The sequence below is a fragment of the Camelina sativa genome, chromosome 10 (assembly GCF_030686135.1).
Source record: "Camelina sativa cultivar CO46 ecotype springtype chromosome 10, ASM3068613v1".
In the NCBI taxonomy this organism is placed as follows: Eukaryota; Viridiplantae; Streptophyta; class Magnoliopsida; order Brassicales; family Brassicaceae; genus Camelina; species Camelina sativa.
Genome location: NC_141889.1, coordinates 13182802 through 13322644, shown reverse-complemented (window position 1 = coordinate 13322644; position 139843 = coordinate 13182802). Strand labels below are relative to the sequence as shown.

Genomic DNA, 139843 nt, shown 5'->3' with positions numbered 1-139843 from the left:
CGCGAGACCCAAGTCCTGTATGACATCATGTAGTTGATGAGGTAGAGCGAGACGGAAGTATTGGACGTGTCACCTTGCAGCTCGGTGCCATCCATCGCCGTGAATGAGAGTCCCTTGAGCGCGAGATCAATCATTTCAATCTCGCCATTCGTGATGTATCCCTTAATCTCCTTGGCATAGAATGCATTGACCACCGCCTTCTGGAAGTAACGCAACATTGGGCTTCTCAGGTTCAGCGCCTTTGTTTTTGACGAAGTGAATGTAGGCGTGCTTCCAATCGTCGCCCAGAGTGCTGATATTTCGTCCCTATAAAACTGTGGTGTAGTCCCCGTTCCGCTAGGAAATCCAAAAATCTCTTCGATGGTTCTAAAAGTAAGCGTGTAGAACTGGCCATGAACGCGGAATGTAAGATAGCCCAGGCCTCCATCGGTCATCATGCCTGGCTCATCCGCATACAAGTGCATCTCCAAAGTAGAAAGGAGCTGAATTGTCTCCTCTTTGTATCCACTCTTGGGGGTGTTCATGATTCTCTCCAAATGGCACCGCCGAAATAAATACTGAACATCCTCCCCAATCCCTAGTAGCTCCATCGTCTCAGGATGCGGATATCTTGTTCCACTAAATTCGCACTGCTGGAATAGCTCGTAGTACTCTTTGGGAGTCAACTTCGTCTCAGTAGATTTCCGTCTGACAGATTTCCTAGGAGCTTGGTCTGAGCGCAACTCAGGTTCCTCCTATTTGTAATCACTGCCCTTTTCTCTTGAGTTAGAAGCTTGCGCCGATCTCTTCCCGCGACTCTTGCTCTTTGTGAGCGAATTGGCCGGTCTGCTTGATCCTGCTGTTTGGCCTGAATCCCCAACAACTCCGCCGACCATGTTTTTCATTGCTAAGAAACGCTTCGTCATAGATTTAGGCGATGAGCGCTCTCCTGCCTTACAACCATAGGCTTCTCGCATTTCCTCTATTATCTCAGCACTCTTTCTGCTCCGCTGAGACATCATAAACTGAAAGCTAAGCGTCAATATGTTAGTGCACAAGTGACAAAAGCAATTATGAAGTTTTAAACTTGAAAGTGCAAAGGGAGGATAAACCAGACCAGCGTGTGCAGTGGAACTGGCTCGATTGAGGCAACGAGGGAGACGGCTCGATTGATGAATTCAGTAGCGGATGCGTTGAGTGGTCACGAGATCGACTCGATTGAGCTGTGCGAACGTTTCGGGCGTGTCGATGTGCGGTGACTTGAGCAAGGGTGTGTCGTGCAGGACGAGTTGTGTGTTGCAGCGAAGGGAAGGCGACTCGATTGAGGACTCGGTTGACGGCGAGAGGGACAGCAACGACAACGGCTCGATTGGTGTGCAGTGAGACAGCTCGATTGAGGAGAGGTAAACGAAACAAAGTGAGAACAAAAAAAACAAAGAGTGATGAGGGAGTGTGATGTGAGAGTGTGAGGAAAGAGATATGGAAGAGTCTAAATAATTAAAGGAAGAGTGAAGTTAGGATAATAATGGTCGTGAGAGGAGTGTTTGTTTGGTAGAGGTGAAGAGTGAAGGGAGGTGAGAGTTTAATTTAAAGGGCAGGAAAAAAGGAGGAGTAGTGGAGTGATGGGAAGAAAGGAGACATAAAGTGATGTGTTTGTTGGGAGGGAACAAGAAAGAAATGGGGAAGCTTTCACGTGGGAAGGAAAAGTAAGGGAGTGAGTGAAGATTGAGTGAAGAGGAAAGGTTCATGTGGGTGTCTTCAGTCGGACCATTTTTTTTTTTTTTTTTTTTCCTCACTCTTCTTTTCACTCTGCTTTTGTCTTCTATGTATCCTTTGTCTCTTTTCTGTAGAACTCCTCATACTTGACTTGATTCTGAACTCACTTTTTTAACTGCTATATATTTTTTCTGTTGCCTGTACTCCCTTCTGTAGATTCCTGAACACAAGAAAACCAAAAACAAAAATTAAAAACCAAAGGGTCCTAAAAAAAATATTTACAGTGATACCTTTGGGACTTCCTCCCAAGTGAGCTTGTTTTAAGTCTCTAGCTTGACTTTTCAGCTTTTTATACTTTTTTCGGTTCATAGAGGAGCACAGAAAACCCCTCTGGTCGGACTTGATCAGCTAAATATTTCTTGACTCTCTGACCATTTACAGTGAATTCGCTACCATCCTTGTTCAGAAGAGTGATGGCTCCGAATGGCAGAACGTCCTTGACTTCAAACGGTCCAGACCACCTAGACTTAAGCTTTCCAGGAAATAACTTAAGTTTGGAGTTGAAAAGCAAAACCTGATCTCCAGCCTTGAGCTCTTTGACAACAATTTTCTTATCATGAAAATTTTTGGTTCTCTCTTTGTAAATCTTTGAGCTCTCATAGGCATCAAGTCTGGTTTCTTCCAACTCATGTAGATCAAGAGTCCTCTTAGCCTGAGCTGTATCAATGTCCAAGTTCAGCAACTTGATAGCCCAAAGTGCCTTATACTCAACCTCTACAGGGAGATGACATGCTTTACCATAGATCAACTGAAAAGGTGTTCGTCCTATTGGCGTCTTGAACGATGTTCTGTATGTCCAGAGAGTCTCGTCCAACTTGACAGACCAATCTTTTTTCGAAACTCCAACAATCCTTGACAAGATACCCTTGATCTGCTTGTTCGAAACTTCAACCTGTCCGCTGGTCTGAGGGTGATACGCAGTACACACCTTGTGCTTGACCCCATACTTTCTCAGCATGCTCTCAAAAACTTTGTTGACGAAGTGAGTTCCACCATCACTGATCACTGCTCTGGGTATCCCATACCTTGGAAAAATTATACTTTTGAACAGCTTCAGAACAACCTTGTGATCATTGTTAGGACTGGCAATGGCTTCGACCCACTTAGAAACATAATCAACTGCCACCAGAATATAGACATTCCCATTAGATGGGGGGTTGAATGGTCCCATGAAGTCTATCCCCCAAACGTCAAATATCTCCACTTCTAGGATTGGATTTTGGGGCATCTTGTTTCTCCTTGTGATGTTGCCCATCCTTTGACAAGCGTCACACTTGGTGATGAAGTTGTGAACGTCTTTGAACAAGGTTGGTCACCTGAGACCTGCCTGAAGAACTTTCTGAGCTGTCTTGAATGTGGCGAAGTGACCTCCATAGGTGGAACCGTGGCAGTGTTCAAGTACTCCCTGCACTTCCCCTTATGCTATGCATCTCCTAAACAGACCGTCAGAACCTCTTTTGTACAGATAGGGCTCATCCCAGAAGTAGTGGTTGACCTCCCTAAAAAATTTCTTCTTCCTGTAGGGATCCATGTCATCAGGAACTTCTCCACAAACCTTGTAATTCACGACATCTGCATACCATGGTGCAGTCTCAGAAGTGATCGCCATACAATTGATTTTTAGGTTCTCAACCCCGGTGTCATGCATCTGCTCACAAACCTGGGCGACCAGAAGTTGTTCCTCAGGGATTGAATCATCTATTGGAACAACATCTTCAATCCTCATTCTAGACAAATGATCTGCAACTCCGTTTTCTATGCCTTTCTTGTCAACTATCTCCATGTCAAACTCCTGAAGAAGCAGGATCCATCTCAACAGTCTTGGTTTGGTATCCTTCTTCGAGTAGATGTGTCTCAAAGCAGCATGGTCGGTATACACTATGACTTTCGAACCCACAAGGTAACTCCTGAATTTTTCAAATGCAAACACAACGGCTAGGAGTTCCTTCTCTGTGGTTGCATATCTTCCTTAAGTCTCGTCCAAGGTGCGACTGGCGTAGTAGATGACATGAAGCTTCTTGTCTATTCGCTGTCCCAGAACTGCTCCAACTGCGAAATCTGAAGCATCACACATGATCTCAAAAGAATGATCCCAATTCGGAGCTTGTACTATAGGTGCCGAAACCAAGGCCTCCTTGATCTTGCTGAAAGCTTCCAAGCATGCTGCATCAAATTTGAACTCAACCTCCTTGCACAGCAACCTTGTCAAAGGTCTTGCAATTTTTGAGAAGTCCTTAATGAATCTCCTGTAAAACCCAGCATGTCCCAGAAAGCTTCTGATGTCCTTCACTGTCTTAGGCGGTTGAAGCTGAACCATGACCTCAATCTTAGCTTTGTCAACCTCAATTCCTTTCTCAGAAATCCTGTGTCCCAGAACAATCCCTTCTTCAACCATGAAGTGGCACTTCTCCCAGTTCAGCACCAAGTTCGTCTCCTCACATCGCGTCAATACCCTGCACAGATTTAACAAACAGGAGGAGAAAGTGGAACCGTAGACAGAGAAATCGTCCATAAACACTTCCACTGACTCCTCAATCAAATTCGAGAAAATTGATGTCATGCACCTTTGAAAGGTGGCAGGAGCATTGCATAAATCAAATGGCATGCGTCTGTAGGCAAAAGTGCCATAGGGACAAGTAAACATTGTCTTTTCCTGATCATTTGGGTGGATAGGGATTTGGAAGAATCCATTATACCCATCAAGGAAACAGTAGTACGGATGACTGGCTAATCTTTCTAACATTTGATCAATGAAAGGCAAAGGGAAATGATCTTTCGTAGAAACAACATTCAACTTCCTATAATCAATGCACATCCTATGTCCTGTGATGGTCCTAGTTGGGATTAGCTCATTTTTTTCATTTTTGATGACAGTAATTCCTCCCTTTTTAGGTACACAGTGCACTGGAGATACCCAAGTACTATCAGAGATAGGATAGATAACTCCAGCATCAAGCAGTTTTAAAATTTCTTTCTTAACTACTTACTTCAGGTTAGGATTCAATCTCCTTTGGGGTTCAATACTAGCATAAGACTCATTTTCAAGATTGATCCTATGTGTGCAAAGACTAGGTGAGATTCCTTTGATATCTTCTAAAGAATAACCTATAGCCTTTCTAAACTTCTTAAGCTCAGTTACTAGCATCCCCAATTCATCATCACTCAACTTAGAATTCACTATGACAGGATAAGTAGAATTGGTTCCCAGAAAAACGTACCTGAGCCCGGAAGGGAGAGTTTTGAGTTCTACCTTTGGAGCTTTCAGTTCCGACCAGTCGTCAGCATGGGAGTCTGGAATGATCACGGTCGAGTGGGAGGTGTGCAACTCGATTGAGCGGGACATCGGTCTCTTGAGTCGGGTCTTGACGTCGGTAGAGTGGGAGGTATCAAGTTCTGAACTCTCTGTCTCAACTGCACGTACCTCCTCTGCGTCAGATAGCTGATCAAATTCCTCTAATCCATCCGTTTCTCTGTGGGACTCTAGCAAATTCTTGTAACAAGTGGTCTCCTCATGCAGGAACCCTTCTTCTCCATCCTTAGTTAGAGCAGTTTTGAGATGATCCTCCTCAGCTAGTTCCTCCAACAACTCATCAGCCAACTTATCCATCTCTTCAATATAGAAGACTTGTCCTCCTATTGTTGGCTTCTTCAAAGTATCCTTGATGTCAAACTTCATGATGAAGTCATCGCCGAGATTAAGATCAATCCTGCCATTTTTGACATCAATGATGGCTCCAGCAGTCGCCAGGAACGGTCTTCCTAAGATCAGAGGATCTTTTGGTTCTTCATCCATCTCCAGAACCACAAAGTCGGTTGGCACTTCCACGTTTCTGATCCTGACAGGTAAGTCCTCTAAGATACCATGTGGAAGTCTCACTGATCGATCTGCAAGGATGAGGGAGATGTCGCATCCCTTAAACCTTGTGAAACCCAATCTCTTAGCCACAGAGAATGGCATCAGATTAACTGAAGCGCCAAGATCACATAAACACCTCTCAAAAGACATGGGTCCAATGGAGCAGGGTAGAGTGAATGATCCAGGATCTTTGAGCTTCTTGGGTACAACCTTCTTCTGGATGATTGCACTGCACTCAAGACTTAGTACCACCATGCCTTGAACTTCTTTTGATCTCTCCATCACTAAGTCTTTGAAGAATTTCTGGTAGTGAGGGACAAGTGCGAATGCATCCAGCAATGGCATCCTCAGCTCAATCTCCTTGACTTGTTTTTCGAACAAGGCTTTGTATTTCTCAGTAAGCTGCTTCTTGAACCTCACTGGAAATGGTAGGGGAGGCTTGTACGGTGGAGGGATGAACCTTGCAGGTCTGTCTTCAGAAATAACAGGCTCCTTAACAGCTTCAGGTTTGGACTGCTTCACTGGTTCAACCGGGTCTTTGACTGCTTCGACTGGGTTCTCCATCTGAGCGTCATCCTGACCAAAATCCTCCCCATCTAATTCCTCACTGTCCTCAATGACGTCTGGAACTCCTTGCCTGGGAGGTAATGTTTTCCCACTTCTCAGCGTAATGGCATTGGCGAACTCCTTGGGGTTCTGAACAGCTTTACCTAGGAATTGGCCAGGTTTGGTGCAGAAGTAGAAGCGGATTGGCCTTCCATGTACCTTATCTTCGAGTTTAGAGCTTCGAATTTGACGTTCAGATCGTTGTAGGAACATTCCATCCGGTGACTAAGGTCAGCAAACTTCTTAGCAGTATCCATTGAACCGCTAGCTTGGCCTTGAAGAAGTTGTTGCATCATCTGCTTCATTTCTTGATCTAGGGCTGGGGTAGTCTGAACTGGGTGAGGGCGGAATCCTGGCGGTGGTCCTGAGGGAGCTTGGTAACCCTGCTGGAACTGTTGTTTTGGAACGAATCCCGGATTATAAGGCACAAAAGGTTTTTGTTGACCTTGCTGTTGTTGGTGAGGAGGGTACACATGATCTTGTGGATTAGCAACATTGTTACTTCGGTAAGACAAATTGGGGTTCGTCTTGTAGGGGTTGTAACCTTTGTTGTATCCACCCTGATTCTGGACATAGCTGATCTCTTCACTCTGCTCACCCTCCCCATCTGGAACTTGGAAAGGGTCGTCCTCAGAGACGAAGTGGATGCTCCTCTGCTGGCTCAGCAAGATACGGTCAAACTTCTCATTGACATTCTTGAGGTCCTTTTTGTACTTCTCCTCAGATCCAGTATCGCCGCGAACTGTGCGGTCATAATCCTCATTGTAGGTTCCATCAGACTGAGTGAGATTCTCCACCAGTTGCCAACCTTCATCTACGTCCTTGTTCAGGAAGTTACCGTTAGAAGCAGTGTCAAGCATCATGCGTATTTTGGGAAGGACACCACGGTAGAGAGTACTCAGTAATGACTCGTTGCTGAAACCATGGTGTGGACACTGGCTGTGGTAACCCTTGAAACGCTCCTAGGCTTCACAGAATGATTCTGAGCTCTTCTGAGTGAAGCTGGAAATCTCATTCCTGAGACGTGCTGTTCTGGAGTTAGAGAAAAACTTGGCCAAGAATGCTTTCTTGCAACCATCCCAGGTGGTGATTGATCCCTTAGGAAGGTTTTTCTCCCATTGATGAGCTTTGTCTCCCAGGGAGAATGGGAAGAGGCGCAACTTGTAACCGTCCTCACTCACGCCGTTGATCTTGGTAAGACTGCACAGACGGTCAAACTCGTCCAAGTGGTCTAGTGGATCCTCCATAGGCAACCCGTGGAACTTGTTGCCTTGGATCATGGAGATCAGACAACTTTTGATTTCGAAGTTGTTGTTCTGCATAGCGGGAGGGACGATTCCAGCACGCTGAGTATGAGTGTTCGGTGCATCCCCAGCACCAATGTTCCGGGGTCCCGGATGTGGTTCATTCTGTTGTTCCATAGTAACTGGTGCGGGATGATCAGTGAGTTGACGAGCTTGTCGGGGTCGTTGCAACCGATTGATTTCATCGATCACAGGAAGGAGATTCTGATGCCCTCTTGATCTAGTGTGCATGCAAGGTTGCAATCAACAGGTACCTGAGATGCAAAACAAACAAGCAGAAAACCAAAGCAAGTCAGTACTCAGAATGATAAGTGTAACGGAACTTAATCTTGCAAAACTTGAAATCTTAAATGTAGCAAAACGAATCCCAAATGGCAACGGCGCCAAATTGATACTAGGATTTTTGCGTGTCTATCCTAGCAGGTTCAATTAACCTTATGCAGTTGTAGTACTTAAGGTGTCAATCCAAGTGGGATGTTGCTAACAATCAAGATGCAATCAAGAAATCACAAGTCAAGCCAATATAAAAAGAGTGTTTGTCTAACAGTCCTAGAATGATGAAAATGCAAAAACAGAAATGAACTACAGAATTAGAAACGAAAATGTATGACAAGAAGTAAACAAGAGTAAAAACGAAAACGAGTCTAAGCATGAACAAAACCGCAAGATAAGAAACAGTCTCAGGAATGCAATATCAATCAAAAAGATAAAAGTCCTAAGGATGGGAGTAATTGATTTCGGTGGAGTATCCTAGTCTACAGAGTGTTTAACATGCCACAAGCAAACTATCCCTAAACAATGAATATCACAACTTAGCTAATCCAATCTCTTGACAGAAGCAACTCAGACTCAACCACTTCCAAACCTAGCTCTCGCTAGAGAAACATGATCAAGCGTGGCATGACAAACAAGTTCATTCACGTCAACAAACGTCCTAGACAACTAATTTCTTAGGCTAGGAACGTAAGTCTCTGGCGCTAGTTGGTCAGACATTTCATCGAACACCTTTTGGGTGCGGAAATGTCTAAGACCTAGTTCCAATTGATCAGAGAGAAACTAGCATTTCTAACACTAGTCCAGAAGGGAATCATAAAAATCAAAGCTTAAACACTCTACATCCTAAGATCCTCCACCTAGTCTATCCCATCCCCAAGAACTCTAGCACTAGTCAGATCCGGAAATCATCACTAAAGACACAAGTCCAGAAAATATTGAACAAAGCATAATAAGATAGACAAGAATGAGATGAACAACTTTGTAGAAGAAATCAAATGCAAAAACTAAACAGATTAAAAGATATCTGGACACAAAGTCTCAAACGTTTTAGGTGGCTAGGTAGAACCTTAAGAACAAAACGAGAATAAAAGATAAGATGTCCTCAACAAGACTTAACAAAATGTATATATATTAAAAACATGTGAATCCCTAAAACTTAAAACGACAAGATAGAGCGTCGGTTCGGGAGTCTCCTGAAGCGTGTGAAACCAAACATGTGCGGTCGAGTCGCGTGTCGTCTCTCCCTGGGGTGCAATCGAGTGGAGCGGGTCGAGTCGCGTGTCGTCTCGCCCTGGGTTGCAATCGAGTGGAACGGATCGAGTCGCGTGTCGTCTCTCCCTGGGGTGCAATCGAGTGGAGGTGATACGATTCGAGTGTCATCTCTCCCTGGGGTGCAATCGAGTGGAGGTTATACGACTCGAGCTGGGTGTATATGTATCCATTTAAACGGTGATAACTCTTGAACCACACCTCCGATTGACTTGAAATAAACGGCATTGGAAAGATGACTCAACTCTCTACAACTTTGATAACGACGTCAAAAACTGAATCCCTCTACCGGTGGCTCGAGTGATGGATCGAGTGGCGACTCGAGTGGTGCCTCGAGAGTGACTCGATTGGTGCAGCTGAGAGTGGCTCGATTGGTGCAGCTGAGAGTGGCTCTATTGTCTGCGTCTCCGACGTCTCCTAAACACCTGAAATACTTCGAAATGTACAATGTATGCAAGGATGATGCATAAACTTCCTAAATATGCAAAGTGTATAATAGAGGTTCTAAAATGATGCAAAACGACTAGTTGTCCTAGCTAAATGCATGACAAATACAGGCTAAGGAGATGCAAAATATAGACATATCAGTCAAATTTATTTATTTTAAAAACTGTAAACCCGGACATCGGGCAGGTCCTAATCTAATAGTATAGAAATTTTTGGAACTATATCACTTGATGTCGCCGAGATCCTTAGGATATTTTTGGGATTGGGATATTAAACTCTTGGTTTGATTGGGATGATAATATTAAATTCTGGTTGTGTTGCTCTCCAAAGTACTGGACCAATGTTATTTTACTTATGTTACTTCCACTCCCTGTTTTAGAAATCGCTAGGCGCTAGTTGGGCGGTCGGGTTGGGCCTAGCGCATAACGAGAAAATCGGAGATTAAACGAGGATTAATCGGACACTAGTTTTTGGGTTATTTTATTAAATTAATAGTAAATTATAAATAAATAGTACTAAATATATGTATAATTATTTTTATGTGAAAAGAAAAATATCAAATAAAATATAAAGCTATAGTATTGTCTTTAAAATTACGGTAAAAACATAAAAACGTAATTTTAAGAAAAAAAATTATGATTTTAATTAAAAGTTTGTACATTAGTTATTGTGTAAAACATCATAAACTCTTAATTTAAATGTCTAAATAACAAAATATATATATTTGATTTATATTTGGCTCCAAAAATAATCGGTATATACAAAATTATGCGGGAATTAATCGGATTAGACGGTATAATTGGATAATCGATGTTAAGCGGGAATTAATTATTAATCGAGACGGAGAGAATGAGGCTAGCGATTTTACGAGGTATAGTTGGTAGTAGGCGGGAATTTTTAAAACAAGGCTTCCACTACATACCTTGATTGATTTAATATAGCATAGGAAGAAAAAATATATATATTACTAGGAATATATAGGCAAACATGATATCTTATCTAGTTCACGGCTATTTTTTCTTTCTTTCTTCTTTTCATTGACATTCATTTGAGACCGTTTCCTAATCATTACTAAGGGCCTTTGCCCATTATGATAGCACCCCAAAAAAAATCAATTAACAATAGCACTAGCAAAAATATTGGCTGAGGTTTAAGAAAATACGAAGAATTAACATTTTGAACACCTTCCCTCCTATTCGAGCTATATATATACTAGTATTATACCCGGTGCTATGCACCTAAAAAATAATGTTATGCTAAATTTTATCAAAATTTATGAAAATTTAGTTTGTATATAATCAAGTGGGGAAAACTGTAGTTGGTTCTCTGAAATGATATAGTGAGAAAATTGTAGTTGTATATATTTGTTTTTTAACAAAAAAAAAAGTAATATATAGTCTTCCAAATATTAAGAATTAGCTTCCAACTTCAATGTTTTATATAATATACTATACATAATCTATAAAAGACAAACTTACGTTTAACTTACGTTTAATATTCAAAGACGATCAATACAAACTTAAAACCATTAGATTAAAATTCAAGGTCATAGCCACAATTTTTTACCGGGGTGAAGTTGATTCAATACAAAGATGATATCACTTGCGTCTTGATGTTCTAATTCGTCTTCAGCCTTTGCCACGGGTGCTGCTCTTGCGCAAGTCTTCATCTCTGTTTGCGTCTCCTCTTCTATTCATCAAGTTTGCCTTTTTTAGCGGTGTGGTCTATAAAACAAAAGTATATTAAACATACATATAAGAAAGAAAACAAAAATTTGAAAAAAAAGAAATAATATAATCATATAAAAGGAATGAATAAAATAAAAGATACGTAACATACCAGAGGCTATATGCCTTATATGATGAAGTCATCGGAGATTGTCGGCGTTAATAACAAAATTTTGGAATTTATTATATGTTGTTCTCTTACGAAGCATGCCTTACTCCTAAATGAGTTTAGCCTCAACTTTTAACAATAAAACTAACATCTACAACAGAAAGATGATCAATGAGATACGTATATATAGCTTTGATGACGTGGCTGTCAATAGTTTGAATAAAAGAGATCGTGGGATTATGGAGGCGAAATATCCTCTAATTTATTTTTGATTTTCTTTTTAGAGTGATATGATCATGAAACCATCCAGGAAGACTCTTGAGTCTTGTTCAACACGAATGAAGTCGAAGATCAGTTCTTCCAGGCAAACGACTATTTGGAATACATTCTTACCTCATTTAGAGCATATCTCGAAATAGAATCAGTCCAATCAGAGTTCGTATGAAGAAGTTATTCATTTTACAAATCAGGTGAAATCATGGCTACGCGATTTGGACCTACAAGCATTCAACGGAGGATTCCAACCAAGTCAGAAAGATTCAAGCTATGAACCTAACTGTTCTGGAATCTTGATCCGTTCTGGAACCATGGATAATTGGAATCACATTGAGATCAGTTCATATGTTAAAGATATGGATATTTCAAATCAGTGGATCTATCCCAGTACCACTTTCACGTCTGAGCCAAATATCGTCTTACACAGAGCAACTCAGAAACAATTTCGACACGAAACCACTTGGAGGATGTTAATAGATCTCTTATGTTTCCAAGGAGCTCAGAAACGGAAGATTTGGCCCAAGGAATACAAGGATACACTTCATTTGCCAAATGAGGTCAATCTAATTCTTCACATGAAGAGTTTTAGGTCCAATTGGTTTAGGTGCTTCCAGAATTATGTTTGGCAGCCAGGAGTTGTTTCTACTAAGCCCAAGGGGAAGAAATCATACAATCCATGTTGTTTCTCATCAGCAAGTTGGATCAAAGAGTCAAAGTCAAAGAAGATCAAGAAAACACTTAATGGGTCAACTCAAGAGCTTATGGCCAAATGGAATATAGGAAATTGTATTAGGGATGATATCTATCAAGTCCAGCCCACTTTGAGCCTAATACAAGCCCAAGAAGGCCCAAAATAATCGCTTTGTTTTGTGGTCAAAGAAGAGTGACGAAAATAAGAGATACATGCACCAAAAGTCACTTTGGAGGAAGGGAAACATGCACCAAGAGTTGGGTCTTCATTCAACTTAGTATCTTTAATGTTTTTAGTTTCAAGAATAATCAATATTTGGCTTTGTGACCAAGTTTTCTACCTCTTTATAAATACATGTAATCTCATTTGAGAAATCATTCAATTAAGAAATCTTTTATCTTTTATTTGAGAGTGGTAAACTCCTTTGTTCCTTTTGGAACTTGTTATTTCTCCTCGGTGGGTTACATCAAAGAGTTATCCTTGGTGGTTTACATCAAAGAGTTTCGGTATATCAAGTGATTCCACAGCACTTGACGTTGCCATTCACTAGCTGAGGATTGAAGAGACGTTATAAGAGAGTCTAGGGCACAAGGATTTTTGGGATTCGTCTCACGCCTTGTCATCTGTCTCCGCGAAGCTTCTATCTAAAGTTCCACCACCTTGCTTTGTTTGGTTTGTTTTAAGAGAGTTTGGGGCATAAGGATTTTCGAGTTTATCTCACGCCTTATCATCCAGCTTCGCGAGCCATCGAAGTTCTAGGATTATCAGTCTACCTACCTTAGAGTGTCGATTGCTTGGGAGAATCACATCAAGTGGTATCAGAGCTTTCAAGAATCACATCATAGAGTGATAATGTGATCGTGGGAAGTTTAACAATTATGCTTTAATCCTGTAAACTTTCACTTTAATTTTTTATCGACCAATAGATTTATTGTTTCACATAATTATTATTTATTTTTGGATAAAATTGCCACATGTCAAAACATGATTGATCAAGTGACTTATGCTGTTATTGCATGAGCTTTTTATGACCACTTTGACAAACGAACAAAACGGAGTCGTACACGTACTGACGTACGTACCGGCTTCTTACAGCCGTCGACTACTTTAGCGTTGTTCTGTATACTCGCAGTCAGTCACAATGGGTCATCAAACACTTTACACTCTCGTCGGTCCTTTTCTTTTCTTTTTGTTCCATTACTATTGGGCTATATGGGCTTCTTGAATTGCACCAAGATCATGGTCATGTTATCACAGCCTTCCACTACAAGAAAACATGGATTTACCGACTGCAAAAACAATCACTATACAGTCGCTAACTACTTAGTCACGACTGATTGGCGACTAACATACGTAGTCGCTAAACAGTGCGTCGCTAAAAAATTCAGTCGCTAAAAAGTCGCTATGGAGCTACTAATTGGCGACTGATAATTGGGGTCGCTCTTCCCTCGCCAAACAGTCGCTAAAGTTGCGACTGAATTGCAACGCTTTAGCGACTGATATGGTTACTCATTTGCGACTGTTTGGGTACTGTTTTGTTTACGTTTTGGTGACTGTTTTGCGACTGTTTAATTATCATGTTTTTAAAAAAATTCTGGTAAAAATGCATTATTTGATTTTGTAATACCAAAACTGATTAAGAAAACATGTACTAAAACATATCAAACATGAAATTAAACAAATACATAAGTACCATGTTTTTACAAAAGTTGCAAATCCAAAAAACATCCAAATATCCAAGAGTGTTGCAAATATTACATGAGGGAACCTAACTTTGAAAATCAGTAGGGTTTAGGTCATTGGTTTAGGACTCAAGGAAGGCGACATAGTTTGGGTTAGTTTGGAGGAAGCTCACCAAGCGTGAGGTCTCTGCTTGTTGCTCAGATGCAACCCGCAAAGCCTCAGCTGCAACCCGTGAAGCCTCTGCGTCACGCTCACCTTGTAGAGCTGCTTGTTCCTCTATCTTGCGATTAGCGTCTTCAAGCTGTTGTTGTAGGGTTGTGAAAGTAGAATAGCTTCCAGGGTACTTCCGCTTCCCGTTGATGTAACTTCCTAGGCTTCCAACTCCAAAGTATGTTCCTCTATCATTTATGTAAGTAGACTCCATACACAAAACAGAGAGAAAAAGTTATTATAATTACTTAACAATGAAAAACTTAATAGCTTATTAGAAAAAAGCAAATTACCTGAAGAAAGAGCTCATCATCCTCCTCATGAGATAGCTCTGATCGACGTGAAGTACCATCTGAAGACTTATCATTATCCTGAGCAGCCAACTTAGCTTCCCTTCTTTTCTTATATGCCTCATGAACTGCTTGCGCTTTCTTATCCACAAAAGTACCATCTTTTTTGGTATGAGTCCTGAGAAAAACTTCATGAATAGTTGGCGGTCTTCCCAATTCTACTTCCTGGAATGTTAGACAATGAAAAGGTAAGAAATCATTTGATGTCAAGTAATTAAACAATGAAAAGGTTATGATGTAACTCACCATCTCTTGTTCGATTTGTAAGTAAGACTTTGGCCCTGATACATGCTTGTGAGGGCCAAGACCATTACGGTCAGACATTCGAGCTGTTGAAGTGGTTGCACTCTTTTCCATGGCTTCTTCTGTGTTCCAATAGTCACACATTTCTTTCCAAAGAGTTCTCTCAATCCACCTCGGTTTCACTTCCTCTTGCTGAGCTGCTGCCTTGGAAACCATGTCTTTCATACGGTTTTGACAAATGCTATAGAACTTTGCTTGAACCACACCGGTTAGAGAGGGATCCCAGGTGTGTGTTTTCTACAAAAGAAGACTAGTGTTAGTGATAAAAAAAACAAAAAAAAAATCTATAAATACAGAAATCAAATTGAAAGGAGTAGAAGTTTACCGCGAATTCCAAGAAGTAACCTTCTCTTCCTGCATTCGGAACACAACCCCAACTGTAATATGGACCATCAAACTTGTTTGTAAACACTTTTGTAATCTTTCGGGTAAGTGATGACTTGTCTTTACCAAACCTTCAAACACAAACAAATCAGTAGTCAAATTCCAATCAAACACAAACAAATCGATCAATCCAAGTAAAATTCTAATCACAAACACACACAAACAATCCAAAATTCGAAAAATTCTGATCACAAACAAACACAATCAATCCAAAATTCTAATAATTCTAATCACAAACAATCACAAACAATCCAAAATACAAAATTCTAATCCAAATTCTAATCACAAACAAACAAACACAATCAAATTCTAATCCAAACAAACAAACATAATCAAATTCTAATCCAAAATACAAAATTCTAATCCAAATTCTTACCAAGTGGTTTCACGCTCTAATGAGGGAGAGAGGACAGTGGTATACTTCTCACGGCCTGGTTGGACAAGCATGTCATGTAAAGAAGCGAGTACATCAGTTGGGAGATTTGATTCCCTTGCACCGTCATCCTCTGAATCAGCTTCTTCCTCATGTGAGTTTTGCGCTTGAGAACTGTGAAGCGATGCAGAAGCTGCTCGAGGTTGACCAGGTTGAGAAGAGAGTGGTCGATGAGACTGTCGAGGTAGAGGAGACTCTCGTGGTAGATTCGAGACTTGAGGAGATTGTCGATGATGATTCGTGACTGACGATTGAGGAGACTCTCGAAGTTGACTCGAGAATTCTGGTGGATTCATCGCGGAGGCGAGAGGTTGAGGAAAAGGACGGCTGGTTGGATCTTCGCCGGAAGGGGATGTTCCGGGAAAGCTCCTCGAGTGCTGGAACAGATTTGTCGGAGGTGGATAGTCTCGGTAAGAAGGTGTAGGTCTCGCTGGAGGCTGGAGGTTTGGGACAGGAGTTCTCTGAGAATCAGTCTCTGGAACTCGATGGTTCGCCGGCGTGAAGGTATACTGGGGAGGAAGATTGGCGGGTTTGTGATTCGCCGTTTGTGAGGTTCCAGAGGTTCGATTAGAGGGGTTTCTTCTTCCTCCGCCTCTTTTCTTTACTCCAGCCATCAAGGGTTTACGGTTTCGTTGAGTGAGAGGAATTTAGATCTAGGGTTTTAAGGTTTTGCCGTTTCGTCTCGAAGAAGAAGAAATGAGAAAAGAAATGTTAGATTAGGGTTTGTTCGGAGAAGAAAACGAAAAATAATGGGTTTTCGTGTTTTGTTACGGCCCAAATTTTATTAAGGCCCAAATTTATTAAAGCAGTCGCTAAATAGTAGCTCTTTAGTCGCAATCTTTTAGCGACTGTCAAACTGGTCTCCAAATTAGTCGCAAATTGGCGACTACACTACGACAGTATGCATCAGTCTCTAATTAGCGTTTACTAGGCGACTGATTTATTTTAGTAGCCATTCAGTAGTTAAACAATCGCAATTCAGTCACTAAATTTAGCGACTGTGTTTTTAGTCGTAAATTGCAGTAACCAATTCCATGTTTTCTTGTAGTGTTCACCACCTGCGGTATTTGGCGCCAGACATCTATCGAGAACCTTTTCACATACTGCCGAGAGTTTGGTCTCCTGAATGTAACTGTCAAGAAACCTTAGTTTGAGTAGAATAGGTTTTCTTATCTATCGTAATACACAGGTTGTGCCTTTACTGCCTTATATACATGCTAATAGCTCTACCCTTGACCTAATTACAGATGATATGGATATGGACTAAGACATATACGAAGCCCATATAGCCCAATAGAGGAAGAAAGAGATGATCCCTTGAGAGAGAGACAACGAGATAGGAAATAATCTCAAGTTGCTTGTTTCTCTGGCTTTCTGTTGAATTGGTCGTTTAGTAAATCAATCGAGGCCAGGTCTGTATATATATAAAAACACAATTTGACAAAAAAGGAAAAACGAAGAAAAAAAAAGAAGAATACACATATATCAATACTCTTTCCTTTTATATAGCTAAAAAAAAGGAAAGACCCATTCAATAAAGGAAATATTTACATAATAGATCATAGGACTGACTGAGAATATTCACATGTCCCTTAATTTTGACATATAGCATTTGAAAAGTAAACAGATTAAACTCAAAAATGCGCTTTCGTCATTCTAATATTACAAAACAAAACTGATTTACATGTATTAATTCGGGGTAACTATGTTCGGATCGTGATTAAGTATTTGGATATGGAATTAAGGCACTTGGACATTTTGTGTCTTCGTTAACTGATGTCCTCGCAACAATTAATATATGCATACTAGTATCTGATCCCCGCTACATCACAAATAAAAATATTTAACGATATGTACAAATTAATTCAAATTGGTCAAATAGAAGTAGTAAAAATGTTTTAAAAAAAAATGAACATAATAAGTTTAATGTGAAAATGACAACGTCTAACTTAAATAATAAAGGTCTTTTTCTCTATCGATAGCCACCCTTACATAATGGTGATTACATTAAACTTTACATAGAAAACAATCAAAAAAAAATATAAATATGATATTGAACATATTTATGAACATAATAAGTTTTTTTAACTATAGTAAGTTTACAGCTTGCTAAAATAGTAGTATAAATCCTTTATATAATAAAATGGAAGTACACAACATTGTTGTTTTGTAGACTATATATAATTTTAATAAGTTTGTTACAAATAGGTTATAGATTAATTGATAAATTAATTGGTTACAAGTTAAATAGTGGGTGCAACTTTAATTTATTTCCTAAAATCTTAAAAAGAATATTCTAAATAATCATTTGATATCATCTAACTTACCATATTAATTTCTTTGATATATAACTTAACATATTAGTTTGTTAATTATCATTATACTTCACCTCTCATTTTTTATATATGAGTCTATTTTGTGAAACAAATAAATTATCATATTATTTATTATAATTATAAAATAGTTTTATTTCTGAATATACAATAAGTTGAATTTTTAAAAACAAATATAAATTGTTCAATATATAAAATATTCAATCTTTAGTAACATTATTCTTTAAAAATAATATCTATTGATTAAAATTTTTACTGAGTAACGGGTCAAAATTTGAATATTTAAAGTCGATTTCATATTTTTTGTTGAATTTTATAGTTTTATATAATATTATAAACTTTATAGCACAAATACTTATTTAGAATCATTAACAGTATAAAACTTACAATAATAAATATTTTTTTCAAGTAATCATATCTAGGATATGATTTTACTGCATAATATTTTATCAAAAAAAACTTTTTAAAAGAATCACATAAATTATATTTTATATAAAAATTACAATATAAATAAAATGAATTTCAACCAGCACGGGTCTTAATCTAGTAAGTATTGTTAAAAAGAGAGATATGGTCATTATCAAATTAACCTCATCACTAAAGTAGAAGAGAAGCTCCAAAAGCTTTTCTCCTTCTCACACTCTCTCTTTCCCAATCTCTAATTTCGTACGCCCGGAGCAATGGAAATTGACGGTGGAGATCGTAATTCCGGTGAGCGGCCGATCATCAAGGTCACAAACGACGAAGGTATCGACGCGCCTGACTTGCGTTCCCTCGTTAGCAAACAACAGGGAGCAAAATTAGTTACGAACACTTTTTTTGCCGCTGATCCCAACAACTCTCTTTAGCTTTAGCTATTCTTGACAAGATGATGAAACTTGGTTATGAGCCTAGCATTGTCATACTTACCTCGCTGTTCAAGAAGATGGAGAAAGGAAGTATAGAGGCTAATGTTGTAATCTACAGTACAATCATTGATGGTTTTTGCAAATACAACATACTCAACCTATTCAACGAATACAAAGGAATTTGAGCAAATGTTGCTACCGGTAGCTTTCTCATAAACTGTATTTCTAATTACGGAAAATGCATGGAGTGATGCCTCTTGACTACTGCATGTCATGACTGTGAGGAAAGTTACTCTTGGCATGATCAATGGGTTTGTGAAAGAGGGGAAACTTTTTGAGGCTGCACAATTGTATGAGGACATGATTCAAAGGTTTTTAGATCCTGGTATACTGTCACATCACTGATCAATTTGGTTTTGTAAGCAAGACCGCCTAGACAAGGCTACGCAAATGTTTTTTTTATTTTTTTTATTCACTGATAACTGATTAATTTCTGCTAGTCTCTTTGAGATTATCCAAGCGCAAAAGATCAATGACTACATGTATAATTCTTCGGCTTTGTCAATCAAATAAACGTAATTAATTAGCTCAAAATTATATATTTTAGCTTATACATATCTAGTTAATTATTCTCTTCATTTCTAATCAGTTTGTAATTTGTGCGTTTTAGAATTTAGTTAACGTAAACAAAGTTCAAACTAGCACTGGCGGCAGGGAGAACCTGAGATTGCAATAACATCATCATGTGTGCAAGTGGGATCATTAATATAGTAGTCATCTTACATAGTTACATATATAATCCTTGGTTTATACTTCAAGTTATGACCTTATTTATATTTTATACATCATCCCATTCGAATAATAAGTTTGCTCGCTCCCTTGAAAGAGAAGGAAGAGTATATATAAAATATGCCACGTGATAATTATTTTTTCATCTTTACGTTTCTCATTTTAATGGGTCTCATTCCACGACTTTTTCCTATATGTATATTTATTAATCATATCGACGCACCTACAAAACATATAGGTGCATGCATATAAATGTATTAATTGTTGTCGTCTTCTTCAATAACAACTCCATCAATTTCTTTTAATGGTCTTATCAAAAGTTTGACCATAAATTTTCCATCAATGAACAAACCAATACTTGCCCTAGTCTTTCTCCTACAATGTGCTATAACTCTTGGGCTCCATTTCCACCCACTTGATCCCTTAACTCCTCAAGAAATCAACAAAACAAGCTTCATCGTTAAGAAATCTCATCTAGGCAATCTCAAAGATCTCACATTTCACTACCTCGACTTGGATGAACCAAACAAGAAGCACATCCTCCAATGGCTATCGCCAAATCCCTTCAAGAAACCACCACCCCCACGTCGTCGATCACTCGTGGTGGTTCGAGCCGGTGGTCAAACCCACGAGCTCATCATCGACCTAACCACTAGCAAGATCGTATCCTCCCGCATCTACACAGGCCATGGCTTCCCTCCATTCACATTCATAGAGCTTTTCAGAGCCAGCAAGCTTCCTCTAACATACCCATCTTTCGAGAAATCGATTCTTGATCGAGACCTAAACATCTCCGAGGTTTCTTGCATCCCTTTCACCGTTGGCTGGTACGGAGAAATCACCACGAGACGCGAGGTCAAAGCCTCTTGCTTTTACAGAGACGGTTCAGTCAACGTCTTCACGAGACCCATCGAAGGAATCACCATAACTATAGACGTTGACTCAATGCGAGTCGTGAAGTACTCAGACAGATTCAGAAAGCCTCTCCCTGATAAAGAAGGTAACGACTTTAGAACCAAACACAAACCTTTCCCGTTCTCTTGCAACGTCTCCGACACAGGCTTCAAGATACTCGGCAATAGAGTCAAGTGGGCTAACTGGAAATTCCACGTCGGATTCACGGCGAGAGCTGGAGTAACCATATCGACGGCTTCGGTTCTTGACCCGAGAACCAAAAGGTTTCGACGAGTGATGTATAGAGGACACGTCTCAGAGACTTTTGTTCCCTACATGGATCCAACCAATGAATGGTACTTCCGTACGTTCATGGACATCGGAGAGTTCGGTTTCGGGAAATCCGCCGTGAATCTGCAGCCGCTCATTGACTGCCCGCAAAACGCTGCGTATTTAGATGGACACGTTGCGGGACCAGACGGGACAGCTCAGAGGATGACCAATGTGATGTGTGTCTTCGAGAAAAACAGTTATGGTGCTTCTTTTAGACACACCGAGATTAATGTTCCAGGACAAGTGGTAAACTTCAAAAACATTTATTTTATATTTTTTTAAGGAACCTTGATTAGTAATTTGATTAAGTGTTTTGCAGATAAATAGTGGGGAAGCTGATATTCGTTTAGTGGTTAGAATGGTGGCCACAGTTGGAAACTATGATTACTTTTTGGATTGGGAATTTCAAAAGAATGGAGCCATCAGAGTTGGGGTACGTACTGTTTACTTCATTTTTATATATTTCACTTTTTTGGGTTGACGTAAGTGTTTTTAGAACCAACTAACGTGTGCTTAATCTATATATTAGTATGGTATTTGATTTTTCTAAGTAATTGACTATTCTTGGTTGAATACATATATAGGTGGGTTTGACTGGAGTTTTAGAGGTAAAAGCAACGTCGTACACGTCAAACGAGCAGATAACAGACTGCATCTACGGGTCGTTGGTGGCCAAGAACACCATCGCCGTTAACCACGATCATTACCTAACGTACTATTTGGACCTCGACATCGACGGTAACGGTAACTCCTTGGTGAAAGCCAAACTCAAAACGGTAAGAGTAACTGACGTTAACAAAACGTCTTCTCCGAGGAAGAGTTACTGGACGGTCGTGAAAGAGACGGCGAAAACTGAAGCTGACGGTAGAGTCAAGCTCGGGTCAGAGCCGGTGGAGGTGTTGATTGTTAACCCTAATAAGAAGACAAACATAGGAAACACGGTTGGTTACCGGCTGATACCGGAGCATTTACCAGTCACTTCTCTTTTAACGGACGATGATTACCCGGAGATAAGAGCCGGTTACACTAAGTATCCGGTTTGGGTGACTGCCTATAACCGGTCAGAAAGATGGGCGGGTGGGTTTTACAGCGATAGGAGTCGTGGAGATGACGGCTTAGCTGTATGGAGTAGCAGGTAATTAATAGAAAGATTTATTTAATTTTGTGAATAATAGTACAATTTAAAGGAATAAATGTATGGTTTTGTCTTAACGGGAACAGGAACAGAGAGATAGAGAACAAAGACATAGTGATGTGGTACAACGTTGGGTTTCATCACATTCCATACCAAGAGGATTTTCCGGTTATGCCAACTCTTCACGGTGGATTTACTCTTCGACCTTCTAATTTTTTCGATAATGATCCTTTGATCGGGTAAATTCGTACATGCATCACAGAAAATTGGTTCTTATGTATTTACTTTTATTGTTGCATATATAAATTTGTTTTCGAATATGATTTTTATTCGATATATATAGTATTATAGTGAGAATGGTTTAACTACACATTACTAATACCTTATGGAAACCTAATTCATGTGCCAATTATTTCACCTGTTTTTCCTTTAAATATATTTTTTGATAGTAATTTTAAATACTTCAATTTTTTTTCTATATTTTACATGATCATTTATTTGAAATAAACAATTTAGATTTGATATGAATTCGATTGGAAAAAGTAAAACGGATTTTATATGTGAGAGGTTTCTAAAGATACTAAAATTCGACACTACATTCTGAATAAATTTTAATTTTTTTAATATACTAGATTTTAACCTGCGGTGCATCGCGGAACTATTTTTTTGTAATTTAAAAATTTAAAATACAAATTGTATAATTTTATTTTGATTGTTAATTTTAGGATTTAACCCGCATGACAATTTTTTTTTACATAATTGTAATTTAATCAACTTAATTAGATATGTTTAAAATTGCTTTATGTATACACAAAATATTAATTCATTTAGTTTTTAATCAATCAAAATAATTTCATTTGGAATTTAATCAATCAAAATTATTTTCAGTTGGAATTTAATCAATCAAATTTAGTTGATGTGAAACTAAACATATGTTACTATGTATAATACTAATAATCACAAGTTTGATGGTACAATTATATATTTTTGCATATAGTATTGTCGGAAGATGAGATCAAATCAAAAGAGGAGGATTGTACATATTTTTATTTTCCTGCAAGAAATTAAAGAAAAATTATTAAAGATCTTAGATATTTGTTAAAATCAAATCAAAAAGAAAAGCACACATAGAAAACTTAAAAAAAAACATATAAAAAAACATATATGATGAAGATAGTTTAAAAAAACTTTAAAATACATAGTAACCTTATAAAAATTGTAAATCAAAAAAAAAATTATAAAATTTAAAAATAAGAAATTTCATTATTATACGTACCCTTCACAAAAAAGAAAGAAAATAATATATATGTAAGTTTATAAAAGAAAATCGTTAGAGATTTAAAATTCTGGGAGAAATAACCTTTGATTTGATGAAATATAATTTTTATCTTATATTAAAAAACCAAATTTATTTTTTCTAAAACCAAGTCCTTAAAACAAAAGAAAAATCTATGAAAATGAAAATGAATAAGATTTTTTGGAAAACAAAAGATTTATGCTCCTTATTCTTAAAAAACTCATATGATGGACAAAAATATGGTGATGTATTCTATATCTCATAACATAAAAAATAAGAAAAAATAGTTATTTAGAAGGAAAAAAAATAAACATGAAAGATATAACAAAATAAGAGAAATACTTAAAAGTTTCTTACCATCATAAATTAGCTGGTAAAGAAATCTGTAGCATAATTAAAAAAAAATAGGTGGAGATTAGCAAAATTTTAATAAAGTTTAGATCTAAAACCCAAATTGACCATGGTGTAAAAGCACATACCTTCTCATGCACCAATCCACTCTTATTGCCATGATTACAATTGAGCTGCAAAAAAAAACAATACGAAGTATGTATTAGTGATGCTAATTGTGAAGAAATCTACTATTTTCTATCATAGATGAATTGAAAAAAAAAACTAATAACAAAGTACAAATGTGGTTATTTAGTAGATTGACGTTCATAGGTTATTTATAGTGCTAGTGTGATATCAAATTGACTAAAATATGGTGAGCAATCAAAAAGATTTGATGACATAATTCAAAATATTTAATATTTACATAAGGCATATCTAATTAAATAGTCGTGTGTGTTTTAGTTAGTTTCTATTTGCAGTATTTTAGGAATATGTAGAGATATTGTCGAAATATTTAGTTATTATGATTTTAATTATTTTTATCTTTTTTACTAAAACACTTAAATCTTTTAGGTTAAAAAGGAAAACACAAACTGATTTCCTAAAGATATTTTAGGAATAATTGAGTTTAGGAATATTTTATTTATTAGGAGAGATAATTTAGGAACTTAATTGATTTTATTTAGTTATTGTGATCGATTAGGAATATTCAATTAGTGTTATCGATTTTGATTTTTCATATTTAACTTAATATTATTTTGTGCAAATATGTTGTGATCAACTTTGTAAATAGGTTTTTAAAGAAGTTAAACTTAAAGGGTAGAACCCAAAATGTAATTCAAAAATGTATATATAGATGTTAGTTAATTGGATGATGTTCCCGATATTCAATATAGGTACAATAAATATTGTATTCTTAGTTTATTGGGAGAGATACTTTAATATTATTGAGATAGATATTTTAATAGCACGTCAAAGCTTTGTTATTACTAGACTAGAACGAAAATATTGAAAATCTATCTCAACATTTTTGGAGTAAATTTTTGTGTCATCTTTTTGTATCTTTGTATCCAAACAAGTCCCAATTAAATTATCGACAATCCTTACAACCAAACACAATCATTTCCTTATTTGATAATATTAATTTCAAATTTCCTAAATTTTATCTACCTAATTTAAAACAATATGTTAGATAATAATATAACTCTCCTTTCACTTTTATTTAATCTTATATTTAATTATTTGAATTACTATATAATACATAAAGTTAATAAAATATTATTTTTTCTTTTCAGCATATGATGTGATTTGAATTTTAATAAACGGTTATCTATTTTAAAAATCTATCTTAACATTTTTAAAGTATATTTTTGTTCAATAATCTTTTTTGAAATGATTTTCCAAAAAACCATGGTCTTAAACACTATTAATCATCATAAATTTGATTTTAATCATAGTTCATTGTATTTTTGACCATGGTTTAAGTCTTTAAGACTATGCAAAAAACCATGGTCTTAAAATAAATTTGATTTTAATCATAGTTCATTGTATTTTTGAAAGTACACATATTTATTGTTCTTTCAAAGTCAACCCATATAATTTTATTAATAAGTACTGTTGATTATTTTAAAAACACCAAAATAAAATATATATAAGTGTATTGATATTACAAAACAAAGAAATTTACTATGCGGTAAATTTTGCAAATACAACAGCATATATATAATATTGTAATATTTATATTAACTAACTAAAAAACCTGATTATATTAGTATACTAACCTATTTAAATGATTTATGAAAACGAATAGACCCGTGATGTACCACAGGGTAAATCCTAGTTACTAGATATATTTTCTAACCATTTGTATCTTTATAACATAGTGTACACAAAAACGTTATTAGAGACCAGAGTTTCTAATTTGTTGCCAAGAATAAGGTAGAAGAGGAGCCACCGGTGATGGCTTGGAGATGCCTCCGGTGATGGTGTGGAATGCCTCACGACGGGAGATATGGCGACGATGGAGGGGAAACCTATTCAATATCATCCAAAATCGGAGACTAGGGTTTCTAATTTGTCGCCAAGAATAAGGTAGAAGAGAGAAGAGGAGCGTCTCACTGGTAGATTTCTTAAGGTGGTCCTTGGAGACGTCACCGGCGATTTCGCTGCCGCCACAAGAGAGGGAACCATCACTGCGTTTTCAGCTTCCATGGTTTGAGAATTCATACGATGATGAGAGAGACTCAAGAAAGGTGAAGCAGAGTTGTGTGCAAGAAAAACTTATTTATTCTCTTTATTTGCTTGTGATACGTGAATCTAATCGCATGCTGATCCATGTGAAGCCTATTTATGCAAAAAACAAAATAAGTTTTTAACTTTTTTTTTTTGGTAGGAAACCAGGAGAAAGCCTTCCGTGTAAATTTATTCAAGAACAAGAAAGAAAATTACAAACTAACTGAACGAGGACACACAAAACCCGACCTGTCCTCCTGAAGCAAAGAATTAACACAGTCTGGTACAAGATTAAAAGCATGAAAACCCAAAGGTAAAGTAAAAGCATAGGTTGCTAACCCATCCGCAAGGCGATTAGCTTCCCTATTACACGTGTGAAACACTGACATTCCAGTCCTTCGATAAAAAGTCATGGCACAACCGCACCATGAAAGACAACGAATGCGTATCGACGATCCCTTTCCTAAGAAAACTCACCACCTGCTCCGAGTCCACCTCTACTTCCAGCCGCGGTATCCTCTTCTCCCATGCAAGATAGAGACCATAATAAACACCCCATAACTCAGCCAAAGGAGAGCAACAACCAATGTTTAAAACAAATCCACCACACCATTCTCCAAACTCATTCCGGATCACTCCTCATGCAGTCGCTGGCCCTGGGTTACCATGAGAAGCCTCGTCCGTGTTCAATTTGTACCATCTGCTCATAGGACACACCCATCGGATCATTACCTCCCTTCGTTCCACCAACTGACTTTTAGTTCCCACATTTGCAGCAATAACCTCCTTCGCAGCATCTTTAAGGAACTGGACTCGATCCCTCCATAACCTGTTTTCACCAAAAATGTTACCACACCTCCATTTCCATGCCCACCAAATAGCCATGGCAAACTGGGTATACCAATCTTGGTTATTGCTAGAAATCCCTCCGCCTAAGTTCCAATGGACCCATTCTAACAAAGACAACTCAAAAAACACTCTCTACTTCCTCACCGGAACAATCTGTATCCAAACACCGGACATAGCTGGGCAGTCCCTAAGAACATAAAATGGTCTCCACTCCGCCTTTACATGTCGAGCACATATATGTGTCACTCAAATGTCGACGGTACCGCTCAGTATTTGTCATAATTATTTGTCTCACAAACATCCAGACAAAGACACGCATGCGTTCTGGAACCCTAAGAGCCCAAACCTTCGAGTAAAAGGAGCCCATGTTTTGAGTCAGAACCGCCTCCCTTGTTAGCAATTCATACGGAGATTTAACCGTGAACTTCCCATCATCAATTTCTCCCCAAGACAAACGATCTGTAGCTACCGTAACCTTATCCATAACTACCGCTGCCAACTCTAAATGAAGATCTTCAGAAATATAAGTGCGATCCTCTCCATGATCCACCCAACACCATCACGCCATAACTCACAGGCTCACATCACGTCATAGTCTGCTGGGAGTTCACATGTTACCAAGTCCACGAGAGGACTACTAGTGATCCACTTGGCTGTCCAGAACTTAACCTGCTGCCCATCTCCAACCACCCAACGAATCCCTTTACACACTACCTCCGTCAAACCAACACAAATGCTTCTCCAGGTGGACGACCAGTGCCCTTTCTTCCTCAACCAAGTCCGGTCCAGGATATCCCCTACCCTGTATTTGGCCCCACTCGTGCCCATAGGCTTTGTTTATCATGAGGACTCGCCACCCCACCTTCACAACCAAAGCCTTGTTCATATCACTCGCTTTCTTTACCCCCAGACCACCCTTCCATTTAGGAAGACAAACCTAATCCCACGCGAGCAAGTGGAATTGTCGTTTCTCTGTGGTAGAACCCCATAAGAAGTCGCGAGAGACCTTACCCAGTTTATCCAAGATACTAGCCGGCAGTTTGATCGTGCTCATGCTATGAATTGGGATAGACGATAGAACCGCCTTTGTAAATGTGAGATGACCTGCAAAGCTTAGCATTCGACCCCTCTAGCCAGCCAAGCGAGAGGATACTTTCTCGAGGACCTCCCCAAATGTTTATTTGTTGATCTGTTTCTGTAAGATAGGCATTTCCAGGTATTTTCCTAAATCTTTTGTTGATGAAGTTCCACTTTGTGCACTTATTAAATAAGTTTTTAACTTTTATTAGGCTTATACATAAACATGAATAATTGTGAGCATTAAATTAAGGGAGAGTTACTATAATAGAACATAAAAGCTTCGTGATTATTAGAGTAGAATGAAAAGGTTGGAAATTACTAGATATATTTTCGAACGGTTTGTACCCCTATAACATAGTTTACACAAAAATGTTATTACCAAAGATGCCATTACAAAAAGAAAAAAAAAACTTGAGAAGAACTAAGTCTACCGTTGGTGTAATGGAAGACTAATCGGGTAAATGTAAATGGTAGATTTATTTGGTAGATTTAGTTGGTAGATAGGTAAACAATTTGATTGATTTAACCGAATGATTCCTCAGTTGATGCAGACTGTTTCCCAACTACTAGGTAAAATCGGTAATGTATTTTTAAATGAAAAACAAAAATTAAATTAAAAAAAAACATGTCCAGTTAAACTCATGGTCTTCAAGTCTTTTTAATTGAATTTGAACCCGGTCTGACTCATTGTGTTATTAAATTCGGTTATATTCCTCATCTCCGGTTCAACCGGAACCATGCAACAAAAATTAGGAAGACCGTAATGGGCTTTAATAGCCCAGTAACCTCTTAAACAAAAGACTCTAATAGAACAAGAGTTTTACAAACTCAGTTTACTCTGCCCTTTGCGTCCCCCATTATCTCTCAGAGTTTTGTTTTGTCTTCTACAAAGACCAGATCTCTCTCCCATCATCAGTTGTGTTCTGTTGGTTTATCTCAACCAAAGCCCACACGTCACGTTACAAAGAAATAAACTTTTAAAAATTGTTTTTTTTTTCCTCCAAAGCAATCTATTTCCTTCTCTTTATTACCCAAATCTTGAATTCCACCGAACCCATGTTCTTAAATCCTTGAAGACATAGGAATCTATGTTAAAAATCTCTTTTTTTATTCCGTTTGAGATATATATATAGTTATTTGGTAGTTGGTGACGCAACTAGGTTTCCACAACACAACACAACATGGGATCGGCTGCGGTTGCGACTTCTTCTTCTTCTTCTGATGTTGCTCTCTCAGGCAAGTTTCTTCCTTTTTTACCTTTGATCAATTAGAATTTTACCCCAATTCGTTCCGGATCAGGGAAGAAGATTAGGATCTTGGTTATCGTTTCGAGATCTGAATCATAGCTTTTTGATTTGTCTGGTGTAGAATATATAAGAATTTTTGAGTATTGATGATGTGAAATCGATTAGATTTAATCTTTTCTAGATTAGTTATATTGGATTAGTCATCAATCTTTTAGGTTTGTATGAAGGTGATAGAGCATAAAGGCTTAGCCTTTTCTTTGAATTGTTGATTTTTCTGATAACCCATTAGCTTATATAGAAGACTCACATTTGTGGGGATTAATATTATTATCTGTGTTGAACTTGCAGCTCTGCGTGAGAAGCATGAGAAGGAAGTCGAGAATCTAACACTGACGACACAACCTTTTAATACATTGAAGTTGTTTGTTGAGGCTACTATTCAGTACATCAAGCGATCGGTGTCGTATCTATTGGCTCATGGAGGTTGGTTCATACTTATAACCACTTTGTTAGTGGCATCTGGTGGTTTGCTTGTCACTGTTGATGGACCTCATGGAAAGGTAAATTAATACTCATTTTAGACTTCTTCTTTGTTCAATCTATAATTGTAAATTGTCATCCAACATATGTGTGTTTGTTTTTGGTTACAGCATGTTGAAGAAGTATTAGAGTATGTCCGATATGGCTTATGGTGGATAGCACTTGGTGTTGCATCTTCTATTGGTCTTGGTTAGTCACACAAAACAAACATAACTTTATTTCCGCGTTTAGAAGCAACTTATATTGTTCTTATTTTGTTCGTTTCCTTGTATAGGATCGGGTCTTCACACGTTTGTTCTCTATTTGGGTCCACACATTGCATTGTTCACTCTAAAAGCGACACTTTGTGGCCGGGTTGATCTAAAATCTGCACCATATGATACAATTCAGTTGAAAAGGGTTCCATCCTGGCTTGATAAATCTTGTTCAGAATTTGGTCCCCCGTTAATGATATCAGCTGCTGGATCACGTGTACCCCTTACCAGCATATTGCCACAAGTCCAGTTGGAGGCGATTTTATGGGGTATTGGGACAGCTCTTGGGGAGCTTCCTCCATATTTCATCTCAAGGGCAGGTTTGTAGATTGCCTTTCTTTTTGTTTATGTCAAAATAGATTAGATAACTCGCTAAAATGTGTTTGCATTGGTTTTGGTTGTTTATTGTGTTTTGCCTTTCTAAAATTTTCCAGCTAGTATATCTGGGAGCACAGTGGATGGAATGGAAGAGTTAGATGGTTCTTCATCTGAGGATAGCGGGTTTATGGCGACTTACCTGAACCGTGTTAAGCGTTGGTTATTAACCCATTCGCAGCACTTGAATTTCTTTACTGTCTTGGTTCTTGCTTCGGTTAGTATACATTCTCCAACTTACTTTTTACCTTCTGTAGTAGCAATTGATTATGACTGTATTTACCGTGTCATGTAACATCTTTTGCTTTCTAGTACTCAGGACCTTACACTGCTTTTATCTGAGTGCAGGTTCCAAATCCTTTGTTTGACCTTGCTGGAATAATGTGTGGACAATTTGGAATCCCATTTTGGGAATTCTTTTTGGCGACTTTAATCGGAAAGGCGATCATCAAAACTCACATACAGGTGCTAAATCTCTTGTCTCATAGATTCAAGTTTAACACCTATATGGTTTTCAAATGTTAACTTAGTTTCTTTCTTTCTTGATGAAGACGATATTTATCATCTGCGTTTGTAATAACCAACTGCTCGACTGGATGGAGAATGAGCTGATCTGGATACTAAGCCATGTCCCGGGTTTGGCTTCTATGTTGCCTGGACTCACAGCCAAACTCCACGCCATGAAAGAAAAGTATATTGATGCACCATCTCCGGTTCCATCTCACATCAAGGTAAATAAAACTTTTCATTCTTTATAAACTTAAACTCTTTTTTTCATTAGTTGCATCTTTCACAAAACTTGAGTTGAGTTTGAGTTCTTTGTTTTGTATTGGGTTAGGTGAAAAAATGGGATTTTTCGTTTGCATCGATCTGGAATGGGATAGTGTGGCTCATGCTCCTCAACTTCTTCGTCAAGATTGTGACAGCAACTGCACAAAGACACTTGAAGAAAAAGCAAGAGAAAGAAATGGCTGTTTTGACTCATTCAGATTGATAAAAATAGCAACCCCACAATCTTTGTTCCTTTTGCTCCAACATCAAAACAGACACTATCCAGGTTTTGAGATGAAGAATGAACAACAACAACAAAAATTGGCAGCTTTTTTCTTCTTCTCATCTTTGACACATTGTTTCTGGTGGTACTGTTCTGTATAGAAAGAACAAAAAAAAGGAAAAAGTTAGGAGGAATTGGGATTATGAGATTGCAGGAGGTTTATTTTGATCCTGTGATTCCATAGTTTAAGGTTATGTGGGAAGAATTTTTTTTTATAAAAAAAGAAGCATTAATTGCTAATTTACTTCTCTGTTAATTGTTAGATTGAAACCTAGTGTAAGCTTTTAAGGCCTATGACAACTTCCAATGTTTTACTATTTGTCTTTTTAATTTCACAGTCAATTTTTATTATCACTGATGCATGGTACTTTCACAAGAACATGAAAGAATAGATTTGTGACTGATTGGAATTATAATTTAGATCATAGCTAGCTTCTAAGGATATCCGTTTGCTTGGTCTATGGCACTATGGCCTTTTTATTCAGTTTCCAAATTATTCATTTTTATCAAGACAAATAAGCGTGGCCATGTTTCTAAAATACTTTATTTATTTTGAATTGGCATGTATAGAAAAAGGCCAAACCTTATCGTTGGTATTGTAGACTTTGCCATTGACATTATATGTTGTCGGGGCAATAGATTTATCTCACTATTTTGTAGATTTATTTTAGTGGGGAAGATTTCATGAGTTTGGGTCCATACTCCATAGAGCTTCAAAGTAGGCCGGCGGCTTCTTTATGCATTATCAAGTGGACCCTTATATAGTTTCTTACCCTAAACGTAACCCCATATGTTTTTGGTTGTATGAATTTGGGACCTCCAACTTTTTAAATTGTGTGGCTCTTATCTTGCGTTGCGATAGCGAATATTACCCGCCTCTAATGTGTAGTATGTTATATAATAGTGCCGTAAAGGTCGGGATGGTGTGAATTTATGGCTTAGCTTCTTTAAAAGAGACAAAACCCTAATGGAGAATAATACTAATTATTAATCCAAGGCGTTAGTGTAAAACAACAAATCAGTTTATTATTGGGTGCAAATTTGACTCGACTGAAGTGTGCAGTGAACTCTACATTTAGTTTGGACGTTAAACGTGTCGCACAATAATGTCCCAAAATGTTAATTGCGATGTGAAGGTGTCACTTTATCGAAAAGATTGGACCCTCCTACAACTACTACTAGTCGTCTATTACTACACTACACTCTCTACTCCGAACATTTTGGTTGATACAATAAAGCTTTTGTGTTATTCAGAAACCAAATTCTTTAAATCGGAAATAGTTGAAAGACCCCCAAAATATAACCCTATAGAAAAAGATTACCGGAAAGCATTTACGAACTTTTATGAAAAATTCATAAACTCTTAAGAAATATTTATATAACTGATTGATAGTCTTCCTGAAAACATAGTATCAATTTTGTAAATATTTTTATTTTGAGCGCCCTATATAAAAGATTTCACTACAAAAAACTTAAATAAAAGTTTTGATGGAAAAAAACTATGTATTCGTTTCTTACCCTACATTTCTTTTTTTACGAAAAGGTTAAATAAATGTAACAATCACGTTGAATACGACATAAGCTTCCGTACATTGAATACAATCCTTGTAAAGTTCGAAGGATTGAAATCTTGTGAAAGTTGACAGATGTATTGATGACGTATTCTATTTAGACACTATGAAAAGGAAGAAGAGAAGATGACAATTTTGCATGTGCGACCACCAAATAAAACAAAACAAAGTTTTGGTTGTCAATTTGACAAGTTTGTGCGCGTTGGAGACTTCGGCATCACCCAATTAACCACTTTACGATACGTCTGTATGTGTACAAATTTGGTTTTTTTTCTCCGTCTGGTCATATGATATATTAGATGTTAAAAATTCATTACAATTCAAGCTCTTGCCTGAGCCAAGATGATCAATATTAGGAATTAAATTAACAAATCCTAACCTACTAAAATATTTAGTAAAAGATGAGGACAACAAACCAACAAAAACAACCTTAAGTTAAGAAGAGACTTTCTCATCGCTAAAAAATACCATGAAGCCAAGAGGGATATCCCCAAGCTACATATATGATATAAATGAAACATGTGATCCAAAGTCAGTGATTGCACAATGAGAGAAGTTCCTCGATTGGTTGTTGAGGTTTCCAACCAAAGCTCCGATGATGTCTTGACCAAATTTATATGTTAAAGTAATCTTTTTATTGGTTATTACTTATTACTACTAACTCTATTTTTTATTATTCTCTAAAAAGATAAAGAGGAAGAGAGATCTTTTAAGGGAATCTTAATTTTGTGTACAGCAGTCGTACGTACTGCATAGTAAACCACACGTGAGGAATAAAAAGAATTACACGACTTGTCATTGACAAAAGCACAGAATAAGCATTTTTTTGAGTTCCACGACTAGAAATATAACTAAATACATCCCTATATATTTACTTTCGCATCACCCAATCAAACCACTTACGATCCATCCTTCTCTGTGTACTAATCTGTTTTTTCTTCGTCTTGTCAAAGACCCAGTGATGTCTTGACCTTCCGAGGCAAATCTTGGTTACTACTTACTACTATATTTTTTATTCTCTAACTGACCAAAAAAAAAAAGAGTAACAAAGATCCCTTTCTCTGTTTCTTCTATGAGAATATTATTTTTGTGTACAGGCGTACGTATTGCACAAAAAACAACACGTTAAGGTTTAAAAATCACAATCACAATCACAATCACATTCACATTCACAAAAGCAAAAAACAGAACTAGCCAATAATAAACTAAACACATTCTTTATATTTACTTTCTAGCCAAACCACATGTACATACAGATTACACACATGCATTTACTTCTCCATCATCTTGACACAAAAATGGTTCCTTTTCTTTTCTACTCAATAGAATAAAAGTCTAAGCTACCATTACCAAACAGCAACAGTTCTGCCTTTCTTCCTTTGGGCTACCCGTTCTTTTAATTCAATCAAAAACAACCCTACTCCCAATAAGAAATGAATAAAATTCTTAAAGCTAACCTTGAATGATCTATTCTCTCTACTTGCTCGAGGATTGTCAGAAAATAACACTAACTTGGTTGGAATACAGTTCTTAAAACACCAAGACCATCCCTGTAAAGGTCTCTCTCCTCTCTCACTGGTTAGTGAGTTTGGGGGTGTTTGTTTCTCTTCTGATCCGTCATTAACACTTAACCAGTTTCTTAGGACCTCACACTGTTCAAAGTCTACCGTCCCTCAGCGCCACGGGATTTAGAGGAATCAACAAGCGTGAGGAAAACTCCCACATCAGCATCGAATGGGTTTTTAAGTTTCACTCACCCGCTTGTTGCTTCTGATCTCCAGGTTTCACTTGACCCGCGTGGACGTATGGAAATCCTGGAGGGACTTGCTGCGGATGATGATGATGCGTCTTCTCTGCAGTCTGTGTATGCTGCAAGTTGATGTTGCTCCCTCCACCCTTCATATTAATAGCTTTTGCCGGATCTGAAGTGACAGTGGTGCAGCTAGATAGGGTAACAGATGGGGTAGCAGCTGATGATCCTGCTTGTTGCTGTTGTTGCTGTCTTTGGATGTAATAGCCACTAAGAGAAGACATATTCATCTGTTGTTTCTGCTGATGATGATGTTGAGCTTGCATATATGGGCTTGAGAAGTAAAGCTGAGCTTGTTGCAGGTGTTGTTGTTGTTGTTGTTGTTGAGACTTATAAGTAGGATTTGAGGTGGTGGTAGTAACGTGAGGATTTCCGAGAATAGACGGCCCATTGTTCCTTCCACCTGTAAATGATGCCGACTGTGAGTGCTTGGATGGTTGAGATGAAGGCAGAGAAGAGGAGGAAGCTTCACCATGTCCAGCTCTGTTTGCGATTGAGGTTGGGGCAGTTGTTCTTGGGATTGCTCCGGCATTTTTGGAGACAGAAGACGCAGTGGGTGATGGAGCCCGGTTACTACCCGCTCCTTGCTGCATCGGAGAATTAGAAGGCAGAGTTTTAGAGTTTGCTGCTGCAAAAGATATATGTGATTGGTGGGGTCGACCTTGCTGTTTCTGCTGTACGTTTTTAAGTGACGAAGACACAGATGGTGACAATATGGAAGGAGACTGAGCTCTGGGTGAATTGTTCTTCCACTGAGGAGACTGAGCCGGACTACCATTGCCGGATTGAACAAGATTCTGAGGAAACCCTGACGTAGCATTAGGGTTATTGGATACCACCGAAGGCGCGGTGTTAATATTATGATCCAGGAAACCACTCCCGTTACTCATCACTGGCCCTTTGCCTCTAGCAGCAGCAACGGCATACTGTTGTTGCATCTGGAGATAATTGCTATACTGCTGCTGCTGAGGTTGATTTCGCTGCATATGTTGCTGCTGGTGAGAGGTCGGTGCAGAACTGGAACTCCAGGGCTGAGCAGAGCCGAGGTTGAGCACCCGAGCTGAGCTATCAGTGATTGCCCCACCTGTTACCGCATAAGCAGATGCATCAACCGAATCTTGTTTGCCAGAGAAAGCAACAGACTGCCCAACACCTGCAGTTGCTGTTTTCCCATTTGACCCTGTTGTCTTCCGTACTTCTGTGGCATTAGCAGAAGCATTAGACCCTGATTTCCCATCTTCCGGACCACAATTAGTCATTTTATGGTTAGATGATTGAGAAGCCGCAGCAGCTGCCATCATCTGATGATACCCTTGCCTTGCTGCTTCTGGAACGCCATGGAGTATAGCATGATTTTGAGCCGTAGATGGCATGTTCAGACCTCCGTTGAACGCCGCAAAGGTCATTGCATAAGGCTGCGACTGAATAGATTCCGCACCCACCTTTGATCCCTGCTTTTCTGGTGGCCTTTCACTATGATTGTTAGAGGAACCAAGCACTCCACCACCTGAGGCTGCAGAACCCATCAAACCCATTTTAGTTGGCTGCATCGGCAAAGCAAACTTTTGGCCATATGAAACATTAGAACGAGAGGCTCGGCTGTCAGTAGTGGATGGGCTGGCTTCTCTTGCAGTTTCACTATGTTGAGTTGCGTTTTCCCTGGGATGCTGCCTGTGCTGAACTTTCTGAGTAGGAAACCCTTGTGAATTTACTGGTGGCCTTCGTTGTTGGTTCTGGAGAAGCTTTTGTGCAGCCGCGGAACCAGTGGAAGCATTTGTGTTCTGGTTGCTGGGAGCATGGGTCTGTTGCCCTTGACCAGGTTGCTGTTGTGGCGGAAGATGTGGACTGTGGACAACTTGAGAAGGATAGAACGAACCATTAAAGAATGGCATAGGCTGCCCAGTAACTCCTCTATAAGCAGGTGGTGGGCCAACATGTGTCGGGACTGGAAATGGATACCCATTATTCTGCAAGATAGCCACGTACTGAGTTTCATTGGTGGGCATATTTGGGTAGCTGAAGCTCATTGCTGTAGCAGCTGCTGGTGCTGCTGACGGAGGACCATTCACGGATGCTGAAGCAGCCATTGCACCAGATGAAACAACGGCGTTGTTGGTGTAAGGAGGCCTGACAGAAGCGGCAGCTATCGCAGCGGCTGCAGGAGGCTGTTGGCCCAATGGGAAAATAAATGCCGGGCCATGCTGTAAATGATACAAAAGCAAAGAGAAGACCAGTCAAATCCCAGAACTCCAACAGAAAGATATGAAAAAATTGACGCTAGAAGAAAATACAATAAACTTACCATGATGTTGTTACTGGCTCCTGCAGGCAGAGCTTGCTGGAGTAAGATTTGCTTCCGTTGGGCTGTATCTGAGCTGTTAGTTGCAGCAAGAGAGTTCTGCTCGGGTACAGTGTTTGGACTTCTGCTCAGAACACTCCCTTGTAGCTCACCAGAAGGCATGAGACTAAGATTGCAGGCATTTGACCCGTACAACGGTACCGATCCTGCTGTTGCAGGCCAGAAGGGATTTATTTTCGTGAATTGCTGGTGATAATGGATATTCCTAGCGATATAACAGTGAGTTGCACATCTCTTTGGCCTTGGTTGGTTAAATAACAAATGCGGAGGCTGCACAAAAAACAGAGTCAGAAACAGAACAAAGGTAAAAAAAAATTCAAGTGAACATAGCAATGAAAGAAATTATAACCACCTGCATGGTTGTGGACGGTAATAAAGAGTTGGTATCTGTCGGCATAACACCATGTGTAGGTCCCCCCAGGTATCTGATCATAATAACAAAATACAAACATCTCATTAACTCAAACGAACAATAAAAAAAAAGTGGCAAAAAGAAAAGGATTACTAAATTTATTGCTAATATTAGCCAAGCATACCCCATTGTAGGAATCCCTCCAGACCAGCTTGGTATTGACATATGCAGAGACAAATTAATAGCTTCAGCTGTAGAAAAGAAGAGATCCAAATCAACAAAAATTGCAGAAAGTAGCACAATAACAACTCTGGAAAAAAAAAAAAAAAGACTTTACCTGGTCTATCAGAACCAGATTGCTTGTTTTCTGGGTCAGGTTTCTCAAGATCGAGCTTAAGTTGACAGTTTCTATCAGATTTTTGAAGTTCATCTTCTGCTTCAGATCTTTGATCTCTACCTTCTTCAGACTTCAAACTCAGATCTTTGCTCACATCTTCTAAGAGAGGCTTTGTTTCCTGCATATATTTATATAATAACAATAATATACATAAAATATCAAAACATATGGAATATTAAAAAAGGGGAGAAAAAGGTCAATCATGAATGGATATATCTTCCATTGTCGCATTACCAAAAAAAAAAAAAAAAAAAAGAAAGAAAACAGGGACCACTAACCGATTCTATAATCGTGACTTTAGGTTCTGTCACCACCACACATTCAATACCACCATCTCTCGCCGGTGACGATCTCTTTTCCGATGGCGTCTGGTACAGGTGACCAAATTATTATTAAAAAAAACAAATAATAAAAATAATATTTAAAAAAATAATATTTCAAGAAAAAGAATTAGACATGCACCATCAGATTTATCTCAATCTTCTCCATTTCCGGTGTAGGCAAACTCCTAAGATAATAATAAAATAAAATAAAAAAAAATCAGAATTAGGTTTAAGAGATAATTACAGAGACAAAGGGGGGGAAGAATCTTACGCTTTAGTCACATCAGATCTTATCCCAGACGAAGATTCCATTTCCGGTGATACTTTTCCCTCTTTGGAGATACCATTTTCTTTCTTCTCCGCGGCGGAGCTCAAATCTAATGACGTCGACGGTTGCAGATTCGTTGAGGAGAGGTTCTCTCCGGTAAATCTTAAAGAGACTTCGTCTTCCGCTGCCTTTACGGTTGTGGAAACAACTGTATCGTCTTCGTATCTAACTACTCGCGGCCTCTTCCTCTTAGGAGCTGCATTTATAATAAAAAAAATACTGAGCACAAAGATCACAGACCTAATAAGAGATCGTTGTGAATCGGAGAGAACTCGAGATGACTAACCGATCGCCGAATTTGCATTTGCTGCTGATGGAGTAGCAATCTGCGAGTTGAAGACCGACTTCTCTTCTACAGCTGGTTTACTCGTCTCACCGGAATCATTCGCGGCGGCGTCTTGCTTAGCTGGTGGTCCTTGAGGTTGTCTCATCATTCCGTATAAAACCTCAGCGATCTCGATCTCGATTTCGTCTTGTACCGCCACCGGAGATTTTGGCGGAAGCGGCTTCGGTTTTGGTCCAGGAGTCTTTTAAATAAAATAAAAAAAATTAATTAGACAAAATAAGCCAAAGATGAAGATGAAGAAGAGAGTGAAGAGATATGAGAGAGAGACTAACCATCTTCTTCCGGACTAAAACGTTGGAGGAAGATGGAGACAGAGGAGCTGGTAGTGATGGAGAAGCTAACATAGAAGCCGGACTCGATATTTGCCGGTGAATTTTCTCACCGGAAGTGAAAACTCCACCGCCGCTAGTCCAAGACTCATGCGGTCTCTTAGTACATGCTGTAACCGTAAACACAGAATTAGAAGAGAGTTTCAAACAAACAGATGAGATCAGAGCAAACCAAAGGAAAAAAAAAAACACTAAGTGGATAATGCAATTTTTCCACCTCTCTACCTGACCGGGCTTTTCTAGGAATCGACACACCGATCATTTCGTCGGCGGCTTTCCATGAAGATACAATAGGAGACGATGGCGTCGGAGAAGGAGACGATCTGAAAGCTTTACTCTGAGGAAAACTCTTCCTCTGATGATTCGTCATAGCCGGTGGAATCATCTTCATCGCTTCACCGCCGTCGTCGTATTCTTCATCATCGTTAACAATCTCCTCGGAGGTATCGTCGTCGTCGTCTTCTCCGCCGTCGTCGTCTATATTACCTCGTTCTCGTCTTCTCCTTTTACTCCGGCTATTTAACCGATCTCTCCCCTTCTCCCTTTCTCGATCTCGATCCTTCTTAGAACTCGTTCCTCGATCTCTTAACCTCGTTGTCTCCGTATACTCCACCGGAATATCCTCCTCTGTGATAAAAATGACAAAAAACACCAAATCAGAGATCAAAAATAATCTCTCCTCAGATCTGAAGGAAACGAGAAAAGGGAGAGAATTAAAAAGAAACCTGGAGAGTCTCTGAAACTTCCGGCTCTATGTCTCCGTCTAGTAGAGAAGCCATTACCGGCGGCCGCCATGGGCACTCTTCGAGCTTCTCTATTTCTCTCCATCTCTCTCTCTCTATCTTTCGAGACTTGCTTGCTTCCCATTATCTTCCAATATATATTTTGGGTTGTATAAAAAGAGGCAGTATAACCAAAAACAAATCAACGGCTCATATCAGAACATTAAAACATTGTAGTAATCCACACCGTTGGTATAAAAGATCCAACGGACTTTATTAGAGAGAGTTCCAGCGTGGCGAAATCTAGTCCCTCCAATTATTTAATTATTATGTTCTCGTCAAAAGAGATTTGTCATGTAAAATAAAACTAACCCATATTTCTTTCTTGTCTTTTTTTTTTAAATATAATTTGACACCACTGATATATTTCTTTATTAGAAAATTTTCTTTATTTTAATTAATATGTCTCACATTAATCTATTCACAATAAGGGAGACAAAAAAACAAACAAAAACTATATAGTGTATTCAAAAGAAAATAAAATGAGTTAGTAAGCAACACACACTTTTTAACAATAACCTAAATGAGTTTTTTGTCTCTTCACTTCACTTGACAAATTTTCACATTTAACCTTTTTTAAAACCCATAGGTTTTTTATCTTTGATAAAAGAAGTCTCTCCAATGATAACATAGTATTCCTTTTAATTTCTAGTTTTGTGTAATTTTACTATTAAAATTGTATTTATAATTCTCTATATTACATACAACGAACAAAAATAATTTGTTTTATCTTGTACATTATCATTTGATTTACTTTTATTTTATTACAAATGATCAATCTTTACATCTATCAACTTATTTATGAAGTTTTTTTTTATCGAGTGGCTCTAATTGACAGTTCTACACAACCTCTATAAATTAATAAAGTCGGGACCATGAAATTTTATTAATTTATAAAGGTTTTAATTAATCGATAAATTAATAAAATATTAATTTATGAAGAGAATTTTTTTATCAGAAATTCAAAGTTTAGAAGAAATTGCTGCTACTATTTTTCAAGGTGATGATGAAGTTGAAGAAGATACGACGATACTTTTAGAACCAGTTACACGTAAAGAAGCAATTATCGCGTCAAGAACTCTCTACAATTTTTGGATGCGATTTGAGAAAACAACACGAGAAGTTTTTGATGCAATCAGAAAGATTAGAGATGCTCTCCAACAAGAATGCAAATTCAAGAACAAACAAACAGCAATAGATTCATATTTCAATAGATATTCTTAGATATATATATATATATATATACTAGTTTATTTGATTATTAATTTATGATATTGATAGGACCATATTTTTACATGAGATTTTTTAAAAAGTTATTAATTTATTATTTTATCGAATAGTGTCCAAAATTACACTAGTCTCAACTTGAGACCAGAAAAATTTATTAATTTATAGAAATTATTAATTTACCGAGTATTAATTTATAGAGGTTCTACTGTATTTGCATTACAAAAATCTACGTTAATGTATGACTCCCTTCACCATATTCAAGATGGACATCTCCACAGTCTCCACTCTTTGGCAAACAAGACCACAAAGAACTATTTTACTTGTATCACACTAGAATTATTTGATAGGTTTGGTTTATGAATTTGCGATAAACCGCAATCTATGGAAAATCAAACTTCAAATTTGATGTAAAAGCATTAATTAACTTTTGGTTAACTAGTAGATAAAGAAGTACTTAGGAGGATTATTGGTTCAGGATTTTGAATAAATTTTTAAAGACTTTAAATGTTATATAGAATATGTTATTATTGAATCAATATTTTGTTAAAATCTGTTAAATTTTAGTTTTTTAGTTTGTGATTTGTTAAAAATCATTTAAAATTTTAACAAATTTGAGTTATTGGATTCACACTTTTATAAAGTCAACAAAATTTTTGTGTTATTCAATAAAAATAAAAGAATCTAGGTTTGTTAATGAATTCAATTATTATGTTATTAGTTCATGATTTTATACATTTTCTTTACAAAATTAAGTCATGTAAAGTATCACAAAATACATTGATTATTTGGAACATTTTACAAGATTTTAGAATACTAAACAACAAAACTATATAATACATTCTAGCAATCCTTAAAAATCTTTTGCTTATTCATTTTTGATGATTTTGTTGAAGTCTTCAAGATTCTTTATAAATTAGAATCCAATAACAGTCCCTTTAAAATCCTAAAGGATAGGTGGAGCCCCTTTAAAATCCTAAAAGATAGGTGGTATCACTTTTTATAAAAAGTAATAGGAAATGCCATAAATTAATGCCAAAATGTAAAAGTATTTATTGTAGAAACTTAATTAAAAACAGCTGATTATTAATTTGTTATTTTTAATGTATGTGCCATTTAGAATTGCAATATAAATATTATTTCTCATATTTGTATTATTGTAATATTTTATGTGACAAAAACAAAATTGAACGAAAACACACGAAGAAAATGTGAATTTAAATAGTTTTTTACTCAAATCAATATGAGAAAAAGGTACAATGTATGTGTATAATATTGATTTTACATAAAAGATATCGAACGCCTTGTCATAGATTTCTTCTTTGTTTTTATTCTCTTTGTTTTGAATAGTAAATCGTAACGTTTAATAACATGAATGCCAAATTCATCGCTTTTAATGACTTTTACGTTATGCTTTGAACTCCGAGTTTGTAACGCCTATCTCGATGGGCAACACTTCGAAGATGGACTTTTGGATTAGTCCTTGAAACAACATTTGTTTCTCCGAAGTGAAGTGTATGCATGCTTCTCGAAGAACTAATAGATAACACCATAAATCTGAGTGGAAGCAGGTTTCTTATCCATCCGGATTATAGGGTTTCTACGGTCCATTGTGCTTTTTATTAAGCGGAATCTCTGGACAATCTCTAAACAAAGAACTAACATAACAACAATTGTGATTTTTTTATTTTACATATATTCCATAAACATTTTTCGTAACAACCTTAGTTTATTACGCAAGCTAGTCTTGGATATAGATAAGAAAAAAAATATTGTATTATACCTTTAACCTTTCATTAAAGCCAGTCTTGAGATTTTATGATAAAAAGCTACCTTTTATTAGAGCTCGTCTTGTGATTTCATGATAAGAATCGGAAATAAATTTGTGAACTTGTTATGTAGTGAACTAAAAAGAAAAATGGTAACATAAAAGGCAAAGATACAATCTCACTACCTCCTTTTCAATAAGTTATAGCTACAATCAACTTTGATCATGTTTGGCGAAGCGACATCGACCAAAAAAGAAAAAAAAGTAACAGAGAAAAACTTTGATCCCCTATTAGTTTTAGATGCATCGACTGATTTTAAATTTTTATGAAGAAAAACTATCAATAGCTGGAAATAACAACGATACTTTTTCCAAACTAGCGACAGTGGATCTAATATGCATTGATCTAATACTTTTTTCTGATCAGTTGTAGTTTTGCCTTGGTCGGTGTCATTGTTTTCGGTTATTGTCGATGTCGCAAATGTCAATCCCTCAAACATGACTTTAGCTAACGAAACTTCCAATAACATATCAACCGAAGCAATATATATTCACATAAAATCGTAAACATGTGTTTTGAGTTAGTTTCTTTTGTTCAAGGCCGGCTCTGCGTTTCATACTTGTATAGCGTTGCTTATTGCTACTAATGATTTATTCTTTATCTTTTGTAACCTCCCTAATAGAACTTCTTCTATTCACATGATAGAAATGTGAAACAGTGAATCCTCTTTTCCCTTAGTTATTTTATCTCTACTTGTCCGTTTATTCAAAATTATTGCAATTTAGTACCCATAACTTTACTTATTTAGATAAAAAGCCCTCACATCACATCCTAAAAGTGGTGTAGAAATTTCACTTGATTTTGGAATTTTCACATACAAAACCAAATCGGATCCAATCGATGATGATTCCGGCGAAGAGATTTCTGTTATCTCCGTTTGTTGGCGTAACGACGACCGTCGTTCTCGTCGCTCTCTACTTCAGATCTTCTTCCCTCAAGTCTCCACACCACCAATTTAACCAAGTAACTCAGTTCTCTTCTTCCAACTCTATCTTCCTAGTTCTGAAATTTCCCAATAGAGACAGACGAACTTAGCTGGACTGAACTAGACAAGAGGTCTTGTCTGTGTAGTTGTTATGTATGGGTCAGAGAATAATCACAACTGAAATAGAGAACCAGTGTTTTTATGATGTCTCATGCCTTGGATTTGATGGTTTGTTTGTGCTTTTTTTTGTTGATGCTGTTTCAATATTCAAAAGAGGTTATTCTCTGCTGAAGAGTTGGCATTGTATAATGGCACTGATGTAACGTTACCTATACTCTTAGGGATTCTTGGGTAAGTCTTTTCTTCCTTACTGCTGTCTAAACACATATGTGAAAGAAAGAACCTGTAAAAAGAGTACCTTTACATATGGAATACACAGATCTGTGTTTGATGTGACGAAAGGAAAATCTCATTACGGTAGTGGAGGAGGTTACAATCATTTTGCTGGAAGGTTTGTTCTGTTTTGATCAATTATGTGGAGAGATTCTCATATGTTCTTGTATATTTGGTTTTGTTTGTGTTAATCTTGTATGCTCTAGCTGATGTGATGTGTATTTCCATGTAATTCTTGAGCTCAGAGACGCTTCTCGTGCTTTTGTTTCTGGGAACTTTACAGGTATTTGTATATTGTTTGCTGCATTCTTCAGTGAGTGATGAAGAGTTTTTAGTAAACTTTTCTAGGAGATAATCAGCATACCTTTTTAATCCAACAAACGTTTTGGGAATTTAGTAGTTGTGGTCTTTGCTTCTTTTGGTACGTATGGAAATTGATTTGATATCCCCTAGAAATGAGATTTAGTCTCTTATCTTGCTAATCTTAAGTGAGAATATGCCCATTTTCTATGGTGTTCCTCCCATTTCACTTCTTTGGGTCCTCATAAAACATTGTTAGTCGTGCATAAAGAAGTCAAAGTCATTCAAACTTTGTTAGTTATTTGAGGAAGATTGTACAAAAAGTCCCTGAAATGTTTAAACTTCTCATGTTTGTGCTATGATTCCTTTTCTTGTGCAGGAGATGGACTTACAGATTCGTTACATGGGTTATCTAGCAGTGAGGTAATGCTTTTTTAGCTTTACATAGTTTATCAATGAGAATTATGGAAATGTCTACAACAGTCTTGATCTTGCCATTGTCCCAGATGTGCTTATTTCTTTATAGATATGTATTGCAGTAACACATAGTTTGTTAACTGTTTGATATTCTATAAATCCGATTATTTTAAATTAAATGTTTGATATCACTTTACAAAGATCTCTTGTCCGCAGGTGAAGAGCATTGTTGACTGGCGAGGTTTCTATTCCAGGACTTACATGTAAGTTATATGTTTCATTCACACAATAGAAAGCTGATGCGTAGTAATAACTGAGAAGGTGGTGTATGAATAATGCTTGGCTCTCCTTATTCCTTATATAATAAGTCATATTGGGTTGGCTCTCAGCTTATAATTTGTGATCAACAGTCCTGTTGGGAAGCTTGTTGGGCGGTACTACGATAGCCAAGGGAATCCAACAAAACATCTAAAAGGAGCTGAAGCAAAAGCCTCCAGAGGTGCACAACTTATGGAGAAACAGAAGACCGAGGAAGCCAAGCAACCGAGTTGCAACTCACGATGGAGTCAAGATGAAGGTGGAGAGGTATGAATTCTTGTTATCTCTCTCTCGGTTTGGTTTAAAGGGGAACTTTAGATTTAGAACGTAGAAGTGAATCTTTGATGGAATTAAAAGCATTAAGATACTAAAGGATAACCTCTTTATGTAGGTTTGGTGCGATGTTGGGGTGCCGAGATTGGTACAAAGACCTTTAGAGATAGCAATAACGGGTTCAATGAGCAAACGTTGTGCTTGTTTTGAGGAAGACCATCTTGATCAGTCTGGCTTGGAGATCTATAAAGACTGCGAGCCTCTTGCCAAGACTTGCAGGGTTTAAATGTGATCACGACTAGTTCCCTTCTAATCTTCTATGTAGCCTTCGTACTCTTTTATACACATAGTAGAAGTCTTTTGTTTTTTCTGTATCGATGCATTGCGTGTAGTTTATGTGTAATTATTACAAATTAAACGACAAATTCTAAAATTCTATATAGTAGAGGTGTATTTGGTTACACATCGTGCTGTTTTTGCTTTTGCGTCGACAAATTGCATAGTTAATGTGTAATTAAGCTAAACGGACACATAGTTCTAAAATCCACTATGTATTTTAGTTACACACCGTGCCGTCTTGCTTTTGCGTCCACAGGGTGTGTGTTGAAGGTGGACACTGGCGCATCCTTCGCTGAAAATTTTGGCGGTAGCTTCCTCAGGGTTACCAAATTTTGAAATCTAAATTTCTTCAGAAAAGTTGTTAATTGGAGAATCAAGAGGCGAAATCGAGAGTAATCTCCGTAGTTATCACCGGGGAAAATGGTGTTTCTCTCAGGGAAAAAGCCTCCACCGCCTCCGCCTTCGTCATCATCCTCAGCTGCTCCTTCGTCTCTTAAAATCCCCCAGCCGCAAAAGGAATCAGTTGAACCCGACGCGGTGGAGAAGATGACTGCGATTCTAGCGGAAGTCGGATGCACACTGATGAACCCGTACGGTCCGCCGTGTCTTCCTTCCGATCTACACGCTTTCCGCCGCAATCTCACTATTCGCTTTTCGTCTTGCTCCGCTAATCCCGGCGAGAGAGATAACGTCGCTTCCCTTCGCTCCGTTTTCATAGCTGGGTTCTCATCGTACATTCAATCTCAGAGTAATCTTCGTAGGTCAGCAAAATTTTCCAACTCGATATTTCCCAAATCAAAATTGAGAATTCACCAAATTCGTAATCGGATTTGTTCATATTTATCGTGTAGAGTGCTTTCGTCCTCTTCATCAACTAAGAGAGACGAGAGTGGCTTAGTTCGAAATCTCCTGCTTGTATCTCCTATTCAACTTGATATTCAGGAAATGCTACTCGAGAAGCTTCCGGAGTACTTTGACGTTGTTACAGGATGTACTTTGGAGGAGGATGTTGCTCGTCATATTATCAACCATTTCCGTTGGCTTGACTTCATTGTTAATCCTGATGTGTTCACCGATAAGCTGATGCAAGTTCTATCGATTTGTCCTTTGCATTTAAAGAAAGAAATCATTGGATCGTTGCCTGAGATTATTGGGGATCACAACTGTCAAGCTGTGGTTGATTCTTTGGAAAAGATGCTTCAGGAGGATTCTGATGTTGTAGTTCCAGTGCTTGATTCTTTCTCCAACCTCAATTTAGATGATCAATTGCAAGAACATGTGAGGTTTTGCTTCATCATTGGTTTAAGGTTCTGTATTTGTACATATTACTGATGGAATGTATTTTTTCCCTCTTTCTTAAAGGCGATTACAGTAGCAATATCATGTATAAGAACAATCGACGCAGAGCACATGCCGTATCTACTTAGGTTTTTGCTTCTTGCTCCTACTCCTGAAAATGTTAGAAGAATAATCTCCCAAATACGAGAACAGTTGAAATTCACCGGAATGTCACAACCTTGTCCTTCTCAGAATAAACTTAAAGGAAAAATACCTGCATATAACGCAGAAGGTTCTATTCTCCATGCTTTAAGATCAAGCCTTCGGTTTAAGAATGTAAGTTGGATTCGTTACAGTTGTTGTTTAAGCATGTTTATCATTATCTAGCGTCACTATATTTTTTGTTTATAGATACTCTGTCAAGAAATCATAAAGGAGCTGAATAGTCTGGAGAAACCTCGGGATTTCAAGGTAATTGATGTATGGCTGCTTATTCTCATGTACATGAACGGAGACCCCATCCGGAAGAGTATCAAGAAAATATTTAAGAAGAAAGTGGTCGATGGATGCATACAAGAAACCCTGCTTGATCAATGTATATGTGGTAATAAAGAGTTTGTGCAGGTGATCTTCTTAACAATTTTGAGAAGTTTCTGATTCTTGCAAAATGTGGGAATGTTCTTTTGCAAATTTAACCCGATTTACTCATTATTGTAGGATAATTTTGCATCATTTGTTTCTTTGGCTGAACACCTCTTGTCATGCAAAGAAGAAAAGGCAAGGGAAATGGGCTCGCATATCTATACTCGTCTTTTTGAAGGGTTTGCTGACAATTATTCAAGACAAGAGGTGAGTACATGCTAACATGTCATAGTATAATCACTTGTAGCATAATTAGTCCATTTTGTTCTAATTCGAAATTTCGAATTGGTTGCAGATTCTAGGTGCTCTAGTGACACATGTGGGATCTGATAACAAATTTGAGGTCAGTTCGGTCTTGGAGATGATGACGGCTCTGGTGAAAAAATATGTGCAGCAAATCCTTCCCTTTTCTTCCCACATAAATGGTATCTCTGGAACTTGTTCCTACAATAATAACTGATCATTTAGTTTTATTTTTCTAATATTTTTATTGTTTTGTGCTGTATAGGTATTTGATAGCAGGTTTTTTCACCCAGAGTATCAATTCCCTATGCAGTTGTAGTACAAAGGGTTATCAATTCAAATGGTTGTTTATGCTAGCAGGAAGGATGCAATCAGAACAATGCAAGTCAAGCCAAGCAATTATGGGTTTTATCTAACAATCCTAAAATAATAAAAGAAAAGAATATAAACAAAGAACCACACGACCTAAGCACTCGATGCAAGCATTCGAGTACATGATCGGGTGGGGTGATCGAGTAAGCAAATGAAATATGAACAACTCGAGGGATTACTCGATGCAGGTTATCATGTACCTGATCGGGTAAGAGATCGAGTGATGAATGAAAATGCAAGCAATTAAAATACGAAAGCTTCTAAGGATGGGGTAATCGAATTCTAAGTGTTCCTAACCAGTACAGATGCCTTACATGCCTCAAGCAAATATTTTCTAGACAATGAATCTCTATAATCTTGTTAAAACACTCTGGTGATAGAAACAATCAACCTTGATCACTCCCCTACCCAACTCTCGTTGGAGAAACATGACCAAACATGCATTAAGATCCGATTCATTATTGTCAGTAAACCCCTTACTCATCTAATCTCTTAGGCTAAGTGAGTAAACCTCTAGCATTGGTTGATTCAAGCATCTCATCTACACCTCTCGGTGGTAAAACACTTTAGATATAATCTCACCCTCTCAGTTTGTTGACAGCATTAAGAACACCAATCTAGAAGGAAATGTATTAAAGATATTCAATCAACTAAGACATCCTAACCGATCAAGAACACAAAATCATCTATCCCATCCCTAGAAACTTTACTTCACTACTCGGAAATCATAGCAAGAAACATAACAACAAATATGAAAGAAAATTGCATTATATTAAACGATAAAGTAGAGGGATAAGAGTACAAGAAAGAAATCTAAAAGAAATGATAAAAAGTTATGAAAATAAAATCTAAAACAAAAGGGAAAAGTGTTTGAGTCGCTCAGTTCTCTCATAGAAGCTCTCGCTCTCTGGTTTGAGGGTCTGCAGTGTGCTCGTTTGCGAGGAAGGAGAGGAGGGGTTTATATATGGAAACCCTTTTGACCTAGCTTCCCAGACCTGCCCGATGGTCCACTCGATGGGGTACACGAGGATGAAGTCGGGTTACTCCTCGGATAGATCTTCGGGTTGTTCTTCCGGCTCTTGGATCCTCTTCGATCATGTTGGGGTTCAGACTTGTTCTTCCAGCTCGATGGCTCCTTCGGGTACATGCTCGGGTTTGTCATTGTTTTTCCCCATTTTAGGCTTTTAAGCACCTGTTTTCATCCAAAATATGCAAATGCAAAAATGCAACACCCTAAATGGCCTAAAAGTGAATTCCTACAATTAATGACCTAAAAATGCTAAGTTAAGGGTATGAACAATGCAAAATATGGACAAAAAATGATGCTAAAAACATGTAAACTAGAGAGTTATCAGTATTTTGGACTAGTTAGAGGGTTTTAGTATTGAAAATTTGCATAAGGCGGGTATTTATCTTTACTGCTTGGTATGATGATATATTGTATATAAACTTATTAAGTGGACATAATTGCAGGTCTATGAGGTTTTCAGTCTCCTTGCACTATCAGCTCGCGCAAGTGCTGATTCTTTTCGATCTTCAATTTCAAATGAACTTATGATGATAGTAAGGAAGCAGGTAGTATGAATTATCTCGCCTTCTATTTGGTTTCTTAAGTGATGGCAGCTCACTCCCTTTCTTAGGTGATGGCAGCTGACTCCTAGTTGTCCTTTTTTATATTGGCAGGTTAGTCATCCAGACCTCAAGTACAAAAAGATGGGCTTAGTTGGAACTCTTAGGATTGTGTCGTCACTTGGGGATGCAAAGAGTGTTCCTGACTTTCCATCATCACAGGTAACATCCAGCAATTCTCAGTAGTTAATTGAAATTATCTTTGTACCTTTCATATTTATTTCCCAAAAGGAAATATCTTATGTCCATTATTTTTTTCATAAAGCAGGTTTCAGATTGTGGGGAGATTTTGGAGCTCTTGAAGACATCTGTTGAGTCTTGCAAACAGTCTAACTTAGCATTAATTATGTTCTATGATGAATTTGCTACAATTCTTAGCCATAAGTCACTTCAACCAGAAATTATGGAGTGGTGAAGATTCAGTAACAGTTTTCTGCTAGCTTGTTTAGTAATTTTCAAAGGCTACACAATAATCTTAAGCTTCATCATGACTATATTTTTATACTGCTTTTCAGGATTGGGAAGCATCTGGGAGAATTTGAGTCGCTGTTTCTAGCCGATCTTGAAAACGGAAAGATGTCTGATAAGGGTTCATATTGTGGACTAGAAGGTATAAATATACTGACCATGGTTCAACTTAATTAATTGGGTATCTTTTGAGCATTGTATAGATTGATCTCCATTTCTTTTCATCTCATCGCTTTAGGGGATCTTTGGATGAACTTGGATGGTAGTACATCACCAATTTGTTTGAACATTTTACCCATGGCATCTTCATCCTCAGAGTTGGTCTTTTGAGATTATCCATGTTTTCAGTTACTGTTGAAGATTTCTCTCTAGCAACTGTTGATTGAATTAATAAACATATTGCCTGCAGGTCTTGTTGTCTGCAGATTCTGCCTTCAAATTTTTTCTTTTGCTATCAACTGTAAGATTTTCATTCACTTGAAACTGAGAGGTTATTTTAAGAAGTCATAACGAACCTGAATGTTTTGTGTTTATACTCAGGTTGAGAGGTTGACAAATGATGGATCCCTTGCTGGGATCGATGCTCTGCTCGGATGCCTTTTGCACCTCCCCTCTCCGAAGGTGAAGGACTAAATTTTTGTCATAAAACATATGGCTATGTTTCCAATTTTTGACAAGTTTTGATCTGCACTCCAATCTCTGCACGATTGTAGCATACACTGTTAGGCTTATTTTAGAAAAGTTTAAATTCTAAACATGAACCTTGAAGATAAAGTATTAACAACAGATCTTCCCCACATTTATATATGTGTACTGTCCCAGTTTGCTGATGTTTGACTTTTCCTGTCCAATTTTTAAGTACTTTGCTGCAGCTGGTTGGCAGTCTCTAACAAAGAAGCAGAGAGAAATCCTCTCTCTCTCTTTATATTATGCTGCAAACTGGATTCGAGAACTCGTAAGTGATATGACCTTGTTTATCAGCAACCTTGTTATACTATGATTGTCTTTACATGTTTATGTTTCCCATTGCAGCTTAACGCTTTCAGTTCCCAAATTGATGAAATATTTGGCTGAATTAGTCAGGCTACAGAAAAGGATGTAACAACAAAGCTTCTGAAGAGACTTAGAAATTTAGTGTATTCTACTTTGTCACCATCCAGGCTTCGTAAATGTGTTTTGTTTGTTTTATACTATTTTTCAGATGTTGTTGGTCGTCTAATGCCTATTCTTGATGAAAACATATTCTTGGAAAGCTTATTGAGCAATTAGATTACACTATCTCCTCAGTCTCTACCAGAGCTCCACCCTTATTCTGAATCTCGTGTAGAACATCCGGAGAAGAAGAATGAGAAGAGGAAGCTCGACGATGATGGTTCCCAACACAAGGGAAGCATGAAAAATAACTTGAAAAAATCTAAGCATTCAATGAAAAGCTCCGCCAGCCAACTAATATGGATGCATTCAAGAAAGCAGGAGTAGTGATGAGTCAAAGTCAAACACAACTACATGGAACCCCTTCCCTTCCATCTTTGGATGGCAGGACAGCAGCAACACCAATGAATGATTTTTCTGATGATGAATCTCTAATTGTGAAGATTCCTCAAGTTTCATTGGCACTTGAAGCTCAAAGATTCAAGTTCAGACCTCTTCTTCCTCAATGCCTTTCCATCTTAAAATTTTTAAAGGTCGGCCTTGTCAAACCTTTTTATCTGGTTGATTATTAGTATCTGCTAGTCTTTTGAATGTAGTAAAGTCATCATAGATACTCCATATAAATGTCCCATGAATTCACGTCGAATTTTAGCCGCTGAGTTTTTATTAATATCATTATTGGAATGCCGTCGAAGGCAGCAGTGCCTACCTACTAAATTTTAAATGTATATTTTTGGCTTTCACTTGTAGGTTCCAAGCCAAGACATAGGCAGTCATGAGTATAAAGCTGAGGTATGAAGATAAATACCAACATATTCTGTCAAAGTTATTTTCGATTAGAGATGAAAAGTGCAACTTACCATCTTGTTATTTTCTATCATAGCTACCTGTGTATTTGTATCTCTTACATGATCTTCACAACAAGCTGGATTATCTTGTTCCTCATGGTAAACAACATCCTTTTAAACGTGGAACCGCTCCAGGTTGTGTCGGAAGATTCAAATTGGTTGAACTTCTTAGTCAAATAAAAGGACTTTTTCCAAGCCTCAGGATACATATAAATGTAGCAATTTCCTTGCTAGTAAAAGGTAAGATAACTGGAGATTACCAACCTGCTGCGAGCTAAAGATATTGATTTAGCTTGGTCTAATCGGACCTAAATGATAATAGGGTGATGAAACTTCTCAAATTAGTTGTTTTCTATGGCTGGAAACCCGAACACATCCAATATTGTGGTTTCTGAATCTCTGGTTTATACAATGGTGTGCAAAGAAGTGTTGTACTGTTTCAGCAAGGTAATTTATATCTTATCCTGATGCCATTTTTTTGTGATGCATATGGTTACCAAAGTTGCTACTTCCTAACTTAACTAGTTGTACATTGGTTGAATTTAGTTCCTTTAACTTAGATACACATATGCTAATTCCAATTCCCAATCTTTTGTGTTATTTCTTCCTGAGTCACAGATGATGATCCTCCCTGAGTTTGAAACAGACAAATCACTGCTGCTGAATCTTCTTGAAGCCTTCCAGCCAACTGAAATATCAGTTGCTAGCTTTTCGGACATCCAACCTTTCCCAGATTCCCTTCACCTGGGACAAAGGAGTACTTGTATATTGGCGTTTATTATTTCTTTGAAGATATTTTAAATAAGGGTATATATCTTGGTTTTTACCGATGATTTCCTATCATATGCTATATCTTATTCTAACTCCCGTTGTGATTGTTAAATGTTGCTGCAGCATGTTCCTTCTCCTTTGATCTGGCCTTCAAATGTCTTCTCACTCTACAGTTAGTGATGACCTCTGCACAAAAATATCTTGGCAAGGTATCAGAAGAAGTTACCAAAAAGAGATGTCCAGGCCATTCTCAGGGTATTGTACCCAGTCTACATGCTAAACTGGGAACTTCTGCTGAGAAACTTCTCAGGCATAAATGGATCGAAGATAGTACTGAGAATAAGGGTCTGAAGAACAAAGTATGTCCATCTGTGTCAAATTTAATGGGTCAGACAATTTATGGCAGTGCTCAATATTCTCAATGTGAATAGCTTTGGATTTCTTGCAGGGTGAGATGGTACAAACCATATTGCGAATATACTTGGAAGCCAGTGGATCCACATCTGATTTCTTGATGAGCTTGCTTGTACTATTTTGCCTTAGGTACATGGAAAAATCTCTGGGCTCCACTTTGCATAGAGTTTGATGCAATCTGAAAGTTTTTTTAAAACATAAAACGACCGCGTGGGTCATGTTTAACTGTTACATTCTGAAATAGAAATCTGCAAATGGTTAAATACATATTTCATAGGAAAACGTGTATCATTTAACTTAATTTATATCACGTCTCTGGAATTTGTTTGCATTAGGCCTCTCTATCCAAGTCAACAGGAGAAGATGATGATCCCCGTGATCATGAATCCCTACTCTATGTGCAGCTACTTTCAGAGGATGGTACAGGACATTGGTAAGCAAATTCTTAGCTATCTCGTATTTTTTTGAGTCAGTAATCCCGTTAGAGACTAATAACCTCACTTTCGTTGGTACAACATGAAGAGAATATTACAATTCTTAACAAACTGGTCAGTAATCCATCTACGTTTTGTCGGGTTCTTTACTTATTACAATCTTCTCTGATATAGAATTAAAGTTATTACTTTTGTGTTCTACCATGTATAATTAGGTGAAGACGGTTAGCTCATGAAACGACAAAGCTGTCAATCTGAAGCTACTGAAGCACACTTGAAAAAGATTCAGAAAACTGTAAATGTGGTAGTGTCTTTAGTCAACTTGTGCCGATCTCATGAAAAGGTAACCACTTTTTGCTGCTAATTATCATGAGTATAACACATTCTGCGTGCGAGATTCATGTAAAGATGAACTAAAAAGGTGACAATCCATGGCATGGTTATCAAGTATGGTGGGAAGTATGTGGACTCGTTTCTAAAAGGTATAAATTTTCTCCAGCTTCTTAGCTTATCATACAAGAGTTGAATTAGCTGATTAGCTGGCTTATTAATTTGATATTTCATATTGGAAAAAAAAAACGCAGTTTTTGATTTCCTGGAAGCACATTTTCAAGATAATAAGGAACTCGTCATCAAGTTGGTAAGAAGTTGTATTCTATGCATTTTCTTTGACTGTATCTCTCTCAGTCAACTGAAAATCTTCACAATTGATATATGAATCAGGTCAAAGATCTCCAGAAGGCTACAAGAACATTACAGACTCTATGTTCTGAAGCCAAGGTTAGTTTCACACACCTCTTTGTGTCTGTTGTTTCTTTGCTTCTTCTCAGAGACAGAATAAATATGACAATGGAGTACTGTTTTGGGGAATTAAGGTTATGAAACAAACAGCCATAACCAGCAAAATTGCAGCAACAAAGAGATCTTTAGAGCGTTTTCTGTTTCACGTTAAAGCTCTTCTCCATACAACATCAGGCGGCTCCAACTTCTGGATGGGTACTACACAAAAAACAATTACTTTTGCTTTTGTCTCTCTCGAAATTCACTAATCTGTTTTCGTGCCTCTCTACTAAGTCAGTAGCATTTGAGCACTCTTGTTTACGGAAACTGAGTTGTGAGATATTAATTGAATTTGCAGGTAGCTTGAAACAAAAGGACTTGAGTGGGCAGATAGTGAGTTCCCAGGCTTATGTAGATAACGAAACAGATGAAGTTGAAGAAACCATGTCCGGAAAAGAAGAGCCCATGCAAGAGGATGAACTTCCCTTGACACCTTAATTAGACTGCTAATTATAACTTTCTATGTTAATTAATTTCTTAGTATCTATACACGTACCTTTCTATGTTTCTCATACCATAATCAATATCACAAATTCACACATATATATATATATATATATATATTGGGTTTGTTTAATCACATTTCTCCTTGTAACTTCTCATTGGACCATATAGGAAGAATGTAAATATGTCACAAAGCCGAATGTTAAGGCAGTCATTTCTTCAGCTACAATAGTCTCAAAATTGCAAATTTGTTTTCTCTTTGTGATTAACATTTCACCAGTTAGTGTTTTTGGCTTCACAGGTTTTTGTTTGACCTTAGATAAATTGATGTAACTATCTGAGTAGACCTCTGGCTCTTCATCATCTGTTCCTGTTCCTTGAGGTACTTATCAGGTTGCTCGATCCTCGAGCCACTACATATATTCAATGACACCAAGCTTTTTCCCAGGTATGTATATATGTATTCGCCATTGAGCTCTTTGGTTTTACCTAGTATATATACAACAACCTATGTGCCTGAACTCTTTCATTTGTGCTATTCGGCTCTTAGAATCATTTTCAGAACTCTTTCAAACAAACTGATGCATTCATTGTCTTTTTTTGCTAAATAACTGAAGCATTCATTGTACTAAAGGTTTTTGGTTTGAATATAATTTTACATTCAATTAAAAATTAAAACAACATACGTGTATAGTGTTTCTTGCAGCATCTGGATACATAACAAATGGCTCATTTTATCAGTTTTAAGGTCTACCCTAATGTGAATGCACAGTTCATCGAACAAATATAGCCAGTAGAGTAGTCTTTTTCTTCTATAGGAACTTTTACACACGCTGCAAGAAGGTCGAGTCACTCCATTGTTGGCATACATTTGGAACCCGGTTTCTGTGTCTTCTACCTTCACATAATATTATACATCTCCAAGAACACAATCAAGATGGAGACTGAGCCCACATTCTTCACAGGTATAGTAACATACAATTGGATCTGTCTTGGTCTCACAAATATCACACCACAAGTCAGCGCTTGCGTTTCCCACACCTTGAAATAATGACAGAATTTGGGAAACGCAAGCGGTAACATATATTTTTACATAATTTTATATATAATATCATATATATATAATGATTTTATGTTGTAACGTCTAAACTGCCTAAAGACGTCTAAACCCCAACTACGTGTTTTAGGCACTGGATTACTGCCTACGTACCGTCTAACGTTTTTTTAAACATTACGAAAAATACTAATAAACCTCTTGTTGGATATTTTTCTTCGTCTGGATTAAATTCCACCGATATGTAGTTTTAAAAGACTTTTCTTTTATGTAAAAGCCTTTTTTTTTTTTGACAATCATGTAAAAGTCTTTGTTTAATCTTGCATATCTCACAGTTTACAAAAAAAAAAAAAAAAAAAAAAAAAAACTTGTATATTTCACATTAATATATTACATATATAATATTCCTTTATTTTTCCATTATTTTATTGGGTAAAGTAATAACTACTAGTGTGTGGTTGTCGTTGGATCCTTAGATGGTGGATCTGCAAATACTATCTGATATAGTGTTATTCTATGGATTAATAATACCAAATTGCAATATTTCCAAATTTAATTATGAAATTAACAATTACAGTTATCTTTTTTTATATATGAATTATTGATAAAGCTAGCAAGAAAATGTAAAAATAAACTTTGCTACTAACTTTTATGCAGAAAATTTTCAGTAGTAAAGTAGACTATAATTTTTTCTCTAATTACCATACTTGTCATTTGTGAATTGTGTTTATCTGTAGAAATATTTAAGCCATATTTTTTTTTGTGATATTTTTTTTTTTGTTTTTGTGATACATCATTGATCATTCGATGATATTTTCAGAAAATAATGGATTCCTTCACATAATCCAATATTTCTCTTAGAGCTGTAATAGATTCCTTCCACTTTCCAAAAATTCATTCAAAATTCTTACAAAAATCGATTTTCTACGAGACATTTCCTATGAGCCTTTTTGTAAGAAAATGGTATAGGAAACATTTTTATGTTATTTGCGGTAGGAAATCAAAGTTTTTCTTGTAATCAATTAGAGTTTTACGCAGAAATGTTTAATCGAACACATAACTTAACCAATTTAGTGTTGAATATGGTTCACATTTAATGTTGATATGGACACATAGATCAAATTTGAGATTACGGAAATCAATTGTCACTATTCAAGTGATCTTCCTTTTGATTTTGAGAGCTTTCTCACTCTAAAACGTTTTCCTCTCTCTAGAATTCTCTCTTTGTATTCATCTTTGTACATTAATCAATTTTGTAGCATCGTACATTTACCTTTCTATATAGTTTGATCTTTGGTGAGGTTGAATCTGAGAGATGCAAAATTTGTGTTTATTTCTCATAGCGTAATTAATATTACATAAATATAGCTATTTTAGTTAGTTTATTTATTTTTAATATAAATGCAATCTTTTTAAATGTCTACCGGTTCTGGTCTATTTTTTTTAATAATTTTTTAAATCAAAGGTTTGTACATAAATTTTGATCACCACAAAATTTACATAGTACGTTAACTTTAATTTGGAGATCCCTAACATTACTCTTTCGACCAATGAGGACTCAAAACATGCTTCACGTGTCAATGGTAGACTAGGTAAAAATAAACAAATAGTAAAAGTATTCGTCGTCGCCTGCAGAAAAAAGAAGTCGGTTAGGCTAGGTAAAAAGTACAATGTAGACACTTCGTTACGGCATAAGTACATGTAAGAGAAAAAACATCAAGTAAAAACAAAATTCAGAAAACAAAAGTAAAAAATTCAGACAAACATGAAGACCTCATCATATCTCAGTTCGGGTCATGTCTTTTTCTTGTATGAAAAGAAGATAAAAAGGAAAAGGAGAGACAGCTAAAGTGCACGTGGCATGTGAGCAGTTCCAAGCTTGAAAAAGACATGCTTCACGTGTCTTAATTCCTACCATTTTCCAAAATTACATTGGCTCCACTGTCCATAACTACCACTCCAGTTTTTCGTTGGTTTAGTTTAGACTTACTTCGAATAATTAACTAATCTCAACCGGATTCATAGTTATGTTTCAAATTCCTTAATACGTTACTTCCTCTCTTTCATAATATAAAATGTTTTAGAGGTTTTTTTTTGTTTTATAATATATGATATTTTAGAGGTTTTTCTTTGTTTCATGTTTTCAACTTTTTAAGTAACTTTTAAATTACTTTTCTATTTTTTATTATTTATTTTATGCAGTATGATTGATTGAATTTTTTTAAAGTGATTATTTTTTAATCTATATACTTTCACTCAAAACATATTATATTTTGAAACGGAGGAGAGAATATTTTCTTTATATATATAAATATTGACATTACCAGCTTGAGAGCGACTCAAAGGAGCTTTATATACTCTAGTAGTACCAATAAGCTTTGCATAAAAGCATAACAACATTTCAAGTTTTCAACTTCTTACAAAATAACAGAAGTATACATTCGAGACATATGATCCAAAAGAAACAACGTTTTAAAAACTTTGCGTTCCTTATTATTACAATGCCCATATTTGAAAACAGACCCACAAGAAGCTAAGACAACAAAAGACCTCTTAGCCACGCACGCCACCACAATTCACCATCACATGTCAAACCAAGACCATCACATCACCATTAAAGCAGCACCATCAGCATCATCGTACACCAATCACCATTCACCATCAGTCTATACAGGGGTCACAAACACTAGTCTCCTTCCAAACTCCTAAAACCCTAAATGAGTCCTACCAGATAAGGAGTTTTCCATCACAGAGCAACAAAAATACAGCTCCTCCGGAGAGAATTCAGTTCCTGTTTTTACCAACTCCCACTTTCATTTTTTCCCTTTCCCCAGCTTTCAACCACCATAAGGAGGAACTTAAAGAAGAAGTTCAAAGACAACTAAAACGCACCAATCTAAACGAACAACACATTTTATCACCTGAGCCCTTCTACACCAGCAGCCACTCACACCACCGCCCATGATTGTTTCCTATATGGTTATTAAAACTTTAACCCCTCACAAATTCTGACTTGATCTGACCACCACTTGCGCGGGTTGTTGTTGTTGACTCGTTAACTGGCGATGCTCTACGACCAAAGTTTAGTAAGAAATTCCTCTGGTCTTCATTAGTATGACGTAGACTCGCACGTAGAAGCTCAGCAGGCATCTCCCTCTTTATAGCTAGCTCCAACACATCAGATGCATTATCCTGGTTCTGACCATGGATCATCTCATACTTGCTCCTGCAATATTTAGTAAGAAGAGAGAAGAATTCATCAAACGAAGCTCTCCAGAGTCCATCATTCGAGTTGTTGTTGACACGTGGAACCGCCGCCACTACTACTACTACTTCAGCAGCTCTCTCAAGGAGAGATACCAACACAACTGATGCTCCATCACCTGAAGGGCTTCCTATGGGACGGAGTGGTGGCTGTTCTGAAGAACAAACAACAGCTGCAAGACAAGCACTCAGTGCTCGGAGGTCCATTGCTTGAACACAAACCGTAACTGCTTTAGCTAGATTAGCTATTGTCTCTGCTGCAAGGCTATCTGACGGTAAACCACCAAAGAGAAACCTGAGGTGGCGGAATACAGCCATACAGACAACACGAGCAATCTCAGTACCAGGGACAAGAAGCTGTAGATACTTTGTGAGCAGTTTCCGACCCTTGGGAAGTGTAGCTATGCGTAGAAAGACAATATCATCCTTGGCGGTTAATCCTGTTTTCTGGCCTGTTTTGCTGAAGGGATCAACAAGTTGAAGCGAAGTTGCTAATCCTTCAAGCAGGATCTGTCGTTTTCTCTTGAGCTGAGCTCCTCCATCTTGTGGCCTGTTGAATTGGAGAGTCCTATCAATGTCAACTATATCAATAAGAACTCCAAAAGCATCTTCAATAGTGACCCTAGCTGCAACAAGAGGCTCATCTTCCAGATGCTTTTCAGATCCCTTATGACCAGACCTTCCATCACCAGAGCTAGGCGGAGAGTCAACCTCGAGTAAGGCTCGTGGCCTGGAAATAAAAGGAAGTGTAATCTTTCCAAGAGCATCCACATGAACTTGTGGTTGCTGATCTGAACTACTATTACGGGACCGGGATTGGTGATCCTTCAAATGAGAAGGATACAACTGAGGAGGCTTTGTTCTTGATCCAGCTGACTTTTTGGCAAGCCGAGCTTGGTGGTAATAGTCATTAACATAAGGGTCACTACTGTGAGAATTGGAATGCTGCATCTTGAGAATACTCTCTATCTCTTCTGAAGTCATGTACTTTGATCTAAACTGCAACCCACTTTCACTTTTCTGGCTAGCCAAATCCGAGTTCTGTTGGGAGATGCCTCGGTTCTTTCGACTTCTATGAGATGATTTATGTTTGTGTTCCCTTACTTCACCAACACCAAAAGGAGCTTTTTGTGATGGAGAAGGATAGGAACTATACAGTTGAGATTGCAATGCAGCGAGATGAGCTAGAGATTGTCTCTGCTGAAGGGATATCAACTGTTGAGAAGTGAAACCATTCCGAGGAGGCAATTGTTGCAAATGCTGCTGTTGTACTAGACTGTGTAACAACCCCGAATGCTCACCGTACAGAAGGCCAGGGTCAGTCACCCAGTGAGGAGGTTGCATCATGTTACCAAGAGTAGGACCACATGAGGCATATCTAGCCAAATTACTACCGTAATGCGGCGGTCCATGTGACAATCCTGAAAGATGGTAAGTCGAGTTTGACAGAGGAGATGCATTTGGAGCAGAAAAATTCGACTGACTACCACCAGGAAGAGAAGGAGCACGATGAATATGGCTCGGTGAAGACTGTTGTGATCTTTTGCCAGGCGAAGGAAAAGATGTAAACGCGGATTCTGGTACAATAATCGGTTCGCTACTGTAATGTTGCAGCTGTGTTTGCTTCTGAGGATATGAGGATGTCCTGTACAGAGAATTTGAATTGGCAGATGACTGTGGCTGTGAAGGCCAACTAGCTTCCTGAGCTTGTTCTTCAAGCGTGTGTTGGTCCAACCAGCTTGTGAACTCATTATCCTGTGTCCAATCTGTAGCAGTGGAACCTGGAGATAAAAGTACTGTTTAGAAAAAAGCTTGTAATGAATTGACTTGTAATTGCAAATAGAGAACCAAAATCATCATTTCAACTACCACAACTCATCTCTCAAAACCAAACCATCACCTCCAGAAAGAGGAGATAAGATCATAATATTTTTGAACCCATAGTGTATATATCTAAAAGTACTAGCTCACAGTTTTTACTCTCAGTTGCATAGTTCAAGAAGAAGAAAAAGTCACCATAGAAGAACAAGAAAATAAAAGCAAGCTACAGAAAACTCTTGAAAGTAAACAGTAAAAACCAAACTCACTTTCCCTTGAAAAGGACCCTGATCCTCTGTCACCAATTACTCCAAGGTGTTTGGGCCCAGTAACATTTCTGTTCAGCTGCAGAAGATAAGACCAAAATATTAAGATAAGTAAAGTAGAGAACAAGTAAGAATAAGAAGCTGATAAAGACAGATTGATTTATCTCAAGAGAGACGATGAAAAAATGGTAACAAAAGGATGGATAATAATAGTATCGAAATTAACCGCATTTCTCAGCGAATAATACTAAAAATATGCTAACCTTTGCAAAAGTTGTGGCAAGATCATCCATCTCAGACAAAGATCCTAAACCAGCACCCTGAAACCACAAGTGAAAAAATATTTGTTTTAATCATCCATTTATTTCGTATAAAACCATCCAAGAAGAACACAGTCCAATTGAAAAAAAAAAAAAAAAAGATACCATTACCTCTCTTTTATCAAACAAGTGATACTCTTCATCATCAACATGTCCACGAACAGACGCATCTTCATCAAGACCACCCAATTCAACTTCTTCAAGACTTTGACCAAAGAACTCATATTGAGATGCGTCAAAAAGAGCATTATTATTATCTGCACAAGAATAAAAAATAACAACCGTTTTCATCACACACATGTTAGTTGAACAACCAGAATTAAAACTAGAACTAAAGCTCTCAGTGTAAACAAATCTCAATTTCATTTCATGCTTTGGAACGACACTACTTAAAGCAAAACTTCTAGGTTCCAGATCAACTTGAAAAAATCATCTTCTCTGTTACATCAAACATATATATAAATAAAGTTTCTTTAAAAGTGATTCCAAATCAGAAGCAAATCAAATCATTCCACATCTCGGATCAAAGAAAGAAACTTTACACGATTTGAAACAGAGAGAGAGCTTAAAAGAAAGAAAGAGAGAAGTAGACCTGAAGAAGTCGTCCGAGCGAAGTTATAGAAATCTTTAGAATTAGATCTCTCCATGATCAAATATTAAGACAGCTCAAACACACACACAAAAGAAACAGAGAAAACACAAACGAATCTCCAAAAGGGTTTTCTTGCTACTACTCCTTGTCAAAGAAGAATTAAAAGAAAGGTAAGTGAAAAAGATTTAGCTCCAGATTCTCCGGGGAATTAGAGGAAACCTCTCTTCTCCTCTGGATTAAAGATTAGAGAGGAGAGAGAGAGAGAAAGAAAGAGAGAGCCTTTTATTATTATCTGCTCTCTTTTCCCTGCGCTGTGCGTAACATTGACACATCAATGACCTTCCTTGCCCGAACAAATTCTCTCCTCTACTCTTTTCTCCTTTTTATTTTATTTTTATGGCTATCTCTGTCTGAATAAGCATTTTTGCTTGCTTTATTTTCTCTTTTCTTTCTACTTTTTTTTTGGTGAGTTAAGTTTAATCATATAAATTATTCGCAAGGAAATTTTAAAAAAAAAAATTATTTTCATTTGTCGTCAAGGAAAAAAATTCTCTTCTGTTGACAAAAATATAAAGTAAATATTCTACTTTCTCTGATTTTCCTTTTTAACTTTCTATTAATTAATAATTAGCATTATATGTTTACTAAAATTAGTGATTATTAAAGAATAAACCCTCTTTGTATTCTTTTATACTGTGTATAGTGCCAAAGAAGTTTAGATGCACGGCATGTATTCGGGGTGTCTTGCTAAAATCAGTGTAAATTTATTGAGACATTTATTTATATATCAGATCTCAGTTACGCCGGTTACAAAATAAAGAATATCAATATATAGATATTGATTTTTGTCAATATAGACATATAAATTTGAACTAAAAATTTTGACACCTTTATTATTATGATGTACCTAAACATTATAATCTTACCTCAAACTTTCTTATTATCAATTAACAACTAAATGATAGATCATGTATATTTTATTTTATACTTTTTCCTAACATTATTCTCTGCTAAGAATCGAACTTCATACCGTATATAGAGACATTTGATTTTTTTTCTAAATGTTTAACATATACTATAAGATTTTACAATACACTAAGTTCATAATAGAAAAATATAGTTTTAATCTATGAAACACGAAAAACAATTATATATGTAATAACATCAAAAAGTTTACAACAAAAGATCGATTTTCTATACTCAAACAAAGAATTGGGTTCAACCACACTAGAAAATGAGTTAGCTTATGGTTTGGTTCTTGAACTTAGAAATCTCTTGATTATAGTAACATTTATTTATTCTTTTTTTTCTAAAAATAAATAAATAAAAACATGACATATTTACTGTTAAACGAATTTTTTGTTCGAATAAGTTATACATTTATTAAAATAAATAACAAAAAAAAAAAAGAAGAAGAAATTTGCAACGAATTTGTTTTCACCAGCATATGTACTTTGGGAACCAAACACTTAACATTTGATCAGCTTTAATCCTTTAAATAAACTAGTGGGCTAATCACTACACTTTAACGAAATTTTTCATAACTGATTTGTTTATGTGTGTAACTGTTTTGGATAACTATGAAACAAACCAAAAAAATTGGTTGATATAGCTTTATTGATACCATATCCACTTACTACACAATATGATACTAATCAAAATGATATTTTTATGTGATTCGAAGTTTCGAACAAATTTTCTCCTTTTCAACTTTATATATGCTTTTACTTGTTTAAAACTCAACCAAATAAGTTAGTTATGAATATTAATTGCATAGAGATTAACAAAAAATTAAATGCATATCGACGATATTTTTTAAAAATAAAATAACAGGGAGAGACAAGTTCTATGGTCCATGTGAATGGATTTCATTCGGTCGGTTCAGTTTGATCTTATTTTGTCATTTGTATTTATTATACACAATTCTAACGCCCTATACTATATATAAATAAATATATATGACACCTACACTTACTTGCGCAGACTTGATGTAACCGGCCAAGCAAAGTTTTTAAAATTGATATGTAATCAATCCACGGATTTGTAAATATTGATGATGTTCACACTCCATAATCATAGGGGCTTACAAAGTCAAGCATACCATTTTTAAAATATAATAAAGCTGGATGACACATTTTAAGCACACAAAAGTTATCAACTTGCTGCTAGAAGAGTTTTCGAGCAATTGCAAGGCAAATCTAGTGCTATACAAAAAGTAGTCACACGTTTGAATGTCTCGGAGTATCAATAGTTTTGTTTCTAAAATAGACATTAAAATTAGTAATTTTGATTTTTTTAAAAAGGAGATAGAGAACCTTAAAATGGTATGGAAAAAAAAAAAAAAAAAAAAAAGAAAGAGAAAAGAGTTTACATTTCACCGAGCCGGGTTTCATCAACAATACAAAGCCCAAAATAGAAATGGGTTTGACCTAACGGCCCAATAAGAGGTGCTAGGGTTTTTTCTCAGTCCTCTCCACAAAGAGTTTTTGGGATCACTATTAAAGCCGCATTTCTCATAGAATCCGCCACTTAGGGTTCATAGCAGCCAGAGAGACGAAACCAGAGAAGGAGAAAGATCTCAGCATCGAAGTTCAACAATGGTGAAGTTCTTGAAGCAGAACAAGGCTGTGATCCTTCTTCAAGGACGTTACGCCGGGAAGAAAGCCGTCATCGTCAAATCCTTCGACGACGGTACCCGTGACCGTGGCTACGGACACTGCCTCGTCGCCGGACTCAAGAAGTACCCGAGCAAAGTCATCCGCAAAGACTCAGCCAAGAAGACTGCCAAGAAATCTAGGGTTAAGTGTTTCATCAAGCTCGTTAACTACCAGCATCTGATGCCCACGCGTTACACACTCGACGTGGATCTCAAGGAAGTGGCGACCCTTGATGCCCTTCAGTCCAAGGATAAGAAGGTTGCTGCTCTTAAGGAGGCCAAGGCTAAGCTTGAGGAGAGGTTCAAGACTGGCAAGAACAGATGGTTCTTCACCAAGCTCAGGTTCTGAGAAATTTCGATTTCCGACAAGGACGCTTTTAAGCTTTTTGTTATCGAAATTTTAGTTTCTAGGGTTTCTCATTTCCTATATGGTTAAAAATTGTGGAACCTCTTTTGGATTGTGTAAGACGTTTTGTTTGAGTTTCGATTATGGATTTTGCCTTTTATTCTGTTTCTCTTATCCATTTTGATTACATATTTGTTTCCATTGAAGTATCTGCTTATGTTATACGAATTTGTCATTTCTTTAGTTGATTATGTTAGATTCTAGATGATTCATTTGGAAGAATCTTGTTCATTATCTCGATTAGAAATTGATACATTTTGTTATTTTTTTGAAAATGATAACCTCAGAAATGTTCCAGTTTCACTTAACCTTAGGGTCCTTAGATTGGTTTTACTCATTGGCATATACATGGTTTTGAGTCATTCATCAATTAAATGTCTTTATCTCCCTTGTTTAAGCTTCTAATACAATTGTAGAATCAGCAACTGTGTTTACAAAAAGTTGAATCTAGTAACCTTTTGTTGTCACATTTTTAGTTGATTTTGTTCGATTCTGAAGATCTCTTCCCAAAAGGTTGTTCATAATCTCGGTTAGGGCAATGACAAGTTATTAACTAGAGTCGTACTGTGCTGCATATTCCACATCGTTTACCAACATGTTTTCAAGCTATTGTCATCAACAGTCTGAAAAGGTTCTGTCAATAGTTTCAGCAAATGCATTACAAAGATGTTGACGTTAGAGACAAATACTTAACAGAGTATAATTGATGCATATCAATACAAAATCTCTTTTATTGTATTACAAACGGAAGCTAAAGATTATCACAATATTGAGGTATTGTATATCTTTTAAGATTATCACAAGACAGATTCGTAGCCCTTTGTCTGATTTCACTTGGGAACCAATAGATCGACAGCTAAGTAATAACTTCCAACGATCACCGTCGATGCAACAGAGCTTCGAGCCATCCTTATACCAATACCTCGGAACAGAAGATTTCTATCTGTAGGATGTATTCCTGTCCATCTCTCTAATCTCTTCCCAGGTTTATTCCATTTCAGGAACTTCCTCTCTTTTGCTGTATACTGTCAAAAATCAATAGAAAACCAAACATAAAGAAATTGAAAACAGAGCTTTGAGTTTCATATATCCCTTTGTAAGATAATGAGGGTAGATTTTGTTTTACCTTCGGCAATATTACACACTGCGCACGTGTTCTTGCTGTGTCAAAGCTATGAGATGCTGCAGCTGCAATGGCACCAGAAATCCCAGCTGCAATGCTAATTGCTACCGGAGATAAAGGTCCGATTTCTTCTTCAGAACTGAATTCAACAAGTTTTGCAGAATCAATAAAGTTTCAAGTTGATTCAGAACTCTATAGTTTGAGAGTTAAGTACCTGGGTAGGGGATTCATTCCAACAGCTTTCCAACCGACCATTGCCTCATGAAGAAACTGCCACGTCGAGAAGAACACTCCTCCATAAAGACAATCTCTTACAAGACCCGAACGTAGATTCCTCCATAAAGCTCTATATCCTTCAAGTGATGCAACATCGAGCGGTCTCTTAACATCCATGGCTGATGGTGGGTTTCCTGTCCCAGTCATCATCCACGGGTACTCTTGCAAAGCGGCTGTCATGTTTGGGTGTTTATGATTCAAGACGGATAAGAGACTAACTGTTTGCGTCAACGACTTTACATCAAGAGTGTATCTTCTCAGCAGTTTTGTGATCATGGGTGAAACAGGTGCGGTCTCTGCAACAGCGGCAGCATTTGGACCCCGTGATGCAGCAGTCACTTGTTTTCTGACTTTGATTAGCTCAAATGGAGAAGTCACCACTGTTTCTGCTGCACCTCCCACCATTCCAGCTAGAAAAGCTTCACCAACACTCACATAGTTATCATGTCGACCATCTGAAACAAAATGAATTCATATAGTAAGTACTCTATAGCTTTCTTCAAGACCAAGGTTCCACTCAAGCAGGTATTGTTCCTTATATCGAATCATCGAATTTAGACACAACAAACGAGACACGGGAGCTGTGTAATACCTTTGTAGAAAGCTGTTAGAATCTCATAGACACCAAACCTTGCACCAACACCTGAAATTCTTCCTAGAGTTAACGATCCAAGACCACTGTACAGACCTGCATTGGTGTCCAAAAATGCCAGAAACAGTCGACAATATGCCCTTTTTTGCTTGATGCAGAATCAGAAAACGATTGAAATCTAAAAAAAAAGTAATTTGCGAACCTGAATAGCCAGAGAAACGAAAAACTCTATTCACAACTTGAAAGGGGCCTAATTTCTTACTGGGTCCTGAACCAACCTATACAGTTCAATGTTGTAATCAAACTCCCACAGAATCGAAGTGATAGAAAATAACAGAATACAAATTTGTTGAAGAAGGAAGAAACCTGGATAATGGTTTTGATTGTATCCAGAGGATAAGCGAGAGCAGTTCCTAACGATACAGAAGCCGAAGCAGCGATGGCATGCGTCGCAAACTGATGATTCTCAAGAAGCTTATCCATCTTAAACTCGTCCTCTAACTGTTCGACGAAATGCCTCACCGAAAACAAATGTACATACACCTGCACATTTCAATTCAGCAACTACAGTATTAATATTCAAACACATACAATGCCCACTCATTTCTTGCTACAATCTCAACATCACGAGTTTTTAGAAGTAGATCAAACAAGTTCTTCTTATCATACTTTCTGAGCTTTGATCAATCACAAAATAAACACATACCTCTGATGCTGTCTCAATCAAGAAGACATTTCGCCCACAAGAAGAGATTAAGTAAACAGAAGAAACCAGATCAAAGACTGAGAGAGAAGACGACCGACGCTAATCGGAGAAATAGAACACGGCGTCGAAAAAAAAAGAAACGATGTCGTTTAATTAGAAAACGCCCTAAAAATCAAACGATGTCGTATTAATGTAATTAAAAGGATAAGTAACGAAATGTTAAAAACGGAAAACAAATTGGGTGACGCCATAATAAAAGATTTGCCCGATTTATAGGTTCATTCATATAAACCAGAAAAAAAAGCTGCCAAACCTATTTCTGCAAACCCTAATCGGGCCGGGTCAATTTCTCCCAAACATTGCATCCCTCTTATCTTCCTCCGATTCCCTCCGCCGTTCGTCGGAAATCTTCACCTCCGGCTGGTTTTAGCTCCCTTTTCCCCGGAACCGAAGCTACTGTACCGGAATTTTATCACTTTTCTACGAAACCGATTTCTTCGTAACCGGCCACAAACCAGAACAGGTTCGTATTTCTTCATCAATCCTTGTACAACAAAATTTGACTGGTTTGTTTTTGTTTTGTTTTGTTTTGTTTCTGTCTGAATTGTGTAGTTTAGCCGAGATTTGGGTGCATGTGGTTTTTGAGTTTGCTTTTTAAATGGTTCAATCAATGTGGCTTGTGTAAATTATCAGAATTTGAGATCATTGGAGGGATCTTGGCTTTGTTTATTCCTTGAGTTCTTTGAGAATGTTAACAAAGTCTCTACCTTTTCTTTTTCTTTGTTGAATGAGTACAGGCTTTATGGATCCGGAATTGGAACCTGTAGCTCTTACACCGCAGAAACAAGACAATGCATGGAAGCATTGTGAAATCTACAAATACGGTGATAGACTTCAGATGAGGTGTCTCTACTGTAGGAAAATGTTCAAAGGTGGAGGTATCACTAGGGTTAAGGAACATCTTGCTGGTAAAAAGGGACAAGGCACGATCTGTGACCAAGTCCCTGAAGATGTGAGGCTCTTTTTGCAGCAGTGTATTGATGGAACCGTGAGACGTCAGAGGAAGAGACAAAAATCCAGTTCAGAGCCTTTGTCTGTAGGTGCTTTACCTCCTATTGAAGGAGAAATGCTGCTGCTTCCGTCTGATGTGAATGACGATTTTAAATCGCCTGGTAGTTCGGATGTGGTTGTGCAAACCGAGAGTGTGATGAGTGGCAGAACAAAGCAGAGAACTTACAGGAGTAAAAAGAACGTTTTTGAGAATGGTAGTGGGAGCAACAATATTGACCTGATTGGTAGAGACATGGACAATCTGATTCCCGTGGCGATTAGTAGTGTAAAGAACATTGTGCACCCTTCTTTTAGAGATAAGGAGAATGCAGTTCATATGGAGATCGGACGGTTTTTGTTTGGCATTGGAGCTGATTTTGATGCAGTAAACTCTGTTAATTTTCAACCAATGATTGATGCTATTGCCTCTGGAGGATTCGGAGTATCTGCCCCCACTCATGATGACCTTCGAGGTTGGATACTGAAGGATTGTGTTGAGGAAATGACTAAAGAAGTTGATGAATGCAAAGCAATGTGGAAGAGGACAGGCTGTTCCCTTTTGGTTGAGGAACTAAACTCTGATAAAGGCTTTAAAGTCCTTAACTTTTTGGTTTACTGTCCAGAAAAAGTAGTCTTTCTGAAATCCGTGGAGGCGTCTGAGATATTGTCTTCTAGTGATAAACTGTTTGAGCTACTTAGGGAGCTGGTTGAAGAAATTGGCAGTACCAATGTTGTTCAAGTGATTACAAAATGCGAAGATCACTACATTGATGCTGGGAAAAAGCTGATGGATGTGTATCCTTCTCTATATTGGGCGCCTTGTGCTGCACATTGTATAGATCAGATGCTTGAGGAATTTGGGAAGCTAGGTTGGATAAGCGAGACTATCGAACAGGCTCGAGTTATCACAAGGTTTATTTACAACCGTAGTGGTGTTTTGAATTTGATGTGGAAATTTACTTCGGGTAATGATATCCTGCAGCCAGCATCTAGCACTTCTGCCTCAAATTTTGCTACATTGAGTAGAATAGCCGAGCTCAAATCCAATCTGCAGGCTATGGTTACTTCAGCAGAGTGGAATGAATGTTCATATTCGGAAGAACCAAGCGGGTTGGTAATGAATACCATCACCGATGAAGCGTTTTGGAAGGCAGTAGAGTTGGTTAACCATTTAACAGATCCTCTCTTGCGTGCTTTGAGAATAGTTTCTTCTGAAAAAAGGCCTGCAACGGGGTATGTCTATGCAGCAATGTACCGAGCAAAAGATGCAATCAAAACACATCTGGTTAATAGGGAGAACTACATAGTTTACTGGAAGATTATAGATCGATGGTGGGATCAACAACAGCATAGTCCTTTGGTTGCTGCTGGCTTCATTCTTAACCCGAAATTCTTTTATAACGCCAGTGAAGAAATGCGTAGTGAGATTAGCTTATCAGTGCTCGATTGCGTCGAGAAATTGGTTCCTGATGACAAGATTCAAGACAAAATCCTCAAGGAGTTAACCTCCTACAAAGCTGGTAGTGGAGTTTTTTCCAAAAACTTGGCAATCAGAGCTCGGGACACAATGCTTCCTGGTATGGTTACTTTTCCTTGATTTTCTTTTTCTTGTGTAAATCTCATTTGTGCTTCACTTACTTGGACTCTCTTTACATGCTTGGTTCTTAGCTGAGTGGTGGTCTACATATGGAGACAGCTGCTTGAATCTGTCACGTTTTGCGGTACGTGTTCTTAGTCAGACGTGCAGTTCATCAGTTAGCTCCAGGAGAAACCAGATACTTGTCGAACAAATATACCAATCAACGAACTCCATTGAGCAAAAACGGCTCAGCGATCTTGTGTTTGTTCAGTACAACATGCGCCTCAGACAACTGTAAGTTGTCCTTCTCAGCCAAATTTTTAGTTTCCAGGGAGTAAGAAAGGATAGATGTAACGGTTCTCTGTCTCCTCTAGGGGTCATGTAAGCGGGGATGACACGTTAGACCCGTTATCACACAACATGATGTATGTTCTTAAAGATTGGGTTTGCGGAGACCAAGCTTGTGTAGAAGGGAATGGAAGTGCTGACTGGAAGTTGCTAGAGTCTATTCATAGGAATCAAGTAGTACCGATCATGGATGATACTGAAGACTTGGGCCCAGGTAAAAAAAGATTCAGCATCATCCTTATACAATCTGTGTCTTTTTGAGAAGATTTGAGGTTTTTAAAAAGTTGAAAACATGTGTACAGGTTTCGATGATGCTGAGATATTCAAGGGAGACAAGGAAGAGAGAGATGAAGTTTATTATACAAACACATCAGAGAAGGTATTCACGTGATGTCTAAAAGCTTCTTGGTTGGCGGCGGGTCTTTTCTAACTCAAGAGGAAGCTGTTTGTAGTCATATGGTTTGATTTGTAATTTTAGAGTCTTTTTACCCTTTAGATTTGTTCTTGTACAAGACGTTTCAGTATTCTTTCTTCTTCTTACTCCCCCTCATTGTCCTCTTAGGTGTTTATTGTCAGGTTCTGTTCAGATGTTTGACAAATATATTCACTTCCAAATTCCTATTTTCTCATATATATGTTTGATAGATATGTTAGCACATTTGAATCACAAACAGTCCCTACTCCCTATGGCATATAACTACTCCATTGGTTGGCGTTCTGAAGTGATATCTAAATGAAGAAGGACTTAGAAACTTCGGCTGCATCACTTCTTGGAAACAAATGAAAAAGTTATTCTCAAGGCCGTGTGATGTGTAGTTGAGAGAACAGAGCATAAAACAAACAATATGTCTTGTAGTAGTACTAGTCCCTATTGCTGCTGCTAGGCGCGCACGCAGTAATCTGGACATTTTATCATTTCAAAGGCCCATATTGTTTGTCTATACGGCCCAGCCCATTAAGAAACAATTGGTGTAATCGGAGGAAAAATAGACGGAGATAAGCTCAAATAAGGTCTACGACAGTTCCAGCGGACATCGGCGGCGAGACATGGCTTCTAAGGCTACGATCAGATCTGACATATACGACAGAGAAGAACGCAAGCAGTTAATCTTCTTTTCTTTCGATTTTGATTTTGATTTTGATTCCTTCTCTGTGTTCTTCTTAATTTGAGTGTCTCAATCGTGTCTCTGTAGGCAATACCAAGCGCATATTCGTGGTTTGAATGCTTACGAGCGGCATAAGAAGTTTTTAAAAGACTACGGTACTACACTTCTTTCATTGTGTCTCTTTCGATTTTTGTTGTAGTTAGATAGTTATTTAAACGGACAAAAGTTTAGGGAATTTAGGGTGAATAAATGGCTTTCTATTTACCCAAATCCATATGTCCTAAATCAAAAACTGGTTGATGAACAGTCTTCTCCTCTGAGCTAGGAAGGAGGCTACAGTCAGCCTTACATGTTTTTGTTTTTTTTGGTCTTCATTAGAAAGATTATTCCTTTTGCCCTGGAGTGAGCTACTGTTTCATGAGGTTCATCTTTTTTTTTTTTTTTTTTTTTGTCACTTTACAGTTCGATTTTATGGGACGGATAAGCCAGCTGAAGTCAAGTTACCCGTTAAAACGGATCAGGACACACTGAGAGAAGGATACAGGTATATTTTGTATTGGAATGCTTGCTTTAATGAATACTGCGACTTTCTTTTTGTGAATCTTATTTGGTATACGCCATATGTTAGCTTATATATGTTACTTTTTCTTTGTTTATGAATTGTAAAAGACAGTTTCTTGTGTTTTTTTCTTGTGTATCTCTTGAACTCTCTGTAATTTTGGGTTTTTGTTTTTTTGTTTTAAAGGTTTATACGTTCTGAGGAAGATGATTTGAACCCTTCTTGGGAGCAAAGATTGGTGAAAAAATACTATGATAAGCTTTTTAAAGAGTATCCTTTCATACATTGTGCTGCTTTGAGTTCATCATCACCAGATAGATAATCTTTAGTTTATGTTCTAGTATTGTTTAATGGATTGTGGATGAGTACGACATGTCTATCTCCTTGACTGATTGAAGATACTGTATAGCTGACATGTCAAGATACAAGACTGGTAAGGTAAACTCTGATGCATAGTTACTGTATCTCACGTGGTTTCCTGTATTACTTTTGTTCAGTTGACTTATTTTTGAATGTTTGTAGATGGGTTTAAGATGGAGAACGGAAAAGGAAGTAATGACTGGGAAAGGTTAATATTGCTTCAAACTTTTTCTCTGTGATTTATTTTAAGGTAGCTGCGATGAGAATTTTGAGTGTGAATGAAACTGCTTTCTGTCAGGGCAGTTTATGTGTGGGAGCAAACATTGTGATGAAAAGGAAGGGTTAGCAAGCTATGAGGCATGTATCGTTAGATATTTTCTCACTTACTTGTTCTGATGTTTATGTCGGATTATTTCACTGAGCTCTGTTGATTTTGCAGGTGAATTTTTCTTATCATGAAGCTGGAGAAGACAAACAAGCCCTTGTAAAACTCGTAGCTTGTGAGAGGTAGGCATTCATTGTATAGCTTGCTCATCTCTATTTTCTATGCTTTCTGAATTGAATTGGTAGTGGTTTTGAATATTGAATACCGACGACCATAGTACTTGTATTCTTGGTTTTTTTCAATGTTTTTGTTGTGTAACACTTAATTGGTCTCAATAAAGCTTGACAACCTGGTTTCCTAAGTTTTCACAATATCAAACATTTTTGGCACCAGATGTGCGGATAAGCTCTATTACAAAAAAAGAAAGGAGGGCGAAAAATCAGAGAGTAAAGAAAAGAAAAAGCAGAAACGAAAACGGTATGGAGAAAGAGGTTCTTGTTAATTTACGAATAAGAGCCATGCGTTATTCTTTTTCGATTACATTAAGTTGGATACATTAACTTTGAAATATAGGAATCAATCATGCAGTGAAGATGACACAGATGAAGAGGAAAGGAGAAAAGGTGTGTAATATGCAAAGTTCAATATATTTTGGGTCTATTCTTTGTAGAAAAAGATATGGAATATTGTAATTTTGGGTAGGTGTGAAATATAATGTGTTTCATATTGTAGGGAAAACGGGAAAGCGCAAGTCGGAAGGTGGTGATAGAGAAGGCAAGGATGATGAAAACTTTGACGAATACATGGAGGGAATGTTCCCAGCAAAGGGTGATAACAAGAGTTTCAAAAGGTGAACCTTCTGCATCATAGCCTACACTGTGTTTGAACCCTGAAATGTAAAGACTTACAGAACCCCTTATTTTACCTAATAAAACGTAATTTTAATATCGAGAAGATCTTTAGACACAGATCATAATAACATAGAATACTTTTATTATATTGACTTTGGGGTTGATGACTAAGTATACACAACGATTGGACTTCTCACATTGTGTGATCCATCTGACCAAATCAGAGACGCCGACACAATACTAGAAATACCAGCAAGACTCTTGCCAGAGACTGTAACTGTGAAAGACTTCTTCTCCCCAGGTGACTTGAAAGAGATCGTGTCTGGTTCGACTTTTATACTGAGTTTGGGATCCCCAGACAATTTTGCCTTGTAAGTGGATCCCTTTTTCCCAACGTTGGTGACTGTTCTTGAAAATGTGATATCTGAAGATGATGAAGCTGAAACTTTGGCTGACATTGAAGGGTAGTTGAGATTTCTCATAGTAAGCTTTGATTTTTCAGAACAAGTAAAGTTTCCACCGGCAAGAGTACTAATGCCGACAGATGAGTAGTCCAAAGAGCAAAGCATGTTCAAGTAATCCTCTTTGGCTATTTCGTAAACAAGCCCTGGATCAACTGCCACTGTAGGGTTAACAAATCCTGATCCATACGCAAACTCAGCTTCTGCATTTTTCGAAGCGTTCATTGCCCAAGCTGCATAAAAAAAAAACAGGATCGATCCAAATCTCATTAACTCTTTTTTTTCTTATTTAGAGATTAGATCGATTAGATGTTCATAATTACCCGTAGTCATGATAGCGGATTTTACGGCAGAAGCCGACCAATCAGGGCGTATTGTCTTGACATAAGCAGCTACACCTGCAACATGAGGGCAAGCCATAGATGTTCCGGTCATGAAATAGTAATCCACGCTTTGTCCAGGAAGTGCCGTTTGAGCTAATGGTGAATATGCTGCTAGTATATTCACTCCTGGTGCTGTTATATCAGGCTGCATATATATGTCAAGTCATCGATCAAATCCAAATTCCCTCAAATATTATAATCACTTAGTTAGGTTAATTTGTTTTGAGTGTTTGTTACCTTCAAAATGTCACTAAAGAGCCTGTTTGGACCGCGAGAAGAGAAGGTAGGAACGATTGGAGCATCATTATCTTTAACTGTCACAGTCTTCAATATAGTTCCTTGCGGGTTTCTGTCTCATCTCGAAAAAATTTCATTAACATCTTAAGAGAATCTAATCAAAGATTTGTTTACATGTAGCATATATATACTTACGGTGAGGAGAGAACGTAAGATCTTAATGCATCATAATTGGTATCATCTAAGGTTGCAACCGGAATAGGACCAAGACCGGGAGTATCAACATCAGTTACATGAAGGATTGTTCCAACCGCACCCCCTATTTTCTGTTCCGTAACATTATTTGGAACATCACACACCACAATCTTTCCCTTCACATTGTTCAGGCAGCCGCTATCACAACCCCTACCATAAAACACAAATGTAATATCCATAAACATATAATTTCTTGAGTTGCGAGTTAGGTCACTGTGGATTCTTTGAGGCACAAGTTACCTTGCTAGCTCCTCTGTACAGTTGTTTGAAGCAGTTTTCCCGTACACCAAAGGATACTTCTTTCCTTTTAAGTCGAAGTCATTGATCGATCTCCCCTGTATGTACATAATTTAATCACATCACCATGATAGATGACGACACACACTATATATCAAGTGAAATAAGGGAAAGACTTCTTACAGGTATTATCTTTTCATCTCCATTAACCACATTAGTAACAAATTTTCTATCCGTCGAGCAAGCAGCCACGGATATGAGCCATGGTGCAACGTTATCCGCTTTTCCAAGTTTAGAGCCGGCGTTTCCAACCGCTACCGTGGTAACAATCCCTTTGTCCATCGCGTGAAATGATCCAATAGCAATAGGGTCGATATCAACTTGAGTAACACCGCCTCCAATAGAAATGGTTATAACATCGACCCCGTCCGCTATAGCATCATCAAATGCAGCCAACAGTCGATCACCACTACAACCCGCTGGCTCGCACACTTTGTAAACAGAGATTCTACCTAAAGGCACACCGCCTCTTGCAGTTCCTTTTGCCACACCGTTCACACTCACTCCTTTTACTTTGTTTCCAGCAGCTGTCGAAGCCGTGTGTGACCCATGAGCGTCAGTGTCTCTTGCAGAGTCCTCCACATAGTGTCGTGCTCCAATCACCTTCCTGTTGTATTTGAATTAGGGTAATTAATAACTATCTTTTGATCCTTTCTTGTCACGCAAGAAATTTTGAGAAGGTAAAAAATGACAATGTTACTTACCTGTTGCATGTGAAATTAGCTCCTCCTGCGCATGTTCCTTTCCATTTTTTTGGTATTGGGCCAATGCCTTCGTCTGAGAAACTCTTAGATTCAGGCCAGATTCCACCGTCTATTACACCCACAATTACATTGCTCTCAACCTCAGGGACATGGTTGCTCCTATCACCAAGTCCCATGAACTCATAAGATCTTGTCGTCATTATCTTATAAACCTTGCTTGGGAATACCGAAATCACACCTTCCATGCCTTCAAATCACATATCACATCAACATCATCATGTTAACGATCAAAAAGAGTTTCATAATCTTTTTTATATAATTATAAGAACTCACCAATAAGTTTATCTCTTTCAGATTCAGTGATTTTGGCTGCAAAACCATTGAAACTTCTTCCATAGCTTCTGACCAAAGAATCTTTTACGGAGCTGCATAATAATAATAAAAAAACAATAATGTCAATAACAAGCAACAAGATTTGGGTGATAGAGATTTGAGTCAACTCAAGCCGGCTCATCAACAACACATTGAAATATTAATCTGTCCTCATTGTTAAAAATTATGTATAAAAACTATTTAACCTTGATTCAATAACTTCTTGAAGGATATTATGATGGTGAGACATAGGAGAATAAGAAGATTTTGCAGGAAGAGCTCCCATGTATGCAATATACACCTGCGTCAAAATGTCACAATCACAACCAATGAATATTAAGAGGCCAATACAAATTTAGAACAAATATACTTGTATAGTTTTTAGGGTTACAAGACGAAACATATATGACTTGCCTTTCTTTCATCTTCAATAGCTGTAGGAATTTGACAAAGGCTCATGAGAAGAACTGAGGAAAGACATAGGATTACGCCAATGGAAGCCATTATCGATCAAGACCTTTTACCTGTTGACAAGAGATTTCAATTCCGTGAAGTTGCTTGCTGGTACATATTTATAATGAGGGGCATTACATATAGAGAGAAATGATCGTGACAATGCCATGAATATGGGAATTAAATGTATACTTACAAGGTAAGTTATATCCAAATTTTAGATTAAATATATATATGAAATTGGTTACTAAACTTAATTTTATAAAATACCAATATCTATTTTAGGATTTTCAATTATTTCTTTTATAACTATTTAATATTTTTTATTGTAATATGAACAGATTTTTTTTTTTTACTCAATATGAACAGATTTGATTGATTGTTGTTTTCATATTATGTTTTCTTTAATGGTATTTAATATTTAAATTACTAAACATACTTATATGGTTTTCTAAACATATTTAAATTACTAAACATACAGATCACTATCGTTTTAAAAAATGATTTTCTTCGCTTGATAATTTATAAACCTGATCACATAACGGTTCTTAATTTTTTTGAAAATATGGTATAATATCATTATGATATCTCTATATTATATTAATTGGGAGAACACACTCTAAAAAGGAGAAAACTGATTGAGGAGTATAATTTAGAGAGTTATAAAATCTATAGAAATTACAGTAATTATGTCATTACATGTAATTAGTAGTTTCTATAATAGATATTTCTATATATTTTTCCTTTTCCAAAGATATTTTGATATTATATATTCTGATATTAAGTTTTTGTAGTATATAGTTCAAATCAAAAGAATATTTTATAGATTTTATGATTGTTCACATGAAATTTTAATTCCAAATAAGATATATTTACTTCTTGATTGGTAAAGCGTTTAACTAGCCTTAATGCGTATTCCATATCCAGTCAAGTATTGTGATTAAGGTGAGCATTAAGTGTTTAAAAAATAGAGATTTCTTACCCCGAAAAGACAAATCTATAATTTCAAAATTTTTTTTTTTGCTTTCATATAAATCGTTTAATGTCTCGTCTAGCAAAAAAAAAATCAATTGTTTGCAAACAATCATCGGTCCTTGTGTTGTGTCATTCTAGTCCATCTGTCCTTGTTACCTCGGTAAAAAATGACCTTAAATACGAGCAGAACCGTGCCAACATTTACCATAAGCGAACAAAAATATAAAAACCAAATTTTATTTTTAAGTCAATAATACTAAAATCCATTGTATTCGATATCAAATAAGAAACATATAAATAACTAACTAGCAAACATAATATTAATAATAAAAACATAAATTTTTTACATGACAATGATTTTTTTCGATATCGAATTGTCAACTAATTATATTCTTGTTTAATAAATGGAATAGCCAAATGCCTCAATAGATCTTACAAATATACTTCAACAAGATAGTGTTATACTAAGAACAATTAAATAATGTTAAAACAGCTACAATTGCAATTTGAAACAATTAAACGATTAAAAACGAGAAGAAGAATATGTACTGTAAGGTTACTATGATAAACAATAACTAGATTAAGATCCATGCTAGAGCACGAATTGACATTCCTTTTATTTATATTTTAATTTGTATATAAAATATAATTTATGTGATTGTTTTTAAAAGTTGTTGTGAATAAAATATTATGCAATAAAATAATATGCTAAATATGAGGATTTGAAATATTTTTAAGTTTTCTTATGATTGTTCCGCGGATTAGCCTAATTTTTTTTAATTTAATCAAATCAATTATAATAAACATTATTTCTGTTATTTTGATATATAGTTGCTAGTATAATCGAAAACCACTCTTAATCCGCAGAAAAGTGATTAAGTTTTGAGATTTTGTTGTCTATATATGGTTAATTAAATATTCTGTGTAGATTTTATTTTATTTTTTGGAATATCTTTTTTTAAGAGATATAAAATTGAGATTTAACTAATGATTACAACTTATATAACCTATAAATAATTAAATAATTAATCTTATAACTTATATTATATAGTCTACCAATAAAATGTTATGTACTTCCGTTTTATTATATAGAGGATAAATTGTTTTTTTTTTTCACTTATCAAATTGATGGAAATCAACTGTTTCTAAAAGATCTAAAAAGCAAGAAAAGTAAACGGGATAATTAGTATGATAAAACTACAACGAATAATAACAAAAGGGTTACGTTAATTATTTTCCCAAGATGATGCCGTAGGCGGAAGTTTAGTTTTCATACCTTGTGACATGAATCTGGACATAAGTTATTCTACATTTCTATAGATTCTAAAGAATCCAGGGAATGACAAGCTTTAGTTGATCCGAAAACTAACCGCTCTCCAAAAATTCGAGTAAATGCTGAAAGTTTGAGTAAAGAGAATGAGTGCATCAAAAACCATCACTTGGAAAGGGAATCTGTGATGAAGCCCAAGATTGTCTGGCTACTCTGCAACTAAACAATATGTGACAAACTGTTTCCTCTGCTATACGACAAATGCACAACTAATTTTATGGGTTGTGTTCATACCACCATAATTCTGTTGGAGTAAGCTTGAAGAAAACTTGAAATGGAAACTAGTCCTAATCCTATGGTGTTTGTGATAACATAGAGTTAAGAGTCAAGTGTCTAGGAGGTATCTAGTTATGTGAGGATTCCTATTAGGATTAGGATTAGCAAAGTTTTATATAAGGATGTGTTGAGTTGTGACACAACTTATGAGGTTTTGAGAGATTGAGTGTTTAAGAAAGAGACCAAAGTTTTGAGTTATTTTCTTTGGTATTAATAAAGAGAGATATTCTTTGTTACTTGTGTTCTTAAAACAATCTCTTGATTCTATATTTGGTATCAGAGCAAGAGTTCTTGATCATGTCAGAAATCACCTTAACAGCCTTCCACGAAGAAAATTCATTCATATAGTAGCCTCTCTAGAACAAGTTCTAGATTTGAATACCATAAGCTTTGAAGATATCGTTGGACGCTTAAAGGCTTACGAAGAGCGTATACAAGAGGAAGAAGATACTCAAGATGATCATAGTAAATTGATGTACGCTAACACAGAGCCACAAGCAAATCAAGCAAATCAGCAATACCGAGATTACAATGGTTAAACTGGAAGTTACAGAGGAAGGGGTCGTGGAGGTAGATCTTTCTACAGAGGAAGAGGACGAGATCGCTACGGAGGCAGAAATCTCTCACAGATTACTTGCTTCCGTTGTGATCAAACCGGCCACTTCGCAGCACAATGTCCAGATCGACTGTTGAAGCTGCAGGAAGTAGAAGAAAACAATAATAAGCATATAGAAGATGCAGACGAGCTCTTGATGCATGAAGTGGTTTACTTAAATGAGAAGTTAGTTGTACCAAGTAAGTTCGAGACATGTACAACTAGAAACAACATATGGTATCTCGACAATGGTGCGAGTAAACATATGACAGGGGACAAGAGGTATTTCAGCAAGCTTGATGTTTCTGTAACCGGTAAAGCACACTTTGGAGACGATACACAAGTTGATATCAAAGGAAAGGGAACCATCACTTTTATCGATCAGAATGGAAAATCAAGAATAATGACTGATGTTTACTACATTCCCGAGCAATATTATAAGTCTTGGTCAGGCCACTGAAGCAGGTCTTCACATACGGCTAAGAGGTAATTATCTAACTATGAAGGATGAAGAAGGGAACCTACTTGTGAGAACAGAGAAATCAAGAAACCGGTTGTATAAGGTTCAGATGGGATTGCAGGACAACACTTGTTTGAATTTTTCAGAAATAAACGAGCCAAGTAGGTGGCATGCAAGGCTGGGACATATCAACTATGCCACCTTAACATCAATGTTGGGAAAAGGATTGGTTCTAGGAGCTCCAAAACTTGCTCTTGAAAAAGAAATTTGCAGATCGTGTTTGCTTGGAAAACAAACAAGACGTGTGTTTCCTCAAACAACCAGTTTTAGAGCTAAAAGGAGATTAGAGCTCTTACATGGAGATCTATGTGGTCCAATTACACCAAAGTACACCTGCTGGAAATAAATATGTTTTTGTGATCATTGACGATTACTCTCGGTACATGTGGACTATGTTGCTAAAGGAAAAAGGAGAAGCGTTTCATAAGTTTAAAGCTATGATTGAGAAGGAAGTTGCTAAGAAGATACAAACTTTCAGAACAGATAGAGGAGGGGAGTTTGTATCTAATGAGTTTAATGCCTTCTGCAACATTGCTGGTATAAAGAGACACTTGATTGCACCATACACTCCACAACAGAATGGAGTAGTGGAGAGGCGCAACAGAACCTTAATGGAAATGACTAGAAGTATCATGACGCATATGAATGTGCCTAACTATCTTTGGGGAGAGGCTTTGAGACATTCGACCTACTTACTAAACAGAGTAGTGACAAGAGCTCTGAAGGATGTGACACCATATGAGTTCTTTCGGGAAAAGAGACCTACTGTCGAGCACATTAGGATTTTTGGGTGTATCGGGTATGCTAAGATAGAAAAACCAAACTTGAGAAAGGTAGATGACAGAACAAGGGAACTCGTTCACTTAGGAACAGAAGCGGGTTCCAAGGCTTACAAAATGTTGGATCCTGTGTCAAAAAGAATCATAGTAAGCCGTGATGTGGTGTTTGATGAATTTAAAGGATGGAGTTGGTAAAAAAATATAGAAACAGAGAACGGTGATGGAAGTTTTAAAATTAGCCTTGATGTGTTTGGGAATCATGGTCTTCAAGAATTTGGTGATAATACTAGTGGAGTACATAATATAGATGATGATACTTTCAGCAAGGTTGAGGGAGATGAACATTCAGAGAGTATTGCCGAAGCTGCAGATACAAAACACAAGTCATACGAAACTGCAGAAGACTCTGGAACTTCCTCTGTAGAGCAACTATCTCCGGAGCTACGAAGATCAACTCGAGTGAGTGTTAAACCGAAGTACCTTGAGGATTACATCCTACTTGCAGAAGAAGAAGGTGAATTCCTGTTGCTTAGTATTAACAATGAGTCTAGAAATTTTGATGAAGCTCGAATATCTAAGGAGTGGACACGAGCATGTGAAGAGGAAATAGGCTCGATCGAGAAGCTCAGGACATGGGATCTTGTTGACTTACCTATTGGGGCAAAACCAATTGGCCTAAAGTGGGTGTTTAAGTTGAAAAGAAACTCAGATGGTAGTATCAACAAATACAAAGCTCAGCTAGTTGCTAAAGGTTATATTCAGAAGTATGGAGTTGATTTTGAAGAAGTCTTTGCACCGGTTGCTAGGATAGAAACCATACGGCTACTCATTGATCTTGCTGCGTTTCATGGCTGGGAGATTCACCATCTCGATGTCAAAACTGCCTTTCTACATGGTGAGTGTAACGCCCCCAAACCGTACTATGACCACCAAGGCCATAGCACAGCCCCAGAACGCTACTTTGGAAACGTTCGCCAATGGTCCAGCCGGGTGCAAGAACAAATCAGGCCCTTCGGCCGGTCCTTTAGTGAGGTTCCCGACCACACGACACGTCCTTAAGGCTTTGCAACCTTATAGACACGCCGTGCGTTGAGCCGACTCGGACAAAGTCTATATCAGTACGACTCGTTCGATTAGAGAAAATCCGATTAATTGATACTTAAAAGGGTTTACTACAAACGGTACACAAAAGGTTCACAAGGCCTAACGCCAAAGTTTGGGTCGCAATACAACATACTTGAATTTTACAGTAGACACAAAATAAAAACTATTCCGGAGTCCTATCATTCACCACGCCCTCTAGTTCTCTCTAGGGTTACCTGGAACACAAATATTTATCGTAAGTAATCTAAGATTACTTAGTGAGCTCAGGGTTCCTGCAAAGAATTAAACCCCAATCCCAAACCCCATCAAAAAAAACAACAACATGCAAGCATAAATAACAACATGCGAACATATACAACAACATGCGAACATATACAACAACATGCGAACATATACAACAACATGCGAACGAATCCAATCGACATGCAAGCAAAAATAACTAGCATGCAAGCGAGTTAAACATTTGATAAGCAAGCGCACAATACACAACAGTCAGAGATAACATGCGGAAGCTAACAAGCCAAGCAATATTGTTCGACAAGCAATCGCAACTACAAACAACAACAAACAACAACATGCAACAATTTAACTTGAACTAAAACAAACGTTTTAACAAGTTTTATTCTATTGGGCCCGGCATGCATCCTTTTCCCTTAACCCCTCATGAATCTCCGAATCACAACCACTAAGGCATGCGATCGGATAACACTCAAAGCCACACCGTCGTGTAGACAGCCTCGGCCAGGGTAGCGAGCCCAGTAACCTCCGAGCTCTTTGTAACCAACCCTACACACACACGAACATGGGTTGCATGTCGCGGCTGTATGTGGTACGAAATGGGAAGGATTTATATGGACTAAAACGCCTTAAGACTTCACCGAACTTGATACTTGAGTTTATATGGTTTTAAGCTCATAATATTACTAGTATCTTAACTACTTATCACCCTTGTTACTAGAACATTTCGATCTAGTAACCGGTGTAACCTCACCGCGCATGCATTTAACAAGAAAAATACCAAAGAAATTTCAAGTAAATGCAACTAAATGCTTCATGCAAACCGCGCACTAGATGAATGTCTTTAATTCCCCATCTAAGCCGGCAAAGTATGTGCCTGAACTCACAGTAAACCGTCGATGATCAGTCTCCTTCGACGCTGCTTCTCTCGCGGCACAGTCGGATCTTCTTCTTTGGTTAGAATCGATTTCCTTGTCGATTTAACATTGGCCGATTGTCGATAGTCTTAGCTTGCTCCTTCTCTTCTTCTTTCGGCGGCAACTCCCTTCTTCTCTCTCGCTCACTTTCTCTCTCAAATTTTCTCTCCTTACCCCCTTGATCACTTGTGCGAAAATGAGAGAGATGAGAGCTTATTTATAGAGGACTTAGGCGGTGGAGGTAGCCAATGCATGTGGAGCGCTCTCTCTTCCTTAGTCGCTATTAGAGCATGCTTAAACACATGGAGAGAAATCGAGCTAACACCTTGATTCAACTAAACCTTCTTGATTTCTTTAATCCTCCCACTAAACTCCACTAATCCATCTTGAATTAGTTAATTCTTCCACTAACTCCCCTTAGATTAAATTAATCCTCCATTTTGAATAAATTAATCTTCCACTTTGAATAAAATATTCAACTCCGTTAGTGGGCTCCTTCCCACCTTTAATTCGCGTCCGCGTACGCCCTTGTTCGTTCGGCGTTCGGCTGGTACGTTCTGACGCGCACGTACGTCCGGTACAGTACATGGTACATGGTACATGGTACCATTGGCCATCTCTTGATTCGTCCAGAATTTCTCGGACATTACTTTTGTAATTCTTCTACCCTCCTTCCTTGCCTTCCATTTGTGTCTCTTGCACGTCCTTGGACCAGGGGTTTTTATTTTAAATTTTACCCCTTAGTGAGGGTCATTACATTCTCCCCCCCTAATAGAATTCGTCCCGAACTCCATAAGGTTCTGATGGTCCTGCATCATCTTCTTCGACGAATAACTGAGGATACTTGGCTCGAATTCTATCCTCATCTTCCCAAGTAGTGACCTCACGGTTCTGCTTTCCCCAAAATACTTGGATTTGAGGGATGCTTCTGTTTATCAACTTCCAGGTTCTCCTTTGCCCTATTCCAAATGGTCCTTCGGGGTATGTGAGATTTGGCTCCAATTCTTCGATAGGCTCAGCCACAATCATGCTAGGATCTGGTACATGCTTCCGTAGTTGTGAAACGTGGAAGACTTTATGCAATCGCATTACCTCGGGCATAGATAGCCGGTAGGCTACTTCTCCAACTCTTTTCTCGACCCGGTAGGGTCCAAAAACCTTACCGCAAGCTTTCCCACTTTACCAAAATGATCCTTCCCTTTTTGCGGTGCAACTTTCAAATACACCATGTCTCCAACTTCAAATTCCACTTCTCTCCTTTTACAGTCTGCGTACTTCTTCTGGCGATCCTGCGCTTTCCTCATGCTCTCGTGAATGAATTTGATCTTCTCTGTCGTCTCATCGATCAACTTGTGATTGAAACTTGTCCTCTCTCCAACTTCGGTCCAACACAAAGGCGTTCGACACGGCCTTCCGTACATCGCTTCAAATGGCGACATGCCGGTACTCGAGTGATAACTGTTGTTATACGCGAATTCAACCAACGGCAAATTCTTCTCCCAATCCGATGACCATTCTAAAGCACATAGTCGGATCATGTCCTCTATGGTTCGGATAGTCCTTTCCGTCTGTCCATCAATCTCTGGGTGGAATGAGGTGCTCATATGAACATCCGTTCCCAACGCTCTATGACAATCTTGCCAAAATATTGATGCGAACTTTGGATCACGATTAGAAACAATATTTGCTGGCACTCCATGAAGCTTCAAAATTTCGTCTATATACTTCTCGGCTAAGACGGGTGCTTGGTCCGTACTCCTTACTGGAACCAAATGGGCTACCTTGGTCAAACGATCAACCACTACCCATACTGCATCATTGATTCGCCCTTTTCTTATCGGTAGACCGATAATGAAATCCATCGAGATCGAGTCCCATTTCCAAGTTGGTATAGGCAAGTTGCGAAGCAAACCTGCTGGCACTTGATGCTCTACCTTGATTCTTTGACATGAGTCGCATTGGCTTACCCATTTTGCTACTGCTCTCTTCAGTCCAGGCCAATGATAGTACCTTCGCACGTCCTTGTACATTTTCGTGCTTCCCGGGTGTATACTTAACGCTGAGCTATGGGCGGCTCCTAGTATCTCCTCTCGTAGTCTGTTCCGGTCAGGTACAGTTATTCTCCCGTTGAGAAGTAAGGTGTCATCATCCGCTAAATGATAACCACTAGCATTTGGTCCTTCTGAACTCTTTAATTCCTCGATGATCTTCTTTAGGTTCTCGTCCTTGGGTTGCTCTTCCCGAATGCGGTGTAGTAGGCTCGCTTGAGTTACAACTTGTAATCCCAACGGCTCACTAGACTCCCCTTCTAAGGCTAGAAGCCTTACTTTCTTCAATTCGTCAACTAGAAACTCCACGTCTTTCTCGGCATCAACCTGTGCTCTTCTTCGGCTTAGCGCATCTGCTACTACATTTGCCTTGCCTGGGTGGTACTGGATCTTCAAATCGTAATCAGCTACAAACTCCATCCATCTTCTTTGACGCAAACTAAGATCTGGTTGCGTGAACAAGTACTTAAGACTTTGATGATCCGTAAACACTTGAACTGTTTCTCCATACAAATATGATCTCCATGTTCTTAACGCAAACACCACGGCTGCCATTTCTAGGTCATGTGTGGGGTAGTTCTCCTCATGCTTCCTTAACTTTCTAGAGGCATAGGTAATCACTTTATCTCCTTGCATCAAAACACATCCAACTCCAACTCTCGACGCATCTGTGAACACAGAATATGGTTGGTTCGGTTCGGGTAAGGCTAATACTGGTGCTGATGTCAGCGCTCCCTTTAGCTTCCTGAAAGCTTCCTCCACATCTTTGCTCCATATAAACGGTACTCCTTTACCGGTGAGTCGTGTCAATGGTTTTGCGATGGATGAAAACCCCTTTACGAACTTTCGGTAATAGTCTGCAAGGCCTAAGAAACTTCTAACTTCTGACACTGAGGTTGGTTTTGGCCAATCTTGGATCTCGGCGATCTACTCTGGGTCGGCGGACACGCCCTGCTTCGAAACTCTGTGCCCTAAGAATCCAATCTCCCTCTGCCAAAACTTACATTTGCTGAACTTGGCAAACAACCTCATTTCCCTTAGCCTCTCTAACACCTTCCTCAAATGCTCCATGTGCTCTTCCGCACTTCGTGAATATATAAGGATGTCATCGATGAATATTATCACGAATCGATCCAAGTAATCATGGAACACTTCGTTCATTAACCGCATAAATGCTGTCGGCGCATTGGTAAGACCAAACAGCATTACCACGAACTCATACTGCCCATATCTTGTTTGAAACGCCGTCTTCGTTACATCTTGTTCTGCTATCGGGATTTGATGATAGCCGGAGGCTAAATCAATCTTTGAAAACCAACTTGCTCCTCTTAGCTGGTCTAACAATTCGTCAATCCGCGGCAGTGGATACTTATCCTTGATGGTTATGTTATTGATTCCTCGGTAATCAATACACAAGCGCATGCTTCCGTCCTTCTTCTTTACAAATAGTATTGGGGCTCCCCATGGCGATGAACTTGATCGAATAAAACCCTTCCCCAACAAGTCCTCCAATTGAGTCTTGAGTTCAGCCAACTCGGCTGGTGCCATACGATACGGTGCCTTAGCAATTGGGGTAGCTCCGGGCTCCATATTTATGGCAAAAGGATGGCTTCTGGATGGAGGCAATCCTTCCAACGGTTTAAACACATCTTGAAAGTCCTTGACTATGGCAATGTCCTCAACTTCCATGCCTTCCCTGTCTTCTCCTCCCATGGCAGTAAGAGTGACTAGATAGACCTCATCTTCTTCAATCGATCTTCCAATCCTTCCTGCCGATGCAAAGTATGCCATTTTACTCGGGCTTATCCCTTTGAAAACTAGAGGTGTCCTTCCTCCATTTTCGAATATAATTCTGCTTCTGCTGCAGTCTTTATGGGCTTGGTGTTCCGATAACCAATCCATTCCCAAAATAGCATCGAACCTATCCAACGACATCACTAGAGGATTTACCGGAAGGTTCATATCCTGCAAGACTATCGACACTTCCTTGAACCATCTTTTTGTCTTCAGAGGCGGTTGATTACCAGCAGTGTAGACATTGATGTTCACTTCTTCCTCCTCACACAAGTCTCCAAACTTGTCAGCCACTTCGGGAGTCACAAAACTATTGGACGCTCCCGAATCGAACAGTACATGCATGGGGTTACCACCAACAAGTAATGTTCCTAAACGCAAAGCAAATATAACAAAATGCAATGTTAAAACTAATCACACAAATACACAAGCAATCACAAACAATCACAAGAGAGTTAGAACCCAATCAAACCTGTTATAGGGCCCTTCGCGGCCTGTGGTTGTTTAGGTGGCTCTACTCCTAAAGCAAAAACTTTTGCTGGGGTTGCTTGCTTCTTCGCTGGGGGTTCTTTCACTTGGTTCGCTGTCTGGGCACGGTTTACAGTTTGGGTGTTCGGTTTGGCCGGCTTCGATGGACATGAGTTCGCATAATGTCCTAACTCGCCACAGTAGAAGCATGTGACGGTTGACAGATTGTTGCTCTTTGATTCCTCAACGATTAGACAAGCTCGAGCAAAATGCCCAACTTGACCACACACATAGCATCCCCGTGGATCCATGTTACTCACATTACGTCCTCCTTGGTTAACATTCATTTTAACTTTACCGCGGCCTGCGCCCCAATTTCGTCCTGCTACTTGATTCACCCTCCGAGTGTTCACAATCTTAGTCTACTGGACTGGTTCCTTCTTTTTCTCCTGGGCCGTAATCTCCTTTTCCGTCTCAATGGCTTCCTCAACACTTACCGCTCTTTCTTCTACTTCTGCGACACTTCGGTATGTCACAGCGTGCAACCTTCCCTTTATGTCTGGCCTGAGTCCATTAAAGAATCTCCGGGCCATAGCTAACTCATCGTCGTTTCCTTCGTACAAATATCTCCGAAGTCTTGTAAAAACTCTTCCATAAGCTCAAACAGTCATATCACCTTGTTCCAGTCGCAGGAACTGATTCTCTAGTCGATCACGCGACTCTGGTGGAAAGTATTTTTGCTCAAACTCCCTCTTGAATATATCCCATGATATAGTCTGATATCGATAGCGAGGAACCACGCTATCCCACCATGCACGAGCATCCTCTTCGAGGAAGTTAACTACTACCGGTCTTCTAAACTCCTCCGGACACCTTATCATTTCAAAGTGGGTCTCCAATTCTTTTATCCATGCGTCTGCTAACACTGTGTTCGGATTTCCTTTGAACTTGCGGAACCCTAGGTTCCTCATCATCATTACCAGTTTTAGAAAATGATCGGATGGATCTTCTACTGACCGGTTGGCTTGGTTCTGCTGCTGCTGGATCATGTGACTCAAAAGGTCTTGAATCATTTTAAGCGTCTGTTGGGTCTCTGGTACATTCGGCTCGCTCGGGCCTTCCCCACGAACTTGGTCTCCTCTTGACATGTTCTCATTTGGATGAGTAGCGAACGGTCCAAACGGTGCAAATCCTGGCGGATACATACCCTCCGATGCACTGAACCGAGTTGAACTTGATGGTGTGTACCTTGGCGTCGCGACAGGTACATCCCATTCAGGCATATAAATATTTGATTCGAATATGCCTGGAAACGATTCCTCCCCTTGGGCATCCCCAAAATGCGAACCCCATTCCTCCGGACCAAACTGCTGACTTGAACCCCTCCCTGTGTCCGGCGAACGATGCGTCGACCTAGTCCTTTCAGATCCTTGACGAGACATCTGCATCCACGATCAACAAAGGGTTTTCTTAATCCCATCTAACCCTAAGTGATGAACGAACCGGATTATCCTAAGTGTCTACTGCGACCATTTGACTCGATAAAACGTTTGAAAACATGAGTAATATACAGCATCATAACCATGCTCTGATACCACCATTGTAATGCCCCCAAACCGTACTATGACCACCAAGGCCATAGCACAGCCCCGGAATGCTACTTTGGAAACGTTCGCCAATGGTCCAGCCAGGTGCGAGAACAAATCAGGCCCTTCGGCCTGTCCTTTGGTGAGGTTCCCGACCACACGACACGTCCTTAAGGCTTTGCAACCTTACAGACACGCCGTGCGTTGAGCCGACTCAGACAAAGTCTATATCAGTACGACTCGTTCGATTAGAGAAAATCCGATTCATTGATACTTAAAAGGGTTTACTACAAACGGTACACAAAAGGTTCACAAGGCCTAACGCCAAAGTTTGGGTCGCAATACAACATACTTGAATTTTACAGTAGACACAAAATAAAAACTATTCCGGAGTCCTATCATTCACCACGCCCTCTAGTTCCCTCTAGGGTTACCTGCAACATAAATATTTATCGTAACTAATCTAAGATTACTTAGTGAGCTCAGGGTTCCTGCAAAGAATTAAACCCCAATCCCAAACCCCATCAACAACAACAACAACATGCAAGCATAAACAACAACATGTGAACATATACAACAACATGCGAACATATACAACAACATGCGAACATATACAACAACATGCGAACGAATCCAATCGACATGCAAGCAAAAATAACTAGCATGCAAGCGAGTTAAACATTTGATAAGCAAGCGCACAATACACAACAGTCAGAGATAACATGCGGAAGCTAACAAGCCAAGCAATATTGTTCGACAAGCAATCGCAACTACAAACAACAACAAACAACAACATGCAACAATTTAACTTGAACTAAAACAAACGTTTTAACAAGTTTTATTCTATTGGGCCCGGCATGCATCCTTTTCCCTTAACCCCTCATGAATCTCCGAATCACAATCACTAAGGCATGCGATCAAATAACACTCAAAGCCACACTGTCGTGTAGACAGCCTCGGCCAGGGTAGCGAGCCCAGTAACCTCCGAGCTCTTTGTAACCAACCCTACACACACACAAACATGGGTTGCATGTCACGGCTGTATGTGGTACGAAATGGGAAGGATAGCAATACCAAATCTTACAACGCTTAGCTGGAATTTCTCGCGGACTAAAACGCCTTAAGACTTCACCGAACTTGATACTTGAGTTTATATGGTTTTTAAGCTCATAATTTTACAAGTATCTTAACTAGTTATCACCCTTGTCACTAGAACATTTTGATCTAGTAACCGGTGTAACCTCACCGCGCATGCATTTAAACAAGAAAAATACCAAAGAAATTTCAAGTAAATGCAACTAAATGTTTCATGCAAACCGCGCACTAGATGGATGTCTTTAATTCCCCATCTAAGCCGGCAAAGTATGTGCCTGAACTCACAGTAAACCGTCGATGATCAGTCTCCTTCGATGCTGCTTCTCTCGCGGCACACTCGGATCTTCTTCTTCGGTTAGAATCGATTTCCTTGTCGATTTAACCTTGGCCGATTGTCGATAGTCTTAGCTTTCTCCTTCTCTTCTTCTTTCGGCGGCAACTCCCTTCTTCTCTCTCGCTCACTTTCTCTCTCAAATTTTCTCTCCTTACCCCCTTGATCACTTGTGCGAAAATGAGAGAGATGAGAGCTTATTTATAGAGGACTTAGGCGGTGGAGGCAGCCAATGCATGTGGAGCGCTCTCTCTTCCTTAGTCGCTATTAGAGCATGCTTAAACACATGGAGAGAAATCGAGCTAACACCTTGATTCCACTAAACCTTCTTGATTTCTTTAATCCTCCCACTAAACTCCACTAATCCACCTTGAATTATTTAATTCTTCCACTAACTCCCCTTAGATTAAATTAATCCTCCACTTTGAATAAATTAATCTTCCACTTTGAATAAAATATTTAACTCCATTAGTGGGCTCCTTCCCACCTTTAATTCGCGTCCGCATACGTACTTGGTCGTTCGGCGTTCGGCTGGTACGTTCTGACGCGCACGTACGTCCGGTACGGTACATGGTACATGGTACCATTGGCCATCTCTTGATTCTTCCAGAATTTCTCGGACATTACTTTTGTAATTCTTCTACCCTCCTTCCTTGCCTTCCATTTGTGTCTCTTGCACGTCCTTGGACCAGGGGTTTTTATTTTAAATTTTACCCATTGGTGAGGGTCATTACAGTGAGATCAAAGAGATAGTGTACGTATCTCAACCAGAGGGATTTGAACAAAAGGGACATGAAGTGAAAGTGTATAAGCTCAACAAGGCTTTGTATGGCTTGAGACAGGCCCCTAGAGCTTGGAATAACAAATTGAATCACATTCTTCAGGAGTTGCAGTTTGTTAAATGTTCAAAGGAGCCCTCTGTTTATCAAAAGATCATCGGTTGTGATCTTCTCATTATTGGAGTTTATGTTGATGATTTGTTCGTTACAGGAACAAGCTTGGTTGTTATTAACAAATTTAAGGAGGAGATGTCTTCTAAATTTGAAATGAGTGATTTGGGAAGACTGAATTATTACCTTGGTATGCAAGTGGATCAACATCAAGGTGGTATCACATTGAGCCAAGCTTGTTACGCTCAGAGGATATTAGAAGAAACAGGAATGTCTTAAGTGTAATTCAGTTCTTATACCAATGGAACCAGAACTGAAACTATCGAAAGCAGAGAATGAGAAGGAGATCAATGCAAACACTTACAGGAAGAATGTTGGTTGTCTACGCTATTTGTTACATACCAGACCGGACTTGTCGTATTGTGTTGGAATTTTTAGTCGTTATATGCAGAGTCCTAGGGAGTCGCATGGAGCAGCTATGAAGCAATGCTTAAGATATCTTAGAGGTACCGTTACTCTTGGATTGTCTTATGTAAGGATGAAGGTGCCTAGGTTAATATGATACAGTGATAGTAGCCATAACGTTGATGAAGATGATGGTAGGAGCACTTCAGGACACATTTTCTATCTTGGAGAAGGTCCTATCACTTGGTGTTCACAGAAACAGGATGTAGTGTCTTTATCATCCTGTGAAGCAGGGTTTATGGCTGCGACTGAAGCGGCAAAGCAAGCTGTGTGGTTGCAAGACTTGATGGTAGAGATTACCGGAGCTGCAGAAGTGAAGGTCATGATCCGGATCGATAATCAGTCGGCAATCTCACTCACCAAAAATCCTGTTTTCCATGGGAGAAGCAAACATATACATAGGCGTTATCATTTTATTAGAGAAAGGGTTGAGAGTGGCTAATTGAGGTAGAGCATGTCCCGGGAACCGAGCAAAGAGCAGACATACTCACCAAGGCTTTAGACAAGAACAAGTTCAGAGTTATGAGGGATCTCTTGGGAGTTCAAGATTTGGTGAAACAGAACTTCAAGCTTAAGGAGGAGATTGTTGGAGTAAGCTTGAAGAAAGCTTAAAATGGAAACTAGTCTTAATCCTATTGTGTTTGTGATAACATAGAGTTAAGGGTCAAGTGTCTAGGAGCTATCTAGATATGTGAAGATTCCTATTAGGATTAGGATTAGCAAAATCTTATATAAGGATGTGTTGAGTTGTGACACAACTTATGAGGTTTTGAGAGATTGAGTGTTTAAGAAAGAGACCAAAGTTTTGAGTTATTTTCTTTGGTATTAATAAAGATAGATATTCTTTGTTACTTGTGTTCTTAAAACAATCTCTTGATTCTATAAATTCATCTCTTTTGTCAGATCACTACTCAATGCTTTCCACATTAAGTGTTTAACCTTAGGCACTTGTGTAACCTCATAAAAACTGCGCCATAATTCATTTTTCCGAGGAGTTTGAGACCGTTGAGGAGATTGATGAGACATTGGCAAGTAAGCCACACCAAAAAAAAATTGAAAAGACTGACAATAAATACGACAATATAAGTTTCATATTATGGAACCAAAAAAACATTGTTCGAAAATATTTAAAAACAAGGAAAAGTAAACGAGTTAATTAGTATGATAAAACTGCAACTTATAATAAACTAGAATTTGTATCCGCGCACACACGGAATTTTGATTTAAATATTTCTTATCAATAAAAATTGTTGAGCTCAAATATAATCATTCCAACTTTTGAGTATAAATCTATATAAATACTAAACTTACTTTACTCAGTGATATACAACATATACATTTTTGAAGATAATATTTCTTTGTTATATCTATTTGCGATTTTACGTGGGATTTTAGTTGAAATTTATATTAATAAGAATCAATGAATATAAATATAATTTGAAGATTAAAAGATAAATTTATATAAATGTCGTACTTATTTTACTAATTGTCCTGTGGGAAGGTTGTCAAAGGGTGGGAATCAGGGTTCGAGGAACGTTTGGCGCACCAATAACCTACTGGTGGATTGAGATATCCACAGTGATGGGTGAGGATCGATGCCCTGCAGGGCCAACTTGGGGTCCGTTTGGGCGGCTATCGGGGGACTAGCCTCCCGCTAACCGCCCAAACGGACCCCAAGCTGGCCCTGTAGGGCATCGATCCTAACCCCTCACTGTGGAATGGAACTATTCATCCAAATCCACCAGTAGGTTATTGGTGCACTAGACGTTTCTCGAACCATGGTCTCTACCCTTTAACAACCTTCCCACACGACAAGCTTTCACCAATTGAGCTGGATTTGGATGAATAGTTCTATTCCACAGTGAGGGGTCAGGATCGATGCCCTGCAGGGACAGCTTGGGGTCCGTTTGGGCGGCTAGCGGGGGGCTAGTGGGGTCCGCGAGACGGGTTGTCACACTAATCTATATATAACATATATTGTCAAGTTTCGCAATAATTTTGTCGACAATCTTCTGACCTTTTATCTTTAAAAGACTTTATTAATATTCATATCCCATGAAAACATAATTTTAAAAGTTCTAACGTCAATGTTGTTCGTTGTCCTAATTATAGAGACCGTTTAAGCATATTGATATTCTACATTAAATGCGAATATACAAATTTTTTTGAACAGTTTTATTGTTATGTCGCTACAATGAGGTTGTCCAAATGCATCATCTCCCATAATAGAATTTCCGACTAAGTCAAGAATGCTTAAATGATGAAGTATTTAAATCCCACAATGAATATCTATTCAATAATCCAAGTTACATATTTTTCTAAAATCTCATATGTTATTTGTAGATGTTAATTTTGTGATGCAACCCCAGCTTCGTCTTCTCAAGAAAGAAATTTAGTGTATTTTAAATATGTTATTTTTACCAATGTTTTAGGTTAAAACCATTTGATAATATATATATATATATATGTTATATTTATATATATATATATATATATATTTTATACCATGTTATAAAATTGTAGCTCCAGTTGATAATATACCTTATGAGATATGTTACACAAATCACATGCCGCTTTTTATAATGGTTATAACATTTTTCTATATTTCCTGACCATTGATTTTGTTTTTTTAGATAGATTATTTTTTCAAAATTCGTTTTCCCAAAAAAAAAGTGTGCCTCTTACAATGTCTTTATTTTAAATCAACACTTTTAAGTTAAGTTAAGTTCAGTAATTATTTTTTTCTTTCTTTTATTTTCCACATATGATATATATTAATCAATGGAAATCATTACAGAGAGTTTGAATCAGCCAATTTGGCACAAAGACAATATTAGAGTAATATTGATTATCAGTACAACCAAATTTAGCTAAAACATGTGCCACTCTATTGCTTTCTCTCCTATTGAATTCAAAGGAAATTTTATGGAATTTAGAGGACCAAAATTTTATGTCATTGAGAAGGTTTGATAAAGAAACATTCAAGAATTGACCGTTAACCAGTTTGATCAAGACTTCACAATCTCCCTCAAAAATCACTGTTTGATATCCTCTTATCCAGGCTTGCTGCATAGCAATAAGAAGACTTTTTGTTTCAGCTTCTAAAGGTGATCCAGCATTACTTAATCTTGTTGCACCCCATGCTTTGGCTTCCCCTTGATAGTTTCTAAATATCCAGCCGCTTGTTGCTTGACGGGTATGTGAATCATAACTAGCATCAAAATTACATTTGAGATACGGTTGCAACGGAGGTGACCAACAATTGATGTTTGATTCAGTAGATGTTTGTCCACTCCTTGAAGGTTTTAAATGTGTAATCCCCTCCTTTGTATCAGACCTCGATTGTAACACTGTCTTAGATGGGCTCTCATGGTAATCATTAAAGACTTGATTGTTCCTTGCTTTCCAGATTCGCCATAGAAGAATGAACGGCAGAACTGAGTTGAATATAGTAGCACTCTGTGAATAGTGGGAAACAAGTTGACTAATGATGTCCTCTATAGATTCTGGTAAATCGTTGATGTTTAAAACATTGGTATTTGAGAATCTCCAGGCCATTGTAGCAAAAGGGAATGAGAACAATGCATGATGGATAGTTTCCTCAGTTTGGTGACATCTTGAACACATTTGATCAATATTCATACCCCTTGTCCGCAACCTTGTTTTTGTTGGAATAGCTTGTGAAACAACTCGCCAGAGAAAATGTTTTATTTTAGGAAGAAGTTTGAGTTTCCAAATTTTTTTTTTTAATTCTACAGAGCCATGTGGGATATTAGGTACAACTCCTGGATCAAAGGGATAGTGTGTGGTAAACCAGTAGCCGGTTTTGACCGTATATTCTCCCGAACGGGTATAATTCCAAATAAGTTTGTCAGGTTGTTCATCTTGAGAAAGGTAAATGTTTTTGATTAGCTCCTCCTCTTGCTGATCGACTAATAATGATAACTGGTGTGTGTCCCACGATCTAAAACCTCTGTCATTCGAGATTACATTATGCAGTAGCATCTCTGTTTGTGGTACTGTGGTTACAACTGCTCTCAGGGGATGAGTGTCGAGAAAGTTATCTACTCCTAGACGTATTGTTTTCCCATCACCTACAATGTAACGTGAACCTTTTTTTATCAGTTCTAGTCCAATCAGAATAGAAGACCAACCGTATGACTGTTTTTTTCTTTCTTTTGCATCTGGAATGGACTCATCCCTGTAGTATCTATGTTTCATGATTCACGCAAAAAGTGAGTTAGGGTATTGTATTAAACGCCATGCTTGCTTGGCCAAGAGAGCATCATTAAATTTTGCTAGGTCCCTGAATCTCAAACCCCCTTCCTTTTTTGGTGTTTGTAACTTTTTCCAAGCAATCCAAGGAATACTTCGTCGGTTTGAGTTCTTTTCCCACCAAAATTACATGAGGAGAGATTCTATTTTTGTAGTTATTCCTATTGGCAATTTGAAGCAACTCATAGCATAGACTGGCATAGAGAGAGAGCTATTGAATTTAACATGATTTCCTTGTCTGCAGGAGATAGTTTTTTTGCAGTCCAACCGGAGGTTCGTTGTTTAACTCTATCTACTATATATTCGAACATTTCTCTCTTTTTACGGCCAAATTGTTCCGGGAGCCCTAAATATTTGCCTCCTCCACCATGATTAGGGATGTCTAAGATTGATTTCAGTCTTGTTTGAGTACTTGCAAAGACACGACTTCCAAAAGTGATCATTGATTTGGAGGTGTTAATTTTTTGGCCTGAGTAGTACTCATAAATGTCAAAAATATCTTTCAAAGCTTGGCTGTTTTTGTTGTTAGCACAACAGAAGAATAAGCAGTCGTCTGCGAACTGTAAATGTGTGATAGTTGGAGCACCATTACCAATTCTAATGCCTTGCAGAAGTCCTTCTCGTTCACTTGAAGAGATTAGGTGACTAAGAATGTCAGAACAGAGGATGAATAGGTAAGGTGACAAAGGGTCTCCTTGTCTTATTCCTCTTGTTGGTTGGAAATGACCATAAGGAGCCCCATTGATCAGAACAGAGTAATTTACTGATGTCACTACCGCCATAATCCACTTAATCCATTTGTCACAGAAACCAAAAAGTTTCAAAGTTGTTTCTCGAAAACTCCATTCAACACGATCATAAGCTTTACTAACATCCGTCTTTACAGCCATGTAGTTCTGCGAGACTCGTTTTCTGGATTTTAAAGAATGCATGACTTCGTGTGCTATCATGACATTATCCTGAATAATTCGTCCCGGTATAAAAGTTGTCTGTGCGTCAGAGATTATTTCATTGAGATGTTGTTTCAGTCGTTGCACTAAAAATTTTGACACTATTTTATAAAGAACATTGCATAAAGCTATTGGGCGGTAATCCGATAGTGTTTGTGGATTTTCAGTCTTAGGTATTATGCAAATGTTTGTGTGGTTTATTCTTGGTTTCATGAACGAAGTGTCGAAGAATGCAAGAACTTCTTTGATAACATGTGGACCAACAGTCTCCCAACACGCCTTTTAGAACCTTGCTGTTAAACCATCTGGTCCTGGGGCTCGATCATCCCCAATTGAACATACAACATTGTAGATCTCATCATTGGTAAAAGCTTTTGTTAAATTATCATTTGCCTCCTCTGATACTCTTGTTTCGAAATCAGCAAAGAATGACGGGGAGACTTGATGGTTTGTAGATGTAAAGATCTTGGTGAAAAACCTTTGAGCATGTTCCCCAATTTCTTTATCTCCCTGATAAAGATTATCCTGATCATCAGAAATAGAAGATATAATTTTTTTGGCGAATCTTGATTTTGCACATGCGTGAAAATAACTTGTGTTTTGATCTCCCGCGGTCATCCACTCATTTCTACTCTTTTGCTGCCAGTATTTCTCTTCATCTCCGTATGCTTTCGTTAGCTCATCATGTAACTGTGGGATCGTTCCTCTCAAAACTGGATGTAAGCTTTCCATTGCAAAGTTCAAACGACTTTGAATCAAGGTAATGCGTTGTTCTGAGTTCAGTTGTACATCCCGCTTTAGTTTCGCCATGTTCTGTCTGCAGTTTTTGATACGTTCACTGATAGGTGTATCAGTACTGTTATTATCAAACAGCCAACCTTCTTGGACTCTCGTCTGAAAATTTGGTTCATCCAAAAGACGTTTATCAAAGTGGAAAATCCATCTCTTATGTCTCACCCTGTCTTTTAGATTCAGTAAGATTGGTTTATGGTCCGAGCCTGCATATTCCAAGAATATAGCCTCTGCATTGGGAAAAGAAGCAGCGCCTGCAGAATTGATCATAGCTTTGTCGAGACAACATTGTATCGTATGTGTATGGCGTTCTCCAACCCATGAGAAGGGGTTTCCTCTAGTTTGAACATATTGCAGGTCACATGTAGATATCATATGTCTAAAATCACGGAAGGTCCATTCTGCTCTAGGTGGTCCCCCAATTTTTTCATTGTTGGAAATAATCTCATTAAAATCGCCTATCTGTATCCAAGAACCATTGCGTGAGAGTGCTAAGAATTCAAGTCGTTGCCAGAGTTCGTAACGTTAAGTGGGATTGGGATGTCCATACACACAAGACAAATGAAACATAGTATTATTACATTGGACAAATACATAAATGAGTCTCTCATCCTTGGAGATCAAGGAAAAGCTCACAGAATCCTTCCAAAACAGAGCCAAACCACCACTCCTACCATGAGGGGGTTGGATAATACAGTTTCAGAATCCTAAGTCACACATAAGTTTAGATATTACATCAGAGTTATTCAGAGTTTCAGAAAGAAAGAGTACATCACACGTAGTATTAAAACAGAGTTTTTTTAAACGAGATATAGTTAGAGGTGGCCCAATGCCTTGGCAATTCCAGGAGAGGATCTTCATATTGGAATGTCTGGGGGTACCGGGCCCCCCACGCCTCCGTCGAATCGCTTGTTAACAAAGCATGAGCCCACCGAGTCTGTACGGTGGCATTTGTGTCGGAGTCGATTCAGGACCATCCACTCCTCTGCAGCCTCTGCTTTGTTGAACTGAGTTTCAAAGTGTACCCTCTTCCGCTTCTTGAAGACAAAGTCAATCTGAGCATCGTCGGAGCTTTTATCAAGAAGACTCTTAGGACCATGGTAATCGGCACCCTGTCTAGTGTACTTAGCATTAAGATAGCGAATGCGTTCAGCAGTGAGATCAGTGTCTACAAAAACACTAGATAAAGCCTGGTTTCCCACCGGGTTGGAAGCGTAACCTTGACCCGGAGCAGTTGCTGGTGGTGCCATGTTGAGACCAGGAATGAGTTTTACCGGGTCGATAGAAGGAAGAGTGTTTGCATCAGACATGTTTTTGTCACCATCATTTTGATCATTATCATCACTATCGTTATCCGAACCATCAGACCCCGTATCATCAAAGTTAAGTGAACACTCCTTTGCATCGTGTTTCAGAGAACCACATTTGGTGCAGAAATTTCTCAAACGTTCATAACGAAACTTAACAACAGTGTTCTCATCAGCAATAAACTGAATGTTCCTCTGAAAACGCAGAGGGTCATCAATGTTCCAATCTATTCTAAAACGAGCAGACCCTACTTGGTTTTGATTTTCATCATAATCGACCTCTGAGACATAGCCTATCTTGTTCCCTACCCACCTAGCCATTGCATTTTTTAAACAAAGGGTTGGGATACCTTGAATTTGGACCCAAAAGGGTATGATCTTCATATTGGTCTCACTTATGTTAGGATACCACCGGTGAGTGGTAACCATCCAGTCATTAAAAGACCACGGTCCTCTTCGCAACACCAAGTTTAGACTGTCTTCAGATTGGAAACGGAATTGAACATGCCCTCCTTCAAGAATACGTCCCACACATTCATCCGCGAAACCCCAAACCCGTGGCATTTGCCTGATTAAAGCACGAAGATTCTGTTTGCGTGGGTTGACAGGGGTGACAACCAGAGTGTGCCGGTTAACAGAGATCGCACGGGAGAGGAACTCCGGTCGAAGTGTAGCCGGGGCATCATCAATGCCCAAGTCAATGTCTTGAACGGATTTACGAATGTAATCACTCATTTGTGATGAAGAGATGCAATTGGAAATGAAAGAAGTGAAGATGATTGAGAAATAGCGAGGGAAAAGTGAAGATTTATAGGGTTTCCATGGCGGTTTCGGTTGGCAGTTATCTCCCGTGAAAGAGGGAGAACGATAACTGTCAACTTTAATTGACAGAACAAAACCGCCGAAATGGTTTCCCAAAACATATTGAAGAAAAATCTCGGTCAGAATCAAACTCCTGATCTGAAACACGATCGGAGACAGAAGATTTAGAAAGGAACAGTGACGATCGCCAAATCGATCGCCCAGAGACATCGTCTTAATCGAAATATCGATTAAGATTTTTTTCTTTCTTATAAGTAAAATTTAATAATAAATCTGTATGGTGTATGTTTCTTAGAAACTAATGTTTCACTTCAATTTTATTTTCATGTATATATTTTTATAAATACAATTACAAAACTTGTTTTTTTTACTCCACCATGGATTAAAATCTTACTTACATTTTAAATCTCATTAACCCATTCTAAATTTTGGAATATAATCATTTTTTGGTTATAACTTTAATAATAATATCATTACTAAAACAAATTTATAATATCATTTTTACTATTATTTCACTTAAAATTCATTTTTAGATAGTTACTATTTTATTATTTACTAAAAATTATATTATTGTTTATACTATTTTAAAATTTAATTATTTAATTCGTTATTTGTTTATTTTTTACTATTATTAATTATAAGTAATAAATATGCAATGAATGAATATTCAAAATATTATTTTTTATGGAAAAAAAAATTTAATTCGTTATTTGTTTAATTTTACTATTATTAATTATAATTAATAAATATGGAATGAATGAATATTAAAAATATTATTTTTATGTAAAAAAATTGATTAGGTGAATGTTGATGTAGAAAAAAGAGAAATGAACAAAGTTAACTTTATATATGTAGAAAAAAGAGAAGTGAACAAAGTTAACTTTATATATGTAGATGATGGTTTGCTTTAATTATTTTTTCCAAAGAAAATATTTAGTATGCCGTACACGGATTTTTTTTTTTCATTCTTTGTGGCACAGCTCTGAATATGAGGCTTATAAAGTTTTTGAAAGGAAAAAAAAAATGTCTGTATACAAATGATTGAGAAGCACATACTAGCTAATAAATAACCTAAAAACGATAAATATTTCATGAAATATACATCATCATAGTTAATGTAAAAGATTATGGGTTATATAGATTTGTTGAAGGTAGAGAAGTATTTAAGTTACATCACAAGGATACCGTTTATGTTAACCATTGACTGAGTTTGAAGTTTGAACCATGAAATGTAAAACGCAAACACACAACCCCTTCTCATATTTGTTGAGATAAAATGAATTTAAATAATCAAGAACATAATAGAAACAAAGACCAGCAAGGCTAATTAAACAAAAACATCAAATATGTACATTGTTATATATTTTTTTTTGACATCAAACTTTAAACGAACGTCAAACATCAAATACATTTATTGGATTTGGAGGTTATGCCTAATTAAGTGTACAAAACAATAGGACTTCTCACATGGTATGAACCATCCGACCAGACCAGAGACGCAGACACAATACCAGAAATACCAGCAAGGTTCTTTCCAGAGACTGTAACGGTGTAAGACTTCTTCTCCCCCGGTGACTTGAAAGAGAGAGTCTGTGGCTCAACCTTGATTCTGAGTTTGGGATTCCCAGACAATTTTGCCTTGTAAGTGGATCCCTTTTTCCCAACGTTGGTGACGGTTCTTGAAAATGTGATATCTGAAGTGGATGAGGCTGAAACTTTGGCTGTCATTGATGGGTAGTTGAGATTTCTCATGTTAATCTTAGATTTTTCAGAACAAGTAAAGGTTCCGCCGACGAGAGTACTAATTCCTCGGGATGTGTAGTCCAAAGAGCAAAGCATGTTCAAGTAATCCTCTTTAGCTATTTCGTAAACAAGTCCTGGATCAGCTGCTACTGTAGGGTTAACAAATCCTGATCCATATGCAAACTCAGCTTCTGCATTTTTCGAAGCGTCCATTGCCCAAGCTGCAACAAAAACAAAAAACGATTCAGGCCACAAGTCACTTAAACTTTTCTTCAGGGAAGAAATAGTTCGATGTTGATACCGCTAGTCATGATAGCTGATTTAACGGCAGAAGGTGACCAATTCGGACGAATTGTCTTGACATAAGCAGCTACACCTGCGACATGAGGGCAAGCCATAGATGTTCCGCTCATCATATAGTAATCCACACTTTGTCCTGGAAATGCCGTTTGAGCCAATGGTGTATATGCCGCTAATATATTCACTCCTGGAGCTGTTGTATCTGGCTGCATATATATATATATATATATATTAGTTGTCAAGACACCGATCCAAATACCAAGAAATGCACATTATACACACAAAGTTCTGTGAATTTTGTTTTAAGTTTTTAATTAGTACCTTCATAATGTCGCTAAAGAGAGTGCTTGGACCACGGGAAGAGAAATTAGCAACTATGGGATGATAATCTTTAAATGTACCACTCTTCCTTATAGTTCCTTGCGGGTTTCTGTTTCACATCGAAAAGTTTCATAAACATCTTCAAAAAATCTAATCAAATAATTTTTATGGAAAAGTTTCTTACGGTGAAGAGAGAACGTAAGATCTGAAGGCTTCATAATTGGTATCATTTAAGGTTGAAACCGCAATAAGATCAAGAACAGGATCAACATTAGTTACATGAAGGATAGTTCCAACTGCACCTGCGTCTCTTTGTTCCATAACATTATTTTGAACATCGCACACAACAATCTTTCCTTTTACCGTGTTCAGGCAACCGCTAGTGCACCTCCTACCAGAGAATGCATGCCAAATAAATGAAGTATATACATAAAAGTGTAAATTCTTGAGTCGCAAGTTAGGTCGTTGCAGAGTCCTTGAGTCACAAGTTACCTTGCTAGCTCTTCTGGACACTTGCTTGAAGCAGTTTTCCCGTATGCCAAAGGATACTTCTTTCCTTTTAAGTCAAAGTCATTGATCGATTGTCCCTGAACGTCCATACATAATCACCATGAGTGATGACAATATCACATTCATATATCAACTAAAACAAGAGAAAACCTTCTTACCGGTATGGTTTTCCCTTCTCCGTTGACCACATTAGTAACAAAATTTCTATCAGAAGCTGCTGCCACCGTTATGATCCACGGTGAAAGGTTAGTCGCTTTTCCAAGTTTAGGACCTGAGTTTCCGGCAGCAGCCGTGGTAACAATGCCTTTGAGCATCGCGTGAAACGATCCAATAGCGAGAGGGTCAACATCGACTCTAGCAATACCTCCTCCAATAGAAATGGTTATAACATCGACTCCATCGGCAATAGCATCGTCAAATGCAGCTAAAATTCCTTCGGCATTACAACCTGCTGGCTCGCAAACTCTGTAAATAGCAACTCTACCTAAAGGCACGCCACCTCTTGCAGTTCCTTGTGCCACACCGTTCACACTCACTCCTTTTACTTTGTTTCCTGCGGCTGTTGAAGCCGTGTGTGACCCGTGGGGTTTATCGTCCCTAGCCGAGTTCTGCACATAGTGTCGTGCTCCAATCACCTTCCTGTAAAAGGTGGATTGATCTTTATCTTTTGATATTTTCGTGTCAAGCAAGAAAACTGGAAAAGAAAAAAAAAAGTGAAAATGTTACTAACTTGTTGCAGGTGAAATTAGTTCCTCCTGCGCAAGTTCCTTTCCATTTTTTTGGTATTGGGCCGAAGCCTTTATCTAAAAAACTCTTGGACTCAGGCCAGATTCCGCCGTCTATTACCCCAACTATTATATTGGTCTCAACATTAGGGGCCTGCTTACTCTTGTCACCAAGTCCCATGAACTCATAAGATCTTGTGGTAAGAAGCTTATAAACCGTATTTGGAAAAACCGAAACCACACCGTCCATGCCTTCGAATCACACATGAAAAACATTTTCAAATTAATTAACCATCATGACGAGTGTCTCATAATAGATTTATAATCGTAAAAAAATTTACGCACCCATAAGTTTATCTCTTTCAGATTCAGTAAGTTTGGCTGCAAAACCATTGAAACTTCTTCCATAGCTCCTGACCAAAGACTCCTCAACGGAACTGCAGATCAAAAAGCGAAAAATAATAACGTAAACAACAAGGAACAAGATTTGAGTGATGAGAGATTTGAGAGTCTTTTATCAAACCTTGATTCGATAACTTCTTCAAGAATATTCTGATGGTGAGACATAGGAGAGTAAGAAGCATTTGAAGGAAGAGCTCCCATGTATGCAATATACACCTGCATGCGTCAAAATGTCAAAAGTCACAACCAATAATGAGAGACCAATACAAGTTAAGAAAACGTAGATTAGTTCTTATGGATAACGACCTTTCTTTCATCTTCGATAGCTGTAGGAATTTGACAAAGGCTCATGACAAGAACCGAAAAAAGACATAGAATCAAACCAAGGGAAGCCATTATCGAGATGTTCAATTGTTTGATTAGAATTCTCAATATGTGAAGTTGCTAGTACATATTTTAGAGAAATTATCTTGACAATCCTCTATATATTAATAGAAAAACACTCTCACAAAAATGCTCAGGTGTCGCGCTTACATAGTTTATGGGCAGTTTTTAATAAATGTTCTTACATCTTATTATTATTTACATAAATATGTCATTGAAATATATATAAGGCAATGTTATTTTCTATTAGTTTTTAAAAGTGAAAGATTTTATCAACAATTAAAATCCAGAAATGTATTTGATATCAATTTCATAACATATTTAATTATTAGAAGTAAATGACATTTCACAAGCAATAAAAAAATTATTCATTTATTTACCACTTTTATACATTTTTCTCATTGCATTTTTAAACTTAGGATTAGTTTAAATTAAATAAATTAGTCTAAAAAATATTGCTTTATCTATTTAATAGTATAGTGATATAGATAACAATGTGAAACATAAAATATGTAAATTTGATTTTTAAAACACAAAAAGACATCAAAATATTCTATACCACCTTAATTTCTTTTCCAAGTTTAATTATTTTACGGGTGAAACGTATTTTACAGAAAATAAACGCAAATTTGAATAAACGAAAAACTTTACTTACATATTTTGTTTTACATAAAAAAATCTTAAATCTCAAATAACAAATTTACTAATAATTAATTCATTTAAATCAAGTTATCCCGCACATTGTGCGGGTTGGTACTTAGTTAATGAATTATTTATGCTGTAGAGATATTTCTATTTCATTAATAAGCTCCTTTTGTTTTTGTACAAATCACTGATTATCATTCATATGGAAGCAAAATCCATACTTCATGTATGTTAGATCCATATCCTCAATCAACTCATAAATCAGATTTTATAAGATTTCCCAAAAAAAAAAATTAAAAAATTCAAGATCTTATAATAATATTATATAAAATTTTCACAATTCAAAAATATTGAAGACCTTTGTTATTAAATATTATTAATATACTTATTATGTTTCTGTAAAATTACAATCTATTAAATTATTGGGTAATATTAATTTTGAGATTTTGTAGTAGCTATATTTTTCACATGTACAAATTCAATCTAAAATTAATAAAGTAACAATATAAAACAAATGTGAATAAATTTGATTGATAATTTTTTTTATAGTTTCTTTTTTATTAATTTTTCTTTAGTAGTATTAAAGATTAATATAATATCTATATTTGAGAAGTCCATTTTTATATCTCTATTTTGTAATGATTTGTGTAGAGAATGGGTTTAGTATTATGGAGGACATGATTCCTTCTTATGTTTCCACTATATTATTCTCTTAATTTTTTTGAAAATGTGGGTGAGTATCATTTTTATAATTAAAATAGGGAAATAAGATAGCTTGAATTTTTTATATAGGATAATATTTGTAATTTTTTCCTATTTAACCAATATAATAAGGAAATGGATCTTGGGGCTAATATAAGAGAAATTCCTTTAAATACCACAAAAAAGAATATTTCCAAATATACCACATTTTTTTTTCAAAAATACCACAAAGGTATTTTTTTTTTCAAAATTATCACAAACACAAAAAATTGATTTTTAAGGATGTAGAATTTTTTTTGTTAGGTTTGGGTTGACACATTTAGTTTAAAGGTATAGTTTTTAGGGGTAGGGTTTAGTATTTAGATTTTAGGAATTAGTTTTTTTTAGTATTAGAACTAGATCAATTATGTGATATTTTTGAAAAAAAGTATATTTTAGTGGTGTTTTTGGGAAAAAACTAAGTTATGGTATTTTTGGAACAAAAACCTATTTTAGTAGTATTTATGACAATTGCCCTTAATATAATTTGGAGGTAGTATTCTTATATATATATATATAGAATAATATTTTTAAAAATATGGGCATTTTGACTAAGAGATTTACATGTTGGGTAGTGAAATTGAATTGACTTTGCTAACGATGAAAGAAGATGTTTTTTTTTGTGTGTGATATGTGGAAATCTTGTTTACATATTAAATAATTGATGTTATAATAGAACACACACTATAACATCAAATTCTTGAAATTTGGAATTGATGCCTAAGTGTACACAAAAATAGGACTTCTCACATTGTGTGATCCATCCGACCAAACGAGAGACGCAGACACAATACCAGAAATACCAACAAGACTCTGGCTCGAGACTGTAATGGTGTAAGATTTCATTGTTGGTCGATAATTGAGTTTGGTTAATAGTTGCAACGTTTCAGTCTTGACGTTGCATTTTGTACTGTTTCACTAGAGAGTCACCAAGTATGAAGAGACACAATTCATTGTTTTGTTTCATCTATTTGTTAACTATATAAACTAATTTTGTTTTGATTATATTTAGTAAATATATGATGTATATCCTAATAAAACAAAAAGTTTCGATTTTATATTCTTGTTTTCTCTAAAAGAGAAGAGAAAATGTCTCTTTCTCGGTTTCTTTTCTTTTTCCTCTCAATATTCTAACATGGTATCAGAGATTATGTTGGTCTTGGAGCCTGTCCAAGCAAAACAAAAACAAGAAAAATTGCGCTGTAAGAAGAAGAGAAAGATGGAGACAACAAACCAAGGGTGAGAAGAAGAAGAAAAGAATATCAAAATAAGAAAAGATGATGGTGACAAGAGAGAGTACCATCAACCTTCACAAATGTTCACAAACGTTCACAAACAGTACCTTCAAGAAGAAGGCTCCAAAGGGATGAAGGAGATAGGAGATCTTCTCAAAAGGAAATGGAGAAAACAGATGGTGAGTTAGAGTTGTGGAAGGAGAATTCTGAAACTTGTTCGAAGAAGAGGTGGAGAAGATTCACTCACTGCACAAATTGTGAGGTTACACAGATAACCGAAGAAGAGACGTCACAGAGACATGATGGTGTTCAAAGAGTGACACCAAGCAATAAAAATGGATGCTTACCTCATACAAAAAATGGAGCAAAGGAGGATGCTTACCTCAGAAAAAAAATGGAGCACTTTATGGTGATCAAAAGAAGACACCAAGCACTAAAGGAGGAAGCTTGCCTCATAGAGAAATGGAGCATTTTATGGTGATAAAATGGAGACACCAAGCACTAAAGGATGAAGCTTACCTCAGAAAAAAATGGAGCACTTTATGGTGATTAATGGAAGACACCAAGCACAAGCACGAAATGAGGATGCTTACCTCAGAGAAAAAATGGAGCATAAACCGGTTGATAAGATAACCGAAGAAGACGCTAAAATGTTACACGCACGAGACGTGAATGTGATGGTGATCAAAGGAAGATGATGTTGATCAAAGGAAGACAACAAGCAAGAAAGGCGCTGCTTACCTAAGAGAGAAAAGGGAGAAGCAGCCAGTTGCAAAAGGGAAAAAGAAGCAAGCTGGAGTGGAAGATGGTTGCGTGAACAGCCAACGAAGATGTGACAAAGTTCATGGAGGAGATGTGAAGAAGCTCACGTGGAGAAAATTTGAAGGGACAAAGGAGAAGTGTTGATGGAAATAGAAATTCCAAGATCTTCCAATGTCAAACTGACAAGAAAAAAGAAAAAAACAAATTATCTACGGGATGAAGAGACAAGTTAATACCTTGTGTGATAAGTAATCACCAAGAGGGAGATAAAAATGTTGTATATTCTACACAAATGAAGTTGACAGCTGCGACGAACGATTGGGGAAGCTTAGTGTATGATCGAAACTCAATTAAGGGGGTGTGTTGGTTGATAATTGAGTTTGGTTAATAGTTGCAACGTTTCAGTCTTGACGTTGCATTTTGTACTGTTTTACTAGAGAGTCACCAAGTATGAAGAGATACAAGTGATTGTGTTTGTTGCGTCTATTTCTTAACTATATAAACCAAATTTGTCTTGATTGTAAATAACAAGTTTAATGTAAATAAAAGTTTCAGATTTTGTATTCTTGTCTTCTCTAAAAGAAAAGAGTTAAAGTCTCTTTCTCTGTTTCTTTTCTTCTTACTCTCAATATTCTAACATTCGTATCCCCCGGTGACGTGAAAGAGAGAGTCTATGGCTCAAACTGATGCTGAGTTTGGGATTCCCAGACAAATTCTTCCTTGTAGGTGGATCCCTTTTCCCCAACGTTGGTGACTGTTCTGGAAAAAGTGATATCTGAAGTGGATGAGGCTGAAACTTTGGCTGTCATTGATGGGTAGTTGAGATTGCTCATGTTAATCTTAGATTTTTCAGAACAAGTAAAGGTTCCGCCCACGAGAGTACTAATTCCTCGGGATGAGTAGTCCAAACAGCAAAGCATGTTCATGTAATCCTCTTTAGCTATTTTGTAAACAAGTCCTGGATTAACTGCTACTGAAGGGTTAACATATCCTAAGCCATATGCGAACTCAACTTATGCATTTTTCGAAGTGTTCATTGCGCCCAAGGTGCAACAAAAATGTTAAATTAGGGTATGTTATGGGCTTCCAACTCAAAACCAATTGGCAATGAGTGGAGATGCCCTAACCTTTTATATATTACTCAAGTTTCTTCTAGCCATTAATCTCGACAGAATCCATCATGCCCCTCGAGATAATGCTCTTTTTTTTGTTAGCTATCTCGATGGAATTGGGCCTTCCTTTGGGCCATCAATTAATTGGGTGATCGGGCCTCTATCCACGCCATACTAGTTAATGGGTCAATGTGTGTAGGCTCTGATACCATGTTAAATTAGGGTATGTTATGGGCTTCTAACTCTAAACCAATTGGCAATAAGTGGAGAGGTCCTAACCCTTTATATATTACTCAAGTCCATTCACATCTAGCAAATTTAGGACATTTTCTCCACAGAAAACACGATTCTGGTCTCAGTATCTTAAATTTTTTCTTTAGGGAATAAGTCGGTTCGATGTTGATATTGGTAGTCATGATAGCAGATTTGACAGCAGAAGCGGACCAATCAGGACAGATTGTTTTGGCATAAGCAGCTACACATGCAACCTGAGAGCAAGCCATAGATGTTCTGGTCATGAAATAGTAATCCACGCGTTCTCCAGGAAGCGCGGTTTGAGCCATTAGTGTATATGCTGCTAATATATTCACTTCCGGAGCTGTTATATCAGACTGCATATGTATAGATATTTATTTCAAGATATCTATCCAAATTATGTAAATTATAAATACAGAGTTCGGTGATTTTGTATTGAGTGTTGTAATGTCGCTAAAGAGAGTGTTTGGACCACGAGAAGAGAAATGAGCAACGATTGGAGCAGCTTTAAAAGTCCCACTCTTCAATATTGTTCCTTGTGTGTTTCTGTTTCACATCGAAAATTGTTATAAGCAGCTGTAAAAGAATATAATAAAAGAATGTCTTAAGGAAAAAAGTCTTAAGGTGAGGAGAGAATGTAAGATTCTAATGCATTATAATTGGTTTCATCTATGGTTGAAACCGCAATAGGACCAAAACCAAGGAGTATCAACATCGGTTACAAAAAGGAGTTCCAACCGCACCTCTCCTTCTTTTTGTTCCATAACATAATTCGGATTATCGCACACAACAATCTTTCCTTCCACCGTGTTCAGGCGCAAGTCCTACCAGAGAATGAACGCCAATAAATGAAGATATATCCCTAAAAGTGATAATTATCAAGTCACAAGTTAGGTCAGTACGGATTTCTTGAGTAACAAGTTACCTGGCTTGGTTGCTTGATACGTATTCATATATAACTGAAACAAACAAAAAAAACTTCTTACCGTCATGGTTTTACCTTCTCCATTAACCACATTAGTAACAAAATTTCTATCAGTTGTACCTGCTGCCACGAATATGATCCACGGTGCAAAGTTAGTCGCTGTTTCAAGTTTAGAGAGAGGAGAGAGAATCGTTTCTATCAGTTTCTCACATTAGTAACAAAATTTCTATCAGTTGTACCTGCTGCCACGAATATGATCCACGGTGCAAAGTTAGTCGCTGTTTCAAGTTTCTGGCTTAGTACCGACTATAAGGCTTGCCGGAAAGCTTTGTCGAAATGTCATCAGAATTTTTCTATATACTTTTTCCGAAACTTCCGACAAAATTACGACCCGACGACTTTCATATGGTCACATAGGCTTCCCGAAGAAGTTCCGACCAATACTCCGGTCAGAATACCTACTCTGTAACTGTGGTCGTAGTACAACATATTTAGCTTTTCTATTTTGGATTGATTATATTTTCTTAGCCATAAACTTATTATTCCATAGGTTTACTAGGTTTATTTGGTTTTTGGTTATTTGGTTTTTGAAATGATTTTAGCAACAGCTTTGTAAAATGTTTATTTTCTTTTGAATATAATTTAACATTAAATTCAAAAAAAAAAAAAAGAAGTAAAAAATTTGTACAAATCACTTGCAACTTTTAATTTGCAATATACAAGAAATTCAAAAAAAGGGGCAAAACATGACTAATATATCATAGGCCCAATTTGATTGAAGACTCAAATATATGTAGTACAAAATGGGTATAATTTAGATAAATTTCAAATTGATTAATTAGTATATCTGAAACATAAAAAAAAGGCCAAAACACGTACTAACTTCAAACAAAATTCCATCAGATAATTATGATACTAAGTTCTGTGTGACCTTTCTGGAAGTTCCTTTAGCTCTGGAAGAGGCCTTTCTACCCCTAACTTGTTACTTAGAGGATTGGACGAAGGTTTGATTAATATGATCCTGACCCTTGCGTTATCAAGCGCTATGCTAACGCAAACACTTCTTTAGAACCGTTAATACAGCCATACAGTATATGCATGGAAGCAAGTAAGCAACCGTTAGAGCAAGCTCATTAGGGCATCATTAATGGGAGAACTTTTTTTTGTGTTCTTAGATTAAATATATAGTGAAAATAATGTTAGATCAGTTGTTAAGATCATAGGTAAAAAAAATGGGAGAACTAATTATGGTGTTCTTAGAATAAAGATATAGTGAAATAATATTCATAAACATTTTACAAATTATAAAAACTTATAAAATAACATTTAAATTGCTTATTTATATAAAAACAATTGTATACTTATAAATTAATATAATATTCTTAAACATATTACAATTATAAAAACTTATAAATTAACATTTAAATTGCTTACTTATATAAAAGCAATTGTATACTTATAAATTAATATAATATTCTTAAACATATTACAATTATAAAAACTTATAAATTAACATTTAAATTGCTTACTTATATAAAAGCAATTGTATACTTATAAATTAATATAATATTCTTAAACATATTACAATTATAAAAACTTATAAATTAACATTTAAATTGCATACTTATATAAAAGCAATTATATACTTATAAATTAATATAATATTCTTAAACATATTACAATTATAAAAACTTATAAATTAACATTTAAATTGCATACTTATATAAATGAAATATTTTCTTTTTTTCCAAAAAATCTCGTCCAATCACATGAAGCCACGTCAAATAAGAACTGGGCTTAAATCAGTTCTACATAAAGAACTAAAAAAAAGTGTTCTAAGCCACTATTCATTATTTTTATAATTTTTTTGAGCTTAGAACACCCTTGGTGTTCTCCCATTAATGATGGCCTTAGTGATCTTTTGATCAGTATCTTTTTAACTAAAAAAAAAAATTAAAAATGTGAGAAGAGAGAGCTTGTGTTTTGCAGAAGAAAAATTAAGACATCCACATATACTCTCTCGCCTAGCTGTTAGCTGTCACCATCTCATTGCTCATTTAAAAAATTAGAAAACTAGGAGTAAGGGTAGAGTAAACTACTATTTTGGGTTTTGTGGGTTAATAGTAGTAGTGGATAGGGGTGGACGATGGTGGTGGTGGATGGTGGCCAGGAGGTGGTCTGGTGGTACTCCAGCGATGGTCTGGCGGTTTTCCAGAGATGGTCCGGTGGTGGTCTGGCATATTCCAGCGGTTGTCTGGCGGTGGTCCGACTGTAATTTGGTGGTATTCCGGCAGTACTCCGGCAGTGGTCTGGCAGTTGTTCGACGATGGTCCGGTGGTAGTTCGGCAGTTTCCCGGCAGTGATCAGGCAGCTGGAGGTAGTGTGATGGTGGTAGGAGGTGGTTTTAAGAAGTAGAGGAAGGGTGGTTGACTGATTGGTGGTGGTAGAGATGGATATAATAGGTTAATATAGTATATATTATATAGAGAATATATCAGATCTATGGTTAGAGTAGTTAGTTATTTAATTTTGTTTTTTTCTTAGTCATTCTTGCCAATTTCCCTACATTTTTCTTTTGATGTCAGAAAGAGAAAGGATGATAGTTTTTTTTTGGAAAGACGAAAGTCCTACAGCAGAAAATGGTTATGTTGGAGATGATCTAGTTGGAAGCGTGCCATTGAGGGAGACATTTTTTTGACACATTCGATTAATTTCGCCATTTCTATATATGTCTTTATAGTTAGTAGAAATCTCTGTTCAATTTATAAAAACTTTTTCGAAGGTAAATCTTACAAATATGCCATTTATGCAAATTTTTTATAGATTTGCCAATTTTAAACAATTAGGCCCTGACTTTAAAAAAAAATTAAGCTTTGACAGCCATTTATTTATCAATCAGACTTTTTTTTTTTTTTTTTTTTAAAGCTCTGTAAGTCACTTTTTTTTCCTTCTTTGTTTTCCCATATTTTTGAAAGCGTGAAAATCAGGTTTTAAAATTAAACAAATATAAAATTTTAATTTTTTCTCTTCCCATTATACTTAAAAGCTCTCTAAAAGTTTATATTTAACTTTTACATAAATTATTTTTACACAATAATTATTTTTCTTTTCATTATCATCAGTTTAATATATTTTAATAATAAAAGTAACAGCTTCAATATTAAAAGTATTTGTTACCAATTAAAATTTATACAGTCAAAGCATCCACTGCCAAATTCTCTACAGCTAAAATTTTAAAGTTAAAGTCTTTACAGTCATAACTAACAGCCGTTACCAATCGGGGCCTTAATAATGTCTTTTTTTTTGTTGTTGCTAAAATACATATTTTATAACAATTATAAAATTTTACAAACAAACTAAACCAACTAAACCCAAATATAATGGCATAATATTTTAGATAAAATAGAAAAATCAATAAATAACCTCATGAAAAATGGCATATTCATATTTGATTTAACTTTTTTTTAAAGAAAGTAAGAAACCCATAGATACGGCATTTATTGAATAATAAAGTCAATGTAATGTTTTTATTTATATTTCACAAAGATCTAATTATTTTCAGATATTCCCCGGACCACCAAAAAATATAATATGACCGTCATGAGGGTATTTGGAAGTCCTTGCGTCGTCTAGCAAGTTGTAGCCCCGATCGTTGTCTGTAAATTCTTGGAGATAGTCCACACTGCGGTCTACTTTATAACTACCATCGAGTATTGATATACGTTTCATATATGCATCGTAACGCAACGCTTCAACTGGAAAATGTCCATATCCCATTTCAGGACTCGGTAATGATGCACTGTACACTTCTCCACCCCACTCGACCAAGTTTCCAAAGCCTTGGTGAAACCTACTGGACGGCCAAAATCCAACTTCTTCTCCCTGATTACCAAATTGCAACCACCAGTTTCCATTCTTCTGGTCCTGTTACCCCAACAATAATTGGTAAAGTTTGACATTACATTAAGAAACAAAAATTATTTATGTTTAGTCGAACGTTCCAACAGAGCAACACTTTCGATTGTCAGCAAATAGAATCTTATTTTTGATGTGGACATTGATAAGAATGAGAGAAACCTTGATTAGACCAAAGATTCCATAGTGACTTGTCTTAGCACCACGAATAGACACTGGCTTCAATGCCGTACCAAGTGGAAAATCTTGACGAACGAGTAACATCCCAACATTGCAGTTGCTATTGTAACATGATTTTCCACCTGCCTGTCCCATCATTATATATTCAAATTAAACATATTGATAAACCTAAAAAGGAGAATATACAAGCATGATGTGACTGACTTACGTATGTATAGACGAACGTCCGAGGTTGGTGGTCCTTGTATAATACTGGATTTACCTGAATTAGTAAATATATTTTGTGTTCCTTTTTAATTATTTATTAAAAAGATATAATAATACATTATGTTGAACTAATTAAATAAATTACAGAACTCTTCGTAGCTATTACATGAAGAAAAAGAAATCGTATAGTAGTGTAGTTTTTTGGTTTTACACGAGTGCAAGTTATTGACAGATAAATAAATAAATTAAGTGACTTACCGTAAAACCAGTTTGGATGAAATCCTTTCCGATCTGAATGTGAAGTCTAGAAGCACTGTATTGGGTTGGCTTAACCTTAGGCGCAGTTAGGCAAAGTTCCATTGTTGCTCCATTAAACCTTTGTTCTGGGTCTATCGATCGAGCCACTGCAAACTAATTCCATTCATTTTTGTTCAATAACGAAACATTATTATCACTATATATATATATATATCAAAATGTTATTTTGAGAATCTGTTTTTTTTTTAATTAAAATAAGCAACTTACATGATGTTGGTTGAAATGAAGAACACTACTAGGATCATCAGTGGTAGTGTTCCAAGAGCCACGAGGTATATGATCATCGCCAAATGTGTCAAGTCTCAAAAGATCGTCTTTGGTGACTCTTGGTATAGGGACCGTACCAATGGGACAACCCACACCATTCTCCCATAAGTAACCAAATCCAGTGTTGTTTGTCTTTTTCTCTCTCTTTCCCTTCCATATTGGACGCATCTAAGACATGTGTCAAACACCACAAACATATTACTGTCCGGTTCTTTTTATGTTTTAAGAAAAAATAATATAAGTATATGGAATTGATATATCCGAAATTATACCGTGTAATGGTATGTGTGATTTGTCATAGAAGGGTGATCAAATGCTGGTTGCTTGAAGAAATCCACACACCCATAGCTTTCTCCATCTATAGTCTATTTTTTTTTCAGTCATTTATATATATATAGAGGTTAACGTTGACCAAAAAAAAAAATGTTAACATGTTTGACTTAACTGTATAGTTTATAGAGAAAACAAATCCAATTGTGAAAAAAACAAAAGCAAGATTGTGAGAGATTTATAAAAAAACCTTGATGATCTTGACATCGGGTTTGTTCATAGCCTTTAGTCTCTTCTCGATTTCTAAATCTTCAAATTTAGAAAATCTCTTGGCTTCGACGAAACCATTGTTATGACTTATGCTTATGCAGCAAAAGATGCAACAGATTAAGAACACCCATATCACTGGCACTTCCATTTTTACAAACAATTAAGAGAAAGAAAGAGAATGAGTTGACTGATTTTGAAGGAGGAAGGATAAACGTTTAATATAGTATAAGGTTGAGGATGCTGGTTAAGGAATATACGATTTTGTGCTTACAAATTTTCTGACCATTGACCATTGACCAAAAACATCTCTCGAAAGACTTTGTATGCTGATAAATTAATCAGTTAACATTAGATAAAATGGATTATGTTGTAAAAGTTAGAGAAAGAAGAGGTTGTATTATTTTTTCTTCTTTTTATTGATTTAATCGAAAGTATTACATATATATAGGGATAGATAACCCTAAGTACAAAACCGATTAAGACTAAGAAAAAATGGTCGATGGGCCTTATGGACTTAGACAATATATAGGCCGGTTATGGAGATTCATCTTAAGTGATTTACAACATTCCCCCTTGGATAACATAACCATGCAAATGCTAAGAGATCACCCTAATACACTTGGGGATGCTGCCTCATTAAAACCTTACCATGAAAACCCATTGGAACAAAACCATGGTGAAGGAAAAAGAGTACAACACATATTACTCCCCCCTGTTCCAAGCATCACTAAAAGTCCTTAAGTCTCCGCATCCCAATCTGGTGCGTGGGCTTCTTGAATGTTGATGTCAGTAATGACTTGGTGAAGAGATAGGCTGAATTGTCGCAAGAGGGAACTTGTACCACTTAAACTTCTCCGGCCTTTTGTAGTTCATGTGTGAAGAAGAATTTCGGTAATATATGCTTCGTCCGATCTCCCTTGATATATCCTTCCTTGAGCTGTGCGATGCAGGCTGTATTGTCTTCATATATAACCGTCGGTCCCTTATCGTCGGCCATGCCACAATCTGTCCTGATATGTTGAGTCATCGACCTCAACCATACACACTCACGGTTGGCTTCATGCATAGCCAAAATTTATGCATGATTAGATGAAATGGCCGCAATGGTTTGCTTCATAGAACAACACGAAATTGCTGTATCACCGTGTGTAAATACATAGCCGGTTTGCGACCTAGCATTATGTGGATCCGATAAATAACCTGCATCAGCAAAACCAACTAAACCTTCTTTGTTATAGTTAGTATAAAATAAACCCAAATCCAACGTTCCTTGTACGTAACGCAACACATGTTTGATACCGTTCCAGTTCCTTTGTGTCGGACAAAAACTAAATCTTGCTAGGAGGTTCACGGCAAAACAAATGTCTGGTCTAGTGTGGCTAGCCAAGAACATTAACGCTCATATTGCATTGATGTTTGGCACTTCCGGACCGAGAATTTCTTCATCGTCCTTCTTTGGACCGAAGTTTAAGCTTCTCACAACCATTGGGCTAGAAATGGGTGAGCTTGGTCCATATTAAACCTCTTGATTACCTTTTCAGTATATGTCATTTGATGCACAAGGATTCCATCATTTATGTACTCAAGCTGCAATCCCAAACAGAACTTAGTTTTACCTAGGTCTTTCATTTCAAACTCTTTCTTTAGATATTCACCTGTTTGGGCGATTTCCCCAGAGGTTCCTAGGATATTCAAATCATCCACATATACTGTTATGATTACAAACACTTTGTTTGCAAACTTCTTTATAATAATACATGGACTGATGGGATCATTCTTATAGCCTTCTTTAGCTAAGTACTCACTTAGTCTATTGTACCACATATGCCCACTTTGTTTCAGTCCATAAAGGGATTTGTTTAGCCTTATGCAGTTTTGTTCTCGAGAACCACTCTTATCTTTGAGCTCAATACCCTATGGTAATCTCATATAAATTTCATTATCCAGTGGACCATATAAATATGCGGTCACTTCATCTATTAGCCGCAAATAAGGTTTTTCTCTTATAGCCAGACTTATTAAAAATCTAAAAGTCGTTGCATCCATCACAAGGGAGTATGTCTCCTCATAATCTATTCCTGGTATTTGAGAGAATTCTTGTGCTACAACCCGTGCCTTATATCTCACGATTTCATTATTCTCATTTCTCTTTCTTACAAAGACCCATTTGTGTATAAGTGGCTTTATATCGAATGGTGTCCTTAAGATCGGACCAAACACATTCCTTTTCTTTAATGAATTCAACTCCACGTCAATGACTTCTTTCCATATTAACCAATCTTTTCCACGAGTGCACTCTAATATAGACGTGGGTTCATGATCCTCATTTATTTCAAGTGCTACCTTGTATGCAAATATATCATCAATGTCGACATCTTTTCGGTTCCATTGAATTCCAGACATGATATAATTTATTGAGATCTCATTATTATCAATACCTTCAGGACCTTGAGGTTCAACGTCCCAAACCTCATTTGGTACCTTAGGATTTATCGCGGCCATGTCTATAATTTCCTTAACCTCGGTTTAATTTGCACCTTTCTTAGATTTCCGAGAGTTCTTATATTTGGAACCTATTGCTCTACCATGTTTCAAACGTGCCTTAAGACTCTATAGCAACTTGATTATTATGTTCCTTTTGAACATCAATACATTTACAAAAGCTAGCTAATCAATTGCCAGATTCCTTTGCTGACCCAAAGAGAGTTATGAAATCATACATACCAGCTTGTAATGCACCAGTACGTGCTAGAGTCCTCTGCCTCGCATGCTAGAGTCCGAGGATCTTGCCAATTTAAGGATGTTTGATTCCATGATATTTCTTTGACTAGCTTGTTTGTCTCTCCACCCAACATAGGAAATTCGGATTCAGTAAACTGACAATCCGCGTATCTAGCCTTAAATAAATCACACGTAGTTGGCTCAAGATACTTAATAATGGTGGGAGAATCATATCCAACATATAGTCCCATCCTCCTTTGAGGTCCCATCTTAGTTATCTGTGGTGGAGCAACCGGTACATAAATGGCACACCCGAATGTTTTTAGATGGGATATGTCTGACTCATGACCCATTAATAATTGGGATGGCGAATATTTATGCTCACTAGATGGCCTGATGCGTATAAGCTCTGCTGCATGTAATACTGCGTGTCCCCAAGCCGACACAGGAAGCTTCGACCTTATGAGTAATGGTCGAGCAATCAATTGTATTCGTTTAATGAAGAATTCAGCTAATCCATTTTGTGTATTGACATGTGCCACGGGATGTTCCACACTTACCCTTATGGACATACAATAATCATTAAACGCTTGAGATGTAAATTCACTAGTATTATCTAGACGTATAGTCTTAAGTGGAAAATCTCTTTAGTTACTTTGACTGGTGACGGTCTTATAATGAGTTTCCCTTGTGCACACGCTACACAAGTGAGATTCTTAGGGATAAATCGTCTCTCTTTTAGAGTGTGCCCATTTGAATTCATAATTAGCTTACGCGTCATATTATAACCGAGATGAACAAGCCGGTCATGCCATAAAGTGAATTGTTCATTGAACATCTTGTTAATTGCAAAATTAGCCTCTATCATATTAATCTTAGCATGGTAAAGACCAGTGGATAATGCAGGTATAGTCTCTAAGACTTTCTTATGGCCTTGGGTGATTCAATTATATATAGGAACTCTTGGTTTCCTTCACCCTTAGTTTCAACATGTAAACCATTTAAACGAATGTCTTTAAATCTCAATAAGCTCCTCTTTGAGCCTAATGAATATAAGGCATAAATTATTTCAAGATGTGTGCCATTATGTAATAAAATATGTGCCTGGTCGTAGCCTTCAATTAGGCTCGCTATACCCGCTATTGTGCTAATATTGGCATTTTTCATAATGAGATTAACAAAATATCTCTTATCTTTCAAAATTGTGTGACTTAATCTATCCACCACAAGTATTTTCTTGTCCTCAACCATTTCTTAATATGGACAAGAATTATGTTTTAGACATAAAGAATAAAACAAACAAATATATTGAAAGAAATAAAATCATTGAATTTAGACCAAAATAATAATCCAAAACATAATCCAATAGGCCCACACAATCTCTGACCGTCACCACGGCCCACACAATCTCTGACCGGACTGAACATCATCAACAAGTAGCAAACAAGAAATGAGGCTTGCGTATGTGTTTCACGATACTGTTGCTAAAGCAGTATGTTATTGGTGTGAAAGGTTGAGAATGTCTTCTCTAGCAAGTCCTCCTCAGTAACCTCCTTACCACATAGTTTCAAGATCGAGACTATCTTAAATAGCTCTGAACACTCATCCACGGATTTAAAATCCTGGATCCTTAGGTTTTTTCAATCGAATTGAGCCTTTGGTAGGAACACCTTCTTTTGGTGTCAATATCTGTTTTTCAACTCTGTCCAAAGGTCAAGAGGATTCTCAATGGTAAGGTACTGGTTCTTGAGACTCTCAGCAAGATGATGGCGTATATACAAAATCGCGTTGTATCTGTCTTTTTCGGTGGTATCATTACCATCCTCGATACATTCACATAGATCCTTTGATTTCAAGGTAATCTTAGTATCCAGTGCCCATTGTAAATAGTTGTCTCCAGAGACATTAAGTGCAGTATATTTGAGATTGTTGATCTTTAACATCTATAAAAATAAAACAAGCACCTGATTATTATCATGCGGTATTTGAGACCAAACCATGCAATCGTTTTAGTCTTAGGCCATGCGGTATTTAAGACCGAACCATGAAATTAATTTTTTCTAGGCCATGCGGTATTTAAGACCGAACCATGCCGATTTTAGTAAATAATTTCTTGTCTTTTATATATAGTTTTGTCTTTTTAATACATAGTTAATATATGCATGAAACAATCCTAGACAATATTTTTAATCTAGTATGAACAAGGAAATATGCAAGCAATTTTCTATTTTAGGGGATTTCCTTTTATTAAATTTTCTTTTTCTCTAGATAAGATTTCCTTTTCTAGTTTAGGATTAGGACAAAAGCTTTAGGAAAAATTTTTCTCTAGATTTTCAATTTTTCTAGGGTTTTAATTTTAGGGTTTCATTCATGAACATAGAATCAATCAAACAATGACAATCAATCAATCCTAAGCAATTCTAAACCTCACACAATCCGAATTTTAAAGTTTTAGAATTTAGGGTTTGAGGCTTTAGAGATTTGATCTAAAGTCAATCGGGTTTAGGGTTTAGCTTTAGGAAAACGATTTGTTGATTGTGTAATTGTAGACTTTAGGGTTCTAATATTATTTAGAGATTAGTTTTGATATATGTGTCCGATGAGTTTGATTTATTTACCTTACACCGTTTGGGGTTGACTGGAATTGATCCGGGAGCTAAAGACCTCGGATATACCTTGAGTTTGATCACGAACCTCAGCCTAGTCACGAACAAAAACTTGATCACGAACGGAAGCTGACCACGAATCTGGATTGATCACGAACTAGAACCGATCGCCGAGGTTGAACGAACAGGAACTTATGTGATGCGGCGGTTTAGGATTTTAGGGATTTTCTCAGCTGGAGTTTTAGGGCAAACTCGTGCTGATAACGTGTTGTAAAAGTTAGAGAAACAAGAGGTTGTATTCTTTCTTCTTCTTTTTATTGATTCAATCGAAAGTGTTACATATATAGGGATAGATAACCCTAAGTACAAAACCGACTAAGACTAAAAGAAGATGGTCGATGGGCCTTGTGGACTTAGACAATATATGACGGTTATGGAGATCCATCCTAAGTGATTTACAACAGATTCAAAGGATTCTTACTTATATGCTGATAAATTAATCAGTTAATTAACATAAGATGAAATGGATTCTTACTGGAGTGTGGAGTATGGTACATGCAGTGAAAAAATTATCTATCTCACACAAAAGATATTTGACGGTCCGTATCTTAAAATCTGCATGATGACTGGGGTCATTGTTACCTTGCATTAATTCATATGCATATTTACGATTTTTGAGGTGGCTCATTTCTCACCAATCACCTCAAGTTTTCAAAACGTGCTTTCCCTAGTCAATCTTGAGACTGGTGGGTCATTAAAGTAATTCACATGTCTAACCTTTTCACTCGGAGTGTTTGCACTAACGATCAACTGCAATTTAAAAGTAGCATTTTGAAAATTGAGAACAAGCTAGTTGAAGTTTTGAACTTTTGACAACTCGTTTGGAAATACTCATACTTTAAGCTGTTTTTTTCAGACAAGATGGCTATGGTATTGGTATTCAGACTTGTCAGTTGTTATGAGCACTTCAATGCTATCATTCTTAAGGTCAAGCAAGACGAATGTTAGAAGTACCCCATAACTAGTAACTTGCTTCATATAAACTACATGCAAATATGAATATATGTAACAAAGTAACTGTTTAGCATTGTATATTTGATATATTATGTTTTTTTATAGAATTATAAAAATATTAAAAAGTAAGTAAATAATTTGCTAACTAGGCCTAGCTCTCGCCTTAAATCCTTAGAATATTTCTTTAATTTTCGTTGCAAGTTTGTAGTATACAAGCACTTCCAAAAAGGGGCAAAACATGAGGACTATGTCAAAGACCCAATCTGATTGAAGTCTTAAAAAAAAAAAATTATAAATAATTTATCAAAAAAATCAGATAAAATTCAGGACTTGAAAGTTGAAACCACATAATTTCAAAATTTAAAGCAAATCATATTTAAAGCAAATTTAAAGTATTTTTGGGTTTTCTCTTTGAATCACCAATAGCTAGATTCCAACCAAATTCTATCAGAACATTATGATACTAAGTTCTGTGTGACCTCTTTTAGCTTGGCCACTGCGTCTTCTATCTCTAATTTGTTACTTAGAGGAATCGACGATGGTTTGATTAACATAGTCCTGACCACTGTTCCTTGTGTTATCAAGCGTGATGCTAACGCAAACTCTTCTTTAGAACCGCTTAAGTTAAACAGCCATACAGTATATATGCACGGAAGCAACCGTTGGGAAACAGTTTTGTCTCTTCGAAGAGACATTAGCAAAAAAAAAAAAAACCATGTATATGCACGGAATTCCCAAAACTTCCTCTTTGTTCTTCCGTACAAGACTCAGCTTCTTTCCTGGGAGCATTGCTATTCTATATATACACAAAAAAGAAAGAAAAATAAACCATGTATGGACATATCACGTGCAGGGCAATGGCCAACGTTGTTAAGAATTTTTTTTTTAGCTAATTCAATCATTTAAAATTAGAAGACATGACACTAATTAAGTTACCTTATATACAATTTCTAGTTCTTCCATTTCTCCAGGCCATGCAGATAAAACTCCTCTTAGCATATCTACCTCTTTTGTATTCGTTAAGTCTGCACTCATGACTGACATCGACCAAAAATTTTTCATATATTCACTTGATCCACTCATCATGACTTCATGCTCAATGCTTGTTTTGTCCTAAGTTAGGTTATATATATATATATATATATATATATATATTCAAAATATCAAACTATGTGTTAACATCATTCTACGAAAATAAAATTGAAAGGAAAAAAGAAATATATACCTGAAGAGGGCATGCTATAGAATAGCTGGTGTGAGGATATAACTGTCCAGCTGCCCAATAGTTTCGATTAAACTGGAATCTAGGGTTTGCAATGAAAGATTTCTTCATCTCACACGAGAGAGATTGGACGGTCAGGATCTCAACACTGGGTGTAGCCACTTCAATTCCATCAATCTTACGACATGATAAATACAATAACTTTAACTTGCCGTTCTCAATTTTCAGAGGACCACTTCGTTTTCGGCAGTTGAGATTTACAGCGAGCACATTGAGAGAAGGGCAAGCCAGGAGCACTGCGTTAAAGACTTCGATCTCGGCAAAGTGATAGAGTTAAGAACCATAAACTCTATTGATAACTCTCTATACTTCTTTATTGATCAACAATGGTGAATACAAGAACCCTAACTAATAAGAAGAGTGAGTTACAGTTCTCAAACTCTTATCCTTTCTAGATTTATCAATAGAGAAACTCAAGCAGGAGAAACTCACAACTCTGATCATGCAGGATAAATCCTATATTTTTCCTCTCTACCTCTATTTATACTCTATCCTTCACATGCTTCTCTTTACTCTTAACATGTGCCTCTCACATGTGCTCTCTTATCAGAAAGACGCCAATAAGTTTTAGTCTCTTTAGATTCCAGTAGTTTTGGAAAGCATGTGGATCTTTTAAGTTATACCGACCAAGATAGAGTGATTCGAGGTTTTGATGGGAAAATGACTGTGGAGGCAAGTCGAGTCGAGTGTATAACTTGTTTTGATTTTTGCTGATGCAAAGGCCATAACAATTTATAAGTGTGAGATGCTTGACAAGTTTCACATGAATCAGTGAGCGAATACACGCTTCGACCGTCCCATCTTCACATTGGTATGGGTAATGGTCGATTGTGACTCTTTGGAAATGGCCACAGTGATCGTTTATAACTTACAAGGCCAAAGAGTGATTTAATTAGGGTATATGAGTATATGACAATGATAAAGATAAATATATCATTTTACTATATATATGAATCTTTGTAAATGCTGCACCACTACGTTTATTAAAGGGAATTACAATGAATTACGAAGAAAATAACTCTTTAAATCTGACAACAATACATTTTATAGTCTGTATATATAGGTCATTTAGTTATATATATGAATTTGTATACTTTACAATTCTAATTAGCCTTTTAGCATGACAAAAAAAATATATATACAGTATATATATATATATATATATATATATCATATTAGGTTTACATATTTATATATGCATGTAATTATTCTAGGTGGGATAAGGCAAGATATCATATAGATTTCCTATTCACTAACTGTTATAACTTATAAAAAACTTACTACATATACCCAAATTCAAATGCATTGATTTGAAAATATAAACTTTTTCAAGCAACATATTGTTAAAGTTGTTAACCTTTCTTTTTAGTAAACGCACGAATTTTATAATAATATGTATTCATGAGCTATCAAAATTTGATTAGCCACTTCAACAAAAAAAAAAAAAAACAAGAGATTCAAACATTTTGCCTCGTGGATTTGAATGATAAAAAATACAAATAGTGAGTTTTAAAAACACAACAATCAAAATGAAAACTTATGATAAAAAATATTATGGAAGAGACTCGAAATGAAAAAGTCATAATGAGTCGAGCCAACCTTATATACTTTTTATATAATATAAGTAATAGATATTTTATACAAAATTATTTTTGAAGTAACAAGCTTCATAAAAATTATTGATATTTCTCTTATTTATAAACAAATATTATGACGAATTGATTATTAATGAGAATATCAAATGAACGATTATGATAAGTAAATGCAGCTTTCTATTAAATTTATTTTAAAAATAAAATAAATTTTATCTTGAGTGAAAATTTATCGACCAATAATTTTAAGAAAAATATACAACTTCTAAAAATAAATGATTTAATAGTTAAATCTAAAAACATATATTTTACAAAGATCAAATTTCTATATTACTATAATCATTTCTAAAATATATTTAGAATATAGAATAATGTTGGATATTCACTATTAAAATTCAAATGAACGATTATAATACATAAATGCAACTTTTTCTTAAAATAATTTTAAAAATAAAATAAATATTATCTTGAGTGAAAATTTATTAACCAATAATTTTAATAAAAATATACAACATCTAAAAATAAAAAGATTTAATAGTTAAATATAAAAAACACATATTTTATAAAGATTAAATTTCTATATTACTATAATCATTTCTAAAATTTGTTTAGATTATAGAATAATGTTGGTTTCATATTATTTAGATTCAACAAGAGATAGAAATTTGTATTCGATGATTTGTTAGTTAATCTATGAAGAGACAAACAAATATATAGAGTTCAAAAGACATAACATACACATAACTATTTGAACAAAAAGTTGTGAATAATATATGGTGAAAAGACACAACTCTACAATCACTACAAGAAACGAGGTTGATTGGGTCATTTATTTTGCTTGATTACATCAGTTTTTGATTGATGCAAACGAAATTACATCGGTTGTTTAAGTGACTCTGATATTGATGACTGTAATACTTTGGGTCAGTTTAAACAAGTGATGCAACTATTTCCATCAATTGATGGAATTGATGTTAACTTGTGTCACTTGAATAAATGAAGTTAATTTTAATATCAATTAGTATAACTGATATAAATATTTGTATCGGTTATGACAATTGATGTTAAATATTTGTATCAATTTTTCTAATTGATGTAATAATTGTATCAATTATAAATAAGTGACATTAAATTTACTGTCAGTTTTTATTAGTGATTGGAATAATAGTTTCATTTATCATGAACTGATATTAATTTTTGTATCACATGTAAACGACACTGATGTATTGGTTTTGGGTCATTTTTTTAATCGACCATAAATGATTTACATCATTTGTAAATGATATTAAAAGTTTTTTTAAATTAAATTATATACAGAATTAAAATATGCATAATATACATATTAGTATCTTAATTGCAAATCATTATATTAGTGCAAATTCCAAGACAAATAATCCACTACAACACATCGTCTAAATTTATAAAACAGAAATCCTAAGAGAAGTTTAAACTAATAAAAGTAGAAAAAGATGAAGATATGTTTATAACAAAGATAGGTCAACTAACTCCATGCCCATTGCCTGAAAATCCATTGTTGTTCCGACCATTGACGTTTCGGCCATTAGTATTCCACTGTTGCCATTCAGACGATTGACGTTCAGAGCCATTGATGTTCAGACCATTGACGTTCATGCCAATTTCATTCATACCATTGACGTTCAAACCATTGTCATTCTGGTTTTCATTGAATTCATTTCCTCTTTCCTAAAAAGAAACATATATCACCAAAAACCCAATGTATTACTCATTTATAAACATGAGTTCTCCACAAATTTAAAACTTAGAAAGTTATATTTACCTGAGAAGATGAAGAGCTTATTATATTCGCATAAGTTGCCCATGTAGGTGCCTAAAATATTAATACAAATATTAGAGTTAAAACAACTACAAATTATTGATGCCACATAATCTGTAAGGAAAAGAATATCATAACATATACTTGATCGCTAGTAGTTGTACTCAACAGCTGTTGTAAGATTCCTGACAGATTTTTAACATTATTCTCTAATGATGCCATCTTTGTTCTCATCTGAACAACTTCAGCATTCTCAGCCTCAGTTCTTGCTGCCGTAGAGCGCTTGAAAAACTTTGAGGGAGTAGGTCCACGACCAACACAACGTACTCTACCAGAACGCTCTGGACCAAACACTCGAGAATATTCATCATCCAAACTAGCTGGCATATTGCTTGTGACTTGCGTTGATGGATTTTGGGTCATCAAAATTCTTAGCTCATCCTAGCAATTGCAATTAATATATCAAGAACATGTACAGTCAAACCACAAGTAAATCCATAGAAAATACAATCTCACATGTTTATAATATCGATAACTATAAAGCTTGCTAACCATCTACGTTACCCAAAACACTAACAAAGAATATTATTAAAAAGAAGGAAACTAACCGCATGCCTTTTAGCCTCCTCAGTTACGAAATTTCCATCAGATTTCTTGCGAGTCTCGATGAAGAATTCTGCTCGGCATGGTGTTTTTCCAGTCACATTTTTCTTTATTCAAAAGCACATGTAAAATCATCAAACAATGTTAGTTCCTCCTGTTTACACATACGATACAATAAAGGGTGACAAGACGATAAAAACAACTAACTAACACTTACATAACAAGTAATTAAAAGTAGAAGAGAACTCAAGAAACATATACCAAACAACTGACATTAATGATTGGTTACTCACAATTTCACGTCTTTTTCTAGCAAAACTCTTTCTCCCACATGAATGAGGCATGGTATGGTTGCTTCGGCTTTTGATGTTTCGATCTCGAACTCTCTTGAATCAAATGTTGACAAGATGTTATTTTAAGCTAAAATAGCATTTAAATATATAAATAATCAGTATAAAAACTATACCCTCCACTTATCAGTGAACCTCGTGGTAACAAAGTCATGCCATTGGTCTTCAGGTATATCAGTAGGACGATTCTCCAATGTTTGAGCTTGATCATTTTGTTTATAATCTCTCCAAAGACGCAATTTTAAATCTTTACACCTGCTTCCTAGTACACCAATCACATAATCCTTTCTTGTCTCAGGATCATCAAACCAAAATTTGTTCTACAAAAATTACGAGAAGTTCTTGGTTAGCTATACTTGAAATGTATGACACACAATAATCCTTAACCCTTATTAAACGAAAAGAAATTTACAAAATGAAAGTGTTTACCTGGATTACTTCCCATGCCTTTGCTTTTTTTGTGAGAACTGAACAATCTCCAATCACTGTAGTTAATGGGTAACAAGTTCACATCAGTACTCAGCTGACCTAACCATGATCCAAGTAAGCCTCCAGAATCTTCATCAGGTTGACCGCTATCTTCATCGAAGTGAACAATCACTTTACGATCTTGTAACTTCCAAACATCTTTGGTTGTCAGCATTTGGTCTTCTATGTTGTTATCATGATCTATTTTAACAAGTAGAGCTCATACATTAAATATATTCACATTTGATATACGTAGTAATTTAGTAAAATTCCTTAGTAATATATAAAGAATCTAAGCACGTCAAAACTAGAGAGTCATTTTTCACAAAACTTATGAATAACAAAGTACTATATAAAGAATTACCTATTAATTGAATTTTCCATTTGTAACTTTTGCATTCCTGAGCAAGTCGCGGAGGAGAACTGTAAACCTGCTCCAAGTACTGCAAATCTTCTGGTGCTTGTGTCTCTGATTCGGTGAACTGCACTGAATCACTCATCCTGGAAAAAAATAAAGAAACATGTAAGTAACTGATGGAAAGAAAAGGTTCATAATGAGATTGAGAGGAAAACATCAATACAATATACAAGAGTCATATTTATATGATGCTTCAATCAGTCTCCAGAGATGCGGCGGAGGCTGAATTATCTGGATCTCCCATGTCATATAAATCTCTAGGCTGAACAGTAACAACAAACTCCCATTCTTTCTCGTGTGAGTCTTCAACGTAATATACCAGTCTTGCTTGTGAAGCCAATATATATGGCTCATCATCATGATCATCCCCTGTGTGTAACAAGCGTGAAAAATTAACCATCTGATGACCGTAGGGATCTGCTTTATATCCTCGTTCATTGCGAGTATCAGCCCATTTGCATTTGAATAATACAACTCTAAAAGTCTCATAATAGTTCAGCTCTATAACTTCAACTAATTTTCCGTAGTAAGCTACATCTCCTGCTCTAGGGTTACAATCACGAGAGCTTGCATAACTCATTGTTTCAGCAGCCACATAAACACCGCTATTTTGTGTTTTAAGACTATCTTCTCTTGATATTGTGCGAAATTTAAAGCCATTGACATTGTAGGCTGTATACTTCACAACCTTATCAGATGGACCTAGAGCTAAGCACCGTAAATCTTCTGTGATATCATCAATGTCATTCTTCTCAACTCTCTCTTTGACCCATTTTGCAAAATTTATGTGTATTTCTCTGTCAATATCAAGAGCACGGCTTCTCCTATTCTGACGAGATTGCTTTCTTGCTAGCTCAGTTCTGAATTTCCTATATACACAACTATATTAGCTTCTACAACAGAGAAGATAAAGACGATATATCCACATTGTCATTGAATGATACAAACTTACTCTCGTAAGTGATCAAGAAGTCGACAATTGACCAATATGTGTCGATGGGCTTGCAATCTCTCCACATAAGTAAGAGTATGAACATGGCCTGCTCCAACAAATCTACCGGAATTTGGAAAAATAACTCCAAGTTCAGAGTTTGGTCTAATACTGTTGTTAACTGTAGGATGATCATCAACCCGGTTTCTCCGATTAAATCTTGTCTCAATATCATCAAGATACATTGAGCAAAATGTCAAACACTCATCAGCTAAATATTGCTCACATATGGAACCCTCTGGTTTAGCACGATTACGAACATATGATTTGAAATGTCCAAGTAACCTGCAGATGAGTGAATCAAGTCCTAGTCAGATGACTGAATGGCCAAACATATTTATATATCTAACTTATATCCAGCTGAAAGAAAATTCACCTCTCAATCGGATACATCCAACGAAATGGGACAGGTCCACCTTTCTTAGCCTCCTCAGTGAGATGTACTATTAAATGTACCATCACTGTAAAAAATGATGGAGGGAATAACATTTCCATTTGACATAGAGTCAGCACAATACGCTCTTGTAATTTATCAAGACCATCCTTATCGAGGACTTTTGCAGATATATCACGGAAAAAGTGACATATCCCAACAATGGCCGAAGTCACTTCTTGTGGCAGTAAGTTCTGAATAGCAATTGGCAGCAAATCTCTCATTATCACGTGACAGTCGTGACTTTTTAAGCCAGATAAATTTTTGTTATTAAGATCAACACACGTTGAAATATTGGAAGCATAACCATCAGGGAATTTCACATTTTTCAAAACATTTAGAAAAATGTCTTTTTCATGATTACTCAGAGTAAAACACGCTGCCTGATACTTCTCATTATCATCAGGCCACAAATCAGGACGTATACCAAGCTCCCGAAGATCTTTTCTAGCACTAAGATTATCTTTTGACTTGCTTTTATCATCCAAAACTGTGTTGACTAAATTGTCCAACACATTCTTCTCTATGTGCATGACGTCCAAATTGTGTCGTATCATAACATATTTCCAATAAGGCAAGTCAAAAAGTATACTCCGTTTCTTCCATTGTTGACCATCACGTCTTTGGATGTCACTTCGATCTCTCTTTCTCCCAACTTGACTAACTCTCTTGCCAAAAGTAACATTCACGTTTTCAAGTTGATGCAGTACTGTAGAACCTGATGGTGTAATTGGTGGAGATCGGGTATCTATTGTTCCATCAAAATCAGCCATATTGTGCCGATAACTATGATCTAAAGGAAGAAAACGACGATGACCCATAAAACAATGCTTTTTCCCATGGCGTAACCGTCGACCGTTGGCATCATAGTTACAACTTGGACATGCTAATGCTGTATATGTGTTCCAACCAGACAAATTTCCAAGTCCGGGAAAGTCACTAACTGTCCACATAATGGTTGCTCGCATGTCAAACATCTGATTTGAGGAAGATGTCTAGAGTCTTGATCCCATCAAACCACAATTCTTTCAACTCTTTGACAAGTGGCTGCAAATAGACATCAATATCATTGCCAGGCATTTGCTTTCCAGGAATAATCATAGACAGGATCATTGATGTTTGATTCATACATATCCACGGGGGAAAGTTATACGGAAATAAGATCACTGGCCAAATGCTATAACTTGTACTCATTGTACCAAATGGATTAAAACCATCAGAAGCCAAGCCAAGTCGAACATTTCTTGGGTCACATGCAAATTCAGGATATTGTAGATCAAATGCTTTCCAAGCCTCTCCATCTCTGGGATGTCTAAGCTTACCATCATTGTTACTATCAGTTGCATGCCATCTCATGTCAGTAGCAGTTTTTGACGACATAAACAAGCGCTGTAGACGTGGTTTCAAAGGGAAATAACGCAAAACCTTTGCAGGTAGTTGTTTCCTTTTCTTTTCTGATCCAGCTTGCTCATTACTTGCAGAATTATTTTTCTTCCATCTAGATGTTTCACAAACTACGCAAGTTTGTCTTTCTGCATTCTCTTCCCAGTACAACATGCAGTTATTTGGGCAAGCATGAATGGACGTGGATGTCAAACCTAACTTGCGAATAACTCTTTTCATATCATTGAATGAATCTGGTAATTTTGCATGTGCAAATGCTTCCTTAAGCAAATCAAGAATCATAGATATCCCTTTGTCGCTGATTCCACACATGACTTTGATATGATACAGCTTTAGCAGAAATGATAACTTAGTGAAGTTATTACATCCTTCATATAGCTCTTGATTAAAATCAGCCATCAACTCTTCAAAACCTTCTCCCCTTTCAAAGTGTTCCCTTGAAGATTCTGGTCCATCTATGTTCGTTGCTTGGTCAGACGAACCAGATCCATCACATGCATTCATATTGACATCTGGGAAGATGTCATCCAATAGATTCGAAGTAGAAGTAAACTCAACTGGAGCATTGTTTACTAGAGGATTGTTTACTGGAGAAGGCATTTCTGTGGTAGTCCCTCTGTTCTCAATCTCCTCTCCATGTAATACCCAGTTAGTATAAGAACTTATAAAACCATAACACATCAAATCTAGAGAGCAGCGATTACACGGACATTTCATCATTTCTGCCTTTGATTTACCAAAGGCAAAATCCAAAAAATTCTTCACTCCTAATATATAATCTTGAGACAAACGATGTTTTCTTATCCATGATTTGTCCATGACAAACCTAAAAAGAATCATGTATTCTTTTTAACAAGAAACTTAATTTCTATTGCAAAACAAGATCACGAGAAGCTAAACTAGATTTAGTATTCTCCACGACAGAAAACGCCAGTGGAGAAAAAAATTAAAAAATCAAGAATTGAGGATTAACTTCTATCAGGATAAACGACATTCAAACAATGAAATAATTTTTGTGATATAACCTTAATCTGCAATTTTGATAGTACTTGCGGCATGAATCCTTAACTAATCAACAATTCACAAATAAATTCTCAGATTTCAAAGCCACACAACCATGAAATCGGATTTCAAAGCCACATATACAACAATTTAATTCTCCAAACCATTCTAAAATTCTCTACTTTTTCAACCACAAAAGAATTAGTAAATTAAAAACACAAGTGTATAGTAGTTACCTTGTTTGCAGTTGGCTTTCAGATTTTTTTCTCTCCTTCTCCCAGAAAGCTGTAGAAACCTTAGTGAAAATAATATTGTGAACAAATCATGACCAACTAATAAATCCTTCGATCGTGGTATACTCCCGCTTCAGAAGACCCAAAAAAAAATTCATAGCGGGAATATAAAAAGATCGGGGAAAAGATTAATGTTTATCAAAAGATCGTCATTTATATATATGTTTGTTTAAAAAATATATCAAACGAAGCTAAATAACCGCACACAATTGAAAATAACCAATGTAAATGAATAAAATAAAATTAATTTTTAGAGCTAAAATATATTTAAGGAATTGATATAAGTTAAACAGAAAAATGTGATGAATCCATATTCCAAACGTGGCCGCATCTGTGGGGATTATGCGCTCGAAAATACATTACCAACACATGCAATTCATCTGGGCAGCTGTTCGTGACACTACAGCTCTGAAATTTATCCAAAACTAGCAAAAAATACATAGAGCGAATAATTATTGATATAAAATGCTTAAAATTGGAAGCGGCTTTTTACAAAAAAAAAAAAAAAATGGAAGCGGCAAGGTTTTTTAGGAGAAGACGAGTTGCAGACAGGTTAATGAAGGTGGTGACGAGGAGATGACAGTTTTGTCCCTCATTAGAGAAAACAAATTGGAAAATAAAATATATGATGAAATTGGATTTAGGTATCGAACCCAGTCTATCACATTGGATATGAGTATCTCTACCAATTGACACAATTAAACTTTATATAAGACTTTCGTCATCATAGTATATCTCTATTTGTGATGAAATTTCTTATGAATAATTAAATAGATTACATGTCTATGAATAACCAATTTTCGTTAATTAATTGTATATGTCGACGATTATAAAGGACACGAATTCAGATTAAGTGGCATCAAATTATGTATCAGTTTTAAAAATTGAAACTATGTTTACATCGTTTTTCTATTGATATTAAAAAGTTTACCAGATATATCAATTATTTAACTGATGCAAATTTATATATTTGTGTTGATTTGTTTCTAAGTGACGTAAACTAATATGGATTAACGTCAAATTTTATTTAACTGACCCTAAATAGTAAATGATTACGTCAATTTTATGTAACTGACGTCAAATCAGCCGCTACTTACCTCAATTATTTTAAACGTCACTAAACCACATATTTAGCATCACTATTTATTAAGTGATTCAAAATGAAGTCGTTTAATTTGTTGACGTAATATTAGTGATGCTATAAGCCTCGTTTCTTGTAGTGAATAAACAAAAGCAATTATATGATTTTTTTTAATTGTAAAAGACACAACTCTACAATAAAAAAACACAACCATACGATTTTGCTCTAAAATAAATAGTAAAAATTATTTGACAAAAATATATGACAAAAAAATTGCAATTGGTTGCATGTATTAAGATTGTTATTATTATATAGATTAAATTTGACTATATTTTCCGTTTACATTCAAATGGAAAAGGATAAATAAAAATCAAAAAATCAAATGCCTTCCTTCTTCACACAACATTTTACCACATAAAAAAATATGCCCAATGAAAAGAAGAAGGAAATCATTACAAAATACAAAGGCAAAACTAGGCCTGGGCAAAATATCCGACCCGAAATACCCGTATTGGAACCGAACCGAAAAACCCCGGTTCGGATCGGGTATGGATCTTCCACATTATACTAATTGGATCTTGATTGTAAATACTTATGGGTATCGGTTCGGATCTGGTAATACCCGATACCCAATTAGTACCCATATATATTAACTATATCTAAACCTATGTACATATCTACGTATCCCCCCCCCATTAAAATCGAAATTGAGATTGCGAAGAATCATGTGTTGATCAGTTCCTCTCCACTTCCTATATCTGCGGGTGATTTTTTTTTTCCTTACTAAATTTTGCAATTCACAATCTCTCAACCTAGATTCTCTAAATTTCTTTTCTTCATCTCCCGTCTTTTCGCTTTCTGAGTTGTCTAAGACTCATTCAAAGGTAATTTCTTTTGTTATATTCTTTTTTGTCAATCTTGAGTATTAACATTCATCTCTCGGATTAACATTCATGTTTTTGCTATTAACTTTCAGAATTTGATGGTGAATTTAACTGAAGCTATAATCATCTTCGGATATAAGGTAATTAAGTCCCACAACTTAATTAGGAACTTAATTACATTGGATCGAGTATATATCACTAATTTAACTAGTAACAATCTGATTGTTCTTTCCAACAGAGAAACGGTGAAGACGTACAAGGAAATGGTGAAGACGTCTTTGATGTGGTGAATCTTTCCTTTGATTCTTGATGTTTTTTTTCAATTTTCTCAATACCTACTTCTAGTTCTAGCTTTCATAAGACTTTTGAATTTGATTTTGGATATTACTATTCTACTAGTTGTTTATGTTTTGGATTATCCTTTTGGATTATGTTTTCTCTTGCTTGTATATATAGGGGTATTTTAAGTATATATGGGTAATTTGGTTCTAAACAGGTGAAAAATACTAGATCAAATTGAAAAATACTTACACCGAATCGAACCCAGAAAATACTGGGTATATTTCGGTATTCCAAGAAAATATCCGAACAGACCTGAACCCGAAAAAACCCGAAAAAACCCGAACCGAATCCGAACCAAAATTTTTATAATACCTATATAATTCCATAAATTATAAAACCGAAATATCCGAAACCCGAATTACCCGAACCGAACCCGAACCGATACCTATAATGCCCAAGACTAAGCAAAACCGCAGGTGGAATACAAAATGAGGGGGTCTGTTTACGTTATATGAAAGGGATAAATTAAAAAAAAAAAAAAAAAATTAACACTTTAGAAAACAGTTATCGCAACTTGCACTATAAACAAAAAATATACCAACAAATTTTGTTTTGTTCTAACTAAAGTACTTATGTAACCGTCTGTGTAAACAAATACACTAGTGTTAGTGATTAGTTTTTTCAAGTGATTTCGGCAATTAAAGTAATTTTCGCCAGGGCAGTAACCATACGTACGAAGTAAAGTCTTGTCTTGAACTCGGAGTTGTGGCGAACTTATATGACGCAGTGCCAGAAAATGATGGTAAGAATCATATTAACTGGTAAAGGAGTATTAAATTATGGTAAGAGACGAAGTTAGTTAGTTACCAATGAGAAGAGAGAGAGAGGCGAACATGTCCAAGACATAACGTATACCCAATAATATTTTTCTGGTTAGTTGGTACATTATTAATCTTTTATGGTCATCACTTGCAGTATTAATTGACAATTGAGTAGGTCTATTGAAGGTATACTCATTTTTTTTTCAATCATTAATTAGAAAGTTTACAAAGAAAATCTAAAAAAACTAGAAAGAACTATGCAAGATAAACAATCGATCTTAGTATGAGTTTTAAAATCATATGCAGCCGTTTGCATTTCTGGAAACTCAAAACTCTTAAGACACCAAGAATTACCCACGTACGTAGCCATGACTTGTTTGATAATAAAACGACGTGACCGTTTTTTTTTATTAAAATAATAAATTAATTAATAATAAATAATAATAATAATAATTATAATTAGTGGTCTTATACCCACTAGCCACCTAACCACAATCACAACCAACAGCGGAATAACCAATAATCAAATATAACATTAATCCAATAACCAATCATCAGAAAAACATAAAAAAACCAGCAACCTAGCAATGTTTCTAATGACCCAACTCTAGCAACCTAATAATGCTAGACAACATCCAATCGAGTCCCTAGAACATCCTCCTCTTCACTGCCTTGATTCCACAAACACAAATTGCAATGCATGAGTATTTTATAAACACTCAGCAAGGCAATCCTCCCATCTACTGGGCCATACACAAAAGCAATAGAGATACTCTAACCATCAAACAACAATCAACAAACAAATCAGGCTCTGCATCGACCGACACAAAGCTTGCATAGACCGACACCAACTGGGAATAACATCGACCGACACATGGTATGCATCGGTCGACACAAGGTTCACTTGCATTGACCGATACTTCCACAACATCGACCGACGCATGCTCGACATCACGCGAAACCCTAATCGCATCGACCGACGCCTCCACTTGGCATTGTCCGATGCTTCTAGGTCAATCTGCGTCGTCCTCGCACTTGCATCGACCGACGCACATAGTGTTTTCCCCAAAGTTTCTCGTCAAATCTTCGTTCCTGCAACCACAAGACACGATCTCAAGCCACAAGAAAACTTGCTAACGCCTCAAATAACATTCTAGCAAGCCTAACAACACATAAACAAACAGATCAGAGGAATCTCCAGCTTTGATAAGCCATGGTGAAACGACCCAACACGTTTTTTTAATAAAAAAAAACAATATATAAATAAGCATCACATACTACTTAATTAAACCAACCCCACCACAACTCATCATTATGCACGGCGGAAACATATAAAAATAATACTAAACCAACATATCATTAATACAATAACATTCCTAACCATTCTATCCAGCAACCTAACATATCTCTAACCAAGGTTCCAACACATAACCATAAATAACCAACAACACACAAATGAGATCCTAGATCATCCTCCTCCACATCGCCTTGATTCCACGTTCACTCTTTGCCTTTACCTGCACCGCAAACACAAATTGAGATGCATGAGTATTTAATAAACACTCAATGAGGTCATCCTCCCATCTATTGGGCTATACACACAAGCAACTGAGATTCTATTATTAAAGCCAACAATCAAAACATAAACAACACAACAAACCAGGAAAACAAGACTCGGTTAAGTCTGGTGTCGACCGACACTAGGCCAGTGTCGACCGACGCCAAACGTGTCACTCGTGTCGACTAACACTAAGTCAGTGTCGACCAACACAAAGTCGGTGTCGAAAAACACCAAGTCGGTGTCGACCGACACTCAACCAACATGGTGTCGACCGACACTAACTGGTGTCGATCGACACCTCCTTTGCAGACACGATCTGCACGAAGCCGAACGACGAAACTCCTTTCCAAACCGCTTCCAAACCGTCCCAAACTCTTCCAAACTTCTCAGGAACCTATGGGAACATGAAAACAACCAACCCCACACAAGAAAAACACTACAAACAAAAAGAAACAACCGAAACAACAGAGATCTCAGGCTTAGATCAGCCATGGTCAAGCACTCACCTTTGCAGGAAGATTCTCACTCGACAACGACGAATCCAACACTTAGAAGCCTTCTCCTTTGTTCCTAGCACAAAATCTTCACTCCACAGCAATAAATATCTCTAGAACAGCAAAAGATCTCACAAATCTCTCTCAAAAACATATTCTCCTTTTTCTCTCTGCTTCTCTGTCCAAAAACGGCTAAAAGGACGAAATAAGTCGAGTTCCCCTTTTAAACTCGAGTTTAGGGCTTCCCCTAAACCAACCACGCAAACCGGACGATTAAAATCAAACCAATCAAACGGTCAACAAACGGTGTCGACCGAAACTACAAGTTGTGTCGATCGACACCCTAACCAAAATTCTAGAAATTGGTTCGCGGGCGTTACAATTCTCCCCCAGCAATAAGGATTCATCCTCGAATCCCGCAACATCGTCTCTACACCAAGGACCCCCGTGAAACCGTCACCACGACCCACACAATCTCCGACCGGACTGAACATCATCAGTCAAGGCCTTCCGTGCAACTGTCGCAACAGCCTGCACATTCATGTGACCCAACGGTGCACTCGACCCTGACCTCACTAGTCAGCACAATACAACAACAAAAGATCTAACCAGACCTCTGAGGTCTCATCCAGCCACTATGCTCATACCCACATCCTAGACATTGTTTGCTCTCTCATTCATACGTTTTCAGGTCGCAACCTTCAAACTATAATGCCTGCACTCTCAGATCGTCATCCTCGAGCTATACTGTCTCACTCTCGGATCGTCACCCTTGATATCTCGGTACCAGGGGAACTACTCATCCCCTCTGGGGAAATAATTATCCCCTAGGAGAACTAATCATCTCCTCTGCCGCTCTCAGGGTCG

At 36.9% G+C, this 139843-nt stretch overlaps 15 protein-coding genes, 1 non-coding gene and 4 pseudogenes across 29 annotated transcripts; 8 read left to right on the top strand and 12 right to left on the bottom strand.

Annotated features, from left to right (window-relative positions):
- Nucleotides 1–7135: 7135 nt before the first annotated feature.
- Nucleotides 7136–7242, top strand: LOC147936080 (small nucleolar RNA R71). The gene has a single exon (XR_015569736.1). It is a non-coding gene; the product is annotated as a small nucleolar RNA R71 (small nucleolar RNA).
- A 6282-nt stretch (nt 7243–13524) lies between these two features.
- Nucleotides 13525–16293, bottom strand: LOC104728382 (uncharacterized). The gene is made up of 6 exons (XM_087468582.1): nt 15623–16293; nt 15188–15317; nt 14806–15099; nt 14503–14724; nt 14172–14417; nt 13525–13605 (listed from the first exon to the last, which is right to left on the bottom strand). Exons 1-6 carry the CDS (start codon nt 16291–16293, stop codon nt 13525–13527), a joined length of 1644 nt encoding a protein of 547 aa, XP_087324708.1.
- A 3640-nt stretch (nt 16294–19933) lies between these two features.
- On the top strand, nt 19934–22403 carry LOC104718876 (primary amine oxidase 1). Its single transcript, XM_010436697.3, has 4 exons — nt 19934–21122; nt 21196–21309; nt 21461–22011; nt 22098–22403. The coding sequence occupies exons 1-4, from the start codon at nt 19992–19994 to the stop codon at nt 22252–22254; spliced, it is 1953 nt and encodes a 650-aa protein (XP_010434999.1). The 5' UTR covers nt 19934–19991; the 3' UTR covers nt 22255–22403.
- Nucleotides 22404–28601: 6198 nt separating this feature from the next.
- On the top strand, nt 28602–31589 carry LOC104718877 (vacuole membrane protein KMS1). The gene is made up of 8 exons (XM_087470540.1): nt 28602–29038; nt 29398–29609; nt 29700–29778; nt 29864–30163; nt 30278–30435; nt 30567–30683; nt 30770–30949; nt 31057–31589. The coding sequence occupies exons 1-8, from the start codon at nt 28984–28986 to the stop codon at nt 31210–31212; spliced, it is 1257 nt and encodes a 418-aa protein (XP_087326666.1). The 5' UTR covers nt 28602–28983; the 3' UTR covers nt 31213–31589.
- A 2455-nt stretch (nt 31590–34044) lies between these two features.
- On the bottom strand, nt 34045–39992 carry LOC104718878 (protein TIME FOR COFFEE). Of its 4 annotated transcripts, none has more exons than XM_087470536.1 (13): nt 39813–39992; nt 39313–39714; nt 39031–39197; nt 38699–38939; nt 38356–38608; nt 38224–38269; nt 38040–38129; nt 37702–37879; nt 37549–37615; nt 37365–37437; nt 36956–37282; nt 35126–36854; nt 34045–35056 (listed from the first exon to the last, which is right to left on the bottom strand). In XM_087470536.1, exons 1-13 carry the CDS (start codon nt 39952–39954, stop codon nt 34593–34595), a joined length of 4179 nt encoding a protein of 1392 aa, XP_087326662.1. In that variant the 5' UTR covers nt 39955–39992; the 3' UTR covers nt 34045–34592. The 4 variants fall into 4 exon arrangements, with proteins under 4 accessions (XP_087326662.1, XP_087326664.1, XP_010435001.2 ...); XM_087470538.1 differs by having other exon boundaries at nt 39305–39714; nt 39813–39958; XM_010436699.3 differs by having other exon boundaries at nt 34045–36854.
- Nucleotides 39993–43424: 3432 nt separating this feature from the next.
- On the top strand, nt 43425–46014 carry LOC104718879 (membrane-associated progesterone-binding protein 4). Its single transcript, XM_010436700.2, has 8 exons — nt 43425–43888; nt 44125–44201; nt 44290–44361; nt 44489–44526; nt 44923–44966; nt 45177–45223; nt 45371–45545; nt 45670–46014. Exons 1-8 carry the CDS (start codon nt 43766–43768, stop codon nt 45835–45837), a joined length of 744 nt encoding a protein of 247 aa, XP_010435002.1. The 5' UTR covers nt 43425–43765; the 3' UTR covers nt 45838–46014.
- A 98-nt stretch (nt 46015–46112) lies between these two features.
- On the top strand, nt 46113–55538 carry LOC104718880 (uncharacterized; annotated as a pseudogene). The gene is made up of 30 exons (XR_015569178.1): nt 46113–46651; nt 46742–47168; nt 47253–47504; nt 47580–47792; nt 47886–48017; nt 48106–48250; nt 49774–49826; nt 49899–50000; nt 50109–50216; nt 50323–50465; nt 50570–50664; nt 50761–50839; nt 50932–50982; nt 51063–51143; nt 51382–51477; nt 51555–52207; nt 52425–52466; nt 52558–52788; nt 52868–52969; nt 53141–53329; nt 53417–53652; nt 53742–53836; nt 54043–54139; nt 54222–54255; nt 54357–54484; nt 54563–54623; nt 54726–54781; nt 54865–54921; nt 55017–55137; nt 55280–55538. The product of XR_015569178.1 is annotated as an uncharacterized LOC104718880 (transcript).
- Nucleotides 55539–58842: 3304 nt separating this feature from the next.
- Nucleotides 58843–63276, bottom strand: LOC104718881 (protein PAT1 homolog 2). The gene is made up of 5 exons (XM_087470535.1): nt 62740–63276; nt 62259–62404; nt 62091–62147; nt 61831–61906; nt 58843–61524 (listed from the first exon to the last, which is right to left on the bottom strand). Exons 1-5 carry the CDS (start codon nt 62792–62794, stop codon nt 59471–59473), a joined length of 2388 nt encoding a protein of 795 aa, XP_087326661.1. The 5' UTR covers nt 62795–63276; the 3' UTR covers nt 58843–59470.
- A 1942-nt stretch (nt 63277–65218) lies between these two features.
- LOC104718883 (large ribosomal subunit protein eL27x) lies at nt 65219–65906 on the top strand. The gene has a single exon (XM_010436702.3). It carries the CDS (start codon nt 65337–65339, stop codon nt 65742–65744), a length of 408 nt encoding a protein of 135 aa, XP_010435004.1. The 5' UTR covers nt 65219–65336; the 3' UTR covers nt 65745–65906.
- Nucleotides 65907–66487: 581 nt separating this feature from the next.
- LOC104718884 (uncharacterized) lies at nt 66488–68752 on the bottom strand. Its single transcript, XM_010436703.3, has 7 exons — nt 68499–68752; nt 68159–68335; nt 67995–68070; nt 67793–67888; nt 67139–67655; nt 66928–67063; nt 66488–66826 (listed from the first exon to the last, which is right to left on the bottom strand). The coding sequence occupies exons 2-7, from the start codon at nt 68273–68275 to the stop codon at nt 66632–66634; spliced, it is 1137 nt and encodes a 378-aa protein (XP_010435005.1). The 5' UTR covers nt 68276–68335; nt 68499–68752; the 3' UTR covers nt 66488–66631.
- On the top strand, nt 68578–72104 carry LOC104718885 (uncharacterized). Of its 2 annotated transcripts, XM_010436704.2 has the most exons (5): nt 68578–69021; nt 69296–71125; nt 71217–71421; nt 71502–71689; nt 71778–72104. In XM_010436704.2, exons 2-5 carry the CDS (start codon nt 69301–69303, stop codon nt 71864–71866), a joined length of 2307 nt encoding a protein of 768 aa, XP_010435006.1. In that variant the 5' UTR covers nt 68578–69021; nt 69296–69300; the 3' UTR covers nt 71867–72104. The 2 variants fall into 2 exon arrangements, with proteins under 2 accessions (XP_010435006.1, XP_087326660.1); XM_087470534.1 differs by lacking the exon at nt 68578–69021 and having other exon boundaries at nt 69060–71125.
- A 344-nt stretch (nt 72105–72448) lies between these two features.
- On the top strand, nt 72449–74772 carry LOC104718886 (uncharacterized). Of its 7 annotated transcripts, none has more exons than XM_087470126.1 (11): nt 72449–72578; nt 72669–72736; nt 73044–73125; nt 73327–73410; nt 73539–73578; nt 73663–73708; nt 73799–73857; nt 73940–74007; nt 74219–74302; nt 74414–74448; nt 74558–74772. In XM_087470126.1, the coding sequence occupies exons 1-11, from the start codon at nt 72523–72525 to the stop codon at nt 74677–74679; spliced, it is 744 nt and encodes a 247-aa protein (XP_087326252.1). In that variant the 5' UTR covers nt 72449–72522; the 3' UTR covers nt 74680–74772. The 7 variants fall into 7 exon arrangements, 2 of the variants coding, with proteins under 2 accessions (XP_087326252.1, XP_019086141.2); XM_019230596.2 differs by having other exon boundaries at nt 74399–74448; XR_015568963.1 differs by having other exon boundaries at nt 72452–72578; nt 73539–73573; nt 73804–73857.
- A 26-nt stretch (nt 74773–74798) lies between these two features.
- LOC104718887 (subtilisin-like protease SBT4.2) lies at nt 74799–77991 on the bottom strand. Its single transcript, XM_087470125.1, has 10 exons — nt 77800–77991; nt 77592–77686; nt 77347–77438; nt 77014–77260; nt 76433–76916; nt 76253–76347; nt 75953–76162; nt 75758–75869; nt 75461–75665; nt 74799–75370 (listed from the first exon to the last, which is right to left on the bottom strand). The coding sequence occupies exons 1-10, from the start codon at nt 77887–77889 to the stop codon at nt 74844–74846; spliced, it is 2157 nt and encodes a 718-aa protein (XP_087326251.1). The 5' UTR covers nt 77890–77991; the 3' UTR covers nt 74799–74843.
- Nucleotides 77992–98755: 20764 nt separating this feature from the next.
- On the bottom strand, nt 98756–101604 carry LOC147936079 (uncharacterized). The gene is made up of 2 exons (XM_087468580.1): nt 100147–101604; nt 98756–99727 (listed from the first exon to the last, which is right to left on the bottom strand). Exons 1-2 carry the CDS (start codon nt 101602–101604, stop codon nt 98756–98758), a joined length of 2430 nt encoding a protein of 809 aa, XP_087324706.1.
- A 1094-nt stretch (nt 101605–102698) lies between these two features.
- LOC104720371 (subtilisin-like protease SBT4.2) lies at nt 102699–105975 on the bottom strand. Of its 2 annotated transcripts, XM_087468337.1 has the most exons (10): nt 105702–105975; nt 105517–105611; nt 105339–105430; nt 104999–105245; nt 104427–104907; nt 104251–104345; nt 103943–104149; nt 103759–103867; nt 103439–103643; nt 102699–103358 (listed from the first exon to the last, which is right to left on the bottom strand). In XM_087468337.1, exons 1-10 carry the CDS (start codon nt 105789–105791, stop codon nt 102832–102834), a joined length of 2148 nt encoding a protein of 715 aa, XP_087324463.1. In that variant the 5' UTR covers nt 105792–105975; the 3' UTR covers nt 102699–102831. The 2 variants fall into 2 exon arrangements, with proteins under 2 accessions (XP_087324463.1, XP_087324464.1); XM_087468338.1 differs by lacking the exon at nt 105702–105975 and having other exon boundaries at nt 105517–105617.
- Nucleotides 105976–107885: 1910 nt separating this feature from the next.
- Nucleotides 107886–111797, bottom strand: LOC147936078 (subtilisin-like protease SBT4.2; annotated as a pseudogene).
- A 3131-nt stretch (nt 111798–114928) lies between these two features.
- On the bottom strand, nt 114929–117070 carry LOC104720370 (protein neprosin-like). Its single transcript, XM_019230996.2, has 7 exons — nt 116862–117070; nt 116614–116706; nt 116282–116509; nt 116015–116167; nt 115758–115811; nt 115532–115675; nt 114929–115378 (listed from the first exon to the last, which is right to left on the bottom strand). Exons 1-7 carry the CDS (start codon nt 117027–117029, stop codon nt 115013–115015), a joined length of 1206 nt encoding a protein of 401 aa, XP_019086541.2. The 5' UTR covers nt 117030–117070; the 3' UTR covers nt 114929–115012.
- A 6599-nt stretch (nt 117071–123669) lies between these two features.
- Nucleotides 123670–125547, bottom strand: LOC147936077 (F-box protein At1g80960-like; annotated as a pseudogene).
- A 1891-nt stretch (nt 125548–127438) lies between these two features.
- On the bottom strand, nt 127439–130157 carry LOC147936076 (uncharacterized; annotated as a pseudogene). The gene is made up of 9 exons (XR_015569327.1): nt 129894–130157; nt 129677–129813; nt 129274–129513; nt 128961–129164; nt 128788–128880; nt 128500–128601; nt 128036–128332; nt 127895–127945; nt 127439–127800 (listed from the first exon to the last, which is right to left on the bottom strand). The product of XR_015569327.1 is annotated as an uncharacterized LOC147936076 (transcript).
- Nucleotides 130158–130605: 448 nt separating this feature from the next.
- Nucleotides 130606–132277, bottom strand: LOC147936075 (uncharacterized). The gene is made up of 2 exons (XM_087470770.1): nt 131098–132277; nt 130606–131006 (listed from the first exon to the last, which is right to left on the bottom strand). The coding sequence occupies exons 1-2, from the start codon at nt 132129–132131 to the stop codon at nt 130679–130681; spliced, it is 1362 nt and encodes a 453-aa protein (XP_087326896.1). The 5' UTR covers nt 132132–132277; the 3' UTR covers nt 130606–130678.
- Nucleotides 132278–139843: the final 7566 nt, after the last annotated feature.

Excerpts from the sequence above, each read along its gene's own strand:
- LOC104718881 (XM_087470535.1), bottom strand. The coding sequence starts at position 62,794 with ATGGAGAGATCTAATTCTAAAGATTTCTATAACTTCGCTCGGACGACT. Across the intron at positions 62,148-62,258 it reads ACTTGTTTGATAAAAGAGAG|GGTGCTGGTTTAGGATCTTT; the intron begins GTAATGGTATCT and ends TTGTGGTTTCAG. Across the intron at positions 61,907-62,090 it reads TTGCCACAACTTTTGCAAAG|CTGAACAGAAATGTTACTGG; the intron begins GTTAGCATATTT and ends TATCTTCTGCAG.
- LOC104718876 (XM_010436697.3), top strand. The coding sequence starts at position 19,992 with ATGAACAAACCAATACTTGCCCTAGTCTTTCTCCTACAATGTGCTATA. Across the intron at positions 21,123-21,195 it reads TTAATGTTCCAGGACAAGTG|ATAAATAGTGGGGAAGCTGA; the intron begins GTAAACTTCAAA and ends AGTGTTTTGCAG. Across the intron at positions 22,012-22,097 it reads TTAGCTGTATGGAGTAGCAG|GAACAGAGAGATAGAGAACA; the intron begins GTAATTAATAGA and ends TAACGGGAACAG.
- LOC104718886 (XM_019230596.2), top strand. The coding sequence starts at position 72,523 with ATGGCTTCTAAGGCTACGATCAGATCTGACATATACGACAGAGAAGAA. Across the intron at positions 73,126-73,326 it reads ACACTGAGAGAAGGATACAG|GTTTATACGTTCTGAGGAAG; the intron begins GTATATTTTGTA and ends TTTGTTTTAAAG. Across the intron at positions 73,579-73,662 it reads CAAGATACAAGACTGGTAAG|ATGGGTTTAAGATGGAGAAC; the intron begins GTAAACTCTGAT and ends GAATGTTTGTAG.
- LOC104718884 (XM_010436703.3), bottom strand. The coding sequence starts at position 68,275 with ATGGATAAGCTTCTTGAGAATCATCAGTTTGCGACGCATGCCATCGCT. Across the intron at positions 67,889-67,994 it reads TCGTTTCTCTGGCTATTCAG|GTCTGTACAGTGGTCTTGGA; the intron begins GTTCGCAAATTA and ends ACACCAATGCAG. Across the intron at positions 66,827-66,927 it reads AGTGTGTAATATTGCCGAAG|TATACAGCAAAAGAGAGGAA; the intron begins GTAAAACAAAAT and ends GATTTTTGACAG.
- LOC147936079 (XM_087468580.1), bottom strand. The coding sequence starts at position 101,604 with ATGTCTCTGGGCGATCGATTTGGCGATCGTCACTGTTCCTTTCTAAAT. Across the intron at positions 99,728-100,146 it reads ACGGAGGCGTGGGGGGCCCG|ATAGGCGATTTTAATGAGAT; the intron begins GTACCCCCAGAC and ends TCTTGGATACAG.
- LOC104718885 (XM_087470534.1), top strand. The coding sequence starts at position 69,286 with ATGAGTACAGGCTTTATGGATCCGGAATTGGAACCTGTAGCTCTTACA. Across the intron at positions 71,126-71,216 it reads TCGGGACACAATGCTTCCTG|CTGAGTGGTGGTCTACATAT; the intron begins GTATGGTTACTT and ends CTTGGTTCTTAG. Across the intron at positions 71,422-71,501 it reads AACATGCGCCTCAGACAACT|GGGTCATGTAAGCGGGGATG; the intron begins GTAAGTTGTCCT and ends TGTCTCCTCTAG.
- LOC147936075 (XM_087470770.1), bottom strand. The coding sequence starts at position 132,131 with ATGTTTGACATGCGAGCAACCATTATGTGGACAGTTAGTGACTTTCCC. Across the intron at positions 131,007-131,097 it reads TGGATGTATCCGATTGAGAG|GTTACTTGGACATTTCAAAT; the intron begins GTGAATTTTCTT and ends ACTCATCTGCAG.
- LOC104718877 (XM_087470540.1), top strand. The coding sequence starts at position 28,984 with ATGGGATCGGCTGCGGTTGCGACTTCTTCTTCTTCTTCTGATGTTGCT. Across the intron at positions 29,610-29,699 it reads TTGATGGACCTCATGGAAAG|CATGTTGAAGAAGTATTAGA; the intron begins GTAAATTAATAC and ends TTTTGGTTACAG. Across the intron at positions 30,950-31,056 it reads CGGTTCCATCTCACATCAAG|GTGAAAAAATGGGATTTTTC; the intron begins GTAAATAAAACT and ends GTATTGGGTTAG.
- LOC104728382 (XM_087468582.1), bottom strand. The coding sequence starts at position 16,293 with ATGGCTGGAGTAAAGAAAAGAGGCGGAGGAAGAAGAAACCCCTCTAAT. Across the intron at positions 15,100-15,187 it reads GTTACTTCTTGGAATTCGCG|AAAACACACACCTGGGATCC; the intron begins GTAAACTTCTAC and ends CTTCTTTTGTAG. Across the intron at positions 14,725-14,805 it reads TACAAATCGAACAAGAGATG|GAAGTAGAATTGGGAAGACC; the intron begins GTGAGTTACATC and ends CTAACATTCCAG.
- LOC104718879 (XM_010436700.2), top strand. The coding sequence starts at position 43,766 with ATGATGATTCCGGCGAAGAGATTTCTGTTATCTCCGTTTGTTGGCGTA. Across the intron at positions 44,362-44,488 it reads TACAATCATTTTGCTGGAAG|AGACGCTTCTCGTGCTTTTG; the intron begins GTTTGTTCTGTT and ends TCTTGAGCTCAG. Across the intron at positions 44,967-45,176 it reads ATGGGTTATCTAGCAGTGAG|GTGAAGAGCATTGTTGACTG; the intron begins GTAATGCTTTTT and ends TCTTGTCCGCAG.
- LOC104720370 (XM_019230996.2), bottom strand. The coding sequence starts at position 117,029 with ATGGAAGTGCCAGTGATATGGGTGTTCTTAATCTGTTGCATCTTTTGC. Across the intron at positions 116,168-116,281 it reads TTCATTTCAACCAACATCAT|TTTGCAGTGGCTCGATCGAT; the intron begins GTAAGTTGCTTA and ends GAATGGAATTAG. Across the intron at positions 115,676-115,757 it reads GGACGTTCGTCTATACATAC|GCAGGTGGAAAATCATGTTA; the intron begins GTAAGTCAGTCA and ends ATGATGGGACAG.
- LOC104718887 (XM_087470125.1), bottom strand. The coding sequence starts at position 77,889 with ATGGCTTCCATTGGCGTAATCCTATGTCTTTCCTCAGTTCTTCTCATG. Across the intron at positions 76,348-76,432 it reads GAGATGAAAAGATAATACCT|GGGAGATCGATCAATGACTT; the intron begins GTAAGAAGTCTT and ends ATGTACATACAG. Across the intron at positions 75,870-75,952 it reads TCTTACGTTCTCTCCTCACC|AAACCCGCAAGGAACTATAT; the intron begins GTAAGTATATAT and ends GAGATGAGACAG.
- LOC104718883 (XM_010436702.3), top strand. The coding sequence starts at position 65,337 with ATGGTGAAGTTCTTGAAGCAGAACAAGGCTGTGATCCTTCTTCAAGGA.
- LOC104720371 (XM_087468337.1), bottom strand. The coding sequence starts at position 105,791 with ATGGCTTCCCTTGGTTTGATTCTATGTCTTTTTTCGGTTCTTGTCATG. Across the intron at positions 104,908-104,998 it reads ACTAATTTCACCTGCAACAA|GAAGGTGATTGGAGCACGAC; the intron begins GTTAGTAACATT and ends CACCTTTTACAG. Across the intron at positions 104,150-104,250 it reads TGTCCAGAAGAGCTAGCAAG|GAGGTGCACTAGCGGTTGCC; the intron begins GTAACTTGTGAC and ends ATTCTCTGGTAG.
- LOC104718878 (XM_010436699.3), bottom strand. The coding sequence starts at position 39,954 with ATGGGAAGCAAGCAAGTCTCGAAAGATAGAGAGAGAGAGATGGAGAGA. Across the intron at positions 38,609-38,698 it reads AAATGCAAATTCGGCGATCG|CTCCTAAGAGGAAGAGGCCG; the intron begins GTTAGTCATCTC and ends TTATAAATGCAG. Across the intron at positions 37,283-37,364 it reads TACCGTCCACAACCATGCAG|CCTCCGCATTTGTTATTTAA; the intron begins GTGGTTATAATT and ends TTTTTTGTGCAG.